The sequence below is a fragment of the Dreissena polymorpha genome, chromosome 6 (assembly GCF_020536995.1).
Source record: "Dreissena polymorpha isolate Duluth1 chromosome 6, UMN_Dpol_1.0, whole genome shotgun sequence".
Lineage (NCBI taxonomy): Eukaryota > Metazoa > Mollusca > Bivalvia > Myida > Dreissenidae > Dreissena > Dreissena polymorpha.
Genome location: NC_068360.1, coordinates 94,503,322 through 94,608,241, shown reverse-complemented (window position 1 = coordinate 94,608,241; position 104,920 = coordinate 94,503,322). Strand labels below are relative to the sequence as shown.

The 104,920-nt window shown below is 35.2% G+C and overlaps 2 protein-coding genes and 1 long non-coding RNA gene across 4 annotated transcripts; 1 reads left to right on the top strand and 2 right to left on the bottom strand.

Annotated features, from left to right (window-relative positions):
* Nucleotides 1–1,484: 1,484 nt before the first annotated feature.
* Nucleotides 1,485–4,353, bottom strand: LOC127835143 (uncharacterized). Its single transcript, XR_008028378.1, has 3 exons — nt 4,217–4,353; nt 3,418–4,028; nt 1,485–2,997 (listed from the first exon to the last, which is right to left on the bottom strand). It is a non-coding gene; the product is annotated as an uncharacterized LOC127835143 (long non-coding RNA).
* An 18,423-nt stretch (nt 4,354–22,776) lies between these two features.
* Nucleotides 22,777–25,201, top strand: LOC127835909 (S-formylglutathione hydrolase-like). The gene is made up of 3 exons (XM_052362329.1): nt 22,777–22,842; nt 24,165–24,332; nt 25,121–25,201. The coding sequence occupies exons 1-3, from the start codon at nt 22,777–22,779 to the stop codon at nt 25,199–25,201; spliced, it is 315 nt and encodes a 104-aa protein (XP_052218289.1).
* On the bottom strand, nt 23,738–74,666 carry LOC127835420 (uncharacterized). Of its 2 annotated transcripts, XM_052361844.1 has the most exons (8): nt 74,528–74,666; nt 73,335–74,253; nt 70,924–70,998; nt 52,097–52,171; nt 50,700–50,780; nt 42,926–43,000; nt 36,302–36,382; nt 23,738–26,797 (listed from the first exon to the last, which is right to left on the bottom strand). In XM_052361844.1, the coding sequence occupies exons 2-8, from the start codon at nt 74,230–74,232 to the stop codon at nt 26,760–26,762; spliced, it is 1,323 nt and encodes a 440-aa protein (XP_052217804.1). In that variant the 5' UTR covers nt 74,233–74,253; nt 74,528–74,666; the 3' UTR covers nt 23,738–26,759. The 2 variants fall into 2 exon arrangements, with proteins under 2 accessions (XP_052217804.1, XP_052217806.1); XM_052361846.1 differs by lacking the exon at nt 42,926–43,000.
* Nucleotides 74,667–104,920: the final 30,254 nt, after the last annotated feature.

Here is a 104,920-nt window from a genome sequence, read left to right as displayed (position 1 = left end):
GGATAATTCCCAAAACAATTGTGTGGGTTTAATATATATGCAGTTGTTAAAGAGATATGTACTTGTAGCCCTCAAACCTTTACCTAAATTTAATCTCGCACGAAAAACGTAACCGGATTGTTATAAGCACAACAAGTGATGTGTTTCTTAAACACTATGTCCCCTTTTGAGCGATTTTGACCCATATATTTAACCTTTGACCTTGGAGGATGACCTTGACCTTTCACCACTCAAAATGTGCAGCTCCAGTAGATACACATGCATGCCAAATATCAAGATGCTATCTTCAATATTACAAACGTTATGGCCAATGTTAAAGTTTGTGCAAATAAACCAAGAAACATACAGGGCAAAAACAATATGTCCCCCAGTATAAACTGGGGACATAAAAAGGGTCATAATCATGCTAAAAGCTGGCGACGTTATTGATCTTGGTCAAGAATGTTCCTAAAGACCCTGAATGCAGATGCAACGTGTCATTTCAACATGTGGTAGACATGCAGGTATAGAGTAGTTGCTTGCAAACGTTATCTAAAATTCCCAAAAGTACAAATGGGGCATAATTCTGCTTAATTGCATGTCAGTTGAGTGTTATACAACTTGGTCATTGACCTCACATGTGTAAAGTTATAATTGAGTAGCTTGGCAGAAAAATTCACATGGGAGATATTGCACGTTTACCTTAACCAATTTTCAAAGAAAACGGGGATATTTTTTCTTAATTGCAGGTCAGAGTTAAATGATCTTAGTAAAGGACATCACACAATGACCCCGAACACATATGTGAAGTTTGAATTGAATACCTGTAGTAGAAACAGTGATATAGAGATGTTGCACGTTTACTTTAACCAATTTTCTTAGAACAAAAGGGGCATAATTTGGCGATTTTTCATGTCAGTAACGGAACTTCGTCAGTGACCTCGTACAATGACCCCGAACACATGTTTGGAGTTTCAATTGACTAGGTGTGTAAATAGACACCCTCGCTCCATGTTCCAAAGGCATGCTGCAGCAGGACATCGAAGAAGGAGCCGAAAAGAGTGGGGGGCGAGGACGCAGCCGTGTTTGACGCTGCTGCGGATGTCAAAAGCATCTAAGGTCGAGTCGTCATACTTTGCCTTTCATTTTGGCATTTGCACAGTGCCTTTCATTTTGTATTTGAACGACTGGATCACACTCAGATGTATCGGTGGGTATCCAATCTTCGTCTGAACGGTAAAGAATCTATCTCTGCTGACAAGGTCGAACGCTTTAGGCAGATCTATGAAGGCCAGGAAAAGGGGCTTGTGTTGCTCTCTGCACTTTACTTGCAAGTTGCAGTTACCTGATAGAGAACATCAGATCTATGTTTAATTTTTCTGAGTTAACACGCACATTGACCCTAGCAACACTATATCAGCAAGCTTATGTAGTTTGTTCATGACGACACTTGCTAAGACTTGAACCACAGCACTCAGGAGGGATATACCTCAATTAATGTGGCAGTCGCTTCTATCGCCCTTGTTCTTGAAGAGGGTGATGATTTTTGCATCTCTCATGTCCTGAGTTACCGATCCTTCTTTCCAGCACTGACAGGAGTTTGTGCAGATGTTCTAGAAGCGCACTGTTGCCGCATTTAAGGACTTCAGGTATGCAATCTTTCCGTAAGGCTTTTCCTGAGGACAGGCTCTCGATTGCCTTCTTTAGTCATTTATGTGGTGGTTTGGTCTGGAATAGGATGTTGGTTATGCTGACGTCATGGTATTTGCACAGCACAAGCAGTCGTTGCCTATTTTTATTTATCCTTCCAACGCCGATGTTTTACAGACATGGGGAACAAGAGTCGTGATCGGCGCCCACTCTGTTATTTAAGTCAACCAGCAATACCAGGTGTTCTTCTGTCGGGATCCTGTTGATAAGCAAGTCTATCTGGCAGTGGAAATCGTCATTGAACTTCTTGGTGGAACTGATTGTTGGTACAGAAAAACTGATCAGGTTGCCTAGCCCAAAGGTGGCGTGGAGACGTAGTGATAACATTCTTGCAGTTTCTTGTTGGCATGGTTTTATCATCCCCAGCAGAGGATTACGGACGGAGAAACCAACGCCATACTCTGTGGCACTCCCTTGCCAGAAGAATGTAACGTCATTTTCTCTTATTGTTCCAGAATCATCAAGCCGCGTCTCTTGCAGTATAGCGATGTCCAACTGTAGTCTCACTAATTCATAATTGCTAAATGAGGTATTTCGGGCATCACTGATGATCTGGAGGTCATTCGATTATCCTGAAAACAGTGTTCTAACACTTTCTCATTCTCCACACAAGCTTATAAGTCCAGTGGAAAGGCAAAGCCGATACATCTTTGCACTAGCAGCGTCGCATGAATTACCAGAAAGAATTTTAGACCGCATTGGGTACTCCTGCTCCGGATTGGAAGTAGGGGTTGACTCTCTAAGCCTATGATTCACCAAAACCTAACCTGCAATGCGTAACCTTGGCCGGTAGACTGAAGTTGTACTCACCCTTGTCTAATGTGCTCCCCTGGACTAGTGGTACTAGCGGGGTGTCTTATTTTCCCGTACATGTGTGTCATATGCCCACTGCCCCTGGGTTAGCCGTTTACACTATACAGTTTTTATATGCCCTATGTCAGGTCTTATTCTTTGTGCTGCTGGGTTACCCAGATACCCTCCTCACTAAGCAGTCCGAATTATCGTGATTGTATAGTGGCGGAGCCGGTTTAGTCGCCGCCCACGGTACAAGTTGTATTTAGTTACGTGGTACTAGTAGCAGGCTGTCTGATCAAGCTGACCTGACCACAAGGTGAGCTAAAATGAACACTAAACATGTACACGTCAAACCTGTGTTAACTTGTCCACTGCCGTCCGTGACGCAGCTTGGTGATCGACGTGTTTTAGGTTCTGCATTAGCGATACCAGCGTGTCGATGGCTCTGTCACTGTTCTGTATCGTCATGGACATTGTGGAGGAATGTCGTACAGCACGCCCCACATCTCTGGCCTAGAATGTGAGTTAGTTGATAACTTATGTGATTAATTCATTTGTTTTATCATATATACACACAAAAATATTCATGAAGTGCTTGGGCATGACGATTTTACAGAGAGTATGCCCTTTCAGTCATGTAATAACAATATTGTAAACAAATGCGCCCAAATTTCTTCTATTTTGAACGTTATATTCATGCAGTGTTTGTAAACATACACAGTTGTGTAAAAAAAGTTAAATTGTTTCTCATGTGGTACGTTTAGTTTTTACTTTCGGCATGTTCTAGAGTAGAGTTTATACGTGTATGAAATGTTAGACACAATATTTTACTCGGAATTTGATTTTAATTATATTGCGTACCTCCTTACATTATTGTTTTTAATTCTAAATACAAATCGACGTAATATTAAGTTGTTTCCTCCGTTATGTTACCTTCGTGCACACATTTTCCAGTTGTGTCAGGTCGTCCTTGAAATACGTTTGGAAGTATTCACAGTTGTATATGACGTTGAATATGCCGTTAAAGTCGGTACCTTCTGCTTGGTTGACGTCTTGATACCCATCTTTTGACATGAAGCACTTTGAAATCTGCCAGGGCTCTGAGCACCATTTAGAGGCATCCGTGTTTATCCACGTAGGACCTTTACAGCTGTGTGGGTTTTGTTGAGAGCGAAATCGGTGTTGTTTTACTAGTTGTTTACAAATTGCATTGCATAAATTATTTTTTGGGCAATTTTGCGGCTTGTGAATAACATGAAATTCGCATTTCCCACGTTTTTTTTTTGCAGCATATGTTCGTAGGGTCACACGGTACGACATTTGGAGTGTGGCACTGATTACAGACAACGCTCTCTATGACACCGTGTTGTTGCTTGATCTCTCTACGAATGCTATCATAACACACCTGACTTATCTCCCTTACAATATCAAGCAAGCAGTCACGTGTTATGTTCATACCCATGGCCGCCTTAAACCAGTTCAGGGTTTCCGGGTTGCGAATGATTTCCTTGTAGTCCGACATTTTCCGTTACACTTATATTTTTCTGCAAAACACAGTCAAAATAGCTTTTGCTCTTGTTCAAGAACTAATTTATTCTATCAAAATCCTTTCGTAGAAAAAAAACACTAATAAATAACAATCGACAGTTTTGAATGCAATCGAAAGTACATAGATTCTTAATTATTTGTCATTGTACTCACATTAACAACAATAAACGATGTAAAAACTTACCAAACTGAGCTTTATGGCATTGCCATAAATAACACTGCATCACAATAACTCACTCGATATCAAATGATCGTTTGTATTGGTTTAAATCAAGATCTGTTTACAAGCTGTGTGGGTTTTCATTTGTTACGGAAGTAAACTACATGTATATGAATAATAATATCGAGGTAGACAACTGAAGAATGTGTAAACTACAAATCTCCACACAGAGTTGTCGCTCCTTGCTCTCACATACAGCTTTTGATCCAACTATGCTGGTTCCAGTCAAATCTCTGCGTTACCTTACCTTACGTTTGGTTTGATAATATTCCTACTCAGATCTAAGGCCTGGTTGCCCCAAGCTCTAACCGCCGGTTAAGGTAACAGTCTGTTAACTTCATACCCAAATGAAACTTATTTTGAAAGAAATGATATTAATATTAAACATTTGCAAATTATTCGCGCATACATATTTGTTAACAATTATTAACACATATCTTTTTAAACGGTTAACAATTAAGTCACATAAATAGCTTGATCCAAAAAAGAACGGCTGATAGCTGAACTAGTCCAATACGGTCTCGAGCAACCAGGCCCTAATCTTCGCGTTTGAACTGAACCATCAGCAGACTAATGGTTTTAACATATTAAACATACGGACAAAAGTTAACTTTGCACACTGTTGGACAGATAAAAAATGGTTGTTGTGTTCAAATTTAAAGCGAAGGTATTCTGATAAGTTCTATTGGAGATGTGAGTTAAGTAACAGTCTTACAGATTTAAAGTCTCTATAGACCGTTCCATAATTTAGTAATTACCCAATTATCTCCCCTGAATACTCTCCGCGTCCGCCATTACACTACTGCCAAACAACCGGTAACATATATAAGAGAGCACCGATTATTCAACGGGTGAATTTCTTTCTTTTTGTAAAACTTTTTTGTTTGTCATGCAAATTGTATTAAATAAAGTTTTTCTGCTAGAGGAGATGTTAAGCTAGTGTTATAACAGAAAAATGTTTGAAAAACGTGCATTCTTTAGGTATTTGTCTAGGAAAATAAACACGTTGAAACATAAAAAAAAAACATTTAATTAAACTAAATGCAATATTTATCATTTGATTATATGCATCAATCTTAAAATCGCGTAATCCTTTGCATTCCAGTGTTGAATTGCCCGTTTGTTCTGCATAATCCGATTATCTCGTTTTGATCAGATATTATCCAGACTAAACTAACAACATGGCGTCATCCCGGGGTGTCATAAACCACACTGGGTGGCAGATGACAGTCTGGTCATTAAACACAATTGATGATGCCACCATGTCTTCTATTTCTGGTAGTATTAAGCAGTCCTTTGGTTTAATATTTTACCCCCGACATACTTAACAGTTGCGTTCATTAGATATGTTACATATTGTACAAATTAAAAGTTATGTCCAATATAGAATATCAGAAATTGTACACCGTACTAGCCCGTTTAATCCCTGGTTTAATTTATGAAAAAAAAGTATTTGATAATTATAAAATTTACCTAAAAACATAACATTTAACGTATTTAGCGGGTATCGGTTAATTAAAAATACGTCATTTCGTATGAAGATTTAATGTTACGGCAATGCACGAACGACATCATAAAAACAAGAAATTACATTTGACATGAACGGAGGTAAATAATGTTTAAAAAAATATTAATATAGATATATGTGTGTTAAAATGTTAGATATTTGCCACTCATACTCACTAGTAACGAGTTTTCAATATACATGAATACACAGTTCAAATTGCATCATGTAAAGTTGTGTTTTTCAGTTGTATGTTAATATTCCTCAATAGCGTCATTCTCTGTACAAAACCCATCAAATTAAAATTACATGTAAATACTTCCATGCACTTTGTAGTACGTTTATTTTCAATGCACCCCTTACACTTTCTATTACTCACGTGTTTATCACACTAACGTACTCATGCCATTCATAATTATATTTTTTATAATAAGATGTATTACTATTGTAATTTATTGAAGCTTTTCTGCAAAAAATATTACGGCTTATGCATAGAGCTCTTTGTTGTGTCAAATTTTTGGCCTTTCAGTCTTCAGATAATCTTTAATTTGATGCTTATGCCGCGTTTTTAAAGTTGCAAATAAATGTATTAATAAATTCGTTTGGCGCTTAATAATATATTTTTGAAATATTATTTAGGTGTTTTTTTCGGAGTTTTTTTTGTGTGGATTAATTGACTAAACATTTGGTGTCGTTATCCATATGTTTTGCGTTACTTCAAAGACCTATAAAATACATTTTTTAGTATTTTTTAGCTTTATAGCTGTTAAATGATTCACAGATGAAAATATAGATATATCACATAGACCTCATTCTCTTCATCTTCCGAATAATCACATAAAAGGTCGTCAAGATCAATATCACTCTCTCATGATAAAAAGCTCGTTTTTTAACGTGACAAAATTTCATCTAAAAAAAAATAAATATAAATCCAAACCACAATTTTTTTATCTTTGATATCAGTTAGAACAAGAAAAATAATGGAAGGCGTATCCAAAATATCATTCCGTACTTAATATAATAATTTTATGTTATGATTTTGGAATGTAGATTTTTACCAAATGAGACCCATTACAAACAATTAGCGGTAATTAATTGCGCGAGAATCTTTAATAAGTATTAATTAAAATATAAATTGCTTGATGTTGCGGCTATTAACATCAACACAACAATACATGCGTGAATTGTTTGTGAAACGTTAAAAGTAACAAGTCTAATCAAAGACATAGTATGAGCGACTGAACCGGCACATTTTCGCCGATGATTACCACTTGATTACAGATATAAAAAAAAAACAAATACACGAAAGCATTTTAAAATTTTATTTGTAACAATCAATCTCAACTTCAAACAATCATTTAAACAACAAAAATGTGATAATCGCCTCACATTAATTCATTAAGTTATTAATTTATCCGACAACGGTAAAGCGGGTATTCTCTACGTCTTTGGCTTTTGAAATCGCAGACTCGCACCAGTTAGCAGCAGTGTAATGGCGGACAGTCATGTGACTGACAATATGGCGGCGGTCAATTTATCGATTATGGAACGGTCTATAACGCTCAAAATCAACGAACATTTCGTAACATATTTAAAAAAAACAAGGTAACATTTTGGCTTTGGTATGAGTAACTCTGATTGTTTATGTGTAAAATTTATTTTGTTTTACGAAATACTTAACGAAATATTCGTTGATTTTGAGCGTTATACGGGCTTTAAGTAAGCAGTCTTGCAGAGTTAAAGTGACAGTTCATAGCTATATATATGGGCAGAATCGTAAGAAAACGTGTTTTTATTAAGGATATCACTGAAAATCCGATTGAAATCAGTTTTAAACAAACAATATAGCGATTTTTATTTTGGGGTCGAGTACGGTAAAGTACGAAAACGACCTAATAAATATTTATGATTCGACACGTTAATTCAAACCTAAACAAACACAGTTGCGGATACGGGCGAATTTAGCGGAGGGATTGTAAGACTAAATGCAAATACAATGCATCTGTTACAGACGTAAACTGAGTTGCAACCCTACGTTTTTGCTGAATCTATAAATGTATTTTCCATATGCTAATAATGTTTAGCGAGAGCTAAATATAGATAAATTTGCATAACTCGCGACGCTGCAATGATTTTCGCCTATTGCATGTATTTATGATCATTTATATATTATTTTATCGGTTCAAAACCGATTTTGACCAGGCGCTTGATGTCAACCTCGATAAAAATATATTTCAATGGATTTAATTAAAGTTTATTTATCGCTATACGATTTATATGCAAAACAACGATGGACTGTCACTTTAACCCTTTACTACACTGCCACAATTTTAGCAACGATTTATGTCCACGATATTACACATGTCAATCGCCATTAGTCTTCCTGTGTATACTGGTAGTTGATATAAGACGAGACAGAGGCTTCAAAGGCGAATCCGGTGGTGAAATATGTCATGAAACGTGTATTAGTTTAACACTATGCAGCATTAAAACGGGCCTTTTCACGTTTTGGTAAATTGATAAAAAATGTTTCAGATTTGCAAGTTTTCGTTGTATTTATGATATTTGCGAAGAAAAATAATACTGAACATTTAGTCATTTACCATGCTCTTAAATATCCATAGTATGCATCTTTTGACGATTACAAAACCTGAAAAGTATAAAGCTTTACGAACGCGAAACGATTGAATAGTTTGGGAGAGTTCTGTTGTTATCGTTATATTTTGTGACATTACGAAGATTGCTAATATAAAGTTTAAAATACGTCACAAACTACATTAGTACAGATGACCGACATATACTCCAGGGGTCAGTGGTTCGAACCCAGTTGTGGATTACTTTTTTTTCTTTCTTTAATTGTATTCTTGTTTTTTTTTACTGGAACGTTTTTGTTAATATGTTTACATTTATCAATTTAAAGCATATCATGACAAACTTCCTTAACATACCAAAATCTGTGAAAAGGTCGCTTTGAAACTAAAAGTTCAACAGCGCTCATTACATTTACATTTAGGTTTTCCGCGATGACCGTATTGTAATCAGCGGTCATTATTTATATGCTTACATTCTACATTCTAAAAGACTAGCTTCGCTAAAGGTCTAAAATGGCCCCGTGTTATTTATTAACGAAAACAACATGAAATTAGTATTTCATACCTGAAACATTTTTTAACCTTTAAAACAGATATGGTATCATGGCCATTGCGTTCACTTCAGTTTTTCAGTGAGGGATATATATTAGTACCATACAGTACCATGAACGGGTGTTATGTAGTGTATGTAGAATATATTTCAATCATTTTGCGTAAAGCTCATCTCAGCACATAGTGATCGCAGTGTTTCAGACATAGTTATTTTTGCAGATGAAGTCTGCTGCGTCGTCTTTAATAATTAATGTAAGACAGCGATATTGGCTAAAACAGATTGCCGTATATGACTACGTCCCACTACTGAACATATAATTGTTCTGAGTACACGTGAATTTTCCTAGCGTATATCCTAAAAATATCTGGAAAACCCGATAAGGTATCCCGCATGCCCGTCTACAACTAGCTTATGTTAGTTATACCCTTTGCGGCCGTATTGGTAAAGTGTTAGCACTTTTCGAAAACTACATTGAAGAATGAATACAATTTAATAATAGTGTAAAGAATCTTCAACCATTTTATAGACATTATATTAATATCAAATTGCATTACTACTCTAATGATCTTATCGCATAGTACCTCTACTTTCATGACCTGTCATCGAAATATGGTAGATCAAATTTTAATTATATAAGGTACAAAAACGTGGAGGTTTTCGTCGGATTTTTGTGTTGGGTCAAGTGAGAAGTTTCACGTTTTAATTAAACAAACACAATTTGCAGCAATTATATAATTCTGTTTTGAAATGAAAATAAAGGGGAAAGTAGCTAAAGTGCAAGGCAACGATGAAAACCACAATCTCTGGAAGCCTAAACACACACCAAAAAGTGTCTGTTCTTTAGCTCGGGATAATAGTGTTTTATCGTGTAAATGTATATTGTGTTTTTCAAAAAAAAAAAAATAACGTTCCCATGTACTGTTGTTTTCAGTGTTCACAAGCTTTTTTAACAATATTAAAATAAGGAAAATGCCTCCCCCTGGCGGCCATGTATTTTCACCGATCCGAACCATTTTCGAACTCAACCATCGTATCCATTGATTCTACGTAATGGTGCCATTGTCACAGTCTGGCATGTTATGTACTGGTATAATTGTCTCAGTCTGAACTGCTACTTACTGGTATCATTGTGACAGTCTGACCTGCTAGGTACTGGAACCATCGTCATAGTCTGACATGCTACGATCTAGTGCCATTGTCACAGTCTGATATTCTACTACGGGTACCATTGTCACAGTCTAACATGTTACGTACTGGTATTATTGTCACAGTCTAACATAATACATACCGAAACCATTTTAACAGTCTGACATACTACGTACTGGTACACAATTGCAGCGATGTTTTTCATTTTTTAATAAAATACCGGAAAATGGCATTTTCCCAATTAGAAAAAAACCTACAAATTACCCAATTGCTGTCCAAAACAATCCCATTTGAAGAAAAGTATAAAACAAAATGCTACTTTAAATTAGTTTTCCTATACAGCTCTATAGCTTGAACCTAAGCAAACATTATATGGACAACTTGACAACATTTAATTATCAATTTTAAAGTATTTGGAAGCATAACAATCAAATACATCATTTTTTTTCCAATTTCTGGATTTTCCTCGCACAATTTTCCGAATTTGGCTGGTACCGGTACTTTTCCCAATGGGTTTTGAAAAACACAGCATTGTCTCAGTTTGTATGAACCGGTACCATGGTCATTTCTGACATGATAGGTACTGGTACAATTACACTATATTGATTATATTCATTTTCAGTGCAAAACGGTTGCAACTGCAGATACGACCGTTTGCAATGATAATAATTTCATTTTCAGATACGACCATTTGCCATATGACGGTTTTTTTTTCTTTAATATTTTTTTTTTCAGATTACTAATATTGACATTATAGTACAGAATAAGCAATATAGTCATTTTTGGAAAAAAAAAGTCAGTTACGAGCGTTTTGCGCTGAGCCCACGATTTGTTAGATTTTTATTGCATATACACAATTAATAAGTATAACTTTATTTTTCTAAAAATATGACACATGTTTACGTATCGCAAACAATACTCTTTTATTGTTTGTTTTTAAACAGAGTACTCAACTAACTTTTAAAACCAACAAATCTATCGTGAATATTGTTTTACATAACGCAGAAAGTAGAAACGAACAAGAGCATACATTGATGCATTACATATTTTTTATTTACAATGCGCACCTAATTTTTTTTTACAGCATTTCACATTGTCGGTATGAATTAACAAGTCTTTGTCCATTTGATCATGACTATCTAACACAATTATTTAGCATCATTCCTGTTCAATTCCTACGCGTCAGAGCTCTGAATTGTTCTTAATCGACTTATTAACATCGTTTTATTGAACAGTGTCGTTCAAAGAGAACGAATATTAAAATATCGTTCGACAAGACGCATTTCACTTGCCGTATTGACTCTTCATAAACTCGTGTTATTTATTTAATCGATCATCAATGCTAAAATAAACATTATTTATTAACAAAACTGAATATTCAAAAATCGTTTGACATGAGTTTCATTTCATAGTAGTTTTTTAATTGCGTGAATAATGAATGTCAGCGTGAAATACACACTTGTATTCCAGATACCGCATCGTTTTTAGTTGTTCGCTTGCGAACAACGAAGGTTAGGACTACACGTTGCAAGTCGGTCTGCTCTAAACTACGCTAGGAACGATAACCACCGAATCTGCCGCATCTGCCACATCCGCGCGAGAAAGAGTTGCATAATTTATGCAATAGGTTGTAAATATTCAACTATATCCATTCACAATTGTAATCATTATGTGAATATCGTGTAAATTGATTTTTTTTAACGGAGCTATAGACAAAAAATCAATAAACAATGTTTGTTTTATACGTGCCACGGAAGGAAATGTTTATGAACTCTTAAAATAGTCCGCTATTTGCTGCGTCTTAATGACGTTGTATTTTTGCTTAGCACAGGTCATTCATAATCTGAGGCTACTAATATATGCTGGAAAATAACACTTCTGCTGATAAACAAGTATAGTGGGGTGTATCGTTACCTCGTTCATAGTGCATGCTACTACAGCGGGGTTAAATTTGATATTTCTGGAAAACGTTCTTTTGTTCACACCAGATAGCGGTGATCTTTGGTATGTACGGGTGCTAACAACGCAATAGTAGACGGTTAAGCTTGTTTTTTATTCACAGTTCACAATGTATGAAACGTTGAACACGAGGTCACCAATTACTACAGGTATACTATACAAAAATTCTTTATAATCGCCAAAACCGAATATTAAAAAGGTAGTTGGCGTTGAAGCTGACTTTAAAATAATGTTTGCAAATAATTACGTTACTAAATAATTAAATTGAAAACAAAAGTTGAACTATTGTGTTTTTGTTCACTTGTAAGTAACATATTTATCGCATGAAATGTGAGTCATCATTGTCAAACCACACATTAGTGTTAGTAGATAAAACATTATTTTTGCATGACAAGGGTCATTAAAAATCTCATTGCGAACTGTAAATGTCATTTTTAGCACAATGCTTTCCGATACAAAATTGAATTCAAAATAGCAAACTTGTAAATAAGGACAGCCTATCCAGGCGTTAAAGAACGATTTCCAGACGTGTTAGTTTAAACACAATTTTTTATTTCTTATGGCATGTACATTATATACAAATGTTACACAATATAAGCATAAAAGGATTGAAACGAAAGAAGCAAGTTCTTATATAGTTTCTCTCCCTAAAATTAATATTTACACATGGAAGTGGCAGTGTTTAAAGACTACACATTTCATGATATATGCCGGTAGTAACAAGACGGGATATAAACATTTAAAAAAGTGAGGTGGTCAAGGTAGGATGAAGGATTTTGGTTGTGGGTCAATGTCAAATAAATGCAACGTCGAGTCGGGATCGGATTGTTATGAGAAACGCTTAGATTCGGTGATGTATTTTTGGACACAAAGAAAGATAGTAGAATTATCATCTTCGTTTAGGGATGTATTGCCAAAGAGGAGCGTATCAAGGTCTACAGGACTTATAATTCCTAAGACATCGTTTATTAGCTTTGTCCGTATTACGCTATAATAAGAACATGTGAAGAAGAAGTGGAAGTTAGACTCAATGTAAACACAGCGATAAAGAGGAGAACCAATAATATTTTTTGCGTAAAGATGCTCATTAAAGGAACTGGATTTGGTCCTTGAACGCGTGTGAATGACTTGAGAATGCCGTTTACCTATGTAATAGTGCGGTGGGGTTATAACTTTATTCCTGTTAAGTTTAGATTTAAATGCATTTAACGATTCACTATTTTTAACATCATCTGGTAGGTTATTCCATTTTCGAATGACTGCGGGTACGAATGAATTGTAGTAACGGGTTGTTCTTGATTCGGAAGTACGTAAGTCATTAGCATTGCGAAGATTATACCTAGCAACAGATCCAACATGTTGGGGTACGAGGTCGGATAAATATTGTGGGGTAATCGAATTTTGCATTTTGAAGAATAATGTTAGTTTATGTTTATCACGGCGGTCCTGAAGCGGTTCCCAGTTAATTCCCTTATGCAGGTCAGTTAATGAAACTAGTTTAGACGATCCACAAGCGATTCGCGCTGCTTCATTTTGAATGTTATCAAGTTCGTTTTTTTCCGCTTGGGTGCAATTGTCCCGTATCACATCTGAATATTCTATAAGAGGTCGAATAAACGATATGTAAATTATTTCAAGAGATTTCCGATCAAGTGTGAACCTTAGTTTTTTGCATTATATTAATTCGAGTCCATGCTTTTTTTTATATGTATTTAATATGGATGTTCCATTTACAGTCTTTAGGAAGGAAAACCCCTAGATGTTTGTGGAAACCGACCTCTGGTATTTGTTTAGACATTATTGTAATAGTACATGGATTTGGATGTTGCTTTCTGGAGACTGTAAGGGATTCAGATTTTGAGGGATTAAATAATACATGCCAATCTAAAGCCCATTTAGATATTTTGTTGATCTCATTTTGTAGTATTGTATGTGAGATGATTGGATCATCGATAATAATGTATAGGGAATTGTCATCAGCAAAAAGGCGAATATTACTTTTGATGTCGTAAACTATATCATTAATACAAAATAAAAATAACAGAGGCCCTAATATGGAACCTTGGGGAACACCGGCTTTTAATATTGCCCAGCAAGAGACTGCGCCTGGAAGTACTACGCGTTGTCGTCTATTATGAAGATAATTAGTAAACCAGGAGAGTAACTTTCCTCGAATGCCAATAGCATTTAGTTTATGGAGAAGACCTTTGTGCCAGACCTTATCAAAGGCTTTACTGATATAAAAAAGACAGCTTTTACCTCTAAAAAATTGTCGAGTGCTTTACAAAACGTATCGTATATATATGTCAGTATGTTAGTAGTTGAATCACCTGGCAAAAATCCAGACTGAAAAGGCGTAAGTAATTTGTTACTAATGAGGTGATTATTTTGTTCGAAAACCTTTTCCATTGTATTTAAGAGTGAAATTGGTCTATAGTTACTAACTACTTTTGGGTCGCCATTTTTGAAATCAGCACTAACGTTAGCTTCTTTGCAATAACTCGGCATGGTACATTTATTAAGTGAGACGTTAAAGAACTGACAAAGAGGAGTGAACAGTTGATTTTGGCATTCTTTTAAAATTCGATTATTTATTCCATCTGGCCCCGATGCTTTGTCCACGGGAAGTGACTTAAGAATGTCAAGAACATCGGTAGGTGTAATGCATAGAGACTGCAACGATTTAGCTATCGGTAAATTAGTGAGTTCCGGCATATCTTCATTAGAGATTTCAATTTTGGACTGACTTTGAAAAAAATTGTTTAGGATATTTGCGATTTCAAAAAAATCGGTTGTGTTAGTATTGTCAATGGGATTAAGGAGTGTTGTATTAAGGTTATTGCTAGGCTTATAAATAAATGACTTAAGTATTCTCCACCAGTCCTAAGATGAATGGTTGTTTTGTTTGAGTTTATTGCTTAGACTTTCGTTATGCTGATCTTTCGCTCGCCTTATTAATAAAATTGTCTTGTTTCTAATTTTACGAAATTCAGACCAATTATAATTTGAGTTTTTAGATTTCGCGTGATGATAGGCACGTTTGCGTTTTCTTATCATTCGACGAATGTGCGTATTAAGCCATGGTGGGTCACGCGGTTTAATTTGATTACACTTGTTTAGGATACAATATTTAGCGTTAGAAACATTAGTATCGGTGATATTAACGCAATAAGTGTTAACATCATCATTTGCAATAGAATACCAATCAAATATAGAGAACCTTTTGCGAAGCAGGTCATAATTTTCATCTACATATTTCCATATGTGACGCTCATATACTGTTGAATTCGGCTTATTATATTTAAATAGATCATATATGGGACAATGATAACGGTTTTGTTGGTCAAGAAAAGGATCACCAACACCTGATAAAGTCAAGCTATCAAGATTACTTATTAATAATAGGTCAAGAATAGATGAAGAACCTTCCGTAAAGTGCGTAGTTTCGTCAATAACTTGAGCTAGACCATATTCAGTACACCAAGAATCAAGTTTTCGGGCTTCTGAGGGTTGATTGCTGTTAAGATTAAAGTCTCCGGTTATTATAATATCGGATATACCAGTTTCGATTGCTAAACCGATGGAGTCATCAATTAACTTAGTGTATGATGCATCCGCGTTTGGCGGTCTATAAAATAACCCAAAAAAAACATTCCTTTTACTCTTAAAGTGTAGCTCAATCCAAATAGTTTCTAATGCAGTAAGTTCAAGATCCAGTCTACGTTCGTAGTGTAAACAATCTTTAACATATAGCATTACCCCACCGTGGCTGTCCTGTGTTCGATCTTTATGTTCCGGTGATTGGTATGAGGGGATACGAAGTTCGTCAGTTACGATTGAATTATTAAGCCATGTCTCGGAAAAAGATAATAAATCAAAACACGAGAGCTCTGCTGTGAGGATGTCCATCTTGTGCCGTATACTTTGTACATTATACTGAATAAAAGAAAAGTTGTTTTGCAATGATTTAGGTATCTCGACGCCTTGCATTGAAAGTGTTGGATGAAACGGTTTATTAAGTTTGCGAGATATAATCATGGATTCAAATTTGGAGGGATTAGAGTGTACTTACCATTTATCAGCCCATGAGGAAATTTTATCCATATCAGACTGCAAAATTGCTGCAGTTTCATTTGGCGAATTTACAACCATAAAGAGACTAGTATCATCGGGAAAACAAGTTTATTTGTGCATGTATGTCAGTACTTTATCGTTTATGTACACCAGAAAAAGGAGCGGACCTAAAATAGAGCCTTGGGGAATACCGGCGAGAATGTTAATAGAATTGGACTGTGCCCCTGGTTAAATTATAGTTTGCTCGCGATGCGATAGAGAATTAACAACAAAATAACGGCATGTTTCCTTAAATGCCTGCTTTTTGGAGTTTGTATAATAAACCCTTGTGCCAAACCTTATCAAATGCTTTACTTACAGTACAGCTCACGCAAAACCAACAAATTCCGCGATCCGCGGAGTTTGACGACATCAATTGTTCGCGGAGTCGACTCGGCATCGACCATCTGGTCGCCGAGTCGCCGTGTCTGTTCGCCGAGACACGCCGCGGCACGCCTCGGCATGATGCCGAGGAAATTGTTGGTGATATGACGCTGAGTCACTCGGCGAACAATCTTATAAACTATAATTTACCTGGGATAGAAACTGATTACAAGTTCCGAAATCATGATGTTTATTAAATGTAGATGAACTACGTTCGGACAATTCCTCTAAATAAAATATAATTTAAACACACTGTATCTTTACCGGTACGCTGTTTCAGTTCCTTCATTACTGAAACAATTAGTGTATTGTATACTGACTGCAGCTTCTTGGGAAAACAGGGCTTAATGCATATGCATAAATTGTCAACCCAGTACTGAGACTGTCTTTAAACGAAAAACACCATAAAATCAGAAAGTGTCGTCCTTGATTAGCTTGTGCGAACTGCACTGGCTAATCAGTGTGCACAGGACACCACTTATTGGACATACATAAGGCCCCGTTTTCCCTGAACGCAGCCAATATGTACAGATTTCAATGACAAACTGGCCAATGTCGTCGCACAGGCTGTTAAACACTATTGATTACATACACACACTCACTGTCTGCAGTGTACCAGTGGTGAAGCATAAACAGGCTAATCAGTGTGCACAAGCAGATGCGGTGGTCATCGTTCGTAGGGTAGTTAAGAGCAGACCGACTTGCAAAACTTGCTCTTATCCTTAATTGTTCGCAAGCGAACAACTAACAAGACAGGTGTTTGTCAGAAACACAATGCCCCCTTCTGCGCCGCTTTGAAGCCATATATTTGATCTTTGACCTTGAAAGATGACCTTGACCTTTGACCACACAAAATGTGCAGCTCCATGAGAAACACATGCATGCAAAATATCAAGTTTCTATCTTCAATATTGCAAAAGTTATGAACAATGATAAAGTAATCGGGCGGACGGACGGACTGACTGACTGACGGACAGACAGACAGACAGACAGACAGACAGACAGACAGACGGACGGCTTGACGGACAGTTCAAAACTACATGCCACTCTTCGGGGGCATAAAAAAAACACGTATGTATGCCAAATACTGCCGTTCACAGAACATTTTTGTATTTCAGCTAATGGAACCACATATATCTCAGACACGTGAAGTATCATATGCAAATGATGATGATGATGATGATGATGATGAAAATGACGACGACGACCACGACGACCACGACGCCGCCGCCGCCCCGCCACCGCCGCCGATGCTGCTGCTGCTGCTGCTGATGATGATGATGATGATGATGCTGATTATGTTCAATATCACGACCGCATTTGAACATAGATGTAGAAGTGGACCGCTAAACATTAGAACTGGCGTGTATACATGTACATCGAACAAGCATAATAGACTTCAATTTAACCCTTTACCACTTAGATACGTATTTTCACGCATTTGTAGTCCCTTTGAAAGTTATATTTAATTTAAGACCTTTCTTACTCGAATCAAGTTCTTAAGCCTTCATCTACAAACATTAGATACTGATGAACAGCAAACAGCATTTTTTTCTTACAAAATTCCTTGCGTGTCATGAATTACCAACAGGTTGTAATCGTAACACCATTATACGTTTGCCTTACATATACGTATCGAAGGCAATGATACGTGAAGTTTTCAGTGGTAAACCTTTATCATGTTTTTTGGCAAAATATGCATTGAAAAATTTGGCATTTATACCTGCTCTAACTGCCACACTTAAAATGATCGCATTACCAAAAAGATTTAAAATTACGACGAAAATGATCAACTGAACACTATTTAAGACTTAAATAATCAATTTACATAATCGCGCCTGTAACTTAAGAAGCCTCTCCAAGCAAATATTCAGCAATCAATACAACCATGACCTACTTAAATATAATGGCTGTTTATACAAGTTAACATGTAATATAATGTGATTCACATAACTACTGAAAGCCACACTATGGCGCATAGGCGTTTGCAAGTAAGATGATTAAAGATCTTAACTACAATGTAAAGCGTGTTGTTCATGAATGTTCCTTATTCTTGATCATACAAATAGTTGTCTGAAAATGCTTGATGTATAATACAATGCATATTGCAAAACATTTACAATGGCAGGAAAATAATATGATCGGAAGAAACACGTATTAAATATCATTGTAAAATGACACATCAGAACACTATGACATGCACCTGTTTAATTGTTCTTAAGTGTTAATACTCTCTTGGTTAGTCGTTGGAAATTCTACACATTCGATACTTATCTTCCTGTTGTCATGCACAATAAAGAAACTATATTCAGCCTGCTGGTATGCAACATATATTAATGTAGAGCAGGCTTGGCTGGGATAATGATTTTATCAGACCGCCATTCCCGGGCGTTGTATCAGATTGCAAAGATACAATACGTATTCAAATGTTTGTTTGAAAACTAACGGCGCACTGTCATGTTTTCAGCGCTAACATGCACGTAGGCCATGCTTAAGTACGGTATACTTTTCCACAATGAAATTGAGGCCTTGACATAAATTATTGCATTTTTAAGAGGGTTTTAACATGCAATTTAGTTTCAGTTTCGTAACATGTAACCGCTGCGTGCTGTAGACATTAAGCTTGTAATATGATCCGCGGGAAAAAACTAGGCCTGTTAAAGGGAGCTTACACATTTGAATGAAATAAGAAAACGAATGAGGTGTATTGTCAATAAATGAAGGTGTGTCCCCCCATTTATATGTGGTACTATATTTTTGTGCTGTATTATTCACATATCCATAATACTTATAATGAGTATATGGAAAAGACGAGTATATAAAGTACAACATGGTAGATAATACGACGAGACTTAATGTCATTTGCAGTACATAGGATATACACTTTTTTTATTAAAAAAACAAACATAATAAAATGCAACATGAATTCAAAACCATAAATATATATAATAAAATATGTTATGTGTTTCTATTATACAATTAATCGATTTTATGATGGTTTTGTGTTTATGTTGGTTTGTATTGTGCTGTATTATGCTGTTTTGTACTGTTTGGGCAATCGGTCACTTGCCTTAAATAAAGGACCAACTAATTGTTTTTAATGAAAATTCAATACTGCTCCAGCAGCTGGAGTTTCACTTCTTTATATTGTTTCAAACAGAAAATGATAACTGATCGCACTTAATAAAATAACTCATCCTATTACGTGTATATCCCAGTAAACCATGTCTCGTAGGAAAAGAATATAAATACACATCTAAAAACATTAAGTGTATTATCAATAACGTAAATAATAGCCAGCTTGTATGGGAATTTTCTTTTCTTTATTTAAGAGTGTGCAAATCTAGTATCAGTTTAACGATCGGTATGTCCAGTTCCGAAAATTGGAATAACAAATATATATGAAGCATTTGTGTTACAAACGGAAGTTTAATACATACAAGTAGTTAATAAGATATCAGCTATGTCTGCCCGACTTAAGTTATTCATTGAAAATAATTGGCATTGCAAATATGTTCTTCCCATTTCACAAAATCTTAAAACAGCAAGCCCAAAAATTTAAGGACGTACTTGCAAACCTATTTAATCATATACAAAAACAAGCTTTGCAGGGGTATCGATTGCAACAGACCGGGATTTTCCAAAGCCGTATCAGATTTCACAAGTACAATTCAAACTTATGAGGTGTTCGCCATGGGTCTTATAAATATTGGGTGTATTAACATAAACGAAATATCAAGCGCACAAGCCCTCCCGTTCATCATGTTTAAGGTACACGATCTTCAACAATATACAAATACATACTAGTAATACATACCATGGCCAAAGCGTCCCAACAATATATACCAGAGTGCAAGCTTCATTGTTATATTATAACGGGTATTTGAACATAACATACATACTTTGGAATTTTTACAAGTTTAAGATTTATAAAAATATGTTATGTTAAAGGTTTAATAATCGTACGGTCAAATAAAACATTATATCAAATCGCTGAAGCCACTGAAGTTGTTCGCTATTGCATAATCTTAGTTTTCAAAATTATGTTATAGCTTTTTATACCGCAAGTTTGAAATGCACACAACCCATTCAAATTTATAAAGAGTGTGTCGCAAAGCACAGGTTGAGATGTGGGTGCACTGTTTATCCTCATATTAATGTTATAGAGATAACTTAGACAAAGCAACAACAATATGTCTCTCTTTTTTCGCAGATGGTTGCTGCACTGGCAGCCATCTTTAGAATTTTGGTTGCCTTGCTAAAGAATAACAAGCCTAGAATCATTTATTTTCTTTAAATTATTGAGCAACAATTTTGGCGACATGACAGACGTTTAAAGCAAGTCTCGTTTTCGAAATAATCTACGGGATTTAACTGTGTAAACTTTAACTCAATATAGATCTAGTTATCGACATACACAATAATTGTTTTGACAGATGACATCCGATTGATAATTTAATTAAATGTATGCAGATATAGAGAAATGTTAACAATCGCACAGCGTATTTTATGTGTATGTTTCTATATTTCGATAACATGTGTTATAGATTAGTATACAATCAATATTTGTAAATAGTTATACTCGGCGAATCGCCGCATCTACGCGGCGTTACTCCGCGAATCGATGCCGAGGCAAAAACAGACGCGGCGTCACTCCGCGAAATTTCGCCGAGTGCCTCGGCATCATGCCGAGTAAATACGCGGCGAAAATACGTTAACAGAAGAATCTGTCCGCGGCGTAGCCGCGGACTTTGTTTTTTTTGCGTGAGCTGTACTGTATATCGAAGAAAACAACACTATCCTCTAGGCCATTGTCCAATGCTTTGCAGAAAGTGTCATAGATGTATGTTAACTGGTTTACTGTTGAATCTCCAGGCCGAAAACCAGATTGAGAGAAGAATGAATTAAAATTAAGCAAATTAAAAGCGTGTTTATGAATTATACGTTCAAAAACTTTTCAGAAGTATTCAATAATGAAATTGGTCGATAGTTTGATACTAGTGATGGATCACCCTTTTTTAAGATCGGGCAAACATTTGCAATCTTCCAACAGCAGGGCATTTTGCCAACAAAGAGACAATAGTTTAAACAATCACATAGGGGTGTACTAATTTCTTGTATTGCTTCTATAAGGATACGATTATCCAAACCATCAGAACCGGACGCTTTTCCTAATTTTAGGCATTTAATTGCATCAATGACTTCATCAGAAGATATGTGTATTGACTGCATGGTTTGTACATTCATTTTGTAATGGCGAAAGTCCGTTCGTTTAACTAGCAAAATAAGTGTTAAGTATATCAGCCTTGTTGATATCATTATACACAAAAATATTTGTTTGTTTATCATAAAGTGGCGGAATAGATCTATTCTAGTCAGGTGAGATGAATGTTCGAAGTGTGTTCAACCAGTCCTTAGCACATATTTCACTACACTTAAGTTTATTGGCAGTTTTACTAAATTAAGAATGCTTATTTAGAATTTCACAAAAGTAAAACAACTTTTTTTCTATCGGTTCGGAATTTTGACCAGTGTGTTTCAGTACATGTATTTACTTTTTTGGCTCTCCGATACAATCATTTTCGTTGCCGAATCTTTTTCTTAATATTAGAGTTCATCCATGCGTAGTGAATTGTATATATTTTATATATAAAATGATCAATCTACTTGCGTTATGTATAGTGTGTATATAGTTCTGTCACATATTTTCGCGACGTACTTTCGATTTAACATCGCGAAATTGTATTACCAAATATACTGAGAATATTAAAACTTAGCAACTTTTTTCAAGTAATGTAATATACCAGTCGTGATATTTTAATCAATATAAACTAAAATATATATAAAAAATACGGTATTTTAGAACTTTTCTTTTTTAGTCAATCTGGTTGACGGTCCATTTAAGGGACTTAACAATATATGATATGCGCACAGCATGTGCAGTAGCACAGGTAAATGTAATGGAGCTCTATAAACGATCATTATAGCGGATTTCGATCTGAAGTTATTATTATGTATAATGAAATGTACCAATTAATACAACATGGGACTGAAACGCTGACATGATTCGTTGTTTACCTACATACGCTTGTTCACGTCTTAAAATGTAGTCTTTAAGACTCTGATCACAGACGTTGCTGCAGAACGGATGTAGAGAGGAAAGAATGATGAAAGAAAAGCTAAAGCAAGAGCAGAGCATAGGAAACAATAATTTGTTAGAAAACATAATGGTCATTTTGGGTATATTCTAAATACACACTTATAAAACTAAGTAATGGGGTCGTTGCTTTCCGTTCATGTGTGGGTAGCGATTGTGTTCATCGCAGTCAATCGAAGAGTGGTACTGTACAATGTTCAAGTACACTAGTAGACATCAATCTAAACAAATGTACATGTGTGACAATATGGGATATTCTTTGAAAGTTAACTTATTTGAACAGGGATATGAAAAAGCAACAGAGTATATCTATTTGTCATACCATACACAATTATTTCAAGATGTTCAAGATAAACACAGAGCTGAGCACACAAACAGGAAGGAAATAATACAAATACTGACCTATATCAGATGGGTGTGTTGCGGCCACAGCGTGAAAACAGTGTCATAATCTATTAATGTGTAATAATTTAGAAAAAAAGTTTATAAGACAATTGCACATCTTGCAAGGCACAAACATATCGTCACGCAACGGAAGGAAATTTAAGACATTTGCACATTTTACAAGGCGCAAAACATATCGTCACGCAACGGTAGGAGACAATGCCAATACCAATAACGGATGAGTGTGTTGTGGCTGCAGCGTACAAACAATGCAATAATCTATTCATGGGTAACAATTTAGAAAAATTTCTATAGGCCAAGTAAACATATGGCAAGGCACAATACAATAATATACAACATATCAAACAAGGAGGCATACATTTCTAAGTTACTTCCATTAAAACAATGGTTCATGTAGTTAATACTATACTGTATATTTATAACAATGGTAACTATGTGGTAACAAACAAAGAATGCGTCATAAGACAACTTCACGTTAAACAAGGCAAGAAAAAAATAAATATTTAGTAGACATTTAGCTCCAACATTGCAGAACTTTAATAATATTTCCTTAAATATTTCATTTAAATAACTTTACACTTAGAAAAAACTCGAAATAACGAAACAAAAAGTTAGAGTCAAGAAGTGTAATATTTAATATACACATATTTATTAAGATTTACATTAAGTAATGTTTTATATGTACATATATATTTACATATACATTAAGTAGATATTACGATCCTAAGTTCAAAATAGCACAAAAAGATGCATCTCTATCGTGATATGGGTGGCTTTCAAAGCCTTGACAGGAAAACATTGAATGGAACAAGCATAAGTGGCATATAGATTTTCATTTGAGATAAGTACGTCCAAGTGACCCATCTTTAATATTATTTGATCCAAATTAATTATTTGTAAATCAACATTGTCATGGTCACCATTATTTTTGCTGTTTTTATCATGACAATCATTTTTGTCATCAAAGCATTGTGCTTTTGCTTATCATCCTCATCGTCATCATCATCATCATCCAGCTAAAAAGTATACCAATATGTCTAAGAATGATAAATCAAGTAAAACGACATGTCATTGCAAGTGTTTGATATATTTGTCCACAGGAGTATGATTCCACAGAACTGGTGAAGAAGTACACTGGTCTTGCTCTGAATATGCTTGTTGACCAGAGAAAGGCAGACATCTTCTATATGAAAGGACAACTCCTGCCTGGCAAACTGTCAGCCGCATGTGCGTCCAATATTGTGCCAATCAATCTGAGGATACACGAGGTAACCGCATAGTTATTTGTTTTTATTTGTTTTTACAACTTTTAGAGTTTTAAAGTTGTAAGCTAAAGAAATTAATTGTATAATCTGTACCACTACATATATCGCCTTGCATACAATTATCCATTAAAGTAACTCTTGCGTTATGCTGACTGTCTCTGTTTTACTTTATTGTTATTATGCCCCACGTAAAAATATTAGGGATATTCTGCTGTGCACCCGTCCGCTGTACAGTTGGTTGAGGCCATAAGATATTACAAAAAAATGTAAAATATTTTGTTTTTGCATATTAGATTAACAGTTCGTTGACGCACATCAGTCAAATTGGTATAATTGTTACTTGGGATTAAAGAAAGACACCTATATAATTTGAGGTTAAAAGGTCAAGGTCATGGGTTCCCTTTTGATTGCAAAAGTCCAGTGTCCGAATCCAGGGGAAGACAAAACATTTAATTCTACTTTTTTTCATTTTAATAACTTAATAATGACTATTTAAGAGCTTTAATAGTAAACGTATTGATGGTATTGTTTGAAAATTGCATCAATCTGTGGACAAGTTCCTTAAACGTATGATCGTGTGTGTGCTGGTAAATCTTTAATGAAGGAATGCCTGTATCAATTTTGAGATCAATAGAGCAAAAAAAACCTCAAGGTCACTTGGGAAAAGCAACATTATTGAGCAATTGCACATTTGATTGACACTTGGCTTCTCTTAGAAAACATGCACGTTTTACCAACATCTCATGTTCAACCTGTGTAAGCTCATATAAGTCCCCATCATTTCATTCCAGCTTTACGACAACATCTACTATTTCATTGCCACTTTTATCGAGGAAAATATCAACCACCACGCTAAGTTTCTCTTTCAATGAATAACAATGCAACACCAACAGCAGTTGTATAAACTGCAGTGACTTGAATGTAATTTGTATAATTGTATTTGGATGAAAGGTGATTGTACGACAATGTCAAATAAGTGCTATGCATTGAAAGGACAGATGCATATATGCGTCTTGGAGGTTGAATGCTATTTTCAAGCCAGTATATAACCATTGTAAACAAATTGTTTAATGTGTACCAAAGACAAGGCCATATTCGCTGAATAAAGTGGGTAAAAGCGACCTATATCAATTGAATGAAATTCCATGTTGGCTATGTTATTGAGTAATTTTCAATTTTAACAATATTGATACAAATAATATAAATATGTACTTTAACTGTGTTTTTATAATGTTTATAATAATATAACTTATTTCTAAGGTAAATACAATGTTAAGAATGATATGTAAAATCGAGTTTATGCAATAATTATTTCACAAGTAACAGAGAGTAACTAATGAAAAGGTTCGGTTTTACATCAATCAGAGGTTAGAAGTTTCTGCTATAACCTTGCGCACAGTACACAATTTAACCTTTTATCCAACACGCATGTTTGTATTTTGTTGAAATGTATCATTAATGTAGTTGCAGTATGCACTACGATGCGTACGTACATTGTCGAGTTTACAAAGAATACTAACCACATCGCATAAACAAGGATAGTCCATTACAACAAAAATGAAATAGAATTATACACGTAACATATGCATGATTGTAGGTATGTTTGATAGCTACGTATAATGTCATTTATGATAATGTGTACATTATCAACTTCCTCGCGGTTCCACAACCCGATACTGCCAATCTGCTCCCATCTTTAGTCATACACAGGGTATACGGCAACTTCGTATCCACTGGGTAGTTACCTATAATGTCGCCATGAACAGTCATGTGCACAATCGAGTTCTTAGCTCCACTGCACACCAGCACCGTGTCATCGGGTCCGACGCAGGCACCACGTGGTTGCTGAATGTTCTCATTAGTGATAGCTCTAGACGTGCCCGTAAAAGTGTCGTACATGTAAACAGTGTTAGCTTTCCTGTCAGTCAGTACCAACGTGTTCTTTGACTGGACATACGTGCAATTGCTCTCATCAAGTTTGTACGTTTGAAACAGCACGTAATCACAGTCAGACTCCACACCGCCCTTTGTTATCATTTTCACTGGACGTGGATCATTGAATGTACTTACGACCATGTTTGTTGGGACTATGCAGCATATGGAGAAGACATTTGTGGATGTGCTTATCTTCTTGGTCAGATTGATGACATTGTCGGGACTCACGGACAGGAGACACACTGTCTTATCATAGGTCGTTACTGCAACCTCACACTGAGACAAGCAAACAATGTCAAGTGGGATTGTGTTGAACTTGTACGGTTTTCCCAGTTTAATTAGTCTGTCATCCATTACGATACATTTACAATTCTTGTAATCCACGGCGACCAGTCTCCCGTCTTGTAGAAAGTCAAGCCCAGAGAGAAAAGGTACCTCCTTATCATCTCCAGTCTGTTTGATATCTACGGACACGAGCAACTCCATGGTGACTGGTTAAATCCGAGCTGATTTAGCGCTGTCACTTGAACAACCTTAATAAAAAATGTATGATTAACTTTATAACTAATGGAGAATATAATTAAATAAGTAGATCAAATATGGTATTACTCCAGTGATCTTTTACAAATTAAATAGGTCAGGAAAATATGGTATACGTATATGTCGTATCTAGTAATTCACAATGTTTAATGTTCGATAACAGGGGGTCACTGATTTGATTTTTGTAATGAGCATTTGTTCCCGCCGTTTTCTATTGTCTATTTTCAAAAGAAACCGTAGGATTGGGCAAAATCGCATACGTTTATAATTCACAAAATTACGTAAAAAAGTAGGTAGGGTAAACTAGCATATGAATCAAAGTTTGACTCATTTATAGATGTCATAGACATTGTGGGGTATGTTACTTTTATCCGAAAAATAATGGCGAATGTGGATTTTTATTGTTCTGATTTATTCATATTTTGTTGTATTGTCTATGAGATGCATGTATTATAATATGTAAATACTAACAAATTAATAACATAAATAATACTTGATAATCTAATATATATAATATGTTTGTACTCATTGCTAATTATTTAAGTACGTTAAGATGGATATTTCCCAGAGTTGTTCACTGTTATCAAGAAGCTTTTGATATATTTTGTTATGCTTTTTTTCGATGTACTTGTCATTTATTCGGATAAATACATCTCTTACTTACTCATAAACGTACATTCAATGTGTTATTTTGACAAATTACTATTATCCGATTAGAGACTCAACTGATTCAGTGCCTTAATTAACATGCTTTTGTTTTATGAAGGGAGTACGAAGCTCTTTTAAATACGAAACTAAAAACGAATAAGTATCTAATAAATTAGATATAGTGTAGCGGATTTCATTTACGTAGAATCAACAGTTTTAATGAATGTGTCTTAAAACGATTCTACTAACTATGATTGGCATTGCGCTTACATTTCATTTCCAATATTGAAGATCGTTCGAACATTGAAGATAGTTCGTACATTTATGCATACTTTGAAATATTTTATTATATAACACTCTGATTGAAAGCATCTATTTGGTATTATTGACCTTATTTACGTCAGTTTTCGGACTGAGAATGGAGATATAACAAACAACTGTATCGACAACTGGCAAAACTTGTCGTGTTCTACTCAGTTATTATTTAGATACAGTCCGTTTTGTCGATATCGTATCAATTTATTCGGGTATTATATGAAAGAACACCATCCATTTCCCCCAAAACAAATGCTCTAAAAAGTATTTTATCTTATTTTTGTAAAGTAGAGTGTCATTTTAACATCAAACGTTTACAAAAATCGGACACCATGAAGTTGTTTTCTTCAAGATGGCGTCCATCGATGGCAGCCACAACATATTAATGATGATAACTATGTGACAATCCACTCAAGTTTCATGATATACTTGTCTGAACTAATGTTCTGGGGGCAAAGTACGCATTTAGATAATAAAAAGGTATGTTAATCTATTACCTAACAGAGAAATCCAACATGGCATGATGGACGAACTTTGTGATTCCGCGACCTCATAGCTAAATACTAGAAATAAGACACATATTCCTATCTTGGAGTACCGGTTGCAAAAACATGCTTATAAGGTAGTATTCATGGAACTGTCACGATTTCTTGATTGTGACAAGGGGTCGATATTGTGTTGGAAACCTTCTTCCGCTTCAGGCAGGCAACAGCACATTGGTAGGGAAAAATGAATATTTTGCATCAGGGAAGCCAGCACACTGGGCAGTCGTCAGTCAAATTCTTGCCCATGATCAATATGTACTCTGAGGACAAATCGTACATTCTATCAATATTAGACTTTGCTTGCAACCTTGTTATAAAGCACAACCTTCGCATCATTGTAAAGTTGGACCATGCCTTATATTGACAGGCTGCCGAAATCGTAATTGATGCGCGACGAAGAGTTGTCTTAAAACTGTGTTATAATGATCAGATGTTTTCATACACAGATTGACTTGCTGGGGCCATAAAGACCTCACGAAAGGAAACGGTCTCAAAACATACTTGAATGGAAAATGCAATTATACACATTATTACAGGGAAAGCCGTCCAGAGGGCTTTGTGGGGCAATTTCTTTGTAGACATGTGCCTATACAACCAGCTAATATCAGAAATGACCCAGGACTACTTCGCAATTCAGGCACTGTTCGATCAGGGGCGAGACAAGCAGCTGCTATTTGTTCTGAGATTTTATCAAAATCGAGACGGTTACAGAGAAGAAGAAACATGAACTTTCCAAATCTCAAAGACAAGCCGCACTTGGTGTTGGCGGATGCATTTGAAAGTGGTATCTGATTGTTTATCCGTTTTTGCTGCAGCTAGACACTTCAGTTATCATCGATCTGCTCATTCCTATCCTCATCAAATGAGCAGCAGAGGAGAATCATTCAAAACTTTATCGAAAATTCGTCGATGATGTTCATGTTGTTCTAAGGACCAATGAATGCTGGGCTGGGTTAAGGCAGTGATCTTGTAATTGAGCAAGAATTGGTGGGGTCTCTTAAGAGCACAGGTGGTCTAACTCCTGGCAGTGGGATGACTGAGGAAATGCAAAACATGTGTACTATAACATTCTAGTACAACAGTGCGATGCATTATTTCTCAGACCTGTCATATAAAACAAGTCCACAACGCAAAGACTCAACTGAGGCGCGCATCCAAAGAAATGCTCTTGATCTCGAGAAAATACCGACAAAGATTGCAACCTGCTAACCCTACACAGCTGATTCTACTCTGAAAGACATTGCCGGTGTGATAGTGGCTGGTTCAGATGCAAATGCTCATGTTTTTCAGGATGTTGGGAACACAATCAAATTCGTCCTTACCTTATACATTTAACGGAAAATACAGAGTCAAAACCCTTGGGAATAACTTAAACATTTAAGATTGCTAAAGACCGTCATATTGGTCCTCCCTATCTGTTCCAGCGTTTCCTGGTAGTTTCAAAATATAGAGGTCTTTCCCATGAAGACGTACTGTTGTATTATGTTATGTTGCTAATTATCGAAAAAATCTATCTATCTATCTACTGTCGTATACACTGAACCAAAATTATCATGTCCTCTTTGGAGCCAAGAAAATACTTTGTAAAGCAGACAAGCCTCAGCTCATAAGGCAATTAGAGATCATGCTGCATACGCATTCAGTGAGGCTGTGATAAACTGTATACCTGACACAGATTTGTACGTGGTTGATGGAGGCTCTTTCCTTCCTCGTTAATCATGAAAAAAGGGCGACACGTATAGCGGCATAGCCTAGTCTAATGCTGATTTCACTCTAAGGCATAACGGAAAAGCGACATTTATGTTCGATGGTAACGAATGCGGTAAATCAATGAAAACACACATCACAGACGTGGGAAACACAACGTGTACACTTGTGTGATTTTCACCAAAGAGACAGAATTCTCATGCAAAAAGGAATACTTTTTGTCTCGAGACAAAAACAGGGCAGACACGATTGATTTATGTCGTTGTGTTGCCAGATGATGCAGGAGTTGATATTATGAAAACAACAGTGGAATGATCCCTTTACAACCACACAACGTTAATCGCCAAGGATATATATTTGCTGATCTCGCTCTTGCATTACTTCGAAAGGAACAATAAAAGGACTACTTCCGCTCTAATGTAAACAAACATTCAGTGGACCGCAAAGTGTATAATATTTACCGTTTGAAGTAACTTTTAGGAGACGCCGTGTGTGATGGGTTGCTCTTTTGTCATGCTGGCAAAGGCTGTGATTCAACTTAAAGGATGTCTGGAATCGGTAAAAAGTCAGTATTTCGAAAATTAATAAAATCTGTTCCTAGCATTAAGTTCATTCCTCGTTCTTAACAATGCTCAAGAGGAAATATTACATTTTTGCAAATGCTTGATGGTGGATCTGTTTGGTGGCAAGTACAATGATTCCTCAGAATCACTGCGTGATAATATTTCCTCAAAGACATTGGCTACTGCCGAACCATTCGTCACTTTTAAGCAACATCACATGCAACCGTAAGTCATAGCTAACGCGTACACTATCAAATCATGGTATAGATTGAAATGGCAAATAATATGAAACTAACTGAGTGGGGATGGAAACAGGAAAACTACCGACAAATTCCAATCATGAACCAAATCAATATTGCACCTAAAGAACAATTGAAGATCATCAATTGTAACTGTACGGTACGATGTAAATCCGCTCGATGCATCTGCAGACGCTATGGATTCCCTGATTTCCTGTACTGTTGTATGTGGCTCTAGCAAAACTGAAAACTGTGACAATCCAAACAATTCACAAGGGATCGATTCTGAAGACGAGGAGGACTACACCGACAAGTGTACGCTTTGAGACGAATATTACAGGCAAAGGTGATTGTGTACCAGGTGAAAGCTGACAGCTTACTGTCATACATTGGATTTCATTATTACTCAACTGCTTAGTGATATCAACAGTTCAGTCAAAGTGTTCATTGTCTCCAAAACTATGGCGTTTGCCATAAAATCATCAACGTTTATTCACACGTAATCGACTTGTGGTCCTTCTTACTGTGGTTGTAGCTATGTTGGAATTATGTTTGAAATAATAAGCTTACACTATATCTGATGATCTTAAAGTGTTATTTGACCCCCAAGACCTAGGTATAGACACTAAAATCATCAAATGTGAGTTGATAGTTACATAGTTATGATTATATTTTTTCTGTCATCTTGGCGGCCATCTTTACCAAAACAACGTTTAGTGTGTAATTAAGTACCTTCTTTCCTATCAGGATCAGTCCCAATACCTTTTGTAGCACTTATTGGGGGGGGGGGGGTAAAAGTGTATATTAACCTGGCGTATTCGACACACCGACAAATTACAGATATTTAACATTTAAATAAACCTTTTAAACCAATTTCGGCTTACTAAATAAATAAAATTTATTAATTTTGAAGAAGGTCCTTCACAATGTAGATATGTTTTCTTTATAAGCATTTTAAAAACTACTCGAGTGCAAAATGCTACATTGACGGTATCCGATGTAAATAGCGATCGTTGAAAGTTGTATCATTTAAATTAATCTTGTAAAGTACAATCAGTTGTGAAAACTGCTGCCCTTTGAATATGCCGTCTGACTATTGAAAAAAACAAAAACCGATATTTAATTGAATAGATTAAACAATGGGAATTTATTTTTTAAAGTTCAGTTTGTTCATATAAAAAGATTCATCGTTCCACAATTTATGATTAAGGTACAGAGATACTTCAGAAAAATCTAATATAAGACACGAGCCCATGTTGTACACATTTATGACACGAACACTGCAAACTAAAACCCATAACTTTGCAGTAAACACTGAACTTGAAAAGGACACCAACAGGATTAAGAAGCTGTTGATTATTTTATCGCGAAACACTATCACGGCTGGTGTCCTCTTGCTAACATCTGTGTGGCCCACCGACATATCAGCATCGTTATAATTAAAAATGGCAACGCCTCGAAACAAATTTTCAAAGTTTACGATATTTATGCAAATAACTGGATTCTCAAGCTAGGTCTTTATGTAAGCTACATACACACATGCACACAATATCAGTGCAAAACACCATCCAAACTAAATCCATTTATTACAAAACCTTATTTGCATTTTAACTAACAGTGACTTTGACCTTGATCCAACTGGTCTTACATACAATTCCAAGGATTGTCAATATTAAGTTACCTAACGGCTAAATTACACTAATGATTTATAAATAAACGGTATACATGATATATTTAACGTAATTAAAAGTCTTTCGTATGACTGCGAAACAAGAATGTTTTTTTAAAAAACAACAACGTTTTACCTAGAATTAGGGTAACTCGCAATTGAGTCGTACGGGTGAGCGGTATAAGTCTATAATAAAAAGCTTTTTGATCAAAGCCGGGACTCAAATTGTGCAGATATAACTATCATATCATATGAATCGTTTCAACAAATAATTAATTGATTCCCAGCTTATGTTCATTGAAAAATAGTTAAATAACAATACCCACTGAATTCACCAATGAGTCGGACAAATTCGCCCTTTACCCGGACACAAATTTGTATTAAGCATTTATTTCGTCAACCATTCCCTATATTTATAAAAATGCAAATTGAACAGTAACAGCAATGTGTTTATTTTATAAGCTTACTCTTGTGCCAACATGTTGACGAAAAGAAGTTATAAAAAGAGGAAAATGACATGGTCACCTGTATTGTCTATCCGACCTTTACAAGAGCTGTTTCCGGAAGTGGCGGCAGCGTTCAGCTAAATTACGTTCGGACGGTCAAGCAGTTACCAATATATATATGGTCTGTTGTGAAGTCTGATGACATAAGCGGGTTTCCATACTTGTCAAACCTATATATTCCCCAAGTGCAAGTAAAACAAGTCCTTCTATTGATTGGCACAGATTTTCCCGAAGCACATATACCCCTTGAAGTGCGTTCCGGATGCAGCCACGAACCATATGCGATACCGACGAGACTTGGATTGGCAGTTCGTGGACCAGTCCCTCGAGCCAGCATAGAACCAAACCAAACAGAGCACCCAAGAGAATCAGCGAATATCAACTTTGGTCAATCAAGTGACGTTATATTGCAACAGCAACTTAAACGTATGTTGTCGTCAGATTTCAACGACGCGTCACACTGCGAGAAAGATTCGATGTCAGTTGAAGATATGAGAGCGTTGCGTATTATGGATTCAACCCTGTCGCGCGTGGATGGTCACTATAAGATGGGACTACCTTGGCGAGCAGACGACATTACACTACCGAATAATTTGGCGTTGGCGCACGCACGTCTTAACCAACTGAAGCTAAACGACAAAATATTGCATGAATGTACACCAAAACAGTCACAAGTTACATCGACAAGAGATGCGCGAAAGAAGTAGAAGAGGAAGACTGTGACGCACTTCGCTTTCTATGGTTGCCTGGAGGGGCAATCTCCATAAGTCCGAAAACTTATTGTATGCAGGTGCACTTGTTTGGCGCCACCTCATCTCCTAGCTGCGCGGCGTACGCAATGAAAAGAACAGCCAGTGATAACGCGGGAACATTCCCAGACGAAGTTGAAGACACCTTAAATAGGAACTTCTACGTAGATGACTACCTTAAATCCGTTAATTCAAAAGCGTCGAAGTTAGCATCGGATCTGCAATCATTGGTGCAAATTGGAGGTTTTAGATTAACGAAATAGATTAGCAACAGCAGAGCGGTACTCAATACAATTCAGGAATCTGAACGTGCAGCTACGGTTATAAGTCTCGACCCGAAATACGCGCTTCCGTGTGATCGTGCTTTAGGAGTAAATTGGAACGTCAATGACGATGAAATAACATTCAAATTAAAAATAGCTAATAAGCCACTGACAAGACGTAGCATCCTTTCTATGGTTAGTGCTATGTTCAACCCACTTAGAATTGTAACCATAGTGACATTACGAGCGAAAAAACTCATTCAACAGCTCTGCAAAATGAAAATTAGCTGGGAGGAAGTAGGATCACGAAAAGAGCAAGACAATTGGCAACGCTGGTTAGCAAGCTTACCTTGTTTGGAGAATATTCGAATAAATCAATGATAACAACCGAAATAAACCGAAATAAAGAATATTCAGTTACACGTGTTCAGTGATGGTTTCGAGGCGGGCTACGGCGCATGTGCATACCTACGATTAGTAGATCGACACGATAGGATCCTTTGCAAGCTTGTACTAGGAAAATCACGACTCGCCCCGATCAAACAGTCTTCTAAACTCAGACTTAAGTTGTGTGGAGCCGTAGTGTCGTGTAGACTGTATGACATGATCAAAGATGAACTTGACTGACCAGGCAGTTTTCTGGACGGATTCCATGATCCTACTGGGATATATCAACAATACAACAAGCCGTTTCAAGACATTTGTTGGAAACAGACTTAGCCGTATTCACGAAATGACTGAACCTTGTCAATGGCGTTATGTTGACTCAAGATCAAACCCCGCAGACCTAGCATCGAGAGGCATTGATCCCATGATGTTAGCAGTTTGCAGATCTGGCTTGACGGACCAGAGTACCTGCTGCACGATGAATCGACTTAGTTGTTTACCAAATAAACCGGAAGTAGCGGAAGAAGACTCGGAAGTCAAGCAGGAAGTTGTAATCAACGTACACCGGAATAAATATCGACGACTTAATCAACCACTTTTCTGACTGGAACAGGTTACTCATAGCAGTTTCCTGGCTACAGAGGTTGATAGTATTCTGCAGACGACACACATGCCTAGATACAGTACAGTTAAATTGTGGAGATCTCGCCCCAGTCGAAACACAGAACGCTACACGTGCAATATTTTGGGATGTACATAGGGCCCATTGTGTGCAGGAAATGGAAGGCCTTAAAAAAGACAATCCTGTGAAGAAAAATAGCAGATTAGCTATGTTTAATCCAATTCTGGTTAACGGACTCATTCGGATATCTGGAAGAAAACTCCTCATAGATAATGGCAAAGCCCAAATTATCCTTCCCCATGATGATCACGTGACAGAGCTTATTATTCGCCATTGCCATAACAACAATTGATGTAGAAAGACACCATGGGCTTGCTGAATTACGAGCGAATTACTGGATACTACGTGGTCCAAGCGCTGTCAAGAAGACGATTGGAAAATGTTTTAATTGCAAGAGACAGCACGGTCCGTTTATCACCCAGCAGATGGCACCACTTACCCAAGAGCAGACGACACCTGACAAACCTCCGTTTACATTCGTACTCGTGGACTACTTTGGACCATTGATGGTAAAAACAACGTAGATCCAACGTTAAAAGATATGGTTGCCTGTTTTCCTGTTTGACGACGAGATATATTCACATAGAAATAGCTCACAGCTTGACCACTGATTCGTTTCTAGCGAAATACCAACGCCTCTGCAAGCAGACGAGGATATCCTGAAAAATTGCTCAGTGATAACGGTTCCAACCTAGTCAGCGGAGATAAAGAACTGCCGTGTAGCTTTTTAGGCAAAGTGATTTTCCTAAATCACAGAGAAACAAGGTGTCTCTATACATACACATTTAAAATGCATTCTTCTTTTTTAAGAAGGGATAATAACTGTTTTAAATGTCTAAGGAAAAAGTGAACGTGACATGTGTGCTTCGCTGCTCGATTATATGGGTTTCAATATCTTTAATTTTCTATTTGATAATTTGTGTGATGATATATTTTTGTTGAGGTATTCCATGTTCGACAAGAGCAGAAATAATTAGTAGCAGTTCATTGATGTCTTCAATCACTGTCGAAGAAGACTTTTAATTTCGCCTTAGCGTTGCATCTTCTCTGCCTTTAAAACATCCGCTTCTTCAATCATCGTTTTTTTCCTTAGCAAATACCTCAATAATACAATACCACATTTCATCAACCTATTTTGCACGGTTTTCATCATACAAATAAAACCTTTCTTGAATTATTTCTAATAAAGTGGCATCAATATTGATCTAACACGAGCAATAATACCTTTATTTACAGCGGTGACCGTGGTTTCCCTTTTAACATTAGATGAATCTTGGATTCGCATCGGACTTGTTTGCACGACATCTGAAAGAAAATTAATTAGTATATTTCTAAATCCGACATGATTCTTTATACCGTGAATTATACTAGAATACACAGATATAAATCATCGTGTATAATAACATGTTCCTGTCCTACGTTGTGTAATAAATCGGGTTAGGTTGATTATAAAAGAACGGCGGGGCTCGTCAAACCATTGTTTCATTCGTACCGAGCCTGAATATTACATCACTATAGGGCTGTATCTTTTTTTTTCTGGGTACAATACCCTGTGCATGGATTTACGTCCCCATTTTTAATTAGATAGTAAAATATAATCGATACGACGTGTACTTTTAAGCGGAACAATATGAAGTATGAAGTGAGACTTGAACATGGGTACTATTTTGTTGGTTTTGGTGTCTTCAATATGTTACAAATCGGTATGGCATTGTTTGTTTTTTGTTCAATATGATTCTATTTTACCACAAACTATGACTGTATATGTAATTGCAAGTAACATGACATACCTTCAAACAGTGTCTTATAAACACCCTGTTGACGTGATGTAACCATTTATATTAGGCTCCTTTATATCAGGCAGATATAAATGTATTGGTATTATAAAAAGTGCAAGAATGTCGGAATGCTTTCAAGTTATTATAAGAAACTTTTTTACACACTAGTTTTTCTATTTCAAGCTGTCTTAAAGAATATTGTCCGATATTGATGCGACAGCATTTTAATTGCATAAAACAAAAACAAAACGATTTAGGAGCATCAATTCAAAGTTTACGCTACGTATTAGCTAATTAATCTTGTGATTGATAAAAAAATGTACACACTCTCATTGATCTTTACAGTCAATTAAGTGTTTTCGGTCTTCACACAACTAAGCACAAACACAACACGTTTTGCATTGCGCAAGGCTTGCGATCAGTTTATTGACATCACACGTCCACGAATATTACATATTCGTATCATATAACAATCAAGTACAATCGTAGTACAAACTTGACAGGACAATTTTCGATCTATAAATTATATAACAAAGTATAACTATAATTTGTTCACATCACTTCTAGTATTGTGTCCTTAATTGGTGTTTTCAAGTCCAGGGTAAAAACCAGAGATAAAAATTCATCAGAAGCCCTATGTAAAATAACTCTGGAAAACTGTACCTGAAAACAACCAATATTAACATGTAACTAAACATTATGTAACACAAAAATAACATGTCATTTGAGCCAATTTACTACTAATGCGGTTCGAATTAAAAAAAAAAAAAGTTTACTGATCGAAGTCTAGCGTAGAACTGACCAAACAATGAACACCCCGTGCAAATTCCCGCCTATGTCCACCTGAGTGACTATCACTCACGTGACAACCACACGAATGAACGAACCGCACATAAACCTGTTTTGTGCGGTGCGTTATGTTTAGACAAACGTTCTGTGCTATACTCCGTAACGCACAGTACTGAAAAGTCTTCACACAACTAAGCACAAAACACAACACGTTTTGCATTGGGCAAGGCTTGCGATAGAACAAAAACAAAGGTTAGTAATGGTTTTTAAATTCGAACCGCAAATCAATTATAATTTCTATTGTCTAGTGATAAAAAGCTTTTTATCTAGAGAATCATCAATGTACCCATCTTTAGCCCTATCAGACTTCCATCGAGCATGTCGTTTCAAACATCTCTCAGACACACCCTCTGCGTTAGCCGCCGCAGTGGCTCCGCTTGCTCTTAAAGAATGTAGCCCCAAGTTTGCAAGGGGTGCAACAATTTTTAATTTAGAAACAATACACTCTTTAGCCCGTGTGTAACTTAATTTCTTATCTTTAGATAACAAAAAACATCGTTGACCTGACCTACATGCTGGTCTAAATACATACATTTCGGACTTAAAAGACAAAAACGCACTGTCGAAATACCTAAGCAACATTGACACAGGACAAGCAGACGTTTCCCCTTTGGAAATAACGATTTCTCTCCCTTTCCTATAAATATCAGTTTTACTCTTTCTAATGAAAAGCTTAATATGATCATAAAAAAACGAAACATCGCAGCATCTTAGACTACTGACTTCGTCGAATCTTAAAAAACCTGCGTTTGACAAAAATATCATGGATAAATCTCGGAGAACAATTACATCGTTCGAATCTGTAAACATGTCACACAATCTAATAAGTGATTCTGTATCAACGATGTCCTTCTTTGTGACGGGTCTAGAGTTGACGCGTTTTGCACACTCTAACATGGACTTCACTATTTGATTGTCTGTAGGATCTTGTAAATCGTTTATGTTGTGATACCACTTAATACCATAGAACGCTGCAGAAACAACGCTGTCCGATTTTCCGTCGTCAATTAAATTTGACAAATACAAAGCAACGTGAATAGCATGCGCCGGTAGAATTGAAAATTGTTTATCGGCACAAACTTTTTTGAATAATTTCACCAGGTAAGAATATTTAGAAACTGTTGTTTCCGCGCTAGAGTCCAACAAATCTCCCGCCATACGTGTAATAACGTTGTCCTGATCGTCAACGTACTCGCCCGCTTCATCGAACTTCCTCTTTTGAGTAGCCTTTAAACCAACATCTGCAAACAATATGAAAACGTGAAAATCCTACACAGATTCTATTTAATTACTCGTTAAACTACTGATTTAATTAGTACGCCAGTCAAATCTCAAGGATAACATTCTAAATGGTAAATGCTCATTACTAAACAACCCGTTATTTCCTCGACCTGGGTTTATTACACCAGTTTGTGGTAAGATGTGCACATCTTTAAAGTTTTTGCTATATCCGCCCTTCCCATCTGTAATCAAAGGCCAGAAAGCTGCGGATTCCCACTCGGGAACAACTAAAGTACCGACACATTCATCGTGCTCCATTTTCTTTAAACACTTAACAATGACCTGAGGTGGAGGAACCAGTCAATTGTTGAAACATGACCAACTTTGGGTGAAACAGTTCACAGCCTCAGTTCCAGGTACCTACCATTTCGAATTAAACCGTGCACATTTGTTGTTATAATGTGTAGCAAAACGATCAATCGTATGCGGACCACATTTTACGTCTAATAACGAGAATATAGCTTCTTGAATGGACCAAGCGTCGCAATCTTGATATCTACTAAGCTGATCAGCAATAGTATTATCTTTCCGCGGTATCCATATCACATAAATTAATATTGTACAAGCTACAAACCCTGTGAACATCTTAACATTTACAATGTAACTCATCTACATTACTGCCTGAGTAAAAATATACAATACGTTCTTATTATCAGAATATAACATGACATTTTTGTTTTGTAGAATTATAACGTTACTTTTAATAACTCTATAAGCAGCTTCGAGTTCTCTCCAAGTAGAACTAGCAACTGACTCTTGCTCTGTCTATGACCCGTATACCTGTGTGCCTGTAACTATGTGCTCACTTCCGGAAGCCATTGTATTAACCATCTCACCTCTGAGAGCAACTTTACCCGAGTGTTCACTTCCGGGAACCACTGTATTTACCTGTCCACCTTTGAGAACAACTTTGCTCATGTGCTCACTTCCGGGAGCAACTGTGTTTACCAGCTTATCTGTGAGAGCAACTTTGCTTACGTGCTCACTTCCGGGAGCCACCATATTAACATGTTCACGTCTGATATTATCTAGGTGCACGTACTCACTTACGGGAGTCAATGCATTTACTTGCTCGAGAGTAATCATATCTAGATACTCAGTTCCAGGTACAAAATAATTTACCTGCTCCTGCTCGGAAGCTGCATACATCAAATCTATGGGTGAAATCCTGCCACCAGATATAATTTCTGCTCGATTGCTAGAAACATACCCTCCGTACCAAACAGAACTTGCGTCTGTGAAAACACATACATCAACTGCTTTTTCTTTTGATAAACTTTTACCGTCTGCATTTAAGCTTCTAACATTGTCTAACCAAAACTGAAGCTCCTTTGCCGCTTCAAAACTAACCTTAACCCGAACGTTCCAACTGGCTCGAGATAAAATACACTTGTACATATACCTTGTCATACGGCATACAACACTCCCTAGTACGCTTTTTAACGATACTATTTGTCCTATAACGCCGGCTAATACACGCACGTGTAATAAGCAACTATCGTCTTTCAACGACTGAAACAACGCGGACTTAATGGCGATTTCCAGCCTACAAATTCTTTCTTCTGTAATATATAGCCGATCTAGACAAAAGTCTAACTTATGCCCCAGCCAAATGGCATGCAAATTAGGTTTCCAAATACATTTATCTTCTGCCAACAAAAAACCTGTATCTAGCAAAGTCTGCCTTACATAATAACTAGTCTGCAAAGATTTATCGAAAGAATTACCTCCTCCTATGCCGTCGTCTAAAAACATTATAACTTTAAAACCGAGGGACCTCGAGTGTCTAATCAAAACTCTGAGAACCTTTGTGAATATGTGTCCCGCCGAACTAATTCCAAACGCTAAAGAAGTATAGACGTAATATTCAACGTCACCGTCAACAATCCAAATGAACCCTAAATAAGTTGTATGTTCTGCAAAAATATCTATGTGGTGGTAAGCTCCTTTCAAATCAAACGTGAACATAAAAGTACCTTTATCAAAAAGGTTTTGTGCAATATTTATGTCATCGAATTTTATTTTTAACAGATGTAAACATGGATTTATGTGCCGACAATCCAAAACAAGCCTAGGTTTTCCGCTACGATTATAGGCAACCGTTAAAGGATCCGCAACATGAGGTTGTTCACAAACCTCAGAAATTACACCTTTTTGAAGCAAACGTTTATCTCTTTACTCACGAAATCGGGATTTTCACGTGTAGACTTATTATTTTTAAGGAATACCTGTTCCGGAATAACCTTGAAGGGCAATTTGTAGCCGAAACGTATAACGTTTAAAATATAAACATCGTCTGTTATTTCTACCCACCTTTGAATACAATTTCTTAAACGCCATACTGGTGATGCTCTCTCGTCAAAAATACTAGGAAATATATTGTGCTTACTATCATGCACTTATTCTGACTCACCTTGCAAACTTCCGGTTGCTATATGAACGTCCTTTGATATACTTATACATTCTTATTCTGCACAATATGATAAGCTACTTATCTTGTTATTCGTTGCAACGGGCTGCGGACATTCGTTTTTTCAGTGGCCCGGTTTACCACACATGAAGCACAAGCCTGTCCGAGGCCTAACGAAACCCGTCTGCGCAGACGCCCCATGAACAGTCGACCCTTCCGGACGGCGATATGGCAAGTTTCGACGCGGCTTCTTCCCCTTGTCAGATTTCGCTTTACGGATAGCGCGCGCCTCCGCCTTTTGAATGCGTTTTTCATCCTCGCTGTCACTGGCGATGGGATTAGTGGTATACTCATTTACCACACGCCAGCCTAGCTCTGACGTGTCTGCCATCAAGATGAGTTTTTTGTCTCTGGCGTAGAGCCTTTTCCGCTTCGATTAGAGCTTCTTTTGCGGACTGAATGTTGTTTGAATCAATTGCTGTGCTTGCAATATCAATGTTTTCCAAGATTTTGGCATTGCTTTTGTACTGCTCTTCATTACTTTTTCGTTTAAACTTTGGAACGTCTAAAAACGAACATTGTGATTTTCCATTTATCTTATTTATCATTCCGCTAATGCTGCTCAATAACGCGTCGTTGTTGGATTTAACTGCATCCTTTATTCTATCTTCTATGTAGCCCTTCATGCTTGACGACTCGCTTGTCTCCATTGTTGAACACGACGTGTGATTTGTACACGCATACAAGTTTACTGATCGAAGTCTAGCGTAGAACTTACCAAACAATGAACACCCCGTGCAAATTCCCGCCTATATCCACCTGAGTGACCATCACTCACGTGACAACCACACGCATGAACGAACCGCACATATATCTGTTTTGTGCGGTGCGTTATGTTTAGACAAACGTTCTGTGCTATACTCCGTAACGCACAGAACTGAAAATTCTTTTACAGATTTGGAGATGTCACAACTTTATATACTTAACACGAATAAAAACCTTTCTTATAACAACGAGGACAAAATAAACTCAACCGAATTAGAATAAGCGACCATCTTAACAGATATTTGCAACATGTGAATGTTAGTTTGCAAACAATTCACTTGTTTGCGCACATTTTACAATATTACAGACAGACAGACAAAACTAGTCAATCGTTTCACATGTGTAACAATTTAGTGTGTTTTTTCCAAATCCCAATGTTTCCTGAACAAACATGTATTTTCTGTGTATGATTTTGTGTGTAGTGTTATACTGATTAAATGAGTAAGCAATTATTTTATATTGTGAATCTGATACAAAAAGGCGGCAAATTTTAAATGCGTAAATTTTTATAAAAAAACTTGTATCGAATATTCCTCTTGTAATTGTATATTCTTATATCCATTTTTAAAAGCCACAGCTATTTTAATTTGTGAATCTGTTACAAAACACGTAAATATTGTCATTTCGTCAATCTGTGAACAAACAATGTATTGAATATGCATCATGTGATGTAATATTCATGCTTAAAAAGCTACGTGTTTGTACCTTTATTTAAAACGGTTGCTTTCTTCATAACTTTAGAAGATTCTTGCATTTTCGTTAGACTTGTTTGCACAACATCTGAAAGCAGAAATACTTCATAAGTATTTCTATTTCCTAAAAGGTTCTAGTGTCATAGGGTGATTATATTGTCATAGGGTGATTAAATCGATTTTATATTTTAAAAGTTCTCTCTTAGAAATCTTCTAAGTTCCAAGCCACCATCTTTAATTAGGCATATTCACTTGGTATTAGTATTGTATTTGTAGTATTGGTAGAGTTTAACCACTATTGTTATAGTGCATGCTAACACCGTTTATGCGCACGAGCACGTGTTTTTAATCCTTAACATTAATCCATTTATCTTCATTATATAATTCAATGCGATGGTTGCAGATTAATTTATATGTATTGTCTGCACGGGGAATTAAGTAAAGAAACATCAACCGTTGTTGGTATTCATTTTCCACACACTACGGCTTGCGAGGCCGGCAGCAATGGCGCCCATCGTGACTTTCCCTAGCGCCAATACAGCGAGCGTTTTCAGAGCACTCCAAAAGAAGAATACAGACTTCTACGAGGAAGGTATTCTGTATTGCCATTTTTGAATTGTCCATGGACCGACCATATATATATTAACCCCGGGTTGTGATAATATTGTGAAAACAAATCGCAAGCTTTGAAATTGAGCTCAATACACATCATTCCTGATTATCGGTACCACTACGCTATAGTGCACTTGTCCGAGGATCACGATTTTCGTCGATGGATTGAAGACGAGACTGTGTATTTTTTCTGCGTTAAGTGATTTGAAACTTAATTGTGAATCATATTTGATAAATTCATTAGTGTTTTAATTAATGTTATTTAAGTAATATTTTCATTAATTACAGGTGAATTATTCGTATTCCTTTGTATGATGTTATTTTATTTTGTATAAATATTTTTACGATTTGATTACTGAACGTGTAAAGTGGTCACTGCACTAATTATAGGATATAAATCTGGCCCTGCATGACATGACAACTTACGTTTCATCTCACTGTGTTTTATTGAAAAACTAATCCGTATACAATAGAGTATCGGTCAGGTAGCGTAGTGATGCACACAAGAGTGAGTAAGTTGTAGACTCATTCTAGAGGCATTTTGAAGGTGAAATTTCGTGCAATTTATATCAGAATGATTTAATTGATATGCGCTTTTATTAGCAAAGGGAGTTCCGTGTGACTTTGTATAAATTCAGGCGTATTTTTAAACTGGATGTGCTGAACAATAAATATATCATTGAGCATTGATTGAGGTCTGATTTACCTGTTTCAATAATAAATACAACTCATCTTTAACGTTCAATTAGAGGATATTGCGAACAAATCCTTGCAAGGTCGCGCGTTGTATTTAAATCGCGTATTTTAAACCGTTTGTGTTGTGTAAAATATACCTAGTATATTTTACATCGTTACGTATTTTTGTATGTGCACTTCTTAATAGTGTGTGTACAAAGTTGAAATTGGAGTAGTGTGCCATATTTTTGGTAAGATTGTACAAACATTAGTGGCGCATGATTTAAAATATAGGTTAAACTTAAAACGTGTGATACATTAAAAGAATTTACATTGAACAAATAAAACTAATTTCAAATTAAATTAACTCAATTTATTTATCACAAAACAATAATTTAAATACAAAAATAATAAAAAATTACCAACTAAATATTATTAGATAAGACTTCAAGATTTTGAATTGTACTTAAGCATCTTGATTAAAATTATATTGAAAACATTTTAACCTAAAATATAATTGAGATACTTTGAATTAAATTTGGTTAATTTTTTTCCATTGATTTGATTTAAATCAAATCTGATTGTATTGACTTCAGTAGGTTTTAAAATAAAATAAATTTATTGAACTTGATACATTTGAGATTTTTAATTAATTAAATATATTAAGTTCAGTTTAGTTAAATTAAATTAAATTAAATTAAATTAAATTAAATTAAATTGAATTAAATTAGGTTAATTTTAAATAAATTTAATTTAATTAAATTAAATTAGGTTAAGTTAAATTCAATTACTCGAATTGTGACTTGAATTATGAATTGAATTGTGATTTGATTTGTGATTTTATTTGTGATTTGAATTATTAGTTGAATTATGAATTGAATTGTGAATTGAATTGTGAATTAAATTGTGAATTTAATTGTGATTTGTGAATTGTGATTTGTGAATTGATTTGTGATTTGTGATTTGTGAATTGAATTCAAGTGTTCAGATGGAATTAAGTGTTTAAAAGAAGTGAAGTGAATTGTTTAAGTAAAGTGAAGTGTTCAAATGAAGTGAAGTGTTCAAATGAAGTGAAGTGTTCAAATGAAGTGTTCGATTGAAGTGTACACGTGAAGTGTTGTGTGAAGTCAAGTGAAGTTAAATTAAACTGAAGTTTCTAAATATTTAGTGATAATTGGCTGTAAAGGAGCTAAATCATGGATGATCCTTTATCTGAAAAAGACACAAGGTTGGTGCGAAGAAAACAATTGAAATTAGATATTGCTAATAAAGGAAGTAAAATTCAGAACAGAACAAAGATCGGAAGCATTAAACGAAGAGACAAAGAGATTAAAGAGGAACAGTTTGTAGAAATACAAAAACATAAAAAGAGAGTTGTTGAAATGCGGCAAAAGGCACGTCAAGAAAAAGAATACCTTCAGTAAAACAAATATGAACAAGTCAGTAATAAACGAGAAGACAAAGAGATTGAATTGCTGAAAGAAAAAAGAAGGCAGTTGGTGAGACAGATTCTAGAAATCGAAGGACATGATGCGTTGGAAGATGCTGATTGTAGCATGGAACACGAAGGAGCATGTGGTTATGATACACAGTTTAAGTAAATAAACACAGATGAATATAAAATAGATGACGTGAGATATAAACACAAAGCTACAATGATCTGTAATAACGGTAGATGAGTACGGACATACAGATGATATCAGTAGCATCAGCAGGGGCAGTAAGTACCATGAAAGTGCATTGGAACGTTCAGAGACTTGTTCAGAAAGTTCCGCAGACACCGTTGACAAGGAATTGAAATGGCTGGACACCAAAGCCAAGAAGCATGTTGTACTTGATCGTGGTGACAGGTTGAAAGTTCAGAGGAACTTAAATACCGACAAATGTGATGATTAACTACTGAACATAGATGATGATCATGAATATCATAATAATAAAGAAAATATGAAATCAACAATGTCACAAAGAAAGGTGCAAAGAAATGTGCATGATACATACGGAAACAATTCTGAGGACAGACTTAAAAAGGAGGGAGATGCATGTAATACAGATGGTGATGACAAGAACTCAAATGAAGAGTAGAGTATTGAAAGTGAAGTAGTACAGCAATTAAAGAAGGAGATAGAAGACATGAAGCAGAGAGAAATACAATTGATGAATGAAGTTGAAAGTAGAAATAAAACAGAAAAATTGAAAGAAGCTAAGAGAAAGCTCAAGCAAGAACAAATAAGACGACTATTGCAACAAAAGCAAGAGTTAGAAGAGAGTTTGTTGGAGAAACAAAGCACTTTAAGTTCTCTAGCGGGAGAGTATTGTGCAGATGATTTGGACACTGGCACAAAAGCAGTACGTGATCCTAAAGTGCCTTTTGTCATAAAGCCTAATGTTCCAAATTTTTCTGATCCTCAAACATTCAATGAATGGAAAGTTGAAATTGAAAGTATGATGAAATCTGGCATTTATCACCAAGATGTCTTGAGACAGTCAATATGATATTCCATAGCTGGAAAACCAAGAAAAGTACTTACAACTTTGAAGACTGATGCAGCCTGCAAGTGATACTTAAAACATTAAAAACAAATTTTGGTGATATCAAGACGGGCCAAAGTGTAATAGAAGAATTTTATAATGCAAATAAGAAAAGGACGAGGATATATCGACATGGGCAATACGGTTAGAGACACTTATTCAGAAAGCCATTGATCGCAATGAGATACAAGAAGAAAAGAAAGATGCGATGTTTAGAAAGAGATTCTGGAGGCATATTAGGAATACTGATTTGCGAAATGCAACTAGGGTTTACTATGAAAGATATCAACGTTCGAAGAATTGAAAGTGAAAATCAGAAGAGAAGAGCAGAAAATTGCTGTATGTAAAGGAACGGAATTGTCTAAAGAAAGTAACGTACAGTACATTGATGAGCAAATGAAAATATTAAAGGATCTCACAGAGAAAATGAATCTGATGGAGAAGAAGTTGAATGAGATGTCTAAAGAAAAAACAACACAAGATAGAACTGATTCACGTTTCGAGCATCGAACTTCCGACCAACCAAATTACAGAAGAGGTTTAATAGGTCGTTACAGAAACATAAGGAAGGGGATTTAGAATTTATCGAGGTCAATATCCAACTCGAGGGTACTGCAGACAAGAGCCGACAGAACAACAACCTAAAACACCACATTTAAACCAACAGAGGCTCTGATCGCGGGGGCGGATAAAAGCGTCAGGAGTAACATATGCCCCGACAAATTGACTGATAAACAACATGATAAAGAAGACATACTGCATAGAATGGTCGGAGAACCTAATTTAACAGACATCAAAATCAACGGAATTCCTGTGAAAGCTTTGATTGACAGTGGCTCACAGGTCAGCTCAATCACTGAAGATTTTTATAATACTATGGATCGCAGGCCTGCATTAAATTATATGAATGATTTTCAACTAGATCGTAAAGGAGCAAATGGCATCAAGGTTCCATATACTGGATACATCGAAACATCTATAGTAACAGAACTTACCTTTACACAAATACTTACCGTTTTATTGGTTATCCCGGTTTCACATTATCATTGTGTAGCTCAAGTCCTGCTAAGAACGAATTTAATATTTGTAATATTCAACAATGCAGAAATACAGATAACTTACCTGATGAGTGGGAGACAGCCATGATGTCCATCAATCCGTATATCGGTAGATTGACAGCAACGAAACCCATAACCTTACATCAAATGGAAACCAGAACGGTTACTGTATTTGTAAAATGAAAAATACTGACGCAGCAGTTAAAGAGGCATTTGAAAATGAACAGTCTCATAGTGCTATTGTTTGTCCACGCGTGGTCACTGTAAATAACGCCGGTCGAAACGCACGAATGCCTGTAATAATCTGCAACGTGACTGCAAGACCAATTAAGATTAAGGCAAGACAGAACCTATGCCAATTAAGCGAAGTACAAGTATTACGAGAAGCACCCGTTTTCGAGCCATTGACTGCAGCGATGCAGACTGAAACAGCACCTGAAAAGAAAGGGAAAGCTAAAGATGTAAATAAACAAAAATATGGAGTCAATCTAGAACAGACGGATTTGACCGATGATGAGAAAAATCAAGTGTACAAGTTGTTCCAAAAATATAATGCAATCTTTCCCAAACATCCCCTGGATCTTGGACACACCTCAACCGTAAAGCACTCTATCAAACTAAACAATAATACACATTTTAAAGAGCCATATCGAAGAATCCCACCTGGAGTATTTAATGAAGTCAGAGATCACATAAAAGAAATGCTGGACATGGGAGCAATACGAGAATCAACAGGTCTTCAAACTGTGTAATTGTGAGAAAGAAAAATGGTTCATTTCGATTTTGCATCGACTTCCGGAAACTAAATGAAAGAACGAAGAAAGACAGTTATGCTTTACCACGAATTGAAGACACCTTACACTTGCTATCATGGTCCAAATATTTTTCTAAATTAGACTTAAAAGCCGGATACTGGCAGGTAGAACTTCAGGAGGAAGATAAGAAGAAGACTTCGTTTCAGGTTGGAGGCCTTGGAGTGTAACCGTATGCCCTTTGGGTTATGCAACGCCCCCGCAACTTTCCAACGACTGATGCAACGTTAAATGGGAGATTTAAATCTCCGAGACTTCCTCATCTACTTAAACAATATCGTCGTTTTTCCAAAGATATACAAAGCCATATCCAGAGATTGGACCAGGTTTTCTCTAGATTAGCTTCCTACAATCTTACAATTAAACCATCAAAATGTGATTATTTTTAAACCAAAATAACGTATCTCGGCCATGTTGTATCCGAACAGGGAATAGGTACCGTCTCAGAAAAAACTGAAACAGTGAAGAATTGGCCCATTCCTTGTAATGTAAAGAACGTCCGAAAATTCTTAGGGTTTTGGGGATATTACAGGCGTTTCATTAAAAACTTTTCAAAGATTGCAAGACCTCTCGACAACCTGCTGATTGATCACACTAACAAACCCAAGGATAAACAAAAACCACGTGAATCGTCCAAGAAAGTCCCGTTTGTCTGGACTGATGAGCAGTAATCGGCTTTTGATGAGTTAAAAAGGCAGTTGGTTAATCCTCCAATTCTTGCCTATGCAAACTATGAACTTCCGTTCGTTGTGCACACTGATGCTTCTTCACAAGGTCTTGGCACAGTCGTCTATCAAAAGCAAGACGGGAAGGAAATGGTGATTGCGTATGCCAGTCGCTGTCTGAGTCCAGCTGAAAAGAATAACCCAGCCCATAAACTGGAATTCCTCGCTTTGAAGTGGGCGATATCGGAAAAATTCCATGACTATCTATATGGAACCAAGTTTGAAGTGGTTACTGACAATGACCCTCTCACTTATGTCACCACTACTGCTAAGTTGGACGCCACTGGTCAGCGTTGAATGGCAGCATTGGCTAATTACGAGTTTACACCGCGCTATCGAGCCGGACGTCAGAACGCCGATACAGAATAACCGTGGATACAGATTTTATAACTGCATTGGCTACATCTGTGATGGCTACCGTCGAAGAAGCACCTATATGTTTAAGTATAGCTGATCCCGACGTGATAGCCGAACTTGAACATGAAACAACTGTTTCGGACGACGTCATACAAGCATATTCTTTGAGTTCGAAAGATTGGCGACAATCTCAAATGTCTGATACAGTAATGGCTGAACTCATAAACCATATCCAGAAAGGCACCAGGCCGACTCCTCAATCGATCTCGAGTGAGTTTTCAGCTGCACAGAAGTATTTAAGAGACTGAAACAAATTGGAACTGAGGGACGGCGTACTTTATCGTATAGCCAATGATGGCAACCAGTTGTATAGACAGCTTTTACTACCTAGTAAGTTACGGGGTGAAGTGTTCCGTGCCCTTCACGATGATCTAGGCCTTAAGGGTAGGGACCGCACTACGTCATTATTCAAACAGAGAGCTTACTGGCCTGGTATGGACACTTTCATCAGTCGTAACGTAGCCAGTTGTCCTAGGTGCATTCGGCGCAAAGCACATGCAGAGACAGCTCCATTGGTCAGTATTTAGACATCTACTCCTATGGAAATGGTGTGTTTAGATTTTCTGAGTCTCGATAGATCTTAAGGTGACTATGAGAATATCCTCGTTATCACTGACCATTTCAGCAGATATGCACAAACATTTCCTACCACCAACCAGACAGTTCGTATTACCGCCCGTGTCCTTTTTGAAAAGGTCTTTGTTCATTATGGATTTCCGGAAATGATTCATAGTGATAAAGGAGCAAATTTTATGTGCAGCCTCATTCAAGAGATTTGTCAACTTGCAGGCATACATCAATCTCGGACTACTCCTTATCTTGCAATGGGAAATGGTCGAGAGGTTTAACCAAACATTTCATCAACCTATTTTGCACGGTTTTCATAATACAATTTAAACCTTTCTTGAATTATTTCTAATAAAGTGGCATCAATATTCCTCTAACACGAGCAATAATACCTTTATTTACAGCGGTGACCGTGGTTTCCTTTTTAACTTTAGATGAATCTTGGATTCGCATCGGACTTGTTTGCACGATATCTGAAAGAAAAACAATTAATTAGTATATTTCTAAATCCGGCAAGATTCTTGATACCGTGAATAATACTAGAATACAAACAGATATACATGATCATGTATAATAACATGTTCTTGTCCTACGTTGTGTAATAAATCGGGTTAGGTTGATAATAAAAGAATGGCGGGGCTCGTCAAACCATTGTTTCATTCGTACCGAGCCTGAATATTACATAACTATAGGGCTGTATCCTGTTGTCTTCAGTATGTTACACATCGGTATGGCATTGTTTGTTTCTTGTTCAATATGATTCTATTTTACCCCAAACTATGACTGTATATGTAATTGCAAGTAACATGACATACCTTCAAACATTATCTAATAAACACCCTGTTGACCTGATGTAATCATTTATATTAGGCTCCTTTATATCAGGCAGATATAAATGTATTGGTATTATAAAAAGTGCAAGAATATCGGAATGCTCCCAAGTTATTTTAAGAAACTTTTTTACACACTAGTGTTTCAATTTCAAGCCGTTTTAAAGAATAATGTCCGATATTGATTCGAAAGCTTTTTAATTGCATAAAACAAAACAAAAAGATTTAGGAGCATCGTTTCACAGTTTAGAAGGTCACTTTTACGCTACGTATTGGCTAATTAATCTTATGATTGATAAATAAAATGTACACACGCATTGATCTTTACAGTCAATTAAGTGTTTTCGTTTTTAAAAGAACTTATTTACAGAGTTCTTTTACAGATTTGGAGATGTCATCATATGACACAACTTTATATACTTAACAAGAATAAAAACCTTTCTTATAACAATGGGGGCAAAATAAACTAAACCGAATTAGAATAAGCAACCATCTTAACAGATATTTTCAACATGTGTATTTTAGTTTGCAAACTGTTTGCGCACATTTTACAATATTGCAGACAGACAAAAACAAGTCAATCGTTTCACATTTGTAAAGAATTAGTGTTGTTTTTTTTTCAAAATCCCAATGTTTCCTAAAAAACATGTATTTTCAGTGTATGATATTGTGTGTAGTGTTATATTTATTACATGAGTAAGCATTTTTTTTTAAATTGTGATTCTGATACAAAAAGGTGGCAAATTTTAGATGCGTCAATTTGTGAAAAAACTTGTATCGAATATTTCTCTTGTAATTTTATATCCTTATATCCATTATTAAAAGCCACAGTTATTTTAATTTGTGAATCTGTTACAAAACACGTAAATAATGTCATTTCGTCAATCTGTGAACAAACAATGTATTGAATATGCATCATGTGATGTAATATTCATGCTTAAAAAGCTACGTGTTTGTACCTTTATTTAAAACAGTTGTTTTCTTCATAACTTTAGAAGATTCTTGCATTTTCGTCGGACTTGTTTGTACAACATCTGAAAGCATAAATACTTCATAGGAATTTCTATCTTCTGAAAGGTGTTAGATAACATGAAATATAATAGTATACCAACATTATGTATAATGACTATGACGAACGACGCCAACAAATGATTACATGTATGTAGTTGTGGAGCTATCGAAACCGTATATCATTATTGTCTAGAATGCGACCGTTTCAGACAACAACGAGAAGTTCTAATCAATGCAAGTACCCCTTTGGCACCTACATCTCTTACCACATTATTGTATGGAGATGAAAGTATTGACTTTGAGAAAACACTAGTATTTTTGATACAGTTCACAGGTATATTGCGCATAGTAAACGTTGTGATACATATTTATCTGTCACATCAAAACATCAAAACATCAAGTTAAAATACAATTAAAAAATAACAAAGAGCAATTTTTCAAACATCTGTGATCCAGACTATATGGGTACGTTTAATTAGCTTCCTTCGTCCGATCCCGGCCTCAACGTCTTTTTTCGCTTCTTCTAATTGTATTACAAAATATTTCTTTTAATAAAGCTTTTTCCTTCTATATTACAATTTTCCCTCGTTTGTTTAAAATGCCTTAATGTATGTTTACTAAAAAATTATAAACACCCACTGAATCGTTACATTCCTGCAAAAACTATGTACGTAGAAGAACTATACAAGACTTGGTATTTCGTTCTTATCCATTTTCGGAATAGGTAAATCAATTGTAACTATGTATGCATACTTTTTATATAATATGATTGTTCTTGAAACCAAGTATATTTAAACTAAATAACTGGAATCATAAGCTAGGTCTAGCTAGCGCAATACTCCATCCAAACGTAATTTATTGAGCACAAAACCTACATCATCAGTGCAATACCCAATCCGCACTTAATTTATTGAGCAGAAAACGGTATTTGTATTTTAACTAACAGTGACATTGACCTTCACCCAACTGGTCTAAATGCAGTACCAAGCTTTGTCATTATTCAAATACGCAACGGCTAATTTGCACTTATGATTTCTAAATGAACTGTACAAACCCGTATATCTGATATATTTAACATTATTGAAGAGCTTTCGTATAACGAAGAGAAACGTACTTTTACAATAGAAACGTTTATCCGAGCGATTATCCTGAGAGAAATGTTTAATATCCAGATCTTAGTTTTCAAACAAATCCCGCGTTGACAACAATTTTGAAAAGAACGACAGGAAAATATGGTATTCAATCGTTTAAAGTTTGTAACGCTTTCTAAGTGTTTTAATATAAATCTATGATAACAAAATAAACACGTAATTTTATAATGTATGTATTTTAGTATTGCTCTTTTGTTTAAATAATTTAAAATGCACATTCTTTAAATGTAATTTAATTAATTTTCATCAAAACATCTGAACATATTAATTATTCAAAATACGAAACTTATGTAAAGTAGTACTACAAGGCATGGTTGCATAGCATCGAATTGAATAAAACATTTGTTTGGATATTTTTTCACAAAGAAAACTACAGCTTTCTCCACACAAACTTTCAAATCGTTATGTGTGCTAGTACATAAATATATTCATCGCCACATAATATATGAAATGCCATTATAACAAATACTTCATAACACATAACAAAGTGATAACCAGCGCTTCAAAAGATACCTAAGCAATACTTCTGACAGTCAATCAACTTGAAACGCAGTATCGTTTTGTTAAATGAGATATTGTACTGTGAATTATTCATTTAAGTAAGACCATTTAAATTAAACTTAATTTTTTTTATACATAAATACAGGCTATTAAAGATATTTCCCAACAGCCAAACTACAAAAAAGAAGACCATATGTATATCTGCTGCAAGTTTGATTTCACTGGCTTTTGCTCACATGGTCATAGTCGCTTCTTAACCTATCGTGTATACCGGTAGTTACTCCTGATCTGGTTCAATACAATACTTACACACCCTGAGTGACATGTACATATCACAGACACTACATTAAAACCCTTGCATTATGTAACTAACACTACACATTTTATTCTCAATCTTGTATACAATCAGCATGTTGCTTCCGGGTAGTAAATGCATTATTTCATATTGCTGAGCTTCAATTATAGTTTCGCCAGAGTCTCATTAATTGCTAATACTGAGCCACCTTAATAGCACAACATGTATAAATGACAAGTGGCCTATGCCAACATAACTTTGCTCTATAAATATTACCAATTTTCTTTCCGCCAGGTCGTAAAATCATACTGATCTTTTTAATAACGCCATTCCTCATAACGCCATAGTAAGTATAACATGTGTTATTCGACTCAGTTCGCCTATGGCCTCAATTGTTGAACACTTAGAGATCACAATTTAATTTCAGCCCATTACAACATAAGTTATCTATTTACATAGTACAGTTTGTCCACGTCTTGTTGACGTTGCAACCGTTTTTTGGGACAATTGATATTCATCCATGATCGCCTCGGTCATATTAATTATTTTAAATCATATTATTTTTTTTCGCGCATAGTCTCCAATAGCCACGATATTAGTTGGTCATGGTATATCTCAACGCTTGTTTGACTACATTAGTTAGCTATTAAAACACAATGTGCTCATTGTAAGATCGATTACGGTCGCATCAATTTGCTTGTTTTAATAGCCCCATTGATCGCTACGACTTTTCGCTTATAGTCTCGAATACATTTCGCTTAAAATATAACCTGTTTTCTCAAAACAAGGTCCCCTATGGTAATTTAATTTGTAGCGATTTTCATCGCTGTTCTCTAAGCGTAGTCAGATATAGCAACATTAGTTTGCTATTTAAATTGCACCGTTAATTTCCACACCAATTTGCCAATGGCCGTAGTATATATTTAATATATTGATTATTCAAAATAGCACCATTGATCTCCTCGATTGCTCAAATATGAGCACAGTACTTGGCCCGTTTAGCACCATCAATATTTTAGGCAAGCGTGCCTAAGGCACAGTGGTTTAATGTGCAATATTTTTCTTCAAGCTCAGTGACCAATGGTTCACAGTTCTCTTTATATATTTGACCATATTAGTTGACTCTTTAGCCAGTACAAATTCCTCCAAGCCTGATTGACCATAGCAATTAAAATTGAAAATCCTGACTAAAGCCACATAAGTTGACTCTTGAAACACCACGTTTGTACATGTTACTCCACGGGTCATAGTCAATGAGCTGGTATTTGGCTGTTTAAATCTCGAGGCCTAGTCGCCTATTCACACTGAAAATGAACATCACAACATTGATCTCCTGTCCTGGTCGTATGTGGCCTCTATAATTGGTTATTAAAATGTAATCGTTCGTCTGCAGTGCTGGTCACCGATGGGTATAACAGTTGCCTATTTAAATAGCATGTTGATGTCCCTATCACGTTGTCAATTAATCTCTTAAATTTCCCCTATAATATGTAGGCCTGAAATTTAACCGCTGTTCTGCCAGTCTGGTCACATATGGGTAATGTAGTTATATAGCATCATAGATGTCAATATAAGGCTGCAAACGTTGAGTACTCGGCTCGTAACCTATCATACATGCTTTCTACGCAAGGTCGCCTTTGGACACAGTTGTTTGTTATTTCAATTATCAAATGTGACCTATAATTGCCTTATTATTTTGCTATTAAAATGTCCTGTTGATCTCGGCACCGAGTTGCGTACTTTGTCATTCTTTTCTTTATTTCACAGATGATCTCCATGCTTGGTTGCCCTTGGTAAACCTAATATAATAGAAAATTGCACCGTTGATCTGCTTACTCGAACGCCTATTACCAAAGTAGTTGGCGAATTAAATAGCACTTTTATATTCACGCTCTGGTTCATGTGGCCAGAAACGATGCTATCTACAAATACCCAATGTGCTATATGCAATGTGAATGCACAGAAGTTGATTATTTTACTTAAAACATTGTTTTTAGTTGGAACCCTTAGGACCGAGCCCGATAGTACAAAAGCCGTCTATTTCGACCAGAGTTGACCTGGCGTAGACCCAATTGTTCATATTTAATTATATTTACATAAAGTTACTGTTAAATTGTAGCATTAAAGTAAAGAAAGGAACTATGCGGTAATAATTACCAAACTAGACGACAATTAAGGCTCTTATTGTTTTCCTGATGACAGTATGAGTGTAAATGACAATCATTAGATGTTTAATGCTTAGATATATATATTAAGCTCAAAACACAATTTAAGATTGATTTTGAACCTTACGTTATATATGAATCATCTGCGATTTGATCACTTTCAATAACGATTGCTTAATAAAATCATAAGCGATTATTACCTTTTCTTCTTAAAATCAGCATCTTAGCTTTAAGTATTACATAACACAAAATATCAGCGTAAGACACATTCTTGGAGTCCTGATGTGTAATATTAGGTGTTCAGGATATTATGTCATGAGGCCTCGATCATAATCCGTCACCGAATACTCACTGATTTGCTGATCTTAAAGTGCTTCACATCGCCGACAAAAATGATTCCTTTTTGAAACTATGCAAGGACACCTCATTTAACAAAAACAAATAATAAATGCATATTGCGATCTTAAAATGTACTCTGTAAAATTAAGGGCTGGATAGTTTTTGTTTGTATACGTTTTTCTAACATAATCATGTCGCTTTTATGTTTCTACTTTTTAATGTTGTCTTCAAAGCTTATTACTTCTACATCTTCTGCTTTTCGCGCTGTACAGTTATGTTCGGAATGTTTTGTAAATGTGGGAATTTAATTGTATTGTTTAAAAATATGTCTGAATTACCCTACTGTTGTCCAAATCGTTGTCGTTTATTTAAGTTCTTCACATCTTCTGCACTGTCTTTGTACCTTGCTGTTTTTGAGCGTCTGTATATTCCTTGTTTCATTACGTGTTCATATCATCTGCGTGTTGTTACCATATCCAAACACATTATGAGAAGCTCAACATGTATCCGAGTTTAAATTTAAATTGAACTTATAAAACTGATTTCAATTACAAAAATAAACAGGTTCAATGAATCTTTCTCCAATGATTCTTATCCTATTCGCCGCGTACAGCGCAGCCCCCGTGTCAACATTTCAAAATACAATATCCCTCTTATTTCGTAATATAATTTAGCCATCTGTTCGGATTTATGGCTATCAGGCATTAATGTAAGGACCCAGTCCGCGCGTTTACAGAAATATGATGGGGATTTCGTCAAGTGTTTTCAATAAAACCAAAACCGTATAGCCTGTCCAGGTATTTTTATTCTCCAGCAAGAAATGCATCTTAAAGAAATGTTAATGTCGTAATATAAAATTCAAACGTGTACTATATATGTATTCAATATTTTACTCTATGTTTTAATAGTTTTATTTTACTAGATTTAACAAAGTTCGCCTACTGAAATTCTAAATTAAAGTTGAATGGAAGATGTTACCCAAATGTTCGTAAGTTCAGTTATAAGACAATCTTAGCTTTATATACTACTGGGATGGCACACTGCGCCTTGTGCCGGGCACATCGGCACACTGCGCCAGGCACATGGCACAATGCGCCCGACACACGACACAGTGCGCCTACCACAACAAATTTTGCGCCGGATGCAGCTATGCCTTAACAGGTGCTCATAGAAACTTTAAGACAGATGCCAAACATTCAAGTTCTACAATACAATATAATCATAAATAACAACAATATCCTAAGAAATTTCAATCACCTCAAAAGAGCGTTTTCTGCCGCTACAATTTGAAAACATTTCCTTAAAGACTATTTAAAATCAATGGTGAACGCTTGTAGAATAATCTGTAACCTGGCAACGACAATAGGGTACAGTCAAAATCAAGATGGCTGCCAGTTCATCCACAACAACATGTGTTAGAGCTTTAAATTGAAAAATCTTTGGTTTAAGACAGTTTTAAGTGGTAACATTTACCAAAAATATGAAAAGTAGCATTTTAAATTAATAGGCATAGGTACTTCTTTAATTTACTGACAAAGAAAGTTATGCTTTAAGAAACAAATGTCTGCCTTGCCAACAGGAAGTCAGATTCGTAATTTTAAACAATGGCATAAACACACAAAAATTATTCTAGCCTGTATATGTAATTCTATTGACTGGCCGTTAAGTATTTAATTGATCAGCAATAATTATTATGTGGCCAGGCTAGACTAGACAACAGTTTAGGAGGAGAACAGTCAATTACGCAGCTGGAAATTAAGGTAAGACTATAAACAATTCATAAAATAGCTTACAATACATTAGGTTGATTGACACTGGGGTCCAACATCATTTCACATCAATATACATTTTCCAGGTTGATTTGTTTTGTTTGTTTTTAAATTGATCGTTCTCTTACAGAGGCAATTTGTTCAAAATCGTAGAATGTGAATTCCGATTAAAATGAATAAATACACATGGGGTATTTCAATTACATCGGTTAATTAAATCACCTAGGTACCAATTATTCAATGTGAAAGACATGTAAATAGAGAGGACACGATATGTTAAGCAAAACAGTTTTTTCAGATTGTTTTTAACGAAGTCAAACAACCACGCACAATCGCTAACGTCATTGTTATATCCATTGCTCGTTTTCCTCTGATACGAGTGTTGTTAACCCGTCGCCGCGGGTATCCTCTTTACACTACGTAATTTATTTCGGTTTATTTTCGTAAACATAAATGCATCTGAATGTGTCCTATAAAAAGCTCGGTACGATCGATGACCCAAAGTATCAAATAAATAAAGGGAAACAGCAACAAGCATAACATCGACCGGTCATTTCGCCGCCAAGACAGAACATAGCAACTGTACAATTTACTGATAATAATAAACTAAATATCGAATACTGATTTATTTGTTTAAAGCCTATTTTTTCGAAAACACAAAAAGAAAACACATTCGAAATTGCAAACATCGTATATTGTTTAACTCTACTTATAATGAATTTTTGAAACTGGTCAGGAGGCTCGTCGAACGCGGAACGAGGAGCAGCTAATGATGACCTGGGCGAAACCATGCGGCAGTGTTTATCACGCATATTATTATATTGTATAATGCTGTTTGAAAAATTGCATCACAAAGTGTAACATCAGTAAAAGTAACAACGATCATTTCGCTGAATGATCAATAACACAAGTTACACACAACACACGCAAACCATACTAGTCAGTATCCGGACAAATTTCATTGGGCAATATTTTAACCCGCCTGATAAGATTTTACGGACAAACTAACTCTAGATTTTACTTCCCCTTGATTAATCCCATGGACAAATAACTACGAGCCCGATCATTTGGACCCAGAGAAAACCACCCACATGAATATTAAATACATTTTTGAAAGATGAAATATGCGATACAGTGTATTTTGTCTAATGTCGTTGGTGGAAGCCAAAGGCTATCAAAGCAAACTTAATATCAAGCAAAATCACTCATACTATATTCGTTGCAGATTTTTATTAATAAGCTCTTCACCGTTAGTTGGAGGTCCAATTTAAGCGTATGCACACATCATCATGTTTTATATTAATGCAAGAATGACTTTTCCTTCCTCTGTTCAATGCCGTTAAACAACAATCGTACTGGCTGACATACAAAATACAAAAACAACGATGTTAATGTATTAATTGTATAAAGTTATCAAAGCTGATTTGATCAATATATTGCCAATACATTATGCAGATACATTTATTGCCAGTCATTTGACAACGGCAGTATACGATAATATTTTTAAATTTATGATAAGTAATTTTCTAAGACGTACATTTTGTTAACAAACGTGTTTGATTATTTAAGGTCATACAAATTTCTTATGTAAAGATACGCTCAATAATACCCACGTTTAGACAACCCACGTTTAGGCGACATATATGATAGAATTGAAAAGCCTTTTCGAACTTCGGACACTTTCGTAGACACGTGTCCTTTCCGGTTTTATTAAATTTGGCCTACAACTGATCGGGAGTACATGAATGTTAAACCCTTTACAGTGGTTACCTCCCCAATATTAGAAAATGGTTAATGGCAATACCTGCTGTAGTAAAAGCAGGCCTAAAAGTGTTAAACCAGTCTGATACAAAATTGCTGACAGTCAAAACCGGCAAAAACAAATGACACAACCTAAAGTAAGATGCACTTAAAATCGCATTAGTTATTAAAAGTGATAAATTACTTATATTAAATTTATTAATATCCTTAAAAAACAAAATGTGTTTTTTAAGACGTGATCCCGGACCTAATTTTTGGTTGCACTTTACTCAGATTTTAACTATCTAATGTATAGAAACGTAGTCTGACAAAGTTATATCAAGATCGAGTCATACATGCCATACATGTAACTCTTACTACCCGTATGTACTGAATATTTATATTTACACATGACAATAATACTTAAGGGAACAATAATTTAAAATGAAGTCGAGCATGTTAACAGATTACCGGAACAATATTGTTTAACTATCCGCTTAAAATAAGATTCTGAAATATAGCCAAATATCTGTTGTGTATTTGATCAGTGCTTCATGTGCTCTTGTAAATGTCTTGTGCGCTGTAATTTTTGGTTTATTGATACTTGTAATGTAAATATTGTTTAGGTGTGTAGCGTGTTTCGATAGTACTTCAACGATGTAAGTGTTTACTTAAACCACTCGTTCCTTGTATGTTTGCGAATAAATCGGTAAAATGCCATAAATGATTGTAAACTTCTTATTTCATGCAATTTGAAGAGTTTGTCCTCAACATAAGACATGTATACCGTAATAGCTTACTGGGTTTTCATCAGTTAGTTTTTTTTTCGGAATAATCATCTTACTAATGTACAGTTACATATATTTATTGTCTAACCAATTTAACACTTTGTATATTTACTATGTTTCCACAGTGCAAATATGTTGTTTTTTTTAAATTCTTTCACGACCCGAAACTTGCTTTGTATACACTTAGCAGGTTAATACGTGTGGTAAAGTCATAAAAAAATATATGCAACATATTGTTAACGCAGTTTCGGAAATTCCAAGAAACTTGTAAAGCTATATGCACACATTATTTTGAGCGTTGCTGCTGATCTTTCCAAATAAGTTTACTTCTTTTAAATGAATAAAATATTAGTTTTCATCACCTTTGATACTCGCACACACAGGTTCTTGAAAAGATGATTGTGATGATTATGATTGTGATGATGATAATGATGATGATGATGATGATGATAATGATGATGATGATGATGATGAAGATGATGATGATGATGATGATGATGATGATGATGATGATGATGATGATGATGATGATGATGATGATGATGATGATGATGATGATGATGATGATGATGATGATGATGATGATGATGATGATGATGATGGTGATGATGATGATGATGATGATGAGATGATGATGATGATGATGATGATGATGATACTGTCCGTAAATTTGGTGGTTCCAAAGTCTACCAGTTTCTCGCCTCATTCGGACATTACAACTGTCTTGTTTACCTACACTCTCAAAGACGTCACGTTAACCAAGTCTGATTTGCTAGGGCGCCCATAAGTGCCATCCGCCAGGTTTGTTACAGAGCGTCCGAAAGTGGCACGCGCTTGATTTGTTCATGTGCGCCCTGAGGTGGCATTTTCCTTCTTTTTTCCGTGCATTTGAAAGTAGTAGTATCACTGCATGGTAAGTTCTATTGCGACCAGGAGTGTCATCTTGAATATACGGGAATAATTTATGCAGCGCACAACCGGTATCTTTATCTTCTCTCCCAGAATATAAGTTTTGTCCCGCTTATGTCGAATACTTCTTGCTGCCAAGCGGATTATTCGATGGAATCTTTCTCGAGTGAAATTTGTAAAGAACCTTTCGCTTGAATTCTAGTTCCTTGGGAGCCCTTTCATTGGCGGGAATTGCAGTAATTCTCGAGGGTATACACCGCTTTTCAAAACATAGACATAGTTGATCCTCACGATTCCTTACTTACACGGCTTATCAAAGAACATGTGTTATATTTATTCTATGTTATCTCGTCAGCTGCAAACTGAAAAAACCTATCCCGGAAATCACCAGAGGTTCAACGTAACTTATCTGCCTCAAGGTCCGAGATAGCACGCACCAAGAACATTTATGATGGGCATGTTTTAATTAATCGGATAGATTAAATACCTTCTTGTACCGCGTTTCAACATTCGAATTATTATCGCATGCTACTGTTGTATAAGACTCAGTGATCGTCATTCCGATTTTTCTTAATCTGAATCGGACAGCGAGGAATTATTGCCAATTCTTAAGATGCCAATCGTGTTGTGAATAGGGATTGGTAAATATATTTTGTATTACACATGCCGGAAACTAAAGAAACTATCTATTTTTAGTTCATTTATTGTAATTCTACCGTACGATCGCGTTGAATATGACTACGTTGTACTGTTCATCGACACAAAATGGATACCTGATTGAATTATGAAGGAATTTATAAAAACTTCAAATACAACTTCCTTTATAATAATGAAATGAAATCAAACTATGGGCATGTGTAGAGATAAGAGAGACAGGGTAGGACCTTGATGAGACAGGGTCCTGCACCCTTGTGTTAAGCCCTAGTCTGATAGCGATCAATTGTTATAATACAAAGTTGATTTGAATTGGGGAGGTCTTACATATTATCTGATACCACACTCTGACGACTACCATAATCAATTTGAGATATATCCTCCGATGAGACACATGGCAACACATGACAACACTCAAATAACAATAAACTATATAACACCATCTGAAATATAAAAAACAGCGCTGAAAACTTGTGTCAACTTGAGATTCGCTTTTGCTGGATTTTGCAAAAGTTTAGAAAAAAGACAGCAATCATTCTCTTTGTGACCTTTACTTTAATCCTGATAATTATCAATACTAAAAAATGCAAAGCTGTTAAGTGTTTATACAATAAATACCAATAAGAATAAACCATGCACAGAACCTTTATATTACATGTAGCATAATATATTTAATTGTGTGATATTTCAATAGAACATACCAAATAGTGTTAACAAACACTATTAGTTTTATAAATATTATTCTAATAGCAGTTTAAACAATTGTCTGTATTTACTCCGTGTAGAAACCAGTAGATTATTTAGGTTTAATATCCGTATAACCAAGTTTACATAGTCATTTGTTTATTTTCTATTATTTTAGTTTGAGGAAAAACAATCGCTAAACACACATAATATTTTTTTACACTTTTAATTTGTATGGTGACACAGATCATAACTTGTGTTATATATAAATTGAAAGGAACTTATAGCTGCTGTGCTGATTACATATGATTTCTTAATGATTAGCGAAGGGTTCAAAATACGTATTTTTGTTATCAAACTGTTAATGGGAACATGTTACTGAAAAGTGGCATTTTAAATAGTCCGTAGATCTATGTGATCTATAAAAAGGAATAACAATAATGCGTTTCCGTGTTTCTAGTCATACAGTTAATACAAACAGACATTGTCTCGCAATTTCAGAAATTGTAAAAAGCATTTTAATTTAAGAAATCCAGGGCGTGTTTTTTAAAGTTTTGTCCGGACGCTCCATGCATCCGAAATCAACACACCTAACCATATAAAGACGTGAAACTCCAGCTGCTGGAGCAGTATATTGAATTCTTATTATAAACAATTAATTGGCCGTTAATTTAAGGCAAGTGACCGATTGCCCAAACAGTACAAAACAGCACAATACAAAACAACATAAATACATATAAGAATAAAGTTGGGGTCACCGCCTTCAAACGGTCAGTGCAAAGCATTTGGGGTTTAAACCGGTTTTAGAGCGCTCAACTCACACTTGTCCCAGCAATATTCATATACATTTAAGTGTACATAAAATTTAACCTCATAGCATTGTAACTCAAATTAAACAATAATAAAAAGAAATTAAAACGCATTCAATTTAATTACTATTTAATTACTGGATGAAATGAAAGATACCAGAGCAACAGAGTTACAACTTTTTGAGGAACGATGAAATGAAACTACCAACAAGTGTCAATAACATTTCTTCTTTATAGAAAAATATTTAAGAATATAGCGTCATGAAGTTAATATTTCATATCATCATCGCGCAAATAATGGAATAAGAAGCAATAATGGGTGTTAAAGATCCATATTACATAGCTTGGTTGTTTATGTGACTGCTAAAAAATAAATCAAACAAGAAACGCCTGTCAGAGAGAAAATATAATTGAAATTGAACGCTTTAAACCCAATTATCTATGCAGATTAAAACAGTTTAAGTATGTGGTATAAAGAGATATAAAAGCGATGACGTCACAAAAATCAATGTACAGAAGAAAGAGTATCGTATGACGTAATTGATAAGCGAAGACACGATGACGTAAACAAAATCCAGGGGCAGTACTGTAACATAAAAATAAAAATATTAAAGGGGCGGTACTGTTAAATTGAATTACCAATAAAACCAGCTTAGGTGATAAAATATTTAATAATCAAACTTATAAAATGGTAATTCTATTAATGATTCCAAATTTTAAGAGAAGGAAGATAAAATAAATCGAAAACCAACAAGCATGTCTAATAACCTTTGTTATGCAAACAAACTAATGTCAACAAACGCTTTAAATAAAACTTAACGAAATATTACCAAAATAACACGATATTAAATGTCAACTTCGAGGTTAAGCGCCAAGTGGTCAAGCTACTATCCGTAATATCAATGGACGAGTTTACGTGTCATGCGCGTTGTGTAAAAATGACGTCACCACCAGTAACACATGTTTGGTGGTTTTCAGACGGTCTATAGCCATGAAAGGTATATTTAAGAACAAGGCGATGTATATGAGAATAAACCAACTATTTGCATTCTCTTAGATAGAAAGAAAATGTGTTACACTTGAACGTGCACCATACTTTTGGCTTGCATAACCAATATTGGTTAGTAAAGTTTATACATGTTGGTTTTGTTGAAACTTTCTACACGAACACGTTTGGAAGAGTGTTATATTACTAGTACTTTGTCATTTAGTACTGGCTGTCAAAACTTAAATTTTATAGTGTTTTTTTTATTTTCTAACTTTGACTTTAACTTTTCTGACATAAAAATATTTCAAGTAAACTGAAGCTTATGTTCCTATACCTATTTGTCACTTTGTTTTACAATTGTACAACATATTGCGCTGGTTTATCTTGCCAGTAGTTTAACTGAACACCCACTTTATGCTAAATTTAACTTGAAAATTATAATTTATTTGTTCACTGTGAAATCAAGTATACACATATATAATAATGAAAAAACTAAATTGTACATGTATACATGTGCTTTATGCCTAAAAAACTAAAGAGTGTTTGTATGTTGAGTGCTTCATTGTCTTGCAGCACTGAATGTATCACTCCTCACTTACTGCTGGGATGAGTCGATGGATCTAAATTTGAATGGAAACATATTGTACAAGCCCTATCATCAAATATTTAAAGGAAATGAAAACTTCGCGATAACATATCCAGTTCGTCACGACCCAACATTAAAACATTTGTAATATTTTCTTAAAACTGAATGATGACGTAGGTGCCTTTATGAAACTCCTTAGAAAGAAATTCCAAACTATAATCATCCAAAATTGATGAAAAACATCTTCGAAGAAATAACTTATACACAAGTTCCGTCCTGAAACTGGGCCTTGCGATTTCTATCACGACTCACCTATTACATTTGCGTTCGTGGGATAAACATAATAAATGTCTTCTTATGATGAGTGATGACTAAAATTTTTATACTGAATCGTACATATATTTGCCTTTTGTGCATCCTTCTTTTGAATATAAAATAGTCCAAAAGGATGTTACCGTGTCCCGTTAGATATTGTCAATGTGTCGTACTTTCGATTTCTGTATTGCTAAAAACTAAATAATATACAAAGTACTGACATCACAATGCGATGTTGCAAAAAAACAAGAAGCCAGGTCAAAAAATGTAGATGCATGCCATCATTTAGCCATATAATTGTGTATTCTAGCATAGTGTTTTAGCCAGTAGAATTTCAACGAGTGCACATACGAAATATACGATACGATATCAATATCGTGATAATGGTTATATTCTCACATGTGTACGGTTGTTTTTTCGAATCCGTTTTATCGCTAGAGCTATAGCGAAAACACATTGCGCTAAATTCCTTAGACTGCGAGATAACGAGGGAACAAGGTGATACCACGATCTTAATAATGGCGAGTTCGCATTTGTTCGCTAGTAAATTACAATTACATCACGACTTTATTCACGAGGTGTAGTTTCATGATGTATTGAGCATTATATTACAAAGGTCGTTTATGACAAAAGACGCACACATTTTGTATATGAAGCGATTAACCATATCATGAATGCTTTCTAATTTTTTAAACGCATATGTCTTACCGAAGAAAGATGCACATACGGGCCACATATTAGCTTATTTTGAGGGGGGAAAAAACATACTGGATTCATATGGAACAATTATTGACCATAGGGTCGGAATATGAATAAACTGTATGTTATTAAGTTTAAAAAATTACAACGTAGTAGCATCATTGTTATTAAGATGTGCAAAATATCAGCTCGGTATGTCTAGTGACTACCCGGATGAACATGAAAATAGTAATGCGCTAAACGAAAAATCATCGCTCAGTCAACTGATTTCTATTTTATCCGTGTAAATGTCATGAGCATTCAAACGAATGTTTGCGTGTATTATATATAGACATCTTTTGAAAAAGGTTTTCAAATCCAAATTCTGCCTTTTTGTCTTGATATTATAGATTGGTTATTGATATGGCAATTTAAAGCACGGTTAAGAACATGAATTAAAATATAATGATAGTAGGTGACAAACTGTTTTCAGCAAACTTTTTTGTTACATTCTCAGGGTAATACAACAAATAAAAGCACATAAAGTATTATCAAGACCTCCCTGGTGTATCACACTTCCACAAACTCGTGAGCGAATCAAATTGGAAATACGAAAACAAACACACTTCTGCTTCTCTATAAGGAGCACACTTCATTATGGCATGTCGTATTTTATCAATCGAAAGGGACACACTGTCAAACAGAGCGACACAGCCATTAAGTAACACAACAAGATGGAACTCTACCAACAACAGCCTATGAGGCCTGGACATAACATACAATTGATGAAATGTTCGAGGATACGTAATATTGCATAAATTAACTCGAGTTCTTGAAAAAAATCGTGTTTGATTTGGTCTTAAAAATTACTTATCATCATGATTTCAATGCAATTTTATGTAGATTCTTATATAATTTAAGCACATTTTATGATTTAAAATGTTCCTTCTTTAAAAGTGAGGGTCTGGTCGGATCTTCAAAATTACTTATGATCATGGATATTTAATGCAATACTATGTAGAGTCTTAAATATTTTAAGCACACTTAGCATTTATACGAGGAAATTAAAAGATAACTTACTATCAAACCAAACACCGTGGAGGACGCACTGTTGTTGCTTTTTGGGGGACAAATAGAAACTTAAAATTGTAAAAACACAGCATATCTTATGCTTTTAAGACATTTCTTCATTATGTCCAGATATTGGTTTTATTTAAAAATGGGGAATTATTCCGAAATAGATGGACATATTATAAAATGTCTCTTTTATCAAAGATCACTGCCATATCGCATTGACCTATTTTGTTTGTATAGGTTCCTGTCTATCGTGATAACCTTACCTACACGTGTGTAGGCATGTGGTGTCACAGACATACCAGTAAACGCTCTTAATCCGGGATGGGGATATGGTCCTCTCTGGAGAGAATGCGTGTGCGCCTCTGTGTATTCACAAATGTGTATTAAATATGTTTATTTTCATCATAATAAATAGATCTTTAATATAAATTTGAAAATGATACTTGATTAAGAAACATAAACACAGTTACAGTTTAAGTCATATTTGAAATTTTCAATAACAATAGTTTGCCGCGGCTTGAAATCTTGCAAAGTTTCTTTACCGAATGTCTTTTGAAGTGCTTAGTTAAAATCGCTACATTCATTTTCAGCTATACCTTCCTATATAATCTCTTAATTGATATTCGAATATTGCATGTTACATTTACATGATTCGTAAATCAGAAGTATTTTAATGAAATGATAACGTTTTAGGCAGAGGCAGATATGTATTTTATGTTTAAAACTCGGCCTCAAATCAAAGGTTCGCAAAATAATATTTCCGAAACTATTTCAGTTAAAATCACAAACTTTATTTGCGGCTATAGATTTGTTGTATAACCTTTAAATGGATATTCAAATAAGAAATATAAATTACAAAATAGTAAAATTTAGGCAAAGGCAGGTAACTATGTTTTTTTCAATTGTTTGTGCATCGGTCTGAAACATTACAAAAAATTTCGCTAATTAGTATCTCCGGAACATGTTAAGTTAAAGTCGCACAGTTTATTATGGCTATAGATTTGTGTTTAACATAAAAATTTAGAAGACTTGATAACGAAATAATAAAGTTTACAGAAAGGCACATATATAATTTTAAATAGACTAAAGTTTAAATCATAAAGTTATAGACTTGAGATTTTGATATCGCCTTTATGATAATACTTTATTAATTATTTCCAAAAAAAAATAATTAAGATATAGGAAACGGGGTATTAAAAGGTGTACTTTTAAAAAAGCTTACTCGGTCTTCGATACTCTTATTATGTATTATTGCTTAGTATTGTTTCAGACAAACATTTTTTTTTTAATTTATCATGTAATATTTTATGATAACTTTTAATATATCAACGCTATTATAAATATCGAAACTTCGTTTCATGTTTTATATTTTGTCAGCTGTATTGTGCGAAGTCATGAAATGTTACTTATTGGAATAAAGCAGGCGGACACGCTGCCGGATTGCGTAATAACGCCAGATGACAGAGGGTGGACAGAAAAACGAGCTTCTCAACAGTCTTGCATCGATGTTTCCATTTTTTGTTTATTATTCTTTGATTTACTTAATGTTTACTTTGTTTACATTAAATGAGTTATTCGATTTCCATTTTGTTATAGTCTGCAGAACGATTTTTATCATTTTCGACACTTACTCGCTTTGATTTGTGTCACAGCGTTTATAATATTGTGAAATAGTGTTAAAATAATTAAAGTATGACAAACCTGTATTTGACCAAAAGTAATGCTATGATATAACTTATGAAAATTTGTAGTGATTCATGATACGTGTGGTTTGTTTGTCTTTACGGATGTAAAGTATTCATTTTTACAGGCACTGTGTATTATGGTGTCTGACTAATGTAACATATTAACAAACAATCTTATTAATTAATAACATGTAAGCAATTCTTAAAAAACATTAACAACACACTTTACCATGCAATTCATAAAGTTAAACTAACAATAGTAGTGCCATTTATTAGAAGAACATTTAAAGAAGAAACACTTGTCTTGAAGCTATAGAATAATATCACTTTTGAGATGCGATGTACATGTTATATCTCGCATTTATTCCGCATTGTGGTATCGTGATCCCGCATCGTATTCTCGCTAGCTCGCGAATTGTTTTCGCATTCACGCGATTGTCATGCAAAGGTTGGAAAACACAATGGAGAATTACGATGATTGGTCGTTACAATGATGATTGATCGTTACAATTACTCAGCCTAATTTTTAGGTGTCGCATGTGAGACCTTAAGAAATTTAAAGACGGATACACACATCATGAAGCGAGGGCACGAGATTACGATGCGAAATCGTCATATTAATGCCGCATCGTAATTCCTGTGTATTGTGTTCTAGCGTTCTCAACCTTGTCAATAAGTGGTCGAAAGTACCAAATGTGTTTAACTCACGTATGGTTGTTTAAAAGAAATGAAAGTCTACTGTCGTAACTTATGTTCGTTTGTTTGCTTGTTTAGTTGGATTTTTGGCCTGTTTCAGCAGTCTTTTAGTCAAATCAAGGCATACAGTTATCATGGTGCATGATCACGTGACTTTGTGGGGTTCAACCCTTTAACTTTAATAGATGTTAACAAGACGGTAAGTGTTGCTTTATTTCAAATAACTGTTTAAAACAATTTTTCTTAAGAATTGCAACTAGTGCATAGAATTCGAGTTGAACTACATGGTTATGCTTCACGCAACATGAAATTCTGTCACCGATTTCAGACGTATTAAAAGATTAGGTCATATACCTTATATCGACACAAACTGCAAGAACAGTTGTCTTTCATGTATAGAAATTTTTGCAAATGTATTTCAATAACTTGAGATAGTTGCAAAAATATAGTTTTTAACGGTGTGATTACAACATGTCCAGCCCGTGTTTAAACCCCTGAAAATCCCGTTGATTCTGCACCTTGTTATCATTTTATGTCGATTCCGGTAAACCAGTATAAAGTGCACATCCCTATGTCAGTAACTGACAACCGCCCCAGTTGAATCAGAGGTTGAGAGAGATGACCATAGAACAAATGTCATGATCGATCCCCTCACACTTTATTTGTAATCGAGCGCTCTACTTATTGAGCAAGCCGTAACCTATAATTGAACTCAAAGGAGGAGCGCCATGATTCATATGAATACTTGGCAACAGAACCTTCAAAATGCGTTTGATATATTTTATATCTTGCCACTAATTTATTAGAATAGGCGTGCTATTCGATAATGTAACACTAGATTTTCTAATTATAATACACAGTGCACTTTTCCGTAAACTTTTTTCAAGATTTATTTTTTAATTGATTTAACATTTATCGTTTCCGAGACTAACAGTAATGTGTTTACCTTTATTTGAATCGGTTGTTCTCGCGTAAATATCAGATGATGCTGGTACTATCGGCTGACTTGTGTTAACAACATCTGAAAGAAGGAAAGTTAATCATAAGAATAGTATCCCGAGACTTCTTCATATATGCGATGTTTTGAATGAAACTAATAAAGTTAATTATTAATTAACCATTAAACAAAGAAGCTGTTTTTGTACAAATTTCAAGTGATTGCGACAAAAAAACAGTTATCGTAATTTATCTGTAACATAATTTAAAAGCAGTGGGTTTTATCTAGGTAGCGTAGGCATCAACCTACAACTTTTTGTCAAAAGTAAAAATAGTCGTTAAATGAATTACAAAGCACAGGCTAAGGGGGTTAAGGGTTTAACGATTTCATACATTAAAATTAATGAAGTAAAAGTACAATCATTTACTTTCTCCTCGATAAGTTTTGCGATGATATATTTTTGTTGAGTTGTTCCACGTTCGACAAGAGCAGAACTAACCGGTAGCAGTTCACTGATGTCTTCATTTACTTTCGAAGAAGATTTATTTATTTTGCCTCAGCGATTCGTCTTCTCCGCTTTTAAATCATCCTCTTCTTCAATTATTATCATTGTTTTGCCTTATTGAATATCTCAATAATACGATCTCTCAGTCCATCAACCTGTTTTGCAAGGTTTTCATAATACAATTTTAACCCTTCATGAATTATTTCTAATAAATTTGAATCAATATGGATCTGACACGAGCAATAATACCTTTATTTAAAACGGTTGTTTTCTCGTTAACTTCAGATTGGATTTACATCGGACTTGTTTGATCAAAGAACAAATAATTAAAAAGATAGCATGGAGTATAATAAAATACAAACAGATATGCATCATGATATTTAATTGCATGTAACTGCCCTATGTTGTGTAATATATCTGGTATGGTTTAGATTCAAATAACGGTGGAGCTCTTCAAACAATTGTTATATTCGTGCCATAACTTTAGGGATGTATCATGTGTTCTGTTTACCATATCCCTATCATGCATGCACGTCCCAATTTTTAAAGAAATAGTTAAATATAATCGCTACGAAGTGTTATATTATTGCTGTTTTTGTCTTAAATATGTTACAAATCAGTATGGCATTGATTGTTTTGTTCAAAATGATTCTATTCTACCTTATGATATGACGTTAAAGGTACTTTCTAGTAACATCGAATACCTTCAAACATTGTCTCATATACACCATGTTGACGTGATGTAACAAACTATATAAAGGCCCCTTCATATCAGGCAGATATAAATGTAGTGGTATTATATAATTTGCAAGAAAATCCGAATAAAACATACGTGCTGCCAAGTCAACATACTAAACTTTTTACTCTTAAGGGGTGTTATAATTTGCAAGTTGAAGCCGTTCTAAATATAAGTGACAATTATTCATTCGAAAGCATTTTAATTGAATTATACAAAACACGATTTAGAAGTATCATATTTAAACTGAAAGTTTAGAAGGTCACTATTAAGCTACTCATTGGCTTATTTGTCTTATGACTGATAAATAAAAGGTATACACGAATTGCTCTTTACAAATAATTAAGTAGCCTCGTCTAAAAAATTGTATCCACATATTTCTTTTAAAGGTGTGGAGCTCGTCATGAAATAAAGCAACTTGATATATTTAACAAAACATACAAACCTTAAAATAAAAGAACGGCGGGGCACGTTAAATAGCTGTTGTATACGTGCCGAACCTGTTTAAGTCCGATATATAACATAACTTTATGGCAGTATCATGTTTTTCTGTTTACTTTACCTCTATTATGAATTTTCGTCACCATTTTAAAAGAAATAATGGAATATAATCGCTGCAACTTGTATTGTTAAGCCGGAACATTACAAAGTATGATGTTAGACTTGTTAATCATTACGTTATGGGTACTTTTGTGTTGCTTTTTGTGTCTTATATATGTTACTTATTGGTATGAAATTGTTTGTTTAGTTACATCTGATTATATGTTACCTCAAAATATGTCTTTATAGGTAAGATCGAGTAACACGACATACCTTCGAGCATTGTCTGAAATACACCCATTTTATTGGCGTCATATAATGATATTAGGCACCTTTATCAGGTAGATATTGATTTATTGCTATAATAAACGTTCAACACGATCGGAATATAAAAGACGTGCTTCCTAGTCAAGATAACAAACTGTTTTACACTTTAGATATGTTATTATTTAATGTTATTTGAAGCCGATCTAAACAATAATGACCGATTTTCTTGCAAAAGCCTTTTTTAAAAAACTTTTAAAAATAACGATTATATATATAGGAGTATGATATTTTAACATTAAAATTAAGACGTTAGACCATGTGCCGTGTTATTTGATCTGCACGGTTTCGAAATTGTATCAAATGAAAACAAACCTGTATACGTCAAGTGTCGCTCTGCGTTCAGTTTTACAATTCCTTCTTCCTCTTTCAGAAGTGACGATAGCTGTTTTGAAAAAATTAAGGCAACATTTGAAGTGCTATGTTTGTTTCGTTGCTCGGTGATATGGGTTTCTATATATTTTATTTTCTCTTTCATAATGTGTGAGATGATATATTTTTGTTCAGGTGTTCCATGTTTGACAAGAGCTGAACTAACCGGTAGCAGTTCATTGATGTCTTCATTCACTTTCAAAGTAGCGTTAGTCCTTTCGCCTAATCGGTTCATCTCCCCCGCTTTGAAGTTCTCTGCCTCTGCAATCATCTTTGATTTTGCTTTATCAAATATCTCGATAATACGATCCTTCATTTTATCAAGCTGTTTTGGAATGTGTGCAATAGTCTCAATTAATGCATCTTCTGATAGCTTACAGTCCGCTATGATTGAGCCAGTCTCGGTCTCCAGCTTTAGAAGTGTATTGTTCAAATCTTGCAACTCTAGTCCTTCTTGGCTTGATAGACTGGCCAGTTCATTAACGTTGTCGCACTTCCTGTGTATGAACATACATGTATTGCAACAGAGCTTGGAGTGGTCTTCACAGATAAACTTAATATTTTTATCGTGGTCGAGGCATTTGTCCATACCCTTCATTTTTACAACAGCTGGTGCCGAATTTAAATTCTCAATAATCACCGTATCATGTTTTCCCGATTTATAAATTATATGACTTTTTTTGCAAGGTTCACAAAGATGCTCGTTACATGTTTTGCAAAACACTGTTGCTTTACTGGGTGTGCGCTTTCTCGTACATGGTTGGCACAAGTTAATGACTATACATTCTCCTATCATGTCACTTGAAACTTCCTGTTGAGCCTCTTGTTCGTTGGTTGCCATTTTGAAACCGGTCGTTCGTTTCTACAATAACAAACAAAACATGCTGACTGAACGATAATATTAACATTTTCGAATATATATGCTTTTTAGATATAAACGGAATTAAATGACGTTTGTACAGATGATTTTACATCTAAAACAATTAAGTATTCGAAGCGTTCATATTATCATGTAATTAAACATGAATTCTACTATTTTTTTAATATATATACATATATATATAATTTTATTTACGTGTTTAATATTCTGAAATGTAGGTAAATCGAATACTACAAAACATTACTATTTGATATACCTTCTCAATTATATATCCGTCTGTTTTCCCAGTGCAGCCATTAATTATCAATTCACCTGCTATACAATCTCAAAACACCGCATTCGAACGATAAGACTATCAGCGTTCTCTGTTCATGTGTAGGACGACTCCTTTATCAAAAGTTGCAATGCACTAGATGATTACGCCGACAGTTTATGTGTATCATTCATTTATGAGAATGTCATACATTGAATAAATGTGGCTATCGGAAACACATATTTTAAGTTTTTATTAAGCTGTACTTATTCATCAAATAAAACAAGTATAGGTAATATTTACTGTTGATGTTATAGTTATTTCTATAAATAAATATTGCTTTTCTGATTTATATCAAATGAAATAGCAATTTTATGGGAGCACTGTTTGCTATTGTTTACAATGTGTACAACATAACAGTAAAGAATGGCCTTGATAATATTTTATATTATGACTATTCCTCTAATTGGATATGTTCGTTACTTTTGCTCCCCGTTTATTGTGGGAATATTGTTCATCTTGCAGGGAAGAGTATACAAAGAAATGTGTGTGCATGCATTAATGTAACATAAACTTGCGGCTCGGGCATATATATTGTTTTACGCATTTCATGAAAATTTAGTTACGTTTTGAAATATGTAAACATGTGAAAATCTGCTTTCATGTTCGTTTCTGTCCTTTCAGTGATATACATAGCAATCTTTGATTTCAATGAATATAAAGTATTGTTAAATAGTTGTTATGTAAAGTTTATTATTGCTCCTTTAACTGTTACGTATGATTCATTTAAACTGTCCATTTAAATTGCGTAATAAAACACTTCAACAATTTATTTTCCGTTCATGAATAACGCTGATAGCTAACATGCATAAATACTTATAATGTAAGGTTTAATAATTTGTTTTATTCAATGAAAGGCTTGTTACCATGCATCACAGTTTGCTTTTGTTAACTTTGAAAAGCATTTTGATATTACACAAACAACCTACAGTGTAAGGAAGTATCAAAAAGTAAATGCAACTTAACTTGACACACGTTTCACAAACAACATTATAATGTTAATAAATTTCTATTGAATTTATTATTTACCTTAATTGTGCATTAACGTTCTACCATGCTATATGGTTGGTAACAAGATTTGCAACGAAACAAAGCTGTACAAAGCGCAATAATAACATAGAACAAGGCAACAGTTGAGCGACACCAAAGACAATCAAAATCGCCCATTTGTTTTACACAAAATCAAATTAAAAAATATTCGTTTTTCTATTTTTTTCTTATATACATGACAATGTATAGGACTTCAGACACTTTAAATGCTGATTTCGGCACACCAGCCCATTTTAGAAGCTCACTGTCAATCATTCAAAATTCAATCAAGTTAACGCTTACCAACATACATTTCCCTTAAATCAAAAAAGTTGCGAGAATCAGCTTTCTTATTATTAAAGTTCACTCACCCACTTACTCATTCACTCACTCACTTACTCATTCACTCACTCACTCGCCACTCACACACTCACTCACTGTATCACTCACTTACTCACTTACTCACTTACTCACTCACTCACTCACTTACTCACTCACTCAATCACTCACTCACTCACTCACTCACTCACTCACTCACTCACTCAATCGCTCACCTACTCACCTACTTACTCACTAAAACACTCACTCATTCAATTACTTACTTACACGATCACGCATTTACATACTAAATCACTCACTTAATACAATATGGATTAATTGATTAACTGATTGATTAACAGATGAAATGCATCATTCACAGACCTACTTAAGTCTTTACGAAAATTAACAAATTAACTGTGAAGTGTGACCACGAGTAGGTATCACGGTACACAAGCAAATTTCACAAGAGTTTATGAAATTCATGTGCCAGTCTTGTCATCTCAAATAGTTCGACAAGTTTTCGAATCCAGTTGTGACCAAGTCGTCAAGTGTTGTTTATAATTACAGATGAGAATCTACTTGATGTTAAGTGAAAACCTGTTGACCGAAAGTGCTACAACTGTTTGCATCGATTTTGTGCTATAAGAGGACTGGCAATAATGATAAGATACAGGACGCTTCTACCTGTGTATGTCTTCCTCCTTATTAAACGGCCAAGGTGATGAGTCTTTGAGAACAAATTGTATTACAAAATGCTTTACTTCTACTACTACTACTACTACTACTACTACTACTACTACTACTACTACTACTACTACTACTACTACTACTACTACTACTACTACTACTACTACTACTACTTCTACTACTACTACTACTACTACGACTACTACTACTACTACTACTACTACAACTACAACTACTACTACTACTACTACTACTACTACTACTACTACTACTACTACTACTACTACTACTACTACTACTACTACTACTACTACTACTACTACTACTACTACTACTACTACTACTACTACTACTACTACTACTACTACTAGTACTACTACTACTACTAGATAACAGCAATAAGACAAACATGATAAGGCATTGCAATTTTATCTTTGAGCTTCGTTTAATGTTAATGTCACTCTGCTATCTTATTGCGAGGTGTTGCTTCATAAATGAAATTCAGCACAGATACGTGCTTCTAAATACGTTTCAAGACTTGTGTTTACACCTTATCTAAACGGACTATCAGGGTTTGATCATTATTGAGATACAACACTTCAAATTCACTGCCGAATTAAACAATTCATTTTAATAATATATAATTAAATATATTATTTTTAATTTAGATTTGCTAGTAAAAGTGAGCGGCATCTACGGGGATTCTACGGCGTTATTATCGGTCTACAAAAACAAGACTGTCCTTAGTATTTAGTAATATAGTATTTTCTGAAGTTAACTTTTTTTCTAATAAAAGTATAGTTTAAAGTACAAACTCATGGCATGTACTATGTTATAAGTCTTTTCAATCATATAATTTTTAACCTGTTAAAATACGCAGAGACATCAACCATTTCTAAACCTCCGTCGTAATAATCTTCAATAATTACTTAACTTTTTATTCTTGGCTTACCTTGCCAAACATATATGAAACAACAAGGTGTTTATCTTGTATGTAACCTGGTAGAACAATAGTCTGCAGAGTGGTTTTAATTACGTACCTGTGTTAATAACTTGCCTCGCTCTAGTGGTCAAAAGGTTCATCTAGACTTATCTAGCAAAATACCTAAAACATATTATCATCAGAAACAACGAACACAGTGGTTTTTTGTAACATCCTATTTTTGTCTTCTGCAATATTTTGTTTAACCTTAACGAGCCGACCCCACCCAGGGGGCTACATGATATTGACTTTTGCGAATGAATTATAAAAAAAGAAAACACATTTTCTCTAGGTCGAATCAAGGTGAAGTATGTGGTTTAGAAATTTTGTTCAGTGGTAATGTTAAGTTTTTGTAAAACAATTGACCTTATGGTCAGAAACAGACCATGTCAAAAGAGTAACACTATAGTGACAATTATGTAATGTAACATGTTATGCTAGCATGTAGAATATTATCGAGTCCAAAAAAGCATGCACCCATTCTATTGCCCTTTTTATACCCCCGTTGATAACGGGACGTATTATAAGATTACCCTTGGTGGGCGGCGGTCAGGCGGCTTCCACAGCAGTGTCCGCTCTCTAATTTAAATAGTTGTCATCCGATCTTCACAAAAATTCGTCAGAAGTTGTATCTAGACAATATCTAGGTCAAGAACAAATATGGGTCATGCCGGATCAAAAACTAGGTCACGATGTCACTTTGTGAATTTCAAGCATTTAGCATGGTTTCCGCTCTCTAATTGAAGTAGTTTTCATCCGATTTTCACCATATTTGGTCAGAAGTTGTGTCCAGATGATGTCTAGGTCAAGTTCAAATATTGGTCAAGCCGGGTCAAAACTAGGTCACGGGGTCATATAGTGCGTTTAACACATTCATTATGGTGTCCGCTCTGTAATTCATTTAGTTTTCACCTTTTGCCTTTTTAAAATACATTTGTTTATTAAATCTTTATATTATTTGTAGTATTGTTTAATGTGCATGTAATCACCATTCGCGAATTATTGAAAAAAAAATTAATACGACCAACTAGATGTTTAATAGTCCACCATCATATTATCCGGCTCGACTTCCTAATTCAGTTACATTGATATCTCGGAAAAACAAAGCATACATCAATTTATACACGCAAAAATAAATATTCTTCAAACACACTTCCTCTGAACATCTAGTACGGACATGTATCCAAAAACGTCAAGATTCATTGAGTGGCGTTAAAAATAGCATTTTCTTAGAAGGTCTTTAACAATTGGCAATTAAGAAAGGAAATTAAATCTCTTAAAAGGTATACAGCTAGCCATGATTCTTACAAAAATACTAATCAGACTTTGTAGACACACACGTCGTCGCTTAATTGCTTTAGTGCTCTATCTCCATTTTCTTTTCAAAAATGAGTTTTTTATATCGCTGTGTTCGTGAGAACGAGATATTTAATATGACGTAATCGGGTGAATGCTGTACTGCACCATCTCCGGGCCTTAGAGCAAAGGAGAATTCACGCTCAGATAAGCCTATCAATTGCCAGAATGTACACCACGTGACACATGAGTTTCATTTCAGAACTGTAATGATCCATCTCCGTGACGTTCAATAAATAAATCTCCAGATCCGTAACCGATAAATGTCCCGATAGAGCAGTTCAGCACTTACGATTTTTTTACGAGAATGCTCGTTCGCCATACATAAAAATTGAAATAACATTAACATATAATTTACTAAAGTTAATATTTCATATTCATATTCATATTCTCCGTTTGCTGATAAACACTCCAGTATATTTTTTTCCACATACGTGCATAAATAAGTGAGAAAATAAAAGTTAAACCTTTACATGCGTTTTCTCCAAAAAAATGAAAATGGTAGTTAGAGCACTATAGCAATAAAGCGACGACGTATCTATTTATTTGTTCGGAGAGACGGATGGACAGGGCCAGTACTATCGAAGACTCACAAACTGCGTGTCTATTAAAATGTCGTAATATTTGATTTTGTGCGAGTAATTTATCGTCAGCAAGTGCACAGGTCTATGTAATTACCATATGACCGATGTTTACATATTAATTGCAGTTGATCTTATTCGGAAGAAAATTTATTCCAAAGTATATACAACGTGTTACTGTTATTGGCATCTACGATTATATTTTGTATCTTAAATATCCCGAATTCCAGTCTCGACGAATCAAACATTTTAAAAGTATTTGATTTTTTAAATATATAATTTACAAAGAGGTTGTTGTTTTTTTAAGAAAAAAATCCATTATAAATATGAATGGTCTGTGAACAAGTCCCTTTACTATGCGTCCCTTTTGCTGCTTAGACATGTCAATTCATACAGAACATAATATATATTTATTACGACTTGTACAAAGTACATCGTTAGTCTTAACCATATGTTAATAGACATATCAAAATGACACGTGGAAAGAAAGTGATGATTCAGTAATAAATAGTGTACATTTCATATACAATAATACATGACGGTGGTGGGAAAACACCCAATAATCGAATGTTTACAAATAATTTTTAAAAGAGTGGCAATCAGCTATTATGGTGATAATATTTCAAAATTAATTTTACGTTTATCATGTGAATTATAATTCAAATAAATACAAGGAAATAGCCTACATATATTGCATGGGTTAAATATGACAGCATATTGTACGATCAGACATGTCGGTGGCACAGGTGTATAAATATACATATTTGTTTCTGTAAAATACATGTTGATACCATGGAGTATCTAACAAATAGCATATGAATATACTTACAAATGGGTCATTATGTTAATTACATTATCATTTATTATATTAGTATAAATATTGGATGTATAAGATTATGTACATTGCGTAAAACAAACAATACTTTAAACAAACAAGTAATAAAATCCGCCGAAAATATCAATTCAGTTGGTCGTGTGTATTCTGAACAACATTCAATGTTGACAAAATAATATATACAATAACCATAATTTTATTATTATATACAAAACATACAATTACTTTTGTCGTTTTATAAAACACACATGGTAAACAAGGACTACATGTATTTGTTTTACATATTGCACCAACAGTCAATAAGTAATTATGAATATAAACCTACTATGCATGACACAAGAACAATAAGGTGATCATAAGGCACCAAGATTGTTGAATACCAGTATACATACTATAATTGTGAAAACAAATGTGTACACATTAGTGATATTTTTACAAGTTTTCTCATCTGAGCCCTGGGTCTCTATAACTTGCAAATCTATGAGTCCCCGAATTCAAAGAATGAGTCCAAATATTAAACGATATTATTTTTTGAGAAATGTCAATGCATTTTTGAGATCACATAATTCGAAACGTTGACGTAAAACATGCAGGAAAAAAAATGCTGACACATTTGTATATATTCGTGGCTGCCAGGTGAAAACAGAATATCGTGTCCAGACACAATCTATACAAGCACAGACACATTTTCTGTGAGCAAATGACCTTATAAAAAAGGGTGACTAGCACTGACCTGACACCAACCTTTGTGGATGCAGATATTAAATGCCAATATGGTGAATTTACTCGTTTCCGTACTGACATCCAGTTAAATCGATTAAACGTATCCTTATAAATTTACTGTCGTAAAACACATGGAAAGGTAAAACCGAATTCAAACAAAAGAAACAATACAATTACACAAACTGTAAAATTAAAAATTATGTTTATAAGGATTTAGGAGTAACATATTAATTTTGTAATGGTAGTATGACAGATTCAGAGGCAAAATGGGTTTATGCGAATGATCGCGAATAACACCAATAAGTAAACTTTAGAACATCTTTTAAGGGAAATATGCCTCCCCTTTTACGAGTTCCACAACCGGTGTATTATAACACAACAACTTAATAACAAACCGTTTTATAAACGGTTTGATTAAATATTGATATGTGCATATGGGAAACCGGGAGTGCCACGCTTCGGACGTTATTTTTGGTCCAGGCTCAGGTACTTCCGGTCCGTCCGGAAGTCCGACCGGCGAACAGGAGACAACTGACTGGTTTTCTGGTATGCAGAGCGCAGTAGACCCACATTGACTGCGTCTATATATTTCAGATCCGGTTCTTGGCGATAATTGAGTAACAGATGCACAAAAGTTTGCATAAGAATGTCCGGTATCTAAGTTCTGCGTTGTAAATTCTATTTCGCTAATACTTCTCACCGTGTCTCCGAACAGAAACGAATAATACGGAGGTAGATCTGCCTGATCGCAAGACCCGCTACTGCTGGTGCTGGAAACCAGTACTTCCGTCGCCGAACGACGCCGCCGACGGCAGACGAGCGAAATTTGAATGATGGCGACGCACGCGATGGGAACGAAAACGGAGAGACCAGCGGCAATACCTATGACACCGATATATTTAGGGGCGCGTTGCTGTCCGAGGAATAAAAAGTAATAATAACCAGATGGAGAAGTTTCTGTCAAATATCTCATATGTAATACGTATTAGAAAGTATGTTTGATTATTGGTCAATATGAAACGGTTTGCATTACTAATGTGTAGGAATTAATCCACGAGGCCGTTAGCCCGAGTTTTAATTCCATTGCCACTGTAACATAATTACACAACATTCGTGGATACCACACAGTAACAAACAAAGTTCATTCCTCTTTTCATCGCGATTTATTTCTTTTGAATATTTTCTTATACAACGCTTGCTGATGTTCGTGAAATACAATTTTACAGCGCGGCGGCCAATATGGCCGCCACGACAAGAAAACGTGACTGCTCTACTCGATTGGCACACTTAGACTCTTTTTTAGAAAAATGAACAATACTCTCCTTTTTGTGAATTGAGCATCAACGACCTAGCAAAACAACCTAAAGTCGAGATATCAATAGTTAGGCAAACATGATTAAAATTGCAATGTCATCTCAATGACATATTACACTGTGAAGTTTGGTTGAATACAATGCGCCTATGTGGTCCATTTTATAAATGAAGTGCGGAATAGATACGTGCTTCTAAACACGTTGCAATGTTGTGTTTACATCTTTTCGAAACGGAATATGGGTGTTTGATAATTATTGAATTAAGATACTTCAAAGACGCAGTAAAATACAAATTCATTTTTAAAGTATAAATACTTTTAGATATAACTTTAAAATAACAAAGCGGAGCATGAACTCTTTTCCTATGGTCGATTCAGTAAGTCTGCATGTTGTGATTTAGTAAAACATTTTAGCACAAACACTCAATGAGTGCTAGCCTGTAGTGGATTCGATAATAATAGAGTGAGCGAATGTGCTAGCGAATTGTCAGCAGATCCAATCCACAATGTAAATGCTGATAGATTGCGTATAGACTGTACGATGTGTATCTTAACATACAGCAAGCTGAAAGCATATCTGATGTAAATATATCAACTCTTTTACATAATTTCAATATTATTATCCCCGCGCTTTTTAAAGCGTGTGGGTATTGTGTTTATTTCCGCCGTCTGTCCGTCCTGGCCACTATTTCCTCCTACACTATTAGCACTAGAACCATGAAACTTACACAGATTGTAGCTATGAGCATATTTGCGCTCTATTTGGAATTTTGATCTGACCCCTGGGTCAAACGTTATGGGGGTTAAATGGGGTAAAATGAGGACATTTTCACTAATTTTACTAACAACATGCGACGCACATTCTACTAACGTTTGGCCCAGCGATAAGATCAAAATTCCAAATAGTCATAGCTACCATGTGTGTAGGTTTCAAGATACTAGTGCTAATAGTGTAAGAGGAGAACGTGGCCAATGGTGTTTGGGGTGGGGCTGGGTTAGAGATTTTCACTCAGGTTTTTAGGTTATTTTACATTAACTTCTTCATCTCTACACCGATTTACTGCAAATTGATACTGAACATCTCTTATGACAATACGGTCAATCTCAACTATACATTGCCCCATTAACAACCCTGGGGCGCCCGCCCTTATATACCACGCCAACACCAAATTTTGTTTTAACATAACTTCTTCATTTATTCACCAATTGAATTCACATTAAATTAAATACTGAACATCTCTTATGACAACATGGTCTATCTCGACCATCCATGTCCACATTACCCATCCCGGGGCCCCACCAACATATGCCATGCCCACCCAAAATTGCTTTTTAATATAACATCTATGCGGCGTGGGGATACGCGTCGGCCTCTGCCGCCATTTCTAGTGTATAATTGTCCCTCATCGAAAAAATAAACATCGCAACCAACAAGAACTTACTTTTATAAAAGATGTTTAAAGATATTTTTGAAACTTGAAATGTCGTTGTTTTAAAGGTGAAATAGCCCATCATTCCTTCAAAAACAGCGAAAATGTTTATATTGTTGATATATGGACAATGCTCTTAGAAAATTCATGTACGTAAAGTGGCGTCCCAGATTAGCCTGTTTTGTCCGCACAAGCTAATTATGAACGACACTTTCCGATTTAATGATATTTTTCGTTTAAAGGAAAAGCGAGGTCCCTAAAAAGCCTGTGCGCAATGCACAGGCAAACCTTGGACGGCACTTTACTTACAAGCATTAAACCTCTTTTCACAGAGTAAGGCTACATATGAAGCTCATTTTACAACACCGGTACTCAATAACAGAATGCATTTATATTCAAGATTAGCAAAAATAACTTCTTTTAAACCATAATGAGCGCCATTTGTATGTAACGTCTGATGGGAATCTTCTGAAGAATTTTCTCAAATCATGTACCTTTAGTAAAAAATGACCTCGTTATGTGGATCAAAAGGACAATATGAGACGCGCTCTGTGAAAAGGGGTTTTAATGCAAGTGCGTAAAGTGCCGTCCCAGATTAGCCTGGGCAGTCAGCACAGGCTAATTAGGGACGACACGTTCCACCGTAACTTGATTTTTGCGATAAAAATACTTTTTTTTAACGAAAAATATCATAAAAGCGGAAAGTGTGGTCGCTGATTAGCCTGTTCGGACTTCACATGCTAATCTGGGAATGTTCTTTACGCACATGCATTAAACTCCTTTTTCACAGAGCACGGTCCATACAGACTTTTTGAACACAATATCTTAATAAAATGCTCCTCAGACATCCACAAACCGAGAGGTTTTATGCAATATCAAATGTGTAGTTTTTTGCAAGATTTGTTTTCAAACTATGCCCTCTCGGTCTGAACTTGTCACATGCCGGTTGCTACATAGATAATACAGACTTATACAAGTACATATCCAAAACATTTTGAGAATTGTTTTCTCTGACCTAACGATGACGTTTGTTTTATTCAACCGTGTAAAGTGGCCGTGTGCAACGTGTCTTATACCATTCCCCTTTTGCTCAAAACTGAATAAAAAAACATTTTACTCGAATGCAGTAGCATTAATTTTATTATCATAAACATAAACTATCAATACGTGTTTCTTTGTATAAATACGAACTATAAACAATGAATTGTTTTACAAATTGCACAAACAGTCACCAAGTAATTATCAAAATAAACCAACGGTACGTGACAGTTGAACCATAACAATATCGTAAAAGGTGAACATAGCGCTTGTACGCACGAAAGTGGGTGTCTCGGTAATTGCACTAGTTATTCACCTTTACAACGTATCTTGAAGAAATATTTCTTTCCTCATAACACAACAGATATATAAATACACAGCCCTTAAACAGCAACTCGGTTTGCACAATGACTAAGTGATTATTCATTTAGACACACACTATGAACACATTTAACTATAATCAGGTTAAGGTAACTCTTCCCTTTCCTTGGCATCTAATACTAGTAGTAAGTAGTTATCTCCCTTGAGCCGAGAAATATCACAGCGTCTTTATAATCCGGCGGGGGAGTTCGCGCGTAACTAAGATCTGGCGTTTGCGTCCGTGTGACGTCACGAGATTCCCGCGACTCCGGATGAGAAAATATTTCATATATTGATATGTGCATATTGGGAAACCGAGGGCGCCCCGCTCCGGATTGTCTTCTTGGTCCCGGCTCAGGGGCTGCTGGCCCAGCCGGAAATGCGTCTGGCGATAAGGAAACAACTGACTGGTTTTCATGTAAGCCTAGCACAGTTGCTCCGCGTTGAATGCTACTGTATGCTTCAAATTCTGTTCCTGATGACAAATGAGTAACGGACGCACTAAAACTTGCATGAGATTGGCCAGTATCCGAGTTCTGCGATGGAAATTCTATTGCGCTTATACTCCTCACCGTGTCTCCGAACAGAAACGAATACGACGAAGGTAGATCTGCCCGACCGACGCCGCCTACGGCAGACTCGCAAAATGTGAAAGATGGCGACGCACGCGATGGGGATGAAAACGGAGAGACCAGCGACAATACCTATGACGCCGATATTTGGGGGCGCGTAGCTGTCCGGGATAGCTAAAAATATAGAAAACGAACTTTGGAATTATATTACTTTAAACAAATTGCAATCTAATAGCTCATATATAATAAGTATGAGTATGTATTTTCGATTACTGGTCAATGTGAAACGGTTTGCAGTTCTAATGTGAAAAGTCACCCACGAGTTCGTTAATCGATCTATAATTCAATATCAACGCATGAGAAAAGAATATAAGCCGACCGCGTGTGATAGTGCGGAAATAAGTTGTCCTTCAGAAAATGAAAACAATTATCGTTGTATATCTGTTCACAAGAAAAGCAAATATTAATAAAACATAAATCATGAACCTGAGTTTAACATAGTAAAATAATAGAAAAATAAATGTCTTATTTGAGTTGCACAAACTTGGATCAATAAAATGTAAATAAGTGTGTTTTCATTATCGTTACGTATCCGTCAGTACTCTTTGTTCGTTTTGGTTGTAGATGTTCGAAAAATTTACCAATCTTACTGATTAAAAAATGGTTACTTATTCAAACACGCATACATTGTCCGTACAGGCTAATCATGGTAGACACTTTTCGCTTCTATGATATTTTTCGTTTAAAGAAAGTCTCTTCTTGGCAAAAATCCAATTTAGGCGGAAAGTGTCGTTCCTGATTAGCCTGTGCGGATTGCGTATGTAAAATCGATACGTTGCCAAAATATGACGATATGCGGTGCCAGCTGAATACAACTTTATCTAAATGTTGGAACACAGTGTTTTCTTACCTTGATTTAACCTTATTACTACGGGTAGATATGATACAGTTTAAATTTGTAAATACATTCACACAATTATCAAACTTCGATTAGTCCGTGAGGGCAAAATTGAAACTTTTTCTTAGCTTTTTGTGGCGTCATGTTATTTTGTAATATTAATAGATAAAGCGGTTTGGACTAACTCTCTCCCGCCATCATTCACTCACTCACTCACGCACTCACTCAATATCTCACTCACTCAGCGCTCGTGTGTTCACTGAACAACACCAAAACATGGCTAATTCAAATAAAGAAGAGCCGGTCGTTGGCAGTTACTAGTAATGTATTCATTAACGTTTTACTTACAAGATCACATGAACCGGATTGCATAGTTAGCACACTTGCGGGGTTTACTTTGATCGGAGTCTATACAGAAAATCCCGGCTGTGGTACATGGCTCATTTAGGATGTCGCCTGCAAGCTGCCCGGACAAAGCGTCGAACGTCAACGTGTGATTGTCGACATCACGACATTCGGTGTTGATTGGAGAGTACCCGCCGCAAATTTGCAAGCCGCGCTGAAATATGCTTATTGTGCATGACAAAATACATCGAAATTATTATTGTCATTGAGTTATATCTGATTTTTTATTTTGTAAAAACGTCCGTACACGGCTTTGAAAGGTTATGTAGATTTCATAAAAGGTTAAACGGCCGTATGGGACATTTAAAATCTAACGGGGTCGTCCGTGTGACGGAGCCATTGGGACTTCATCTTTTTGTATTGCCCATGCCTCATCTTCTTTCGGATGCAGAGTAAGGGTCGCGGGAATTAACTTACTGACATATTTGTTAATTCATGACATGGGTCTTAACTTAAATCGATCATAAGCACGTTAACGGTTTCTATTAATAGACTATTCAAGTCTTATTGTTATATGTAGTATTTAACAGTGCATAAGGGACACGTTTAATAATGATATGCAATAGCGGACGATTTATTGTGAATTAAGTACATCGGTTTCAATACAAGACGTGTTTCATCTCGGTTTAAAATGCATTATTTAATTATATTGGTTTAAGCAACATTTCACTACTGTTTCATGGTTTTAACAGCCACTAGAAAGGGTACGGAGAATGTAGTGATCTTACATTCTAGCATACGTTATGCGAAAAAAAAAAATTATACGTAATAAAATATTATGTCGCCTTGCCTTACATCATGCGAAGACAGCACATAGTTTAGAACTGTGTCTGAATAGACTGTGAGTGCATTATAACCATACTTAATGACAAAAAACGTAATTTGTATTTACTAACAAGCAACATATATGTCGCATTGATATCAGAGATTTCACAACAAACACGACTTATCAATGAAGATCTGAATGTATAATACAATATTTCTGATTATAAACGCATTTTGTAAAATCGATAGAAAAAAAGTGTTTTGATATACAAAAGGATCTGTACTTTACATGTTTATTTATAAACTTTACTATGGCTCCGATCATATTTGTAAACAAATATTTTTCCACATATATGCGCATATCTAAGAGATCACGATTATGTTTTGTCAAAACGTCGTGTCTACAATAAACGATAAAAAAACGAAGAAAGCGGCTTGTTTTCATTCACATATCTGAAGTCCAAGTCCAAGTTCAAAATTGTATTGCATAAACCACAGGAGGGAATCCCGTGTTTTTTAAAAATATATATGCTATACTAAAAAAAATAAAAAACTTCTGAGGCTGGTATCGAAATACTGCTGGATCAATGGTACTGGTGTTAATTTTTCCTGATAAATAAGTGTATTAGCTTTCGAAAAGAAACGATGTGTGGTTGATTCGTTAAAAATTGTTCGAGTTACATGGTTTACAGTAAAGATGGTGTAGTTTTTTTTAATGCCCATAAACATTATACAATGCTACAGCACAATAAATAATAGTGAAATGGAGAAGAACAAAGACAACAGAACATACAGTATTTGGCATCACATATCTACCTATAATGACAAATCTATAACGAAAAAGTGAAGCATTATACATAAAGTATTCGTATATGAAGAGTGAGGTTGATTCTTTCTAGTGAAAAAATGTATAAAAATGATGTCTTTATAATTTATCAGTGCCTATTGTCAATTTCTCGGCTTTATATATAATTTGGAAATATTATATTAGTCTAGTAGGAACGGAGGTCCACGGTGCATGATTTGAACCTTTTTTAAATATGCCGATGATATTCTATATTGTCTTGGGTAAAAGAAAATTTTTGTTCCTAAGAAAAATGTTATGCCCACGGGGTCTAAATCCAAGATGGCCGCCAAGATGGCCGACCAAAAACATAGGAAATGCCGTTTATTCACAAATGACACAAACAACATATATTTTCCATGATTTTGGTAAGCTTTGTAATTAAATCCATTGAGAACATATTATTCTTATTAAACAAATAAGGTTTTTGGTGAAAAATTAAACATTGTATGAAAAAAAAGACTATATCAAGGACAAAAGGTAAAAAAATGTGTTTTTGTCCTTAAAACATGTTTCAATTCGTATCTGAACAACAGTTTAGATACAATTATTATCCTAACTACATTTATACACACCTATGGGACTAAGGCCTATAAATATATAATAATTCATGTAAATATTTTAATATCAATGTGATTTGTAAGTCAAGAAAAGTGGTGGGGTAAATGACAAATATAAAGAAAAATGCCTAATGTGCATATTGATATATTTTAAGATATACGAAGCTTGTTAACTTTTAATGTTTATGTATTTTTTTTTATACTTTTAAGTGTATGCACATTGTTATGCTCCCGGTAGGGTGGCATATAGCAGTTGAACTGTCCGTCAGTCCGTCCCTCCGTCTTTCTGTCCGTCCGTCCCAAAACTTTAACATTGACCATAACTTTTGCAATATTGAAGATAGCAATTTGATATTTGGCATGCATGTGTATCTCACGGTGTTGCACTTTTTAAGTGTTGAAAAGTCAAGGTCAAGGTCATCATTCAAGGTTAAAGGTAAACAAAACAAAACCAAGGGAAGTAAAAAGCTTTAAAGGGATATAATTTATTTTTATCATTTGGCAGGTACATATCATTTTCACAAGGGAAGTAGTATTTTTTAAAGGGATATAATAATAATTTTTAAAAAGCGGCGCAGTAGGGGGCATTTTGTTTCTGACAAACACATTTCTTGTTTTTAAACATAAATTTTATGTCGTCTTTATTATAATTGTAAAAATAAAGATCAAAATTATTTATCAACAATGGTTATAAAATCTTTCACAATGAGCTCTAGTACATGTACTAACAGAGGCTCACGATGCATGATTCTAAGATTTTATTTGAAAATGCTGATGATAATCTACATTTTTGGGGTAAAACATTTTTTTTGTACCCACGAAACTTATTGATCACATGATTTCTAAAGCCAAGATGGCTTCTAAGATGGCTGTACATAAACCTATACAATACTGTTATTGCACGAATTGCGCAAATAATTTCGACCGTTTTGGTTAGCTTTTTAATTCAAGGAATGTATAACATATTATTTAAAAAAACAACAAAAAAACAATTAATTGGTTTTTGATTAAATATATTGCATGAATATATTTCTTATATGAAAACATGATTAAATACACGTAAAATTGGTACACAAAATGGTTGTTTTTGCGTAGGACATTTGCAAGTATTACCTGAAAAGTTTTTTGGATAAAACTAACATGTCAACTGCATAAATAAACCATAAAGAGACTTAGGAATAAAGTGATATATTTTTTATGTGAATATAATCCATGATTATTATATACAAGATAATAAATGTGGATGGGGCAAATGCCAATCTGAAGAAAACATGCCTAATGTGCATGTTGATATATTTTAAGATAATAGATCATTTTTAAACTTGTTATGTTCACGGATGTATGGATTTATTTTCGTACTGATTAGTGCATGTACATTGCAAACTATTACACTAACTCATAACTGTATGGTTAATAAAAATAAGAAAACAAGATTATATAATTGTATGCACATATCTTACGCATTAAAACCTCTCCAATGAAAAACACTGTTGTACGATATCATTTAAATTATCCAATAAAACACATTGTTTCGAAACATAGAATGTTATTTTACACACACAAAAATCTGCTAAAGATGTTTATTTTTCTTTAGTTTTTGGGAGGGGATGAGGATAAAGTGTCAATGCTGTTTACTAAAACTGAAACAGTGCATAATACACAATTGCGAGACAAACTCTTAGTCTTTACTAAATTATGAAGTTTCTAAATTGTTCTTGTAGCGTATATTTTCCTTTCTATGTGATTATAGGAAACATATTGCATTCAATCAAATAAGTAGATTAAATGTAATTAAGTTGAGCAATCAAACCAGTTGTGCGTGTGTTTTTTTTAAGTTGATGAAGTCCTATCGCGCCTGAGATTGAATAATGTGTGGACCCAGAGTTTGCTCCATAACTTCTACTAAATTAACTCACTAGACTGTTCTTTAAAAATAAAATAGACTCTAATAATAAATTGTAAACAGTCATAAATTAAAAATAAATGTTGTTTTCCCCAAAATTAACCGGTACCGTTACCTTGAAGTTTGTGTCGCCATATCTCGTTTTTTTCTGCTCCCTATGCAGGGACTAGTTGCTAAAAACAATTAACGGCCATTGATTGTTCAATGAAAATATTAATGTGACTAACTTGTTAACCCTTCAATATAAATTTTAATGTGTAGCAAATTTGTTGTCTGGAATTATTTGAAAATACTTGAAAAAAGCATTGCTTTAAAAAAGTATGCGTTGGGACTGAAGTTTATCTTATCAGACGTTTATCTTAAAGTTTTGAACAACCGTAGTCTGTCCAACTGAACACACACAACAATGGTGCTCATTAACTCACTCGGATTACTATGAAATTCGTTGATCACAGGCGTCGCCTCTCTTTTCCAATATTTAAATACACAAGCTAATTATACTTCCCAGGTGTCTCTGGAAAGTTTGGGATTTTTTTTTAATTCAGAAATCAATACGATGAGTAGGGTGTTCTTGTTTATTTTTCAACATATGGCACCTTATTTGTGAAATCCGTAAATGTTTTGCGATTCAGCAAAGATTCATTTATCTTTTAAGTGCAAAGATATATGATATTGCAATACACCTATTACATCAGCATATACAATTTGTAATGTCAACAAAAAATGTGGTTTTTGATCGATCCACTAGATCCACTAGATATGTTTGCATTTTTTCCAAAAGACTAGCCCGTGTTACACATGTCCAATTTAACTGTGGTACATTGCATGTTTAAGATCATCCTACTTATTCTACTTGTTATGTTTAAGCCGATTTTGGCAAACCGGTATTCCGAACAAAGTGTTTTGCCAACAATTCCTAGAATGATAATACATTTATTCTTTAGAATAGGTAAGAAAAAACAACATTACACAATGTCTGAAGAACATCATCAGCATATTTAAAAAAAGGTTCCAATCATGCACCGTGGACCTCCGTTCCTACTAGACTATAGAAGCTGGTACTACATGTTGATTTTAGAAGCAATTCGAATTTATTTAGGGTAGGCCAGTGACAGTTATTAGGTTTAAAATATTTCATTCTGGGCTCCTTATACATTGGGCAAACTAGTAATAAATGGTATTCTGTTTCAATTTGATTCATGTTACAAGATCGACAGGTTCATTTATTCACGGGCATGTTCTCAATCATATTCATTATTTAACGACATGGTTAGAACATGCGCAATATGCCTCTCGTTCTTTAGTGATAAATGCACGAATCTTAAAACAACACGCTTCATTCTAACCGCGTCGCATTTTTTTGTATCCTAAGTGAAACAATCAGCTTATAATTAGTGCGAAAACGAATGATTTATTTTCTATATTCATGTCATAATTCACGAGTTCGTCTTCTATGTCTTTTATGGGTTTCAATTAAAACAATGAAAACAGTAATTACACATTACATAGTATATTAACAGTATTAATTTCCACCGTCGCTGCTCAAGCAGCTAAATCGATACGTGCCATTTAAACGTGGTTGTGATGATCTAAACAAAAGAAAACAAATCGATTGAAAACAAAAATGTTGCGGAAAACACATTGAACACATCCATCGTCGTCATAGAAAAGTGGACTTAGTGATAACCATTTGTTAAAACGCGCACTTGATACTTGATTTAACAAAAGTCGATATTCTACAAATTTGTTCATTGAAACAAATATTTCGTTTGTAGTTAAATTCACTCGTACATTACTGTGCTTAATTGATCTATTTGCCAACAACATTCTACGCTCTAGCCATTTTGATGGAAAACGATTATAAATGAATTCGTGTTCGCCGTTCACTGACGAAGTGCTTAAAGGACCATTAATTTATAGATCAAATCTGTGCTTCAGTTAAGTAAGACTTGAAACCTGAAGTCAATCCATGGTTGTTCACCTTCAATTGAATTCGTTCGGATCTCATACACAACAAAACACAATTCATAACATAATATTGTATAGTGGCTGAACCAAACTTTAAACAAACGTGATATACGACGACTCAATGAGCTGACATAATCCTAATTTTATATTTAGATTTGTCGAGGTTTATGGTAAAATACTCGTCGAAAAAGTACATCATTATGTCGCACAGTTTGCCTGGGCACATATACGCTAATTGCAGCTGTGACAGTTACATGAAAAGTAATATTAAAAACAACTACGACTGATAATTAAATTTCAACCATGTTAAGCCCAACGAATCAGACAATAAGCGAACGCTTTTCAACAATACTGTGAAATCATTTATTTTCGTCAGCACGAAATTTCGTCCTTTTTAAAAAATGACTATTTCGTCAGCACTTAAATTCGTCCATTTCTGGTTTTGAAAAAAAAAGCGTCCGATCTGTTTGTAATGTTTGTAATATATGTAATACGCGGTTGCGCAAAATTCGTGCTGGGGAAAGAGGGGTGACACTTGGTAGTCCTTGCAGGAGGTGGGCCTTGTTTGGCATATGCCAATTAACAAGTCTGTTTTTTCAGGTGATAGTAACTGTCCCTTATATTTTTAATAGTATTTTCTTTAATCCGGATTCGCCGCGTGTTGGCTGTATAATCTGCAACACCCCTGAAAAACACAATACACTCAATGGGTAATAAAGTTGTTTATAATTAGCGCTAATCAATACTATTCTACCTAAACGAAGTCGATGCATTCGATACAGCCTTATTGCATTCGCGTTTTACAGGAAATGTCAGTTGTCAGTACACTGTATAATGTACACCCCTTTGTGTCAAAACCGGATTTATCTTGAGTGTGAATAGTTGACTGTTTCATGTTCTTTGTATCAATACCATCCGGGTATCTGTACTATAAGTATACCAGTCTACAAACAAGGTGCGCGCTTCCGCATATGGGTTTTCGGACGTTCAAAAAATTGACCTACGGTTTAGCGTTCATGCCGTCGAACGCATTAAGCAATATCACTCTATTTTTTCCCTATTTCTTTACTTGCAAAAAATACTAGTGGCTTATAACTTACCTTGCAATCTTTTTTACTCGCATTTTGCGAGTTTGCGAGTGTTAATTTCGAGCCCTGTGTATATGCGTGGATTGCGCTGGATTTAAATGCCTCATGCCTACGGTAATTCAGTCTTATTTGTTTCAAATATGGGACATGATTGTTCGTTAGGATCTTGAATTCGTCCATCGGTCGAAGGACGAAACAGACGAAAATTATTGTCTGACGAATAATAATGGTTTCACAGTATTTGTTTTGAGACAAAATGGTAACATTAAGAGTGCATTGTACTATTTCATAGAGTAATTTAGTGTGCCTTTTGATATTTATCAATAGCTGATTTATCATACAAATCAACTACCGTACGCTGATACTCGCAGTGCCGGGTAAACAACGTGGAGGTATATATGTAGTCACATAATCCGTGGAGGCACATTGGTAGTCACATAACACCGTGAGGGCACATAGGTATAGTCACATTGTTTGGGTTTACGCCTCAGGTCCCAAGTCGGCCTTGTGTTGCTAGAAGGCCAGTACCCAGTCGATTTTACTAGTTTAAATGATCCTTTAAGTGCCGAGGTTGGCAAAACATAAAATGTGACAATGTATTTTTATAGGTATGTTGTCTGTATATTTACGTTTGTAACTAGCTATGCATTAACTCTGCACATAGGATTGATGTTAAATAATTTGCTTTGTTCATTAGCTTAGAATAAGTTAGTAAGTAACACAATTCTTTCGTCACGGTCTAACGGGGCCCCTTCAAGTCGCCGGGCCCAAAGGCATTTGCCTCCTCTGTCTAATCGATGAACCGGGATCTAGTATATTTAAACAAAAAACTGTATCCGTATTGATATTGCATTTGATAGAATTATATATAGTACTGTTTTGTATTATATTCATATTCAAAGTTGATCATCTGCTTACGCAAATATAATAAAATTAGCAGCCGGCGTACCATATTAACAACATACATATGTTTTGGCCTAAAATCATAATAAAAGTCTCCAATAACAATATTACGCTCAATATGACAATATTTGCTTGGAACAATTGTAATAAATTAAGTATTCTTACATTTAACTTGCTTATTTCACAACAGTAAGAAAACAGTACATCAAAGCGAAATAGCATACAAATCCATCTGTATATAAATTTTTAGAACTTGTGAAATCGTGTTAAAGAGAAGATCTTATCAAACTTGCCCTATACATCAAAGAAGCTATGTTTCTCCAAAAACTCTTTTAAACATTATCGAGTAATCACAATAGTCTTTTGTTAATCCGTTACGGATTATTTAGTTATTTAAATATATTAGATTACATCACCTTTGCTTACTTGTTTATAAATGTATATTGTTTCTGAAATTAAGTTATTTGAATATATAAAAATACACATGTATTACTAACATTGTCATTACCATGTTGACAGACCTTTTGCATCTCATGTACACATATTATGAAGACCATGTACTATGTGCAAGTTTTAATAAATTATCTGTTCTGTTCTGTTCTTCGCTTTTGGAAAATGAGGTTGCCTGATTGTGCGAAAAGTCACCTTTGGGTAGCCTGAGTGTGCAGCTTTCACACGCTAATCAGGGACGACACCTTTCGCTTTAATGGAATTTTTCGTTTCGTTTCCCGAAAATAAAATGCAGTCTATGCTGTCCCGTATTAGCCTGTTTGGACTCTGAGACGATACGCAAATGCATTTAGTCAGTTTTCCTAGAGCTAGGCTCAAATAGTTTGACTTAGACTGTATACCTGTGAACGTGGTAACAAAGAGCTAGGCTTTAATAGTTAGGCTGGGACTGTATACCTGTGAACGTGTTAACAAAGAGCTAGGCTCAAATAGTTAGGCTCAGACTGTATACCTGTGAACGTGGTAACAAAGAGCTAGGCTCAAATAGTTTGGCTTAGACTGTATACCTGTGAACGTGGTAACAAAAAGCTAGGCTCAAATAGTTTGGCTTAGACTGTATACCTGTGAACGTGGTAACAAAGAGCTAGGCCCAAATAATTAGGCTCAGACTGTATACCTGTGAACGAAGTAACAAAGAGCTAGGCCCAAATAGTTTGGCTTAGACTGTATACCTGTGAACGTAGTAACAAAGAGCTAGGTTCAAATAGTTAGGCTCAGACTGTATACCTGTGAACGTGGTAACAAAGAGCTAGGCCCAAATAGTTTGGCTTAGACTGTATACCTGTGAACGTGGTAACAAAGAGCTAGGCTCAAATAGTTTGGCTTAGACTGTATACCTGTGAACGTGGTAACAAAGAGCTGGGCTCAAATAGTTTGGCTTAGACTGTATACCTGTGAACGTGGTAACAAAGAGCTAGGCCCAAATAATTAGGCTCAGACTGTATACCTGTGAACGTAGTAACAAAGAGCTAGGGCCAAATAGTTTGGCTTAGACTGTATACCTGTGAACGTAGTAACAAAGAGCTAGGCTCAAATAGTTAGGCTCAGACTGTATACCTGTGAACGTGGTAACAAAGAGCTAGGCTCAAATAGTTTGGCTCAGACCGTAAACCTGTGAACGTAGTAACAAAGAGCTAGGCTCAACTAGTTTGGCTCAGACTGTATACCTGTGAACGTGGTAACAAAGAGCTAGGCCCAAATAGTTTGGCTTAGACTGTATACCTGTGAACGTGGTAACAAAGAGCTAGGCCCAAATAGTTTGGCTTAGACTGTATACCTGTGAACGTGGTAACAAAGAGCTAAGCTCAAATAGTTTGGCTTAGACTGTATACCTGTGAACGTGGTAACAAAGTGCTAGGCTCAAATAGTTTGGCTTAGACTGTATACCTGTGAACGTGGTAACAAAGAGCTAGGCTAAAATAGTTTGGCTTAGACTGTATACCTGTGAACGTGGAAACAAAGAGCTAGGCCCAAATAGTTTGGCTTAGACTGTATACCTGTGAACGTGGTAACAAAGAGCTAGGCTCAGATAGTCAGGCTTTGACTGTATACCTGTGAACGTGGTAACAAAGAGCTAGGCTCAAATAGTTAGGCTCAGACTGTATACCTGTGAACGTAGTAACAAAGAGCTAGGCTCAACTAGTTTGGCTCAGACTGTATACCTGTGAACGTGGTAACGAAGAGCTAGGCTAAAATAGTTAGGCTCAGACTGTATACATGTGAACGTGGTAACAAAGAGCTAGGCTCAACTAGTTTGGCTCAGACTGTAAACCTGTGAACGTAGTAACAAAAAGCTAGGCTCAACTAGTTTGGCTCAGACTGTATACCTGTGAACGTGGTAACAAAGAGCTAGTCCCAAATAGTTTGGCTTAGACTGTATACCTGTGAACGTGGTAACAAAGAGCTAGGCCCAAATAGTTTGGCTTAGACTTTATACCTGTGAACGTGGTAACAAGGAGCTAGACACAACTAGTTAGGCTTAGACTATATACCTGTGAAAGTGGTAACAAAGAGCTAGGCTTAAATAGTTAGGCTTAGACTGTATACATGTGAACGTGGTAACAAAGAGCTAGGCTCAACTAGTTTGGCTCAGGCTGTAAACCTGTGAACGTAGTAACAAAAAGCTAGGCTCAACTAGTTTGGCTCAGACTGTATACCTGTGAACGTGGTAACAAAGAGCTAGGCTCAAATAGTTTGGCTTAGACTGTATACCTGTGAACGTGGTAACAAAGAGCTAGGCCCAAATAGTTTGGCTTAGACTTTATACCTGTGAACGTGGTAACAAGGAGCTAGACACAACTAGTTAGGCTTAGACTGTATACCTGTGAACGTGGTAACAAAGAGCTTGGCTCAAATAGTCAGGCTTAGACTGTATACCTGTGAACGTGTTAACAAAGAGCTAGGCTAAAATAGTCAGGCTTAGACTGTATACATGTGAACGTGGTAACAAAGAGCTAGACACAACTAGTTAGGCTTAGACTGTATACCTGTGGACGTGGTAGCAAAGAGCTAGGCATAAATAGTTTGGCTTAGACTGTATACCAGTGAACGTAGTAACAAAGAGCTAGGCCCAAATAGTTTGGCTTAGACTGTATACCTGTGAACGTGGTAACAAAGAGCTAGGCCCAAATAGTTTGGCTTAGACTTTATACCTGTGAACGTGGTAACAAGGAGCTAGACACAACTAGTTAGGCTTAGACTATATTCTTGTGAAAGTGGTAACAAAGGGCTAGGCTTAAATAGTTAGGCTTAGACTGTATACCAGTGAACGTGGTAACAAGGAGCTTGGCTTAAATAGTTTGGCTTAGACTGTATACCTGTGAACGTTGAAACACAGAGCTAGGCTCAACTAGTTAGGCTTAGACTATATACCTGTGAAAGTGGTAACATAGAGTTAGGCTCAAATAGCTAGGTTGGCTTACACTGTATAACTGTTAAAGTGGTAACATAGAGCTAGGCACAACTAGTTAGGCTTAGACTGTATACCTGTGAACGTGGTAACAAAGAGCTAGGCTCAACTAGGTTGGCTTAGACTGTATACATGTGAGAGTGGCAAACAAGGTTAAGGGCTATTTATTGTTAGCAAAGATTAGAAACAATTTCACTACACAATTCTTCCCATTTGTAAACTATATTTTCATAAACAAATATAATTATTAAATATATATCTACAGAACAAGCACATTCCTGGATTTGGTTACAGGACTTTGGTGTTTTTAAGCAGGTCCGCTAAGTATTGATACTTAAGTTCTTTTAATGCATCTATGAATAGAGTGTATGCTGAATCGTATTTATGTAGCAGTTTTTTTTAATAAAGCAATAATTCCTATTTTTCTTAGTATTGGGAGTGAATCCCATGATTTCATCTTGATCGCTGAGTTTAAAGACTTTTTTCTAAATAAATATGTCATTGAAATCTTTTGCATCACTATATATTTTATTGCTCGCTCGTTGTTAGTTATTTTCTGCTGCAAGTCCTGCCTCATTGTGCACATTTTCAAAACCTGATAAAGAAAATATATGTAATAATATTTGTAGATGATATGCGTAGGATTCACATCGTTCATTGTTCAGAGACAGCTGATGATTAATAATGAAACACGATCTCTTGACACAGGTGGTCTCTTCGTGCAAGGGGATTTATTATACATATTCATTTTTTATGAAATAACATTTTCAAAACACGTTTTTAACCGTCTTGAAATGTTTGTCATTACAAGTCATTTGCATTTGATGAGTTGGCAGGTTATTAATACTGTCAATGTCTCAGGAATGTATTGCATACAATTTATTGCAGACATTCAAAATAAAATGTGTAGCAAGTTGCATATTAAGATCAATAACAAATTGCTGCACACTAAAGTGCATTTCCGATCATTCTCCAACCATCGTGTGCCATTTTTATATCTTAACTCAGATAAATGATGTCGTGGCATAGCTTTCAAAATATGATCCCATACGTCCCATGTTCAACATAGAAGAATTACGCAGAATATTAAATAGGTAAAGTAACCATAGACATATAGACATATAGACCATATCCGACAATAATCATTAATATATTCGTTCACATGTCAGACTCATAGAATAAATCTTTCTGTGAAGCAACATAAAAAAAATATTTTAAAATTATGTAACATGTAATTGTGTTTGAACCGAGAGATCAATTATCTGTCATGCAACCACAGGTCATACAAAAATCAACATTTCAAACGAGCAAATGATCTATACACTTAAATTGACTTAATATTAACCTTTTTAACTGATCGTATTTACACCACCGACCGCAATTGTTTTGTGCCTAATAAGACTGCGTCACCCGGCTTATATTCATATAATGTGTTGTCGGTTTCACATGTAGATGTACATGTATATCATTTCATTGAGTGATAACGATTCTTTGTTAAGGTAAGAGCGTTTTAAATAAGTCATTATTAATGTATTACTACACATGTAGCACTTACTTTTAGTTATTTTAGTGGATAGCAATAAGAAACTGTTTTAAATTCCAATTTTTAAGATTATAAGTGCTCACAAATTACTCGTGCATTATCACATTAACCAGTTCTTAGTTGATTTTATAGTTTACCAATGAAATAACTGATATTTAACTGTATTAGCCAAAGAAATGTGTCTTTTGGTGGTGACACAAATGAGAATTTTACCTCATTTTGTGATCAGCTGTTTGCATGAATAGTAAATAAATATATATGTAGTATATGTGGTTGTTTGCTGTTAAATATTACATATAACTGTTTCATATTTTGTAGTTCATTGCGCTTATTTATATAGGTGTTTTATTTTATAAATAACTATTGTTTATTAAATATGATAATGTATTTCATAAGCTCACCATATATGAGGTGTAAACATGTATTGTGTTATTTATCTTTCAACAAAAAGACGGAGCTACAGGACCAATCGACTTATATAATACGTAGCCAAGTATATATGCGTGTGCGCGAAATACAAACACTTAACACTTTTATAACATCACTGCTTTATGAAGATACAAAGATCAGTCATCAAACCAATCACAAACTAGACAGCAGTCATTGTGGTTAGGCACAGATGTAAACTTAGTGGTCATTATTTACAATGCTACTTTACAAATAACCACCGACAAAACATAACGCGATTTGGTTTATTAAGTATGTATGATTAATAATGAAACACGAGCTCTTGACACAGGTGGTCTCTTCGTGCAAGGGGATTTATTATACATATTCATTTTTTATGAAATAACATTTTCAAAACACGGTTTTAACCGTCTTGAAATGTTTGTCATTACAAGTCATTTGCATTTGATGAGTTGGCAGGTTATTAATACTGTCAATGTCTCAGGAATGTATTGCATACAATTTATTGCAGACATTCAAAATAAAATGTGTAGCAAGTTGCATATTAAGATCAATAACAAATTGCTGCACAATGAAGTGCATTTCCGATCATTCTCCAACCATCGTGTGCCATTTTTATATCTTAACTCAGATAAATGATGTCGTGGCATAGCTTTCAAAATATGATCCCATACGTCCCATGTTCAACATAGAAGAATTACGCAGAATATTAAATAGGTAAAGTAACCATAGACATATAGACATATAGACCATATCCGACAATAATCATTAATATATTCGTTCACATGTCAGACTCATAGAATAAATCTTTCTGTGAAGCAACATAAAAAAAATATTTTAAAATTATGTAACATGTAATTGTGTTTGAACCGAGAGATCAATTATCTGTCATGCAACCACAGGTCATAAAAAAATCAACATTTCAAACGAGCAAAGGATCTATACACTTAAATTGACTTAATATTAACCTTTTTAACTGATCGTATTTACACCACCGACCGCAATTGTTTTGTGCCTAATAAGACTGCGTCACCCGGCTTATATTCATATAATGTGTTGTCGGTTTCACATGTAGATGTACATGTATATCATTTCATTGAGTGATAACGATTCTTTGTTAAGGTAAGAGCGTTTTAAATAAGTCATTATTAATGTATTACTACACATGTAGCACTTACTTTTAGTTATTTTAGTGGATAGCAATAAGAAACTGTTTTAAATTCCAATTTTTAAGATTATAAGTGCTCACAAATTACTCGTGCATTATCACATTAACCAGTTCTTAGTTGATTTTATAGTTTACCAATGAAATAACTGATATTTAACTGTATTAGCCAAAGAAATGTGTCTTTTGGTGGTGACACAAATGAGAATTTTACCTCATTTTGTGATCAGTTGTTTGCATGAATAGTAAATAAATATATATGTAGTATATGTGGTTGTTTGCTGTTAAATATTACATATAACTGTTTCATATTTTGTATTTCATTGCGCTTATTTATATAGGTGTTTTATTTTATAAATAACTATTGTTTATTAAATATGATAATGTATTTCATAAGCTCACCATATATGAGGTGTAAACATGTATTGTCTTATTTATCTTTCAACAAAAAGACGGAGCTACAGGACCAATCGACTTATATAATACGTAGCCAAGTATATATGCGTGTGCGCGAAATACAAACACTTGACACTTTTATAACATCACTGCTTTATGAAGATACAAAGATCAGTCATCAAACCAATCACAAACTAGACAGCAGTCATTGTGGTTAGGCACAGATGTAAACTTAGTGGTCATTATTTACAATGCTACTTTACAAATAACCACCGACAAAACATAACGCGATTTGGTTTATTAAGTATGTATACATAGTAACAACCACAGTATGGTGCCAGTTTGTGTCCCCAGAGCTTTAGGTTTACCGACCTTCATAGATAGAGAAACGCTTAATGTCGCCACATGTGAGACATGAAAGCTCTAAAGGGGTTTCTTATTCGCAAACCGAAAGTCCTGACAGCAGGGTAATATGCTTCAAATGAATTTGGTAAAAGCACCAATGGTTGGGTGTATGATGTATACTTTTTATAGAACAGTTTGAATAAAATATTTCGGATTCAGGTTGAATAAGTATATATGAAAGCAATAAGAAAACTACCCTTCTTTTGTACTTCATTAGTATACTGGTTTGTTTTAATTTAAACTTATTTATTTCAAACAATGCACATTTGTTTACATATAATTACAACAATTTTTATAATACGTACATGTTCGAATGGGATAGGAACGAAAGACACGGTCTTATAGAGTTTTTCTCCCTATACAATAGTAATTTGTTTCTTCTTTGCGTATATAAACTTCACAGGTCCGTTATTTTGAATAGTGCCCTGTAAAGATGCGCGCGCATACTCAGCGGGCGCAATTTTAAATAGTGCCCTGTAAAGGTGCGCGCGCATGTAATAGTATTTGTAACATGTGTGCAACGAAGAGAATTCGGCTTTATATACTTAGGGTAAACGCACGTTTTGTTTGGCAGGTCACAAGTGTGTGTTTTTTTATAGTCTTAAAAAATACACAAATTAAATGTTATATTTGGGATCAATGTTTTGCAATATGTTGTCTGTAATAAAAGCATATATGTTTATATAAAATGTATCTCAATATGTGAAAATCTTTACAATAAAACTGAATTTTGTATAAAGAAGCGCATTTTTCCATGTCCAACTATTGCAGGGAGACAACTCGCGTACAACAATAATACCGTACATGTTATTAATAGTCACGATTCGTTTGGCAAGTCACGAGTGTGTGTTTTTTTATTATAAATCACATCTTAAAAAAATACAAAAATTAAATGCTATATTTGGGATCAATGTTTTGCAACATGTTGTCTGTGATATAATCATTTATCTTTATATAAAATGCATCTCAATATGTTTTTACAATAAAAATGAATTTCGTATACAAAAGTGTCCGTGTCAAACTTTCGAAGGGAGACAACTCGCGCACAACAATAATACGGTACATTTTATAAATAGTAACTGATCAATATTTATGGAATTTATATTGCGTTATTTATTTTTATTTCTTTCGACATTCATCTGCACAAAAATGTTCGGTATAATATAAGTAATAAAAAAAAACTCACGTCAGGCCCAATGGCAGAATAGTGACCAGCCAGGCAGCCCCGAAGGCTGAGGTCCATATACTATTTGGGGGCTGCCTTGATGGTTACTCAGCCTTCGGCTTCGGTCCATATACTATTTGCGGGCTGCCTGGCTGGTCACTATTCTGCCATAGGGCACTCAGTGAGGTTTTCTATTGTATTAAATGATTAATGTTATCAAACGAACATAATTGGATGTAAACAATTAAACAATAATAACATAATTGTAAAAGAAAGAGAAATTCCGTGTATAGAGTTTAATGTGTGAAAATACAGACAACTGATTGACATGTGAGCAATGTAGGCGAGAGAGTAAGCAGAGGTTTGGGAAGAAAAAGAGATGTTTTTAAAGGCTTGTCTGAAAGGGGAGTAAATGGGATTAAGAGTCGTTCTGTAGCATAATACGAATCAAATCGCTTACTCTTGGTAATAAATTTATGAACTGCATCAGCTATTTTAGTATTGATTCACGAGTGGTGTCTCCATATAAAATAGTTTCAATGCAGGGGAAGGAATACATGGATATTGAGTTTATAAGCTCACCGCGAATATAATTATACCGAGTTCATTTCACAGTTGTGGGGTTACTTCCTGTGCTCAGTATGGCAACCCCAATCCTGACAAATACCGGTGTGTTATTTCGGAGGTAAACATTTTGGGTTACAACAAATATATTCGTTGATTCTGTTCTTTTCAAATAACTTACTTTTCCACATGTATACTGGAAAGTAACATACGCTTAGTCCTGGTGCAAACTTATATAGAACAAATAATGCATTTAATTGCGAACGCGATACCCATAGCTCGTGTTCTATTTTCCGCAACGTGAAAATCGTAAGCTTATTGGAGTGCCTTTTGAACATCATGCGATATCACTCGTCCATCATGCGATATCACTCGTCCATCATGCGATATCACTCGTCCATCTTGCGGTATCACTCGTCCGCCATGCGGTATTACTCGTCCGTCATCCGATATCACTCATCCATCATGCGGTATCACTCATCCATCATGCGGTATCACTCGTCCATCATGCGGTATCACTCATCCGTCATGCGATATCACTCGCCCATCATGAAGTATCACTTGTCCGTCATGCGATATCACTCGTCCATCATGCGGTATCACTCGTCCATCATGCGGTATAACTCGACCGTCATGCGATATCACTCGTCCATTATGCGGTTTTACTCCTCCGTCATTAGATATCACTCGTCCATCATGTGGTATCACTCGT

Excerpts from the sequence above, each read along its gene's own strand:
- LOC127835420 (XM_052361844.1), bottom strand. The coding sequence starts at position 74,232 with ATGGCAACCAACGAACAAGAGGCTCAACAGGAAGTTTCAAGTGACATG. Across the intron at positions 50,781-52,096 it reads AACAACTGTTTTAAATAAAG|ATATCGTGCAAACAAGTCCG; the intron begins GTACAAACACGT and ends TTTTTCTTTCAG. Across the intron at positions 36,383-42,925 it reads AGCAACCGTTTTAAATAAAG|ATGTCGTGCAAACAAGTCCG; the intron begins GTACAAACACGT and ends ATTTTCTTTCAG.
- LOC127835909 (XM_052362329.1), top strand. The coding sequence starts at position 22,777 with ATGGGGTCGTTGCTTTCCGTTCATGTGTGGGTAGCGATTGTGTTCATC. Across the intron at positions 22,843-24,164 it reads TCGCAGTCAATCGAAGAGTG|GAGTATGATTCCACAGAACT; the intron begins GTACTGTACAAT and ends ATTTGTCCACAG. Across the intron at positions 24,333-25,120 it reads TCAATCTGAGGATACACGAG|CTTTACGACAACATCTACTA; the intron begins GTAACCGCATAG and ends ATTTCATTCCAG.